The 144,179-nt window shown below is 28.4% G+C and overlaps 2 protein-coding genes across 7 annotated transcripts; one reads left to right on the forward strand and one right to left on the reverse strand.

Annotated features, from left to right (window-relative positions):
- Window positions 1–27,642: 27,642 nt before the first annotated feature.
- LOC129965889 (general transcription factor IIE subunit 2-like) lies at window positions 27,643–37,133 on the reverse strand. Of its 3 annotated transcripts, none has more exons than XM_056080153.1 (8): window positions 37,064–37,133; window positions 35,668–35,829; window positions 31,388–31,464; window positions 30,732–30,839; window positions 30,207–30,392; window positions 29,056–29,152; window positions 28,774–28,889; window positions 27,643–27,867 (listed from the first exon to the last, which is right to left on the reverse strand). In XM_056080153.1, exons 2-8 carry the CDS (start codon window positions 35,819–35,821, stop codon window positions 27,763–27,765), a joined length of 843 nt encoding a protein of 280 aa, XP_055936128.1. In that variant the 5' UTR covers window positions 35,822–35,829; window positions 37,064–37,133; the 3' UTR covers window positions 27,643–27,762. The 3 variants fall into 3 exon arrangements, with proteins under 3 accessions (XP_055936128.1, XP_055936126.1, XP_055936127.1); XM_056080151.1 differs by having other exon boundaries at window positions 36,968–37,130; XM_056080152.1 differs by having other exon boundaries at window positions 37,000–37,129.
- Window positions 37,134–37,425: 292 nt separating this feature from the next.
- On the forward strand, window positions 37,426–114,227 carry LOC129965935 (protein unc-79 homolog). 4 transcript variants are annotated; one of them, XM_056080229.1, is made up of 52 exons: window positions 37,426–37,716; window positions 38,848–38,968; window positions 39,087–39,247; window positions 40,293–40,463; window positions 40,543–40,632; window positions 41,603–41,658; window positions 43,608–43,737; window positions 48,001–48,108; window positions 51,582–51,646; window positions 52,660–52,821; window positions 54,471–54,685; window positions 56,076–56,250; window positions 58,459–58,525; window positions 58,654–58,691; window positions 59,940–60,043; window positions 60,489–60,576; window positions 61,397–61,485; window positions 62,326–62,449; window positions 63,623–63,910; window positions 70,710–70,940; window positions 72,841–73,159; window positions 74,224–74,390; window positions 74,948–75,096; window positions 76,278–76,435; window positions 79,225–79,406; window positions 81,451–81,652; window positions 83,762–83,938; window positions 85,465–85,590; window positions 86,329–86,450; window positions 87,454–87,510; window positions 89,197–89,285; window positions 89,458–89,500; window positions 89,595–89,777; window positions 93,161–93,299; window positions 94,529–96,433; window positions 98,618–98,732; window positions 100,227–100,481; window positions 100,585–100,623; window positions 100,988–101,103; window positions 101,203–101,288; window positions 101,789–102,031; window positions 102,924–103,031; window positions 105,064–105,168; window positions 105,281–105,364; window positions 105,469–105,558; window positions 106,594–106,769; window positions 107,197–107,380; window positions 108,589–108,639; window positions 108,879–109,016; window positions 111,453–111,530; window positions 113,128–113,172; window positions 113,783–114,227. In XM_056080229.1, the coding sequence occupies exons 1-52, from the start codon at window positions 37,695–37,697 to the stop codon at window positions 113,960–113,962; spliced, it is 8,616 nt and encodes a 2,871-aa protein (XP_055936204.1). In that variant the 5' UTR covers window positions 37,426–37,694; the 3' UTR covers window positions 113,963–114,227. The 4 variants fall into 4 exon arrangements, with proteins under 4 accessions (XP_055936204.1, XP_055936205.1, XP_055936206.1 ...); XM_056080230.1 differs by having other exon boundaries at window positions 100,230–100,481; XM_056080231.1 differs by having other exon boundaries at window positions 43,608–43,722.
- Window positions 114,228–144,179: the final 29,952 nt, after the last annotated feature.

Genomic DNA, 144,179 nt, shown 5'->3' on the forward strand with positions numbered 1-144,179 from the left:
ACTCTAAAGCAAGCTTACATACAGCATCCCTGCCACAAGTATAGACAGAGACTTTCTCAGGAGTACAGACACAGACTTATTTCGCGAGGACCTAAATATATTGAAAAAATATTTTTGTAATGAGAATAATTAATGAAATTTTCAGTTCCATATATTAAAGTAGGCTCACTTCTTAATACGTAAATGCTTAGTTTAAAAAGAGATCATTTAAGAGGAGGATGGAGGCAATGTAATTAATGTAATTTTCAGTTTCACATTTTAAAGTTGGCACAATCTTTAGTTTTAGAAGAGATAATTGCAGAGGAGGATGAAGGCAAATCACATATAACTCTTCACACACATTGTTCTTGTTCTCGCTGACAAACAGATGTTTATGTAGCTTTGCTTTATTTTATTTATTTGTTTTGGTTGAGGAAACGCAGTCAAACTCGTCCCCATGCATATAAATATTCTACCTCTCTCTGTCCCGATAACTCACATACGCACACACTCTAAAGCAAGCTTACATACAGCATCCCTGCCACAAGTATAGACAGAGAAATTCTCAGGAGGACAGACACAGACTTATTTTGCGAGGACCTAAATATTTTGAAAAAATATTTTTGTAATGAGGATAATTAATGTAATTTTCAGTTCCATATATTAAAGTAGGCTCACTTCTTAATACGAAAATGCTTAGTTTAAAAAGAGATCATTTAAGAGGAGGATGGAGGCAATGTAATTAATGTAATTTTCAGTTTCACATTTTAAAGTAGGCACAATCTTTAGTTTTAGAAGAAATAATTGCAGAGGAGGATGGAGGCAAATCACATCTAACTCTTCACACATATTGTTCGAATTCTCGCTGACAAACAGATGTTTATGTAGCTTTGCTTTATTATTATTTTTTTTGTTTAGTTTCGGTTGAGGAAATGCAGTCAAACTTGTCCCCATGCATATAACTATTCTACCTCTCGCCTTCCCGATAACTTACGCACACACGCTAAAGCAAGCTTACATACAGCATCCCTGCCACAAGTATAGACAGAGACCTTCTCAGGAGGACAGACACAGACTTATTTCGCGAGGACCTAAATATTTTGAAAAAATAATTTTGTAATGAGGATAATTAATGTAATTTTCAGTTCCATATATTAAAGAATTCTCACTTCTTAATACGTAAATGCTTAGTTTAAAAAGAGATGAATTAAGAGGATGATAGAGGCAATGTAATTAATGTAATTTTCAGTTTCACATTTTAAAGTAGGCACAATCTTTAGTTTTAGAAGAGATAATTGCAGAGGAGGATGAAGGCAAATCACATCTAACTCTTCACACATATTGTTCGGGTTCTCGCTGACAAACAGATGTTTATGTAGCTTTGCTTTATTATTTTTTTTTTGTTTTGTTTTGTTTCGGTTGAGGAAATGCAGTCAAACTTGTCCCCATGCATATAACTATTCTACCTCTCGCCCTCCCGATAACTCACATACGCACACACTCTAAAGCAAGCTTACATACAGCATCCCTGCCACAAGTATAGACAGAGAAATTCTCAGGAGGACAGACACAGACTTATTTTGCGAGGACCTAAATATTTTGAAAAAATAATTTTGTTATGAGGATAATTAATGTAATTTTCAGTTAAATATATTAAAGTAGGCTCACTTCTTAATACATAAATGCTTAGTTTAAAAAGAGATCATTTAAGAGGAGGATGGAGGCAATGTAATTAATGTAATTTCCAGTGCCACATTTTAAAGTAAGCATATTCTTTAGTTTAAGAAGAGATCATTACAGAGGAGGATGTAGGCAAATCACATATAACTCTTCACACACGTTGTTCTTGTTCTCGCTGACAAACAGATGTTTATGTAGCTTTGCTTTATTTTATTTATTTGTTTTGGTTGAGGAAACGCAGTCAAACTCGTCCCCATGCATATAAATATTCTACCTCTCTCTGTCCCGATAACTCACATACGCACACACTCTAAAGCAAGCTTACATACAGCATCCCTGCCACAAGTATAGACAGAGAAATTCTCAGGAGGACAGACACAGACTTATTTTGCGAGGACCTAAATATTTTGAAAAAATATTTTTGTAATGAGGATAATTAATGTAATTTTCAGTTCCATATATTAAAGTAGGCTCACTTCTTAATACGTAAATGCTTAGTTTAAAAATAGATCATTTAAGGGGAGGGTGGAGGCAATGTAATTAATGTAATTTTCAGTTTCACATTTTAAAGTAGGCACAATCTTTAGTTTTAGAAGAAATAATTGCAGAGGAGGATGGAGGCAAATCACATCTAACTCTTCACACATATTGTTCGGGTTCTCGCTGACAAACAGATGTTTATGTAGCTTTGCTTTATTATTATTTTTTTTGTTTGTTTCGGTTGAGGAAATGCTGTCAAACTTGTCCCCATGCATATAACTATTCTACCTCTCGCCCTCCCGATAACTCACATACGCACACACTCTAAAGCAAGCTTACATACAGCATCCCTGCCACAAGTATAGACAGAGAAATTCTCAGGAGGACAGACACAGACTTATTTTGCGAGGACCTAAATATTTTGAAAAAATAATTTTGTAATGAGGATAATTAATGTAATTTTCAGTTCCATATATTAAAGTATTCTCACTTCTTAATACGTAAATGCTTAGTTTAAAAAGAGATGAATTAAGAGGATGATAGAGGCAATGTAATTAATGTAATTTTCAGTTTCACATTTTAAAGTAGGCACAATCTTTAGTTTTAGAAGAGATAATTGCAGAGGAGGATGAAGGCAAATCACATCTAACTCTTCACACATATTGTTCGGGTTCTCGCTGACAAACAGATGTTTATGTAGCTTTGCTTTATTATTTTTTTTTTTGTTTTGTTTTGTTTCGGTTGAGGAAATGCAGTCAAACGTGTCCCCATGCATATAACTATTCTACCTCTCGCCCTCCCGATAACTTACATACGCACACACGCTAAAGCAAGCTTACATACAGCATCCCTGCCACAAGTATAGACAGAGACCTTCTCAGGCGGACAGACACAGACTTATTTCGCGAGGACCTAAATATTTTGAAAAAATAATTTTGTAATGAGGATAATTAATGTAATTTTCAGTTCCATATATTAAAGTAGGCTCACTTCTTAATACGTAAATTCTTAGTTTAAAAAGAGATCAATTAAGAGGATGATGGAGGCAATGTAATTAATGTAATTTTCAGTTTCACATTTTAAAGTAGGCACAATCTTTAGTTTTAGAAGAAATAATTGCAGAGGAGGATGAAGGCAAATCACATCTAACTCTTCACACATATTGTTCGGGTTCCCGCTGACAAACAGATGTCTATGTAGCTTTTCTTTATTATTATTTTTTTGTTTTTATTCGGCTGAATAAATGCAGTCAAACTAGTCCCCATGCATATAACTATTCTACCTCTCGCCCTCCCGATAACTCACATACGCACACACTCTAAAGCAAACTTATATACAGCATCCCTGCCACAACTATAGACAGAGAAATTCTCAGGAGGACAGACACAGACTTATTTTGCGAGGACTTAAATATTTTGAAAAAATAATTTTGTAATGAGGATAATTAATGTAATTTTCAGTTCCATATATTAAAGTAGGCTCACTTCTTAATACGTAAATGCTTAGTTTAAAAAGAGATCATTTAAAAGGAGGATGGAAGCAATGTAATTAATGTAATTTTCAGTTTCACATTTTAATGTAGGCACAATCTTTAGTTTTAGAAGAGATAATTGCAGAGGAGGATGAAGGCAAATCACATCTAACTCTTCACACATATTGTTCGGGTTCTCGCTGACAAACAGATGTTTATGTAGCTTTGCTTTATTATTTTTTTTTTTTTTTTTTGTTTTGTTTAGTTTCGGTTGAGGAAATGCAGTCAAACTTGTCCCCATACATATAACTATTCTACCTCTCGCCCTCCCGATAACTCACATACGCACACACTCTAAAGCAAGCTTATATACAGCATCCCTGGCACAACTATAGACAGAGAAATTCTCAGGAGGACAGACACAGACTTATTTTGCGAGGACCTAAATATTTTGAAAAAATAATTTTGTAATGAGGATAATTAATGTAATTTTCAGTTCCATATATTAAAGTAGGCTCACTTCTTAATACGTAAATGCTTAGTTTAAAAAGAGATCATTTAAAAGGAGGATGGAAGCAATGTAATTAATGTAATTTTCAGTTTCACATTTTAATGTAGGCACAATCTTTAGTTTTAGAAGAGATAATTGCAGAGGAGGATGAAGGCAAATCACATCTAACTCTTCACACATATTGTTCGGGTTCTCGCTGACAAACAGATGTTTATGTAGCTTTGCTTTATTATTTTTTTTTTGTTTTGTTTTGTTTCGGTTGAGGAAATGCAGTCAAACGTGTCCCCATGCATATAACTATTCTACCTCTCGGCCTCCCGATAACTCACATACGCACACACTCTAAAGCAAGCTTACATACAGCATCCCTGCCACAAGTATAGACAGAGAAATTCTCAGGAGGACAGACACAGACTTATTTTGCGAGGACCTAAATATTTTGAAAAAATAATTTTGTAATGAGGATAATTAATGTAATTTTCAGTTCCATATATTAAAGTAGGCTCACTTCTTAATACGTAAATGCTTAGTTTAAAAAGAGATCAATTAAGAGGATGATGGAGGCAATGTAATTAATGTAATTTTCAGTTTCACATTTTAAAGTAGGCACAATCTTTAGTTTTAGAAGAGATAATTGCAGAGGAGGATGAAGGCAAATCACATCTAACTCTTCACACATATTGTTCGGGTTCTCGCTGACAAACAGATGTTTATGTAGCTTTGCTTTATTATTTTTTTTTGTTTTGTTTAATTTCGGTTGAGGAAATGCAGTCAAACTTGTCCCCATGCATATAACTATTCTACCTCTCGCCCTCCCGATAACTCACATACGCACACACTCTAAAGCAAGCTTACATACAGCATCCCTGCCGCAAGTATAGACAGAGAAATTCTCAGGAGGACAGACACAGACTTATTTTGCGAGGACCTAAATATTTTGAAAAAATAATTTTGTAATGAGGATAATTAATGTAATTTTCAGTTCCATATATTAAAGTAGGCTCACTTCTTAATACGTAAATGCTTAGTTTAAAAAGAGATCATTTAAAAGGAGGATGGAAGCAATGTAATTAATGTAATTTTCAGTTTCACATTTTAATGTAGGCACAATCTTTAGTTTTAGAAGAGATAATTGCAGAGGAGGATGAAGGCAAATCACATCTAACTCTTCACACATATTGTTCGGGTTCTCGCTGACAAACAGATGTTTATGTAGCTTTGCTTTATTATTTTTTTTTGTTTTGTTTAATTTCGGTTGAGGAAATGCAGTCAAACTTGTCCCCATGCATATAACTATTCTACCTCTCGCCCTCCCGATAACTCACATACGCACACACTCTAAAGCAAGCTTACATACAGCATCCCTGCCGCAAGTATAGACAGAGAAATTCTCAGGAGGACAGACACAGACTTATTTTGCGAGGACCTAAATATTTTGAAAAAATAATTTTGTAATGAGGATAATTAATGTAATTTTCAGTTCCATATATTAAAGTAGGCTCACTTCTTAATACGTAAATGCTTAGTTTAAAAAGAGATCATTTAAAAGGAGGATGGAAGCAATGTAATTAATGTAATTTTCAGTTTCACATTTTAATGTAGGCACAATCTTTAGTTTTAGAAGAGATAATTGCAGAGGAGGATGAAGGCAAATCACATCTAACTCTTCACACATATTGTTCGGGTTCTCGCTGACAAACAGATGTTTATGTAGCTTTGCTTTATTATTTTTTTTTTTGTTTTGTTTAGTTTCGGTTGAGGAAATGCAGTCAAACTTGTCCCCATGCATATAACTATTCTACCTCTCGGCCTCCCGATAACTCACATACGCACACACTCTAAAGCAAGCTTACATACAGCATCCCTGCCGCAAGTATAGACAGAGAAATTCTCAGGAGGACAGACACAGACTTATTTTGCGAGGACCTAAATATTTTGAAAAAATAATTTTGTAATGAGGATAATTAATGTAATTTTCAGTTCCATATATTAAAGTAGGCTCACTTCTTAATACGTAAATGCTTAGTTTAAAAAGAGATCAATTAAGAGGATGATGGAGGCAATGTAATTAATGTAATTTTCAGTTTCACATTTTAAAGTAGGCACAATCTTTAGTTTTAGAAGAGATAATTGCAGAGGAGGATGAAGGCAAATTACATCTAACTCTTCACACATATTGTTCGGGTTCTCGCTGACAAACAGATGTTTATGTAGCTTTGCTTTATTATTTTTTTTTTGTTTTGTTTAGTTTCGGTTGAGGAAATGCAGTCAAACTTGTCCCCATGCATATAACTATTCTACCTCTCGCCCTCCCGATAACTCACATACGCACACACTCTAAAGCAAGCTTACATACAGCATCCCTGCCGCAAGTATAGACAGAGAAATTCTCAGGAGGACAGACACAGACTTATTTTGCGAGGACCTAAATATTTTGAAAAAATAATTTTGTAATGAGGATAATTAATGTAATTTTCAGTTCCATATATTAAAGTAGGCTCACTTCTTAATACGTAAATGCTTAGTTTAAAAAGAGATCATTTAAAAGGAGGATGGAAGCAATGTAATTAATGTAATTTTCAGTTTCACATTTTAATGTAGGCACAATCTTTAGTTTTAGAAGAGATAATTGCAGAGGAGGATGAAGGAAAATCACATCTAACTCTTCACACATATTGTTCGGGTTCTCGCTGACAAACAGATGTTTATGTAGCTTTGCTTTATTATTTTTTTTTTTTGTTTTGTTTTGTTTCGGTTGAGGAAATGCAGTCAAACGTGTCCCCATGCATATAACTATTCTACCTCTCGGCCTCCCGATAACTCACATACGCACACACTCTAAAGCAAGCTTACATACAGCATCCCTGCCGCAAGTATAGACAGAGAAATTCTCAGGAGGACAGACACAGACTTATTTTGCGAGGACCTAAATATTTTGAAAAAATAATTTTGTAATGAGGATAATTAATGTAATTTTGAGTTCCATATATTAAAGTAGGCTCACTTCTTAATACGTAAATGCTTAGTTTAAAAAGAGATCAATTAAGAGGATGATGGAGGCAATGTAATTAATGTAATTTTCAGTTTCACATTTTAAAGTAGGCACAATCTTTAGTTTTAGAAGAAATAATTGCAGAGGAGGATGGAGGCAAATCACATCTAACTCTTCACACATATTGTTCGGGTTCTCGCTGACAAACAGATGTTTATGTAGCTTTGCTTTATTATTTTTTTTTTGTTTAGTTTCGGTTGAGGAAATGCAGTCAAACTTGTCCCCATGCATATAACTATTCTACCTCTCGCCCTCCCGATAACTCACATACGCACACACTCTAAAGCAAGCTTACATACAGCATCCCTGCCGCAAGTATAGACAGAGAAATTCTCAGGAGGACAGACACAGACTTATTTTGCGAGGACCTAAATATTTTGAAAAAATAATTTTGTAATGAGGATAATTAATGTAATTTTCAGTTCCATATATTAAAGTAGGCTCACTTCTTAATACGTAAATGCTTAGTTTAAAAAGAGATCAATTAAGAGGATGATGGAGGCAATGTAATTAATGTAATTTTCAGTTTCACATTTTAAAGTAGGCACAATCTTTAGTTTTAGAAGAGATAATTGCAGAGGAGGATGAAGGCAAATCACATCTAACTCTTCACACATATTGTTCGGGTTCTCGCTGACAAACAGATGTTTATGTAGCTTTGCTTTATTATTTTTTTTTTGTTTTGTTTAGTTTCGGTTGAGGAAATGCAGTCAAACTTGTCCCCATGCATATAACTATTCTACCTCTCGCCCTCCCGATAACTCACATACGCACACACTCTAAAGCAAGCTTACATACAGCATCCCTGCCGCAAGTATAGACAGAGAAATTCTCAGGAGGACAGACACAGACTTATTTTGCGAGGACCTAAATATTTTGAAAAAATAATTTTGTAATGAGGATAATTAATGTAATTTTCAGTTCCATATATTAAAGTAGGCTCACTTCTTAATACGTAAATGCTTAGTTTAAAAAGAGATCAATTAAGAGGATGATGGAGGCAATGTAATTAATGTAATTTTCAGTTTCACATTTTAAAGTAGGCACAATCTTTAGTTTTAGAAGAGATAATTGCAGAGGAGGATGAAGGCAAATCACATCTAACTCTTCACACATATTGTTCGGGTTCTCGCTGACAAACAGATGTTTATGTAGCTTTGCTTTATTATTTTTTTTTGTTTTGTTTAGTTTCGGTTGAGGAAATGCAGTCAAACTTGTCCCCATGCATATAACTATTCTACCTCTCGCCCTCCCGATAACTCACATACGCACACACTCTAAAGCAAGCTTACATACAGCATCCCTGCCGCAAGTATAGACAGAGAAATTCTCAGGAGGACAGACACAGACTTATTTTGCGAGGACCTAAATATTTTGAAAAAATAATTTTGTAATGAGGATAATTAATGTAATTTTCAGTTCCATATATTAAAGTAGGCTCACTTCTTAATACGTAAATGCTTAGTTTAAAAAGAGATCATTTAAAAGGAGGATGGAAGCAATGTAATTAATGTAATTTTCAGTTTCACATTTTAATGTAGGCACAATCTTTAGTTTTAGAAGAGATAATTGCAGAGGAGGATGAAGGCAAATCACATCTAACTCTTCACACATATTGTTCGGGTTCTCGCTGACAAACAGATGTTTATGTAGCTTTGCTTTATTATTTTTTTTTTGTTTTGTTTAGTTTCGGTTGAGGAAATGCAGTCAAACTTGTCCCCATGCATATAACTATTCTACCTCTCGGCCTCCCGATAACTCACATACGCACACACTCTAAAGCAAGCTTACATACAGCATCCCTGCCGCAAATATAGACAGAGAAATTCTCAGGAGGACAGACACAGACTTATTTTGCGAGGATCTAAATATATTGAAAAAATAATTTTGTAGTGAGGATAATTAATGTAATTTTGAGTTCCATATATTAAAGTAGGCTCAATTCTTAATACGTAAATGCTTAGTTTAAAAAGAGATCAATTAAGAGGATGATGGAGGCAATGTAATTAATGTAATTTTCAGTTTCACATTTTAAAGTAGGCACAATCTTTAGTTTTAGAAGAAATAATTGCAGAGGAGGATGGAGGCAAATCACATCTAACTCTTCACACATATTGTTCGGGTTCTCGCTGACAAACAGATGTTTATGTAGCTTTGCTTTATTATTTTTTTTGTTTTGTTTTGTTTCGGTTGAGGAAATGAAGTCAAACTTGTCCCCATGCATATAACTATTCTACCTCTCGCCCTCCCGATAACTCACATACGCACACACTCTGAAGCAAGCTTACATACAGCATCCCTGCCACAAGTATAGACAGAGACCTTCTCAGGAGTACAGACACAGACTTATTTTGCGAGGACCTAAATATATTGAAAAAATAATTTTTTAGTAAGGATAATTAATGTAATTTTCAGTTCCTTATATTAAAGTAGGCTCACTTCTTAATACGTAAATGCTTAGTTTAAAAAGAGATCATTTAAGAGGAGGATGGAGGCAATGTAATTAATGTAATTTTCAGTTCCACATATTAAAGTAGGCACATTCTTAATACGTAAATACTTAGTTTAAGAAGAGATCATTGCAGAGGAGGATGGAGGCAATGTAATTAATGTAATTTTTAGTTTCACATTTTAAAGTAGGCACAATCTTTAGTTTAAGAAGAGATCATTGCAGAGGAGGATAGAGGAAAATCACATATAACTCTTTACACATATTGTTCGGGTTCTCGCTGACAAACAGATGTTTATGTAGCTTTGCTTTATTATTATTTTTTTGTTTCGGTTGAGGAAATGCAGTCAAATTTGTCCCCATGCATATAAATATTCTACCTCTCTCAGTTCCGATAACTCACATACGCACACACGCTAAAGCAAGCTCACATACAGCATCCCTGCCACACGTATAGAAAGAGACCTTCTCAGGAGGACAGGCACAGACTTATTTTGCGAGGACCTAAATATTTTGAAAAAATAATTTTGTAGTGAGGATAATTAATGTAATTTTCAGTTCTACATATTAAAGTAGAATCACTTCTTAATACGTAAATGCTTAGTTTAAAAAGAGATCATTTCAGAGGAGGATGGAGGCAATGTAATTAATGTAATTTTCAGTTTCACATATTAAAGTAGGCACATTCTTAAATCCTAATTACTTAGTTTAAGAAGAGATCATTGCAGAGGAGGATGGAGGAAAATCAAATATAACTCTTCACACATATTGTTCAGGTTCTCGCTGACCAACAGATGTTTATGTAGCTTTGCTTTATTTATTTTTTTATTTATTTATTTATTTATTTATTTTTGTTTAGAAAATGCAGTAGAACTCGTCCCCATGCATTTAAATATTCTACATTTTGCCCTCCCGATAAATCATGTGCACCCACACGCTAAAGCAAGCTTACATACAGCATCCCTGCCACACGTTTAGACAGAGTCCTTCTCGGGAGGACAGGCAAAGACTTATTTTGCGAGGATGTAAATATTTTTAAAAAATAGTTTTGTAGTGAGTATTATTAATGTAATTTTCGGTTCCACATATTAAAGTAGGCTCACTTCTTCATACATAAATGCTTAGTTGAAAAAGAGATCATTTCAGAGGAGGATGGAGGCAGTGTAATTAATATAATTTTCAGTTCCACATTTTAAAGTAGGCACATTCTAAATATGTAAATACTTAGTTTAAGAAGAGTTCATTGCAGATGAGGATGGAGGCAAATCACATATAACTCGTCACACGCAGTGTTCGTGTTCTCGCTGACAAAAAGATGTTTATATAGCTTTGTTTTATTTATTTTTATTATTTATTTTTTGTTTCCTTTGAGGAAATACAGTCAAACTCGTCCCCATGCATATAAATATTCTACCTCTCTCCGTCCCGATAACTCACATACGCAACCAAGCTAAAGCAAGCTTACATACACCATTCCTACCACACGTATAGAGAGACCTTCTCACTAGCACAAGCACAGACTTATTTTTAGAGGACCTAAATATTTTGAAAAAATATTTTTGTAGTGAGGATAATTAATGTAATTTTCTGTTCCACATATTAAAGTAGGCTCACTTCTTAATACGTAAATGCTTAGTTTAAGAAGAGATCTTTTGAGAGGATGATGGAGGCAATGTAATTAATGTAATTTTCAGTTCCACATATTAAAGTAGGCACATTCTTTCCTCCTCTGCAATGATCTCTTCATAAGAAGAGATCATTGCAGAGGAGGATGGAAGCAATGTAATTAATGTAATTTTACGTTCTACATATTAAAGTAGGCACGTTTTTTAGTTTAAGAAGAGATTATTGCAGAGGAGGATGGAGGCAAATCACATATAACTCTTCACACATATTGTTCGGGTTCTCGCTGACAAACAGATGTTTATGTAGCTTTGGGTTTTTTTTTTTTTTTTTTTTTTTTTTTTTGTTTCGGTTGAGGAAATGCAGTCAAACTCGTCCCCATGCATATAAATATTCCACCTCTCTCCGTCCCGATAACTCACATACGTACACACGCTAAAGCAAGCTTACATACAGCATCCCTGCCACACGTATAGACAGAGACCTTCTCATCAGGACAGGCACAGACTTAATTTGCGAGGACCTAAATATTTTGAAAAAATTATTTTGTAGTGAGAATAATTAATGTAATTTTCAGTTCCACATATTAAAGTAGGCTCACTTCTTAATACGTAAATATTGTTTAATAGGGGAACATTGCTTTGGATAATGGAGGCAAATCTCATATATACACTCTTCGCGCACATTGCTGGTGTGCAAGTGTTCATTTAGGTGTTTATAAGATTACAGTTAGTTTTTTTTTTATTTATTTATTTAGTCAAAATAGACACACCCGTTCGGCCACACTCGTACGAACAACCCACGCACACACAAACGCGCGCAATATCGTACAAATACCTCTGAGCTCGCCCTTCTCGCCCACCCCGTAAGCAAGTGCACTTCCACACTCTCAGACACAGACACTTATGCATACAAAGAGTCTTTATTTGCAGGTTCGTATATATTTGGTCAACATGGTTTCGTGGTGAAAGTAGTTAACGAGAATGGAGTTAATGCTCATAAATAATCTCTTCGCGCACAATGTTGGTGTTCTATCAACCGTGTAGATGTTTATGAAGATTAACGCTATTTCTTGATACGGTCGGGAAAATACAAACGCAAAAGCTCCCACACACGTACAAACAAGTTCCACACTCACCACACACACGGTCGGAAGCTTGCACATAGAAGCTCATCTCATACCGCTAAACACAAACACGTGGTTACACGTACAAATAAGCCCCCCCCTTCCCCACAAACACACATCCACCGGCAGAGACATTCTCACGCACATAAAAACAGACACACATTTTTTTTTTGAGGGGGCGTAAAAATTTTGTCAAAATAATTTAATGTTGAAGGTTAATTTCTGTTTTACATATTAAGGTTTCCATCTTCCTATGTAAACTTTTATTTCAAGCCGGGATCATTGCCGTTGACGAGGGAGATAATGCATATACATACACTCATCACATACATTGTTGGTGATACATCGCTGCAATACAGATGTTTTTGAAGCTTAGCGTAATATCTTATTTCGGTTGAGAAAATACAGCCACAGACGCGCGCACACGTACTAACAATCTCACCCATTCTTCCATACCCTCACACATGGACACAAATACACATCCATAGATCTTCTCACAGACACAAACATACTTTTTGCGATGGTCGTAAATATTTTGTCAAAATAATTTTGTGTTGAAAGTATTTATTGCACATTTCCATTCTACATATTAAGGTTCCTTTTTCTCCCATGCAAATATTTAATTAAAGCATATTTAATTGATTCCAATTGCGATATTTCTTTTTTTCTGCTGTACGTAGATTTTTCCAAACAATGCTCAATATCCTGTTGTAGGTAATATAGACAGTGATAGTATTTACATAGATATACTCATCTTTTATCCATGTAATATTTTATCTAAGACTGGAAAATGCTGTGGTAGATAGAGGCAACATTCAGGATGCCTCAAAAACCCTGACCATGGCTTTTATTCCTTAAATATTTATTATAGACATATACTGTAAACTAAAAAGTTTCATAAAAAAAAAAGGTGTAAAATTTTATGAAATGGATTAAAATTTTCAGGAGATTGAACTTCAAAAAGTACAAAATGTAAATAACGTACAAAAAAATTCCCAGTGAGTAAAATGTGCCCCATTCTCTAATAAGATCAAGTACAAAATTTCAGCAATTTATCCCAAAAAGTCTCAGAGATCTGAAACTACGTAAATTCTGACTTACGCCATTTTTTCGATGCCTGGATATGAATTCACAAAGAGGAAAAATCATGTCGGATGTTCGTGTTTAAGGGGTCGTACACAAATTAACAAAGAAAGTAATAATTGAATAAATAAATAATAATTTTGCTATTTATTGGTTCAAAACTATTAAAAATTTGTAGAAATAATAACTTAAAGCAAAAAATTACATAAGGAAAGATTGCATAAGTGTTTTTACAAGTTCATTGACTGTGCTATTTTTAAGTTATATTCTGTAACTCATGCTATAAAATTTTAAAGTATTTTCAGGAAGCTTAGATTTAAAAATGTGTATTTAAAAATATGAAGCATATTTTATTTGCTTATGATGCATTCCCGTGTCGCGTCATCTGCACTAAAGATGTAAATGTTTGCATTTTAATTTGTGATTGACCCATCAGCAACTTTGTTTTAACATATCTTTGAGAGTTTTCGTGATAAAAATTTGAACTTTTGTACATGACCTTATTAAAGTATGGGGCACATTTTACTCTTTGGGATTTTTTTGTACGGGGCCCGTATAAAAATTAAAATTTTTTATTTTTTAAAGTTTAATCCCCTGGAAATTTGAATTGATTTCATAACATTTTGCACCTTTTTTTACACAACTTTGTAATTTACAGTATATGTCTATGATCAATATTTAAGGAATAAAAGCCACGGTCAAGGTTTTGAGACACCCTGTATATCTATATCTTTTTCATATAAAATGTTTCTCTCCTGGAAAAAGATATACAACACGAAAGATACGAACATTTTTTTTTTCGTTGCTGATGTGGAAGTACACATACACACAGACATGCACAGATAGACATAGAATCGTATGCAAATACTAACACACAGACAAAAACGCTTATTTTTTAAATGCAATATTTTTATTCTTTTGATGGTATAAATATTTTATCAAAACAATTTCGTACTGTAAGAGATAAAGACATACCGTATATATGCAAGACTTCTCATCTTCTAGCTAGTTAAATAATTTGTTTTAATAGTTTTCATTGATGTTATGGACGACGAAGATAATTCACATACATATCTATTTTCAAATGAACTGCTTTTCTTTTGGAGGTCAAATAAATGATTTACTTGGATCATTGTTCTTGTTGTTTAATTTAGTTTAGTTTAGTTATATTGACGTCCCGTTTGAAGCAACACTAGGGCAATTTTGGAACGAACCTCGTAATTTTGAACCGCGGTCAGATGACGAGGACGACCTGAGCTGGCACCCCCTCTCCACACCAGCGGGAGGACGTTTGGTCAGGACTGATTTAAAGTGCAACAGACCCCCTTGCACGACGGTTCTTCGGTGGAATCGGGTCTCGAACCTGAAACCCTCCGATTCCGAAGCCGAGACCTTACCACCAGGCCACCGCGGCCTTGTTGTACATGAGGTAACACACACACACACACACACACACACACACACACACACACACACACACACACACACACACACACACACACACACACACACACACACACACACACACACACACACACACACACACACACACACACACACACACACACACACACACACACACACACACACACACACACACACACACACACACACACACACACACACACACAATCTAAGTAATTCAGCATAACTTTAATTTTTATTTACATTTTTTTCACATATGTAATATCATATTTAAATGCTCACTGCATTTTATAAAAGTTATGTTTAAATACACACATTTATTCAGTTTAGCAAAATACCTTTGAATTTTATAGTGATCTCTTTTTTAAAAAATCATTTTAGAATTATAACAATCTTTGAATGCTAATTTTAAATATGAAAATTTAACAGATCTGTATAAATATAGAAACTGTTTTATAGTATAAATATAGAAATTTTTTTTTTTTCAGTCTAAAAGAAAGGGAGAAATTTAAAAGTTCTTTGCTCAAGTTTAAAAGGAGGCTCAAAAGTTTTGATATTCTTAAAAAATTAGTTCGCTAATAATATGTTTTTAAGATAATGAGATGTTTTTCCCATTGCTAAAGAGTTACAGAGTAATTAATAAATGAAAGAATCATGTTTCAGATCAGAAATATGTCTTTCTGGTCAACAATTTTTATTCTTGGTATCTAAATATGTTTACACGAATAATACTACTACAACAATGCATTTGCCTTTGCATTTTTAAAAATATTATTTTATAATTATAGATTATTAATTGAAATAATGTGTTAGAAGTTTACAATAAAAATGAGTCTCGAAACATTTGATTCAGAAAAAAGAGGCTGCAAAGAATTTTATTAAATGTTTTAATGTACAAATGAAGTAAACTGGCATGTCGATTTCAATTAATTAAAAATAAAAGTGAGTTTCTCTTTACTCATTCCCAGAATTTTCTAATAGCAAAGTACACCAATGTCCATTAGCTTAATAACACTTCATTTATTACCTAAGAATTTGTATAAAGGCAGCAAACCCTTTAACAAGAATAATATACAATCACATTTTTTTTTACATTATTTTTTTCAAATGTCATGCTCCTATTCTGAATTCATTTTGAATTCCGTATAAACGCTTTACCAGAACAATGATAATTTTTGTAGGAAAGGTAATAAAAACACATATCATTTTGATATACAAGGGCTTCACTTCTTCTGGCTATGGGACTATTTTGTTGGAACGGTAGGCATTGTTCTGCTGGACGGAGGTTATAGATATAAATATCGTTTTAATAATGCTACTGCTGGAGGCTGTGCATACATATTTAATTTGGATCAGCATTTCATCTTTTTATGAATGAAGTAATGCAGAAGCCGCTGACATTGTCAGTGGCTTGTCTATGAGAAGCGCCATAAGCAACAACCACAGTAATACAGAAACACCCACCCCCACCTACATTTTCCCGTATACGGCGAGATACTGCGTTGTTTTAAGTATTTTAAAATCTCATCAAACAAGTACCGCAGTTTTTTACATGCAGAGATCTGAAATCGTCCTCGCCTCACATTGACTTAGCATAAAAGATACTCAAGTTTGAATTGAAGAACGCAGCTAACACTCGCCAAAAATTTAAAAGGGAACTTACTGCCTGGATTATCTACGTATTTTTTCGAAACGTTGCTCCTTTAGGTAGATGACTTTTTACATAATACCTAATATAAATACCTAACTGCTTTTTACATGCAGTTTTTCTGTCTGCAATATATTCAGAACAGTAATGCTTCTTGGGATTAATTGAAATAATACCTGTACATAAGTTGACATTTAATCACTACATGTAGGCGATATAAATATACACATGGGTTTTTAACTACACATCTTTTTATCCCTTTTCTTTCCTTTATAGAATAGAGTATTATGCATTTTTCTTTCCGGTTAAGGATGGAAGCAAAATACATATATTTTATAAATAATTTTCTTTCATGCAGAGAATGGCTACCATAGACATATATATATATATATATATATATATATATATATATATATATATATATATATATATATATATATATATATATATATATATATATATATATATATATATATATATATATATATATTATACAATATATAACAATATATATATATATATATATATACATATATATATATATTGTTAAATCAATTTTCTTTCGTTTGGGGAGTATCCAAAATGCATATATTTTTTTTAACATTTTTATTTTTTTCGTTTGGATTATGGAGGAAAAATACGTATCTTCCTATGAATTTTCTTTTGTTTTAAAGATGAAGCCTGATTTCATATCTACTAATCAATTTTTTTTTTCTTTTGGAGAACAGTGTTCATATATATAATTTTATTAAAACTTTTTTCATTTGTAGTATGGCGGCAATACACATAATTTGTTAAGCAATTTCCTTTCGTTTCGAAGATTGCGGCGTTACATCTCATTTTTAAATCAATTTTCTTTAGTTTGAAAATTGGACGATATACATATATTCTTTAGTGGATTTTCTTTCGTTTGGAAGTGAGGAAAAACACATATCTTTTCATCAGTTTTATTTCGCTTGGAGAATGAAGCTAAATATGTATATTCTAATCAAGTTTCTTTTGCCTAGAGAATAGAGGCTAATTACATACATTTTTATTAATTCACTTGGAGGATAGCGGCAATATGCACAAGCTTTTTTAATAGATTTTCTTTAGTTTGGAGTATGGTGGCGATATGCATGGTTTTTTTAATACTATTTCCTTTCGTTTAGTGAATTATAGAAATTTTAATCAATTTTCTTTTGTTTGGAAGTTAGCGGCAAATACATATAGTTTTTTTAAAGAACTTCCTTTCATTTGGCAGAACAGCGGCCAAAATAACTAAAAAAATTATTTTTTAGTTATTTTTTTTTTCATTTGAAAGATGGATTCAAAATAATAATTTATATATAAAAATATTTTTTTTAAAAACTGGTTTTAGTTTGATGTATGACATAAATCTATGATTTTTGTGTTTATTTTTCTTTTTTGCCATTATTTTCTCTAGAAGGATTAGAATCCTTCCGATGAAATCTGTATGCATCTAGAAAACACTTAATATCTATTTTTTTCTTTCTTTTTTCATAAAAATTTCTCTTCTTCTGCTTGAGGCAAGATTTGGTTGACAAGAATCCAGTATTTATCATCTACCGTTGTTTGTACAGACGGTGTCAATTTATTTATCTGGTAAGTAAACATTTATTAATGTTTATTTTTTCTTACACAATCATATAGTACTGTTTTTTGCAGCGCATTCTTTACGTTAATATATTTTTTTTTGCTTTTTTTTATTTATTTAATCTCTTAAATTTCTAAATGATAAATTAAACTTCTATTATATCTTTCTCATATTAATTATAAATTAAAGTTTTGCTAAGTTTTTTTAATTGGATATCGCGTTTCAACTATTCAATTTCTAAACATACGTACATATGGAGATCACTTAGTATAATTGCATAATTGTTAATAATTACATAATGGATAAATCTAGCATTTTGAAATCATCATTCCGCGTGAAATAGCAGTGTAAGATCATTTTATTGTTTCAAGAACTGACGAAGGAAGAGAGAAATCAAAATTTTTTATAAGTTCATAATATGTCAACAATAATTTGAGTTTTTCTTTTCTTTTTTTTTTAAACTTCTAATGCATAGAATTTTTTTATTTTGCAATTTTGTTTGCTTCATCCGTTAAAATTCAATGATATTGAAACGCATTTTGAATTTTCAGATAAATTTTATATAAGCACATGCCTACTGCCATCGTCTTACATTTATTTGGAAGATTGTCTCAGCAGAACATTTAGAATAGTTTTACACACTTCTTGAATTCTTCTAACTTTTTTTCATCATGTGGCAATAACTATGAAGGAAAAAGAACTGCACTTCTTACCTAATAAGGTCTAAATACTAATACGTTGATTTTTATTTTGCGATTTTCCGAATTAAAATGAAGTAAATATACCTTGCATCAATGTATAATATTCTTTATAATTTCTCGAAACATGAATATTTTGACTATGTTTCTTTTGCTTAAGAATTATCGGAATTTCGTGAATTAAGAAACAATTATTTTTTTTTAATCCAGAGTATCGTTTGACAATTTTGAATTTCATGCTGAAATTTCTTAAGTCCTTTAAAACATTCTGTAACAATAATCTTGAGGTATTTTCTTATATTTAGGAAATTTTAATAGCGGGTATTCGTTGCATTTTCAGTGCATTAATTTTATCTTAATCAAAGATATTTGCATTTTTTTAGTATATTGTTTTGGGTGAAATAAAAAAAATATGTATAAAATAATATTGAATGTCTTGCAATTCTTTTTCAATGATAATTAAAAGAATTTTTCTATTATCTTTTTAATTAATGGGTAAAATGTGTTACGTCAAGTTGATTGTCTTCTACATAAAATACTTTTGCGGGGCTTAATACTTTGAAAGATAATGTTTGTGAGTTTGTCTTTCTTTTGCGCTTTATGGAAGATAGCGCTACCAAACACTGTCCAAAATTTACTCTGGATGGTGAAAATATTCACCTACTAGAGATTTTTCGAATTTTTACTTAGTGTAGTAATTAGTTAGAAATTAAACAAAGTCTCAGAATGTTTTCTGTTTGCTTTTGAATGCAAAATAGCTAACAATTAATTTTTTTTATTAATTCAAAATTTTAAAACTTCGTTTTTCTATGTATATCCATTAGATGCTTTATAAATTTTGTGATATTTTTAACAAGTTCGGGAATTTTATTAACTCCTCATAGTTGTTTCCACATACAGATCCTTAATGCTTGCAAATACTCGAAAGGATGCAACTCTTTCGTAACGCTACTGTGACGTAAACCCTGCTCCTTTCACTCCGTGCGCCGAGAACTTGGCATCTCAGCAATATTCCGATCTATAATATTTATGAGCTTAACTGATTTTTTTGTGTTGTTGTTGTTGATTCATCTTAAATAAAATAGAATAATAAAATTTATTAGTCTAAGAAAAGGTCTTTTTATGATCCTGTAATTATTTTTAATGCAAATTATATTATTCAAGATAAAACTGACAAAATAGATAACATTTTAAAAGTTTAAAAAGGTTAGATATATGTTTCGCGATAAATTAAGAGACTTCTGACCATAAATTATTTCAGTTTATTAATAATGACTTTGTTGCTCTTAATTTTTGACCAAATTATTGCAAAAAATGGGACTAATTTAAGAATTAACAGGAATCTTAAATTGGTTTGCTTTTTGCTTTAACCGCAAAAAGAATAAGAAGTTTTGGTTCTGAATAGTTCCTTTTATTTCAAAATAAATACATTATGAGTAAAATTTAATCAGTCGAAAAAAAATTATTAAGAAAATTGCAAATGTTCAATAGAATTTTAAGATAAACTACTCGCTTCCAGTGTTTGTCGCTTATTGATAGATCATTATTCTAAAACATTTTTCAAAATGTCATTAAATTAAATTTGTTCATTTGAAAGGTTCTTTGCTATATCAAAAGGGCTGTAATCATGTTCGCAGATTTTGTTCACAAAAGACTTCTTCTTCTTGCGTACAGCCGACCACCCCGCCACCACTGAACGTAGCAGTATCGACAGGATTTGTTGTGGCCGACTGCTATCTTGAGTATTGTCCATCCTTGCATTGACCGATTTGTCAAACTGACATTCTCCTCGAGGTAATTGGCCACAAAGTGGTCAATTATTGTCCTACTCCCTTATCTACAAACTCTCAAATAGTTGGTAAAAAACTGACAATTTTTGACATCATGTCCTTCAGAGTTTTAAGATTACCTGGTACCATCAGTACTGTACTTAAGTCATTATTTATAATTTTCAGATTTTTTCTTAACTCCGAGATTTCAATACATTCCTTTAAATAGTGGTAAACAGTACCGATTCCTCCACAAATGCATTTATTGTCCTGCATTCTTCCAAATCTTTGGAAATATGCAGGAAATCTCCCATGTCCTGATATAATTTGAATTATCAGTGGATGGTATCTTCTTTTTTTTATTTCTGGATTAGGAATAAAATCGAAAGTTACTCTTCCGTTTTTGGACATATACCATCTGTCAAACCATTGCAGCTTTATTTCTTCTCTTAATTCCCATTTTAAGACACCATTTGATTTGGGGACAACCATATCAACACCCTCTTTCTGTGCCGCCAACTTTGCATATTGATCCGCCTTTTCATTACCATATATCCCAATATGGGCCTTAACCCAATTCAACTCTATGTTCACAAAAGACTGGCTTGGGACCTACTAAACAAATTTTATATATATTTTAAAATGAGATGATTTATGGTCATTTTAAAAATTAACCTTCGAGGGAATTGTTTAAAAACATGCTATTATCTAATTAGATGAGTATATTCAGAGAATCAGAAAGGCAGCTTTTGAATGTGATCTTGTCATCGACTTGAATTCATCCTCTTTCATTTTCTTCGATTATAATTAACCGCGTGATAACCACATTACATGCGCCTTAAAGTCTATTAATATATCTTCTGTTTTCTGCATTTTCTTTTTCAAATACTAATCAGAACTCTCAACATTTGTTTTGTAGAAATGGAAATAAAAACCTATTAGCATCGACAAAGCCTTTTGAAGAGACAAGAACCTTTGAAAGATATAACAGAGGAATCGAAAAGGTGTACACTCAAGAATACATAATAAATCATTTATATTAACAATTCAATGTACTTGAATATCAGAAGAAAACTTGTATAAATATATATGCTGTTTTATTATTAAAGATTATTCGATAATTGGTTATAGTTTTTTGCCTAGTGTGGACCTTATCTTGTCTAAATGTGTTTCGAAATTGGACAAAATGACATCTATATTGCTACAAAGTCAATGCAGTTTAAAAAGCATTTGCTTATTTACTTTTCCTACACACAAAAAGCTCCACATACAAAGTTTTCCTTTTTCAATGAGGTAATTGTATAAAAACTTTTTGGCTTGTTCGGATACTGAAAAAAAAGAAAGAAATCAATAAAATGTTATATGATCCACATATTATAGCAAAACTAATTATTAAAATGTTTTTACTCACATCTATAATGAATCATACTTTCATTTACATACTTCTGAGGTATTAAAAAAAAGGCAAATATATAGAAAAAGAACCACTTATTCTTACCTTAAACTAACGTTTGTTCAACATTTTCAAAATAGAAATCCAGAGATATGCTTATATTATAAAAAGGCTATTGGATGATATGAATCAGAAAACGCTAAATTCACGACAAAAGTTAATATTTCGTAACTATTGTACGCCAGTGCCTTGCGTGACTTTTTCTAGCAGGACAAGTTTATTAGAAAGTATGCGAGAAAGTTTTGGGGAGAATACTCACGCTAGTTTACTTTCATGATTATAGAGGTAGAAATTTGTAAGAGATATTTTTTTCTACATTTCAGATACGGTAGAAATGAAAATTTGTATACTCTTAACTGTTTGCACCATTTTAATAATCTTGGAACTTAATTATCAGTTAACTGATTAAATTAATTAAATCATAGGTCCATGCAGGTGGCTCCACTTGATAATGAATCAAAGAAAGAAAATAATTCTATAATATTTCAAATAATGAATTGTACTTGGTATCGCCGAATTCGACCGACAAATTCAGAGTAGGGATTGCACTACCGGACCAAAATTTCAATGCCGGTATTCGGTATTTTTTAGATCTTAATACCGGGATACCGGTTTTAATACCGGTATTAGAAATTTTAGAAGAAAGAAAGACAACACAGGTGTTTCTTTGTTTTATTTGCCAGTTTTATAGGAGTGTAAATATCACGAAAAATAATATGTAACTTATAAATTATAACAGTATATAATCACAAAAAAGTAAAGGAACCTCTTATTTATTTAAATCACAAAAAAAGTGTAAATATCACTATTCAGTCAGCGGTACTAATACAAATTTTTGAAATGCGATCTTAAAAAAACATAAAGCATCGATTGTACTGTCATTAAACCTGAAAAGTAATTTTGTGTAAAAATTACTAGCTGTCGAAAACGCTCTTTCGGCATCTACGCTAGTTGGTGGTACTGTCAGCAATGCGCGATTCACTTTTTCCAAGTTTTTACTTCTAAATCCCTCGTCTTCAAATAAATCTTCCTCGTCGGATGGGTTTGGATATAGCTGATTTCTGTATTGTATTCGTTGAATTTTTTTTATTTATCGCTAATTCTAATTTTTGTTCTAAAGACAATTCCTTTTCACTATCGACATTAGTGTCATCATAATCTTCGATAACTGAACCGAATTCTTCTGAATGTGGACAGGTTCGTTGGTAAAATATTTATGAAAATTTACTCTGAACTTGATCAGATTTGAATTGGTTAGTCTCTGTTCTTTTTCATTTTCATTTTTAAAATCATTATAATTAGGTAAATTCTGTAAGACATTCTGTATTATTAATTATCTGTAATGTTTACTCCTAATTGAATTCCATGAGCATAGCACCATTGCTGATTTGCACCAATCAACTTTCCAACTTTTTTCATAATTGTTGCTCCATTAGTCATTATGGATACAATATCTTCTTTCAGAGATAATCCATGTTTCACTAATTTATATTTAAGCCATTAATTAGCTAATTAATTTAGTCTGTTAGGGAGACATAAAAACAAAAATTTTGCTATGTTGGAGATCCCTGAACATATAGTGGAGACAATTTTAAAAAATTCTAGTAAATACCGAAAAACCGGTATTTAAACTTGTGAATACCGGTATTACAAAACTGTACAAATGGCTCAAAATACCGGTATTCGGTATACCGGTATTGCAATCCCTAATTCAGAGGGATGATAGTAGACACCAAGAGGATGAAAAATTATTATAGAACATAGGATCGCAACTCATGTTAGCCGGTGAAAATCATAGAAATAGAGTGGCCAAACGAATGTGCGGATTACCGGCAATCTATCAATGTGTACTATCAATGGCCTCCTCAGCTGCAATATCGAACAATTCTTACAAAAATTTGTCGTCATTTCTTTTCTGGCATTAAGTATTATCTGAAATGCAATCCTGATTTTACTTCAAATAAGTACTTCTCTGCTTATTATTGGCTTTTTACTTATTTATTTATTTTTGTACTACTCGACGTCATATTCTTCATAACTAGTTTTGCACCCATTAACTCAGGTTTGTAACTCGATGTTCCATGGCAGTTTTTCAACCTTTTTATGCCTGCTTTCACCCCTCTGAATTTCTTTCTGAATTTGGCAATACCCTGTAAATTGGGAACAGTCGAAGATAATTTCAATGAAAGAAAGTCGTTATTTTAGTTACTAATCAAAGTACTCATTGTAACACTTATTGGTATTGAATTTATTTATCGTACCTTTTAAATTCTTATGTTAATAAAATAACTTATATTTTTTTAAATGCCCTCAAAAATAAAATACTTGACGCATAATTTCAAAAATAACAATTCACTTTGTTATAAGTTTTGATTATATTCTTATACTCGCCGTCTTTGACAACCAGATAGTTCGCCGTGATTAATAGTTGTTAAAAATTTCAATTAACGATTTTGCATAAATGTGCTGTAATAGCTCTCTTAGCAAAATATTCGTAGAGTAAATTTTGATGGATTTATAACTCGTATCATTTTAGAAGTCACTCTGTTCTGTGTGTTATGGATTTTCCTTTTTTTTTTTTTCTTTTTTTTCTTCTTTTTTTTTTTGTCAATATTTTTTCACATTAAATTATATCACAGTAAAGAATAGTAATATTTAAAAATAAGCGAAATAAAAAGAAAATACTGATTAGTTATTTTCTAACATAATCCTTAATTAATTTTAAATACAGCAAAATTTTAAAAAATCATGAAATACATCCTATACTAAAACCTGTTCAAAAAGGGGGGAAAGGCCGAATTTCATAACTTGAGCATTTGCATCGAAAAGAAACTAAGAACAAATAATAGTAACAAAACTGAAAATAATATGAATTTATTTCAAGAATAATTTATATTGTAAAATATACCTGAAATATTTTTTTAAAAAATTGATTAAAAAGGAAGATCAGAAAAAAATTATATGGCAATTTTTTTTAATAATTTAAAAAGATACATTTTTAATGTTTAGATGATATTCAAATCATTTTTATTTTACAATATTTTTAGGAGTTTTTATGAAAAATAATGACATAATTTCACTTCGTTTTTAATTAATTAAAATTCTAATGAAAATTTCAAAACAAAAAGTCGTCCCTTAGTGCACATTTTCACCTTTCAAAGAATATACGTGTCAAATTTGATAATTCAGATCAAATGACGTGGCCTGTTGAGTGGCAACACACACACACAGACGCATATACATTTTTCTTTATTTTTAGTAGAGCTAAAGATACATACAGAAATACTATAAAATTGAAGATAGCATCTCTCTTAATAATAAAGAAAAATGTGAGTGGGTCTTTGCATGTACTTATCTACGTGTGTATTAGCGCTCTACTGGCAGACCGTCTGATCTACAGCTACAAATTTACTACATATACACTTTGGAAGGTGGGAATGCGCGCCTCCAATCGATTTTCGTGAATTTTGAATTGGAATTTTAATTAAAAATTAAGCTGAACTTTCGAGGTTTTCCCATAAACATCCGAAACTATTACTGCACAAAAATAAATTTTACACCATTTCAAAATTATAAAAAATGTCATTTTAAATGCAGAAAGGCAATCTGTAGTTAAAAATCAAGAAAAAAAAAGTTTAAAAAGTGAGAATTGAGGAAAAATTTTGAACTTTTAAATTCATGTCATTAAATCACAATATTTTAAATATTGGAACAATGTAATATTCATTTTTCGGCAGTATTATTTTAGGAAGTAATTGCAAAAAATAGCAGCATCTCACTTAGTTTCCAGTTGATTAAAATTGCTAAAAAGTAAAAAAAAATATCTTTCCGAAATGCACATTCCAACTCTTCAAAGTATATTTGCACCTAATTTGGTAGCTGTAGGAAGAACTGTATAACCTGTAGGACATTATACATTGTCCTTTATAATTAGTAGTAATAATTCTTATTATTAATACTATTTTTCAGTGAAATTTTTCAATAATGTTTTTTTTTTCCTACAAATACTGCACTAAAATAAAGTCAGGAATGCTCAACTAATACCAATATTGATATGTATATACATTTTTACAATAAAACTTATAATAACTTTACAATTAACTGATATTTTGTTATATGCATAAGATAATGCAAAAAAGAAATTATGTTGCTGCAAATTTTTTTAAATTTTGCTTCTGAATATTTACTATCTCAACATATTCAGTATTAAATTTTTGATTGTAAAAAACTTTTAATGCACTTATAATAATTTTTTAATAAATAAAAGTTATGTAATGATGCCATTATTTTATAAGTTACTATACAATAAGAAGTAGTTGCTCAATATCTGTAATTCATACATGAAAAACATCAAAAACTTTTAAAATCATGTTAAAATAATTTGGACAATATATTATATTCTAGAATGTATTTATTAAACAATTAAAATAATTTACATGTTCAAATAAAAATATATCTTTAGTAAAGAATTCTCTTGCTGACAAAAATCATAAAAATTCAATATATATGTAAAAAATGGAAATACATGGCACATAATTTCTTATTGTTGAATGGGAATAGTCAAATATTCACATACTGAAGTACAAACAATTCAGATTGCTTTATTCAGCATTTTTATAACTGTATTTAATTTAAAGCTTCTCTTAGTTGATTAATGAAGTTGCACAGTATTATTTGAAAAGCTCAGGTGAGGGTTCAGAAATCTATTCAGTTCAGCCAAAAGTCTATTCAGTTGGATGAAAGATGTGAAAAAAAAAACCATATGATAGAAATAGGCATGAAACTACAAGTTTAATCGAGCACAAAATTAGGTTTAACTGTGGCTAGATGGGTAAGTGTTACGAGTTGCTTATGGAAATTGATGTTTATGTCTTCCAAATTGATTATCTCACAAAAATGATTATGCACTCTTAAAATCGAAAAAAAAAGCATCTATCTAATAGTAATAATTTATCTTTAATTTAAAAAAAAATCTAAATTTAATTGTATACACATTCTGAAACAATAATTTTAATGTTAAGATGAAATTCACACTTCATAAGAAACTGTCAAATAATTCAATTGCATGCTTTTGTCAATGTCAAAATTAAGATTTTAAAAAACTGCTTTCTTTGGATATTAATTTAAGATATCAATTTCCGTTTTTAATTTATAATATATGCACTTTTTAATTTGCAAGCAAAGTAATTTGTAATAGATTATTTCAATTATGAATTGTTTAAAAACCTACAAAACATAAACCTGGCTATGAAGATGGTTAAAATTTTTTTTTAATTAGAATTTGTATGCTTTGGAACTTTAATTTGGAGCAAGATAAATAAATAAAAATAAAAAATATTGTATACACGTTGCTACTGAGCAATATTTTATGAAATAATTTGTAAAAAAAAATTAATAAGTGTTTATAGATAAATCATAAAAAATAAAAATACTTTAATTTTCATTAAAATGGAATATTTTTATTTATTAATATAAGGTGAGACAGCATAAAAAATAATTAACTATTTAAAACAAAATATGACATTAGCCTTCAGGAATATCTATGTTATATTATTTCAAACATCATATTTACAGACAAAATACACAAGCATTTAGAAATATATACAAATATCCTTTATTGATGACATGCTTACAGATGAAAGATAAATACAAAGTAAAAATAACATATGATGTAGATTCATGTCACAAATGTTGTGTATTTAAACAAGAGTTGACATTTCAGTTTTTATCTGTATAATCTTCTAATATGTCGCTCATATGTTGATTTAGTTTCTTGAAATTGCTCTTCCTGTTGGATGGTTTTTTCCTCTTTTGCACAGGAGTCTAATTAACAATAAAAAAAGGAGTATTTTTAGAAGGAAAATATAAATATTTATTAACATTATTATTTTACAACTATAGTTAATTTAATCAAAAATAGGAGCAATGAAAAAAAATAAAGATCTACATAAGTGCACAGAGAATATCAGTTTCAAAAAAAATGCTGTTAATTTATGCTGCCTGATTAAAAAATTTTCATGTGAAATTAGTCAAGGAGAAAAATTTAACAGTTTACAACTAGTTAAAGATTTACTTTCTTTCTTTCTTTTTTCCTTTCATTTTCTTCTAAAAATGATTTAATATACAAAAATGTTAATGCTAATAAACATAATGCTATAAACATTAACTTAATGTTTAAATGTTAATAAACATAGTAATGCTAATAAATAATGCTAATGCTAATAAACCTTAAAATCTTGAGTTTAAATGATAATTTAACTCAAAAATATTAAAAGTTGGCAGCAAGTGTACAATTAAAGCTCACATTAGTAAATTAAAAAAAATCTCAAAATTCAAAAATTGTTCAAATAAATAAAAGGAGTAATATATGATGGTTTAAATGCCAGCATTGTCTGCCTTAGGAATCCCAATCTAGAATTCCTTTTTAACTTTAGGTAAATATGTACTTTACACTCTTATTTCTACATAAATTAAATATGGAAAATACATCTGAATTCACACAAAAAAAGAACAATTAATTGGATTCTTAAAAAAAAAAAAAATCTTGTCATTTAATATGTTACCTTGGTTTTGATCTACTAAATATAAAATCTAAATCAGCAGTAAGACTTTTGATTTTTCAAAACTTAAATGCTAATTAAAAACTTTCTCCTCATGAATGCATGTGCAGTACAGTACTTTGTACTGTAATTTATAAAATTATAATTTTAATTTAAATGTAATACTTACAACTTTCTTTACTCCTATGTCTTGCATTGATGTTATACCTTGTTTCTGTAAATATTCTTCAATCTTTTCGTCATCTAAACCATCAACAGCAACACTTCTCCATAGTTTCTGAAATTCTAAAATATAATGCAGAACAATTAAGAGACATTTAAATAACAACATTTAGCTAGTAATGATATCTAGAAAAATTATTTATAAAAATAGCTTCAATAAAAAAAACAAGAAGTAAATTCTCAAGATATAATAAGATAAATTTTAGAATCTATAAAATGTGCAACATACCATCATCAACACTGAACTGCATGCTTTTGTCATTATAAAATAAAACTTTTTTCTTGCTAATTGGTTGAGTGATAACAATAATACTATCTCCAAGAACCTGTAAAATTACTCACATTTTAATACCTGACAAAATATTCATAAATTCTAAAATATAAAGGCCTACAATGAACCTTCTTTCTGCAGAGCAAGAAAAACAAAAAGGACCATATAACCATAATTTAAAGTAAATGCTAATTTTGTTTAAAAATATGACATAAAAAAACTCTTGGATTTTGAACAAGGAATTTAATTAACTAATTTCTGCAACAAACTAGTACAGAATAAATATATTTTAACAATTTTTAATAAATGTTTTATAGTGTAAAAAGATTAGATATACATACAAAATATAAAAAATATGTTGAAACTTTATTATAAGAATTTAAACCTTTTTCGTTAAAGTTAACTATTTTTTACTATTTAGTGAGTTTATACAAAAAGTTGAATAATTCAAATAAAATTAAATAATTCACATTCTACATACATTTTTAATCAACATTAGTAAAAATGTTAAAAAAAAAACATAAATCTCAACTATCAATCCTTAATGGAAGGAATAAAATTTTAGTTTTTAAGAGCACTGAAATATTGCTGAGTTTGACTTAACTTCTTGAAGGACAAACATTTTTATAGATGGTAAAAATCAAAATTTATGGATTAACTTATAAAAAGTTCTAAAAGTTAGATTTGCCAGATAATATTCATATGAAAATAAAACATTTTTCCACTTCTATATCTTTCAAATGAATTTAATAAAATTCTAGACAAAACTGGGAGGGGCAGGGGAAATTTGTGTTTTTTCCATTCAGCACTTTTAATGATAATAATTTTTTTCCTGATAATTTTTTTAAAACTTTTTTAGCTCAAAATTCTGCAAAAATTCTTAGCAAATGGAGAAAAAAATCATTACCAATGAAGCATAATTGAAAATTTGCAATTTTACAACTTTTATCAAAGATTAACATATTAATATAGATTAAGATAAATTTAAAAAGTTCTAAAACTAAGAGCATAAGCAAATTCCTCAATTTTTTGCTTCATATTTTTAGACAAAAAGATATGAGAGTAAAATCTAACTAAGAAAAATAATACTTTAATTAGAAACCATTTACTTTCAAAGCTTTTTCAACATTGGGAATACATTCAGCTACATCATCCAAGAGTATACCACCAAGTCCTCGTTGATCATGTTTATCAAGAAGCTTCAGTAAACTTCGCCTGTCTTTAATATTATAAGGTGGCTTAAAAAGATATTTGCCATCAGCATCAATTTGTAGTTTAGGATTACTTGCAAGAGCCTGAATGATTATGAATGAAAAAAAACCCATTAAATTAACATCTGTTAAGCATATTAGAATTTTTTCAAGTTAAAAACAAACAACATTTCACCAAATAAATGCAAAAATCTTAAAAGAATTAAAAAGCAGAAAAAAAGAATTATAAAATATTTGGAAATTTAATTAGGATACTAATTATATTTTAAATGTAAATTTTTCTAAAAAGTGAATCCTAGAATAGATAAGTAAATTTAAAAATATTTACTAGGGCTTTTATATCACACTTAATTAAATAGTCTTAACGTAGAGTTCTATAGTAAAATAGTAAAACAGCATAAAAAAAGACTTGTACTTGCTTACCTCATTAAGCAACCAATTCTTTTGTCTAATGCCAACATCTAATTGATTGGTTTCATCTAGAATTTCTTCTAGGCTCAGAGGATATGTGTCGCCATTCAAGTGCCTTTGCTAAAAATATTTCAATGATATTTATTTATTTTTTCTCTTATACAATAAATAGGGAGGAGAAAGTGACTTTAAAGTATTTATTCTCCCTTAAAATAAAAATAAAAGCACTGTTGAAAAAATTAATACTTGCATCGTATTACACGAATCATCTTTTTTTAATACATAATTATTATTGAAAATAATTTTTTTTAACTCTATTATTAGTTTTGATTTGATAAAATCATTTCTACAAGACACAAATACTGAATTTCATGTGAATTTTTCTTTATAATAATATAAAAATAGTCATACATTTTTTTTAATTTGATTTTTTTAATTGAAAGTGAGCATTATTTTTCAACAATCTTCACAAAAATTTTGGAATTCAATAAAATTTATTATTTTTTAAATAAAAATTTTAGTTTAAGCTATGCGTTTAACATTATATTTATAAGCTATATCAGAATATATAAACAACAGCAAAACAAATTCATTGAAATTTAAAAATAAGCACAAATATAAGAATAGAAAATATATAAATGACAAATAGGAAAATAAATGGTACATACTTTCATATGTTTCACAATTTTGGCTAAAATACCAAAATTATACTGGGAACTTCCAGCATGTGTTTTATAGTTGAAATCTAAAGAAACAGAAAAAGAGTTAAATAAAATTACATAAATTAAAGAAATCATTACTTTTTATAATTATTCATAAACATATAATTTAATTTTTCCATTTTTTTAAACTTTTTTTAACAAAATTTAAAATTTCATTAAATTTTATCTAAGTATAAAAATATATATAGATGATATGTTAATAAAGAAACAATACAAAACATCTTGTTCATAAGCAACTTGTTATTCATAAAGTTTTTCTTTTCTAATGATGCACTTTTTTATATTACATTACAAATATTACTACAAAATTCAAAACTATTTTATACAAATATTTATCATTCTATATGGATATTTCATGGGAAATGAAAATACATGGACTCATATAATGAATTTTGATGGTATTCTATGCATTTGCCAGTCACAACTTTAAATCAATAATTTAAAATTTTATATTTAAAATACTAAATTGCTGTTGAGTTTTTTAACAATAATTTTTATTCTTCATGGTTTTAGGAAAGAAGTTCAGTTTTTAATGATTATTAAGATTTCTTTATAAAAGACATCTCTGTCTGAGATGTAATCCAAACAAGAAGCCAGAAATTAGGAAAAAAGAGACTGTGGGAAAAAATTTTGAATTCTTATAGCTTTATAGAATTGAATTTTCCAAAGAAAGCATTTTAGAATTTGGAAGAAAGGGATCTTTATGGGAAAATAAGAGCCCGAGCAATTCAGAAATCAAAGTTGATGTGAAGCTGGAGTTCAAGTGACTGGAGAATAATTATTTTTAGATTGTGGATACATTGAAATTATTATTAAAAGCCTTGTAAATGGGCTGTTGCTATCATAAGATTCTGTGAAGAAGGAATAACTTTGTAATATTCAAACTTAAAAAAAAAAAAAAACTAATAGAATACTAGTCAATATTTAAAACAAATATTCAACAAGCAGAAATACAATTACATAATTTCAATGTATAGAAATTCAAGTGCAAAAATACAAAATAATATGGAAAAACACTATACAAGTTAAAACAAATTCTGATAAAAAAAATAATTATTCTTAGAAAATAATAATTCTGCAAAATTATTTAAGGGTGGAAAAGACAATGTTTAATGCCAGACAAATTGTAAAAAGTAAATGAATAAATTTATTAATTAATTTTTAAATGATTCTTAGAAAAGTTTATTTAATGATAAGATGAGTCAACAAGTCCGAATAAAAGGGATCTGAGTATTGTGTTTTGTGCCATGAATTTTCTAAAAGAAAAAATGCACAAGACAAGTTAAATAATGTTTTGCCCTGGGACAGTAGAACATTTCAAAAAAAGTTTTATCATATCAGAGTTTGAGTGATTAGAAAATAATTATTTTTAGAATGTAGACAAGTTTAAATTGTTGAATATAAGTATATACTTACATTTTACACAATTAAAACAAAAATTAAATTTGTTTAGTTTAAAATATAAAATGTTTAAACTAACTGTGAAAATTAAAAGGACCGATTGAAAAAATAACTTCAATAAATTGATGTATTTAACTACATGTTATAATCCTTTTTAGAATTTAAATAACTAATTTACCACTGACAATCTTTTTTAGAAAATAGAACGCTTTAAAAAAAATGAGAAACAAAATTTTGGGGGTAAAAATACCATCAAAAAAATAATAGTAAAATATATTACTTACTGGTAAAAAGGTAATAAACAGTAACATATTTATATAAGCACAAATTATAAATTCAAATATGCATGCATAAATGAAGTGGGTGATGTTAGGAATTTTTGAGAATGTAATTAAATTTTTTTCCCACAGCAAAAAATTTTGTGAAATATACTGTCAAACATTCATATATATATCATAACATTCATAATTTATACATATCATATGCTTTTCAGTTACAAATAAGCAGCATTATTCCAAATCTCTTTATTTATTTATTTTTATTTCCTTTTCTGCTTTTATAAATTTGAAATGACACAGATCTCAAAGAATATTTCAGTAAGAAATGAATGTACAATTACATATTTTAAGAATATCTTGCTTTTTTTTAAGTGACTCAGTCAGTAAATAGTTGGAAAATAAGAAGTGCAAGACTAACTTTTAGATTATGACTAAGGTGAATGATAAAATGTCATCTTACAATTTGGACTTTAGCAACTGAGTAGAAAAATGCTGTCCCCCTCTTTCAAGTCACTGACAAATAAGATCTGGAATCCATTTTTTCTCATTAACATTGAACTTATCCATCACCAACTTATTCCCCATCAGAAAATAAAAGCAAGATTATTGACAAGGTGATTAGGGAAAAAAGATGAAGCGTTCTATTATATTAAATATCTGTAATGCTCTACTTCTTTTTTTTTTTCCCCACAAATATAATCCATTAACTTAAAAACAATACTTATAAATAGTGTTATTTGTTATAAAACTGTTAAATTAAACCTCATGAATATATCTGCAAGAAAATGTCAACAATTCTTATAAATTATATCTTCATGACACATTTTTAAAACAGTCTTTCCTAGTTAATTCCCAAGCCTTACAAGACTAAAGAGTGGATCACAATGAATTATGAGATTCAAAGATGACAAAAAAAATTCATATTGCAATCAAATGGCTCTTAATAGGTGGCATTAAATAATAATTCAAAAATAATATATCTTCTTGTTGTAAGTCAAAAGAATTGTGCTACAAAGATTGTTAACTACACGATAGTTAACAAATACATAACTGAATGCCAATTTCAGTTTACTCTGAATTTTGCTACAATATATCGATGTATAAAATCAGTAAAACAATATCTTTAAAACCCATAAATTAAAACACAGACATATAATTTTACAAATTAAACAACAGATAGCATAAAATACATAATTAAGGAAGAAATCAGCCATGGCTCTAATAAAGTAAAACACTTTAGTGTTCTAGAGTTTAATTAGTATTTTAATCAATAACAACCTATACCCTGTTAAGAAATAGAATAGCAAGAAAACAGTATAGTGTGTTTAAGATGTAAGTAGGCAGTTGATACATTATGTTAAGAAAATTTTGTTTGGAAATATAAAATAAAATCGAATATTTGCAGACTGAATTTTATTTAAGGAACTGAGTGCTTCAAGGAAGAAAAAAGTCTAAAGGATATTTGAGAAAATTCAACAAGAAAGAAGAAATTGAGGTCACAAAAATTCTGAAACATCTGCTAAATTAACAGGGGTATAGATTTAATTAAATATTCACTATAGTTTAAGTATTTGAAATTAACAGGGGAAGATTTGTATCAGATTTCTCTCTAGTGTCGTGAGGGAAAAGGAGTATTGGGAAGGATGACAACAAAAACAGTTTTGTTTTTTTTTAATCTCAATTTAGCACTTTTAAAAATACTACAGATTTGAAAAGGGAATTGATCCACTACAGTTCAAAATTGAAGCCCCAGTGAAAGATTTCAATAATGTTAATGTGAAAAAAAAGTGCTTATTTTAAAAATAATAACCTAAACATTTTTATTTTTCTTGCAATAACTGCATAAAACTATTTATTTTAGGCATTGAATATGCATTTTAATAGCACATAAAATATAATAGCAATGGTATTTCATATATATAACTCATTGGCAGAAGAAAAGCAATTAATAAAAATAGCACTATAAAGGTGATTTCATTAACTAACTTTTACACAGTTAAATAATAACCTAAAATATATAGTAATGCACTTGTTTAATAATTTTCTCTCATAGAAAGAAAACATATACATATAAGGCATGCAAACAAAATAAAATTAAAACCATAATAACAGCAAATATTTTGATGCTTTTTGAAAAATCTAAATAGTAGGTTCAATCAATGAAGAGGGGGGGGGACGATAATTATGACTTTTTAGTGCTATTCTTAAGCTCCTTTATTATCTATAAATGAGAACGCCTTTTAAAATTTGAAGATATTATTATATTATTTTAAAATTCACAATGCTTTGAAATTTTATGAATATCTCCATGCTACTGAATAAACAGTGAAAAGAATTATATCTTGTACTAACATTTACAAGATATATAGTGAGTCAATTTGATGCATTTCATAAATATTTAACAGATTTCAGTTTATCTATTTGTTTTAATTTGTTATATGTATATAAAAAAGTTTGAAGCCTGTACAATAAAAAGAAATAAACAATGCACCATAAGTGCCTAATATGAAATCATTCTTAATAATTAATACCTTCATTGTGACAAACCTTTTTGTGCTTTTGGTTGTGATGAAGACTTTGGTTTCTTTTTAGGTGGTTCCCTCTCCGACACATTCTTTTCTTTCTTCTTACTTTCAACAACAGGAGTTGATAGAGCACGCTTTTTAAATGCTTCTCTTTCTCTCAACAGTGCAGGATCCATTACAATATCTAATTTTATAATAAAAACCAATTTGAAATATTCAATAAATAACAAATATTCCATCCTTTTTACAATGAAGATGTAAATAATAAGTTTGTAATAATAAATTTCTTATCTATTACAGTCTGAGTTGCTACATAATATTTACCTAATTATGAATGTTAAAAAATTTAATTAATTTATTATAAAACATAATTCTACATACATTAACTTCATTCACCATGCAGACATTAAGTTATCATTCCTCATTATATTTCTATATTGCAGTTGCTGATCTAAATTCTATTAAATTTCTGTCTAAACATAAGTAAGCAATTGATAATAAAATGTTTCAATAAATTTGGACAGATATATAATTAATGTATCACATATTGTAGCTAATAAAAGTTATAATAAACTTATTAGTAATTCCTTGTATTTTATATATAAAAGACAGCCAAATAAACTGAAGATTCATTAAATGTAATAACATCCATTAACTACCAGACTGTGAAATTCCTAATAAAAAAGTGAAAGAAATAAAATATGTACTGGAAAATTTTTATATTTCAAATCATAATTTTTACACTGCTTAGGTGAAAAGGATTAAAAATTGAAATAGAACTAAATGAATTTGCTCAATTTGGCAGTTGACAAAAATCGGTATCAAATGCAAAAAACGTTTAAAATTTAATGTATACTCAACATGATTACTAACATTTGCTTTTCATTCTACTATTATCGATGTAATACAAACTATCAAACGCTCTTAATAAGATATTAAAATTTGATATTTAATTGCATCGACGATACATTAAACGTGTATTTTTGAATCAACGCAGTATATTTGAATATTTTATAATGTAACAACTAGTATTTTAAAATCTAAATGAAGAAATATTTTCTAGAAGTTTTTCACTGATATAAATTCAATAACATAAAACTGAATTCTCATAACAGGCAATATATCATTATTATTCACTGATTTCATACTCTGAATTGACTTCATTCGGCTACTGAACTTTAAACTAGAATATCATATTTACTTTCTTGTAAATGTGACATTGTAATTTTTAATTAAAAAAAACTTTAGATGTAAAAAGAAAAGAAAAAAAAAATCTATAACTATTATATTCAGAGATCATCGAGTAGTAAAAATTGGCTTACTTAATTTTACAAAGTAAATAAATTTTATTTACTTTATATGAAAATATAATGTTGTAATAAATATAAAAAAATACTAAATTTGGTAACAGAATTTACTCTTTCTTTAGTATTTGGTCGAATGTATTAAAATTCAACACCTTGTTTTGTTTACATCAACACAAAAGTGACAATTTGCCAGATTTGAAGTTTTATTTCTTTACAACTTTTTTACTGAACTCAAATATTTTTGCAACTGATTTAATTTTTGCTGTAAACCTTTTATACTCTTCAAAAATTTAAATATTTATAAAAGCAGAAAAGCGGTAAAATTTTGTTTTCTAATTAATAAAGTTCATTCAAAAGGTAGTAATTATTTAAAATATTCCCCAAATATGTAATGAAAATATGAAATGAAGTGAATAGAGTTCGAAACAGAAATGACAATAATAAAACCGAAATCCAGGAGGATGAGACGAGCGGATGAAAATCTAGCTCCTCCTCTTCTGCATTGCGGATGCGGACGGAGATGCCCGAGATAAATCATGAAATAATAAACAACGCACAACCATGATAGACATCTTTAAAATACCATAATGTTGATTTTTAACAATGTCTTTACCTCTTTTTAATAATATTTTACCCCTTCCTCTTATAGTGATAGTAAACTGAAAAAATGTAACATATTTAATGAAATTCTTTTTATCTCCTGTTATATCTTGTAGATGACATTTACAAATTATTTTTAAAAATGGGAACCAGAGCAGCTGCCTGTAAGTTCTAATAATTATTTTATGAAAATGTTTAAATTTTTGTTTTAATATTTGTGGTAAATTATTTATATCTGGAATTTGATTGTTAATGAATATCTTTGCTCATTTCACATTTTTTTTTTTCTTATGTTATAAATATGAAAATTCTCTTGAAATTTATATATATTTATATTTTCAATAAGCATTAGTATATTATTATAATATTGTCAAGTTTAAATTATTAAATATTTTGATCAAAACGATTAAAAATTGGAAATTGTATTGATTACATTCATTTTGCACATCAAGACAGATTTTTATAGACAAAAATTTAAAAAAACATAATGTTATTTATTAATTAATGTATGAGCATCTATATATTATGAGCATTGTAGTAAAATTTAAAGATCTGTTTAATTTATAAATTTGGTTATAATACTCTGCAAAAAGTAAATTTTTTTTATTAATATGAAACATTTAAAATATATTAAGGTTTGAATTATTGACAACTAATAAAATTCTGAATATAAGTTATTCTCATGTAGAATATTAAATATCTTAAGATCTGAATTACTGAGAGCTAATAAAATTCTGAGTAGTTATTATTCTCATGTAGAATATTATTACTTTATTTTTTTAAAAGGTATGTCAACAATATTTGTTGATAATTTTAAAACATATGCATTTAAAGAATGCAAAGTTTGTCCAATTCTTTTATCTTCATTTCAAACCTTATTTGGAACTTTATTTTCTAAATTTCTTTCTTACTGTTAAATATAAATAAATAATGATTTTTTTGTAATAGCTATTCTAATTCTAATATCTAAATTCTTTTTTTTTAAATTTTTTATTTAAAGGAACTAAAACTATTTTTATTTTTAGAAAGAAAATTCAGAAGACTATACACAGGTTTTTAAATTCTGCATGAGTTATTCATTCTTATGTTGATAAAAATTAATTAATATTAAAATTGTTACTTAAAAAGATTCTATATTTTTGCAAATTTTATCTCATATTAAAAGTAATTTTGATTACATATCCATAACTAAGAAAAATCCCATGCATAGTTGTTATAATTATCAAAATTCTTATTATTTGTTATTTAAAATTTTTAGTAACATACAGAATTCTAATCAATTTTAATAATTTCAGTTACAGCAAAAATCCACAATTTACAGCATTACAATGGAAGGATCAAGCATAACTTGTTACCTCTACCATCCGGGGATGACGTAGCTAACACTTTGAAGTATTTTTCACAAACGCTTCTGAGGTAATTTTCATTTGAATTTAGATCAGTTGTGATAATTTATTTTGTAGAAAATGTAAATTCTTAATTAAAAAAAAATATGAATAACTTTGCTCAGTGTGTTTTCTTATTTTCTTTCCAGTGTTTTAAAAGATGTGCCAAGCATTTCTTTTGATATGCTCCGTTCTCCGGAGAAGGATGCAATCCGCACATCCCTTTTCCCTAGTTTAGACTATAAAACACTTCATAATGCCCTTGTTGAGCTAGTCGACGCTGTGCCTCTGGTCCAACATGGGGCACATGGTAATGATTTTTAAAAATATTTTTAATGCAAGTGCTAATATAATATTGTGGACTACCTATGTTTTAACTGTTCATTTTGATTGTATGGACAACCATAACCAAACAAGTTTAGTAAAAGGAACTATCATATAAAAAGAATGGGTTTGAACCTATTCATAACTTTTCATGAGTGAAATATATTTAAAATAATTAAATAAATGGCTGTTGTTTAGATGGATTGAAATCTAATTTCTTTTATGGTCACATTGCTAATTAGGATGTTTATTGTTGAAATTAGGATGTTTATTGTCAATATCGCAACTGAAACATTCAAGCTAAATTAATTGTTTATGTTAGTAGCTATCTTGCTTCTTGATATTTCTTTTTAATTCTATTTTATCTAAAATTTGATTTTAAGAATGAAGGTCTAGGGAAAAAGTTCTCCACCTTTGCATTTATGTAGATAGTATGTGTAAAAACGTGCAACTAAAATTCATATTAAATACATCCAAAATGGCAATTTAGGGTGTGTAATATATAAGGTTTCATCAACTTTTGAATGTAAGGTTACTTGTTGTTTTAGGGTATAATTTGGTTACTATTATGCTAGTGAAAAGATGATGATATTTGCATATTTATCTTCATGCCAATTATTATAGAGCTTATAAAATATTACTGAAAAACTATTCTCAGCATTTCATAAATTGGCAATATAACTTGGTTTATTGATGAAAATTCAGGTTTTCCCCATCATTATTGTTTGTTAAGAAAATTTAATTATCTTTTTTTGTATAGTTTATTCAAAATTTTTATTACATTAATATTAGGTTTTAAGAAAAATTATAATATCTAACAATGTTTAAAATGAAATAGACAGTCATAATTTCTTTCTCTTTTAATGAAAATTATTATTAATAATTAAAATCTATTTTTCCCCAGAATTTTAAAAATTGACCTTGAAATATTCATAGCCCAAAAGTTTATAATTCACTTTCATACTTATGGTTTTGCTTGATTGATAGCTGAATTCAATATTATCTTGAATATATTAATATTTTTTTCACAGCCCTTGGATATACCATACTGCATACTCTTGCATGTCTAGTGCCATTTCTTGAACATGAGTTAATGGATACTCTCCCTTACTTAGTAGCCTCAACAATGACTGTCTTTCCTAGCTCCTTACACAAAGATATCATTGATATGCTGTGCAACCATCTTCTCCCGTTTACTTTTCGTAAGTCTCTTAACTTCCTATAAGTATGATAGATACTTAGTTATTTATAGTGCTGGATTAATGTGCTTTTATCTTATAGGAGCTGACCCCAAAGAAAATAATGAAAGTTATGCTAGTATGTCCACTGTTGCTGTATTAATGTTGGTTTTCCAATACACTGATTGTACAGGTACATGTTTTAATCATTATTTCTCTTAGAAGTAGTAATAAAAATATTCCTTACTAGAAGTAATATTAATAATTCAGTTGTTATGAATTTTAATTTGAAAATACATATCATGTTAGTTGCTGGTTATGAAAAAAAAAATGTTAATCAAAAAGATCTTGCTTTTATCTTATCATGTTATGTTGATTAGGTTGTATATATATGTGTGTGCATGGATGTGCATGTACATTTATATAAAAGAAAGATTAATTATTATATGACAACTAATTTTTGATGTGTTTTACAGAAAGTATATTGATTTCTTTTCTTCTAGTTTTTGTAAATTTTCAAAAAAAAAAAAGCATAAAATTTTGTTTAAAAGATTTCAGATATAAGTTTCTTTGCTACTTTTTATGCTAGCATTCTGTTAAAAATTAAGTAAGCTGTTTATTTTTTATCAGTCTGAAAAAATGTAGTTAATTTATATAAATTCATCTGCAAAAAAAACAAAAAAACATTTGATTTCCTAAGATTATCTTAACATATTAATATTTGGATTTTTTTTAATAATTATCAGAAAAGTCAACATCATATTCATTAAATAATAATATTTATTTTATTAGGAATAATAAATAAGGCCCTGCTACCAGTCTAAATTTGCTTCTAAAATAATATATGATGTTTATGCTCTGTTATTTCTTTTATCTTCTGAAAATATTTTGATAACTTCTTATATTGAACGATATAATAATATCGAAGTAAATTTTTAACATATGAATTATTTAAATACCTCAAAAGTAACTTTATGTGTTTTTTATTTATTTATTTTGGTAGAAATAAAGTAAAATCATGAAAATGTATAATTATTTAGATTAATATTTACTACTAAATATTAAATTTTATTTTTTATTTATCTTTAAGATTATTGTCTCATAATTGTTTCTTCTTTCTTTATAATAACATTTTTAGCTGATTGTACTGTATATTTGTCTAGCTTTCCACTGTCAGGTATTGGAGTGTCTCATGAGCCTGAAAAATGATATTGTGAAAGTAAGTGCATTTGTAATTTCACCAGCACTTTGATAATTGTTTAAAGTAATCAGTGATTTTATAAATTAATAGAAAGTAAAAATTGCAAAGTTTGTTACATTGTTTCATTATTTTTAAAACAATTTATATGATCATAATTTTTATTATAATCAAGTTGGTAACTATTTCATGTTTGCAACAAATATAGAAATTGTTTGAAAATTTTTCAAAAGCTCGAGAAACTGAGATTTGAATGAACAATAATAGTCAAATTATTTTTATGTTTGTTACTCATTTACAGAAATAATAAATCCTGCATTACCATTTTCTTTCCAGAATACAATTCTTAAAAATAGTAAAAAGATATTAACCGTTGAAAGTATGTAAATAAATAAACTAATGCATAAGCTGATATGTTGATCATATAATTAGCAAAAAAACTGAAACATATTTTGGCCTAGTATGTGTCAAGAATTTTGATGGTTATGCATTAGAGTTATAAAGTTAAAGTGCATACATATATTTCAATTATACCATAATTTGAAATCTTGAATTAAATGATTTTTTCCAAATCATTGATGTTTAAATCATAATCACTATGAACTATATTATTTTTGACTGCATCAAACTATCATTAAAAATCCTTTTTCAGCTCTCCCATCTAATATTAAGGTGCTTTCAAATAAAAATTCTTTAATCAAAAATTCTTTTTTTTTATGTAATTCTATATTTTAGAATATATAATTAAGTATGATTAGCAAAAGCAATTTTCAGGATTACAAACAATGTTACTGGAACTGGTTTCTTTTTGCTTTTTAATTTATTTTCATTGTCACACTTAATATAATAGAAATAGTTGTTCATCTCCATTCCCTCCAGTTTATTTGTATGGATGTGATTTTGATGTACCTCTAGAAAACAAAAGTAGCACAGATATTTATTGTTTTTTATACATTTCTTTAAATGCAACTGAATCTATTCATAAAACTACATCTTGGTGGCACATAAATGAATGGATAATCAATATATTTATTTTTGGTATATTGACTTACAGTTTCAAAGACTTAGTATAGCACTGAATGAAAAATATTTTGAGTTCAATTTTGAAAACTCAAAATTTGATCATTTCATTATTTATCTAAAATTGTGCATTATTTTCACCCATGATTGTTTCATAAAAATTGCATTGCAGTTTTCTGTCTTACAAAAAACAAGGGTATTATATAATTACTTTGAATTGCTGGTAGTTCTTTATTGTAGATTATTTCATTGCTTTAAATGTAAATGTGGAAGCTCTATTTTCTGGTTCTGGATGGAAAAGGAAGAATTTGCATTTCCAATCAATGAATATTATCTTGAAATGTGTAATACTTCTTCAGGAAACAATATTTTTTGAAGATATACTGTTCTTCTATATTCAATATAACTTTAAATTTAATAGTTCTTTATTTCCTGCAATAATGTATACATTATGCTGAGATTCTACCTAGGATAAAAAACTAAACATTTTATACTCATGGTACTATTTATGGCTTTTTATACATTAATTTCAGTCTGAGTCAATCATTGTACATAAATTATTTAAGCTAAATTTTCTGTGAAATACAAATAAATATCAAAAATCTTTTTGATGCAATTATCAGAACTGTTTCATTAATGATTTTAATTTTAGAATTGGTAATTTAGATTTGATTAATTAATTATTTCTATGCCTTTTCTATCTTTAGGATTTTTTTGGGGGTGGGGGGATTTATGTTTTATAAAATACACTAAATTTCTTAAAAAATGTTCACATTTATTAAGTTTTTTATAAAATATTTATATGATAACATTAAAAGTTTCAGATCCGTTTATATTAACATAAGAATTCTTTTTGAAATTAGATGTTAAGCTCTGTTCTGAAATACATAGATAAATTTTTATCTTTTAATGCATTTTATGTGGATATATAACTTAATTAATTTTGTAAGGATCTTCTTTGTGTCATTGCTCATGGGACAGCTAAGGCCCGCTGTCATGCTGTGGAACTTCTATTTCAGTATCTTCCCACTCTTAATCCTGCTCTGCTGGATAGGAAAGGAATTGGTAATAAGCTTAATGGTGTGTTCTTTTGAATTTTGTATATGTGTTTGTGTGTGTGTGTAACATTTGTCGTTAAGGCTTTTAATGTTAATTGCATACACTGTGGATAATGAATTGGGCTTATCAATAAATATTAGATTTTTTATCATGTTGACAAGCATGAGCAATGGGAGGTAAACTATTTAATGTTTAAGCAAAGAATTTGGATTTTTTGTGAAACGAAGCATATATTTATGTCAACAAGGAAAGAGTGCCTTATAAAATATTATACGAGAAGTTGTATTTGATTTGAATTGAAAAATACAGGTGTTACATACACTGTAGTCAAGGAATCAAGTAGCTTAGGAAAATTGTAGTTTGGTTCATCACATATGCAAAATTCTCAAAAAGTTATGGTAATCCTTTCCAAATTCTGTATTAGCCTAGACTGTAGAAATTTAATTTATAGATAGTTTTGAAGTAATTCTATCATTTTTTTTCACTCTCTCAAAAAGTGTATTTTTTATTATTCCTATTTTATAATATATTTGTGAAGCATTATGAAAATTTATTTTTAAAAATTATTCCTTAAAAAATTAAAGATAATAATGAATTTCATTATTTTTAATAGATAAATTTACGAGTCATAAAATAAGAGTATTATTTTTTAAACTTAGTGAATAAATAATTGATTTAAATTTTTATGGCATAAAGTAAAAGATTTTACTATTTTATAATAATAAGCTAATCTACTGGGTAAAAATAAAATCACAAATCTGTTAAAATTAAAATTCACAATTCCAGTTGTTAATTAAAATATAATTTTTAATACAAACCTCTATCTTTTTTTGTATGCATGCAATTTCAATTGATATTTCTTTTCATTTTCTCTTTATTTTTACTTCGGGGGAAGGGGGACATGAAATTTTATCACAAAAATACTTTTCTCATTTCAAGTCATTGAAGAAAGGGATCTTTTGTCCCTCACAGTAGCTTTTGAGGCACCTTATCTCTTATTTGAAAAAAATTTAGACATCATATATGCAGTACAATAATGAGATAGTTGAGTGAATCTATTTACAGTGTTTCTACTTCCCTTTCATTATAAACCACCTTTAGGTTTATTGTGCAAGAGAATGAAATTATGTTGTTTTCTCAATATGATTGCTCTAATATGCACAGAAGAGGGGGGGGGAGCGTATATTGCAGCGTCTGTATCAGTTGTAAAGAAAGGATTAATGTTGTTTACATAAAAAAAATTACAAAATTTTCTATAAAGGTCATGTAATTTTCAGTTCCTCTTTATACATTCCATTATTTTTCTCTTTTATAATTTAAAATTCCTAAAAAACTACCCTTTTACCTACCTTTAGCTAAGAGGGAAGTCTATAATTTCTTTGTATTTTTATGAATTTGTTGAGCAAAAATTTGAATTATTCTTTATAAAAAACAAAAGCTCCTATAATAATTATTTCTGTATAATCATTTTTCCCCCTTTAAATTCAAATTGAAATGCAGAATATGAAACAGCTTTAAATATATTTTTTTCTGAGAAACAATGAAAAAATCTAATGTATATGTATTTATGCATAAATAGTAAATTAAAAATCAAAGTATTTTGAAAATACTATGATAAATTTATTAGATATTAATTTTGTTTTTATAATATTTAGATTTTGCAGCATTAAAAGCATATACATTTATCTTTTGTAATTTTACATAATCTAATTTTATTTTCATTTATTCTCTTTTAACAATAAAAATATAATTGCATTTAAAAATAAATAAATAATATTTTTTCTATTAGGCAAGTTTTCAGTAAATATGAAGTCATTAATTAAATTTTATTGATGTCTAATAATTAATAAACTGTCTAATAATCAGGATAATAATTATACCAATATTTGTTTTAAAAAACAAAAATAATTTTATGTAACTTTTTATTATGTAAAGAATTGCTGAAACTTTTCTAATGATATTCTTAGGGAATATGATTTAAGGAAATTGTTTTAGATACTGTCTTGATGAAGAAGTATTTGAAAATAAATTTTCAGCCTTCCTTTTAAAAAAAATGATACATTTTAAAAATAAAATTTATTTTTTTAATACCAAACAAAATAATCTTAATAATTAAATTGGCCAATCAAGATTTCATTAATATTTTATAAATTTTTATTAACTTAATAAAAAATAAAAGAAAAATCTAGGCACTAAATAAATGTAATAAATTAATACAGCTTGAAGAGAGGCAATATATGAAGTTTCATGAAGATCATCACTTTATGTTGAGGTAAGAAAAAATTTTGCAACGATTGTGTCAATTTAAATAATATCATTTATTCTAGCATAAAAAACATTTAATAGATTGCAAAGGAAATTTTAAAGCTATGAGTCAAAATCAATCATTTTCACTGTTATATAGGTAAATACTTTCATAAAAAAAAAAAGTCCAAAGATTTTTGTTTTTGGATATTTTCTTTGAAAATGGTTTTGTAAATTTATATTTTATGTTTTGCAATATTTTTTTACTAAGAGATACAGAAAAAAAAGTAATAAAATGGAGATCTGAATTTTTAGTGTTTTTATACAAAAAAAATATTAAAAATATTTTGTATTTTTGAACTTTTGATAAAAAATATTTTTGAGTCAAAGGTAGACATTTTCTTGATATGTTTTGTAGTTTTCAAGCTTTATATTTTGTTGTATTTCAAATAGCATCGTTTTTTTACCCTTTTTAGTTTTGTGTGAATTGCATTTTTTTTTTCAACCATTGATACCTGAACACTAATAGAAGAGATAGTAAAACAAATATACAAAAGCGCATCATATGCATAATAAAAGCTTTTGTAATTGCTAGATTGAGACAAAGGCATTCATGCTCTTGTTATGAGTGGTGCTGAATTATTTTTGCTATTGTCTTGCATCTCCCTTATTGCAGTTTGTAGTATTATAGTATTGTGAAGTGTTTCAGTGTTTCTTTTGCATCATATTGTGATGTGTTGTGTATTATGCACTGTTTCTATTTTTTTATAACCTCTTTCAGCAATAAATATTTTTTATTCCATAATACAGATATACAAGGTTCAGCAAACTTCAGTTTTTCTCTTTTACAGCTCTGTAGAAACCAGTTAATATTGCATTTCCTATCCAATTTTGATTTTAAATGTATTGCTTTCAAAGGTCTTGAATTCTGCTTCATCTTTATATTGAAACATCTTCATGTGGTTTTATTCAATTTATTGTGACTTTTTGCATCTTAACATTTGCTTCTAGATTGTTTTATATTGATATGCTCCCTGATTGTGGCTGGTTTTGCATTTTGTTGTTTGCATACTTTTCCTTAGCCTTGTGAAGAATATTTTGGCCATAGACATTACTTATCTGAAATATTGTTCATCCAAATTCCTTTTTAATTATATAAGGATTTGCGTTTACGGTTTTTTAAAAGTTGAAAAATTAAGTTTGTTTTATTCTAGTTAGCATTTTTTTATCTTCAAATCGATGAACAGAAAAAAAAACGTTGCACATTAGAAAAAATTATAAGCTTAGTGTTTGAAGAAAATTATGCATTTACTTAAGGGGAAAAAAGAAGAAAAGAAACTGAAACATTATACACTTCTCTTTAACAAAAACTGCCTCAGATGGATAATCAGGAAAGGATTACCATCTTTTATTCAAAACTTTTTCTGCAGGAAATAAATTTCACATGAACCCTACAATCAATCATTTCAGCACCATAAATATTGTCAATGTGTGCTTCTTAGGGAAATATTTTATAACTGCTAATTGACACAGCATCTATTATTTACAGAAATTATTCACTTTGAACTTGTCTATCCATTAATTTGAATTTAATTGGCAAAAAATTTGTTTATATGCAATTAATAACATCAAAATTCCTTAATTAAATTTCAATAAAAAAAGCAAGTTTATTATTTAATCATATTTTAAATATTAATATATATCAATCATTTGATTATTGTTCAATTCATTCGATCAAGAACTAATTTTTATATCATTTTCCAATTACAATTATTTCTTCTGTTTTGGCTTATACCTGCTTTTTTCTTCAGACATTGCATATAATCAGCTATTACTTTTTTGCTTGCTGATCGTTAATGACTAATCCTATAAGCTGCAATGACAATTATAGATTCATTCCTCATAAAGTAAGTGTATTAATGGTAAGCAGATGTAAATGTAAGGAGCTGAAGCTTGTTGAATCTGTGCTTAATTACTTGAGGCAATGTCTCTGAAGTGTGTGTTTGTCTCCTTTCATGCATTCACTGTTGTCCCTGGTAGGGTGGCTTCTAGACTCTCTGTGCACCCTCACCTGTCTTGTTCTCTTTCCTACTTTCTCTCCATCTTCTGTGTCACCTTCCCTAATGCCTCAAGGATCAGGCCATACTGGTAAGGATTCTTCACTCTCTCTCTTCTCCACTCTCTTCTTTCTTTCTTACTTTCTTTCTTTCTTTCTGGCTTTCTGTTTATCTTTACCTGCTTTTGCTTGCACTTCTCTTCTATGTATGCACTCTTACAAGTGTACAAGGTTTGCTCGAGAGGTATTCGTAGAAATTAATGTACAACTAATTCACTGGCTAAAGATCCTGAATTTTATGATACATATTTTTTTAGGACTTTTAAAATCAGTATTGGTTTTTCTAATAGAATGTTTAATACTGGTCATATGTTTATTTTTATTGATCTTTTAAAAAATATTAGATTGTAGATAGGATTTCATTCTTATAAAAAATTTTATCATTGGATTACCTGTAAATCTACTTTAAACAAAATAGAAAAAATCATTTAAATTTATTAAATTGATTCTGATAAGCTGTTATTTCTCATTTAAAATTTCTGTATTATTCTTAAAGAATTATTGTTAGAAGAGTGGGAATAATATATAAGTTCAATTCTATACCACTGTAAATGATAAATAAATATATTCTTCAGATATAGAATTTATTTTTAAATGAATTACTAGTTCCACATCTTATGAAATGTATTTTTTTTTAAATCTAAAATAAAATACCATTTAAAAATATGTAAAATAATATTAGTTTTATAAGAATGAAAGAAATGCCCTACTCTAAAAAAGATAAATTAATCTTTTTTATTATTTTAAAAAATTTAAATTGTACTATCTAAATAAAGATACACAATTCAACATTCATTTAAGTTTTGGATTAGGATTTTTATAAAACAATTCTATAATATTTTTAAATTTTACTTTTGAATTTTATTCTTTTGAATTATCTCATATTGAAAAAAAAAGCATTATTTTTAGAGTTTTGATTTTTTCACATCAAAACAATGCTCAGAAATCATTTTTTAAATTCATAAAATGGCCAGCATTAAAAATTCTATGAAAGCAGATAAGTTTTTCTCAAAACAACTACATATACCCAAATCATTGATTTTAATTTTCAAAATTAATTTGTTTTACATTAGGTTGTAATGAATGGACTAATTTGTTGATGTATTAAAATCAAAAGAATAGGGCTAATGTTTATGTTAAGAAAGAAAAAAAAAAAAAAGAATTTCTGAAAGTTCTGCCAGTAATATAGCTTTATTAGCAAGCTTATTTACATTTAATTTAAAAAATGATGGCATATATTCATACAATTTTATATATCGCTTACTGAGAGACTTTATTTTCCTTAATAATTCAAACTTTTCTGATGTCAGATATTTCTCCAAAAATCGTCTCATGGTTATATAAAACTTTTTTAACTTTAGATTTTTTTAAAAATATGTTTTTGCTATTAATTGCAGAAAAAAACATTTTTTTATATTTATTTACTGTAAGCTTTTCATTTATTTGAAAGCATTATTAATCAATTGTATTCTGCTTCTTTATTTGACATAATGATTTATTGAACATTTTTTCTATAAATAAAAAATAAATATTGTTGAGATTCGAATTTGTTTTACAAAACAAATATTCTATCTAAAACTTAAAATTTAAAAAAATTAAAAAAAACATCGAAATATATTCCCAGAAATACATTCATGCTCTTAAATAGAGTATTAAATTACTTTAATATAATTCTGCAATTTTTATCAAATTAAATTTCTTTTAAATGAAGGCACTTGTTTTCCCTAAGAGTAATTCACAAGAAAACATAAAAGAAAAATATCTTAGCTAGAAAATTAGTGGATTTTACATTGCAAATGAGTCATTATTTTTAATACTTTGATAACTACTTATGAGCATACATATCTTTTTTTTTTTTTAATTTTATTGCTCTAGGTAATTTATCATAAATATTTAAGTTGCAAATAATCCAGAAACTTTTTTAAAAATGTTTTTATTTTATCTTGTCTTTATAGTGTGGGTACAATTGTGCTTTTACCTTTTTTGAATTTGTACCCTGATTTTCATATTTTTAGCAAAGTGCTGATTAAAAAAGAATACTTCCCTTTACGTTCATGGTTTGAAAATCAGTATTAAATGCTGAGGTGATATTCAATCAATAAATTAATATTTTTGAATTATATATTGGTTAAAGTAACTTTAATTGTTAGTATTTTAGTTAGAATATCTTATAACTATAGGATTCCAGTAATATAGTTCCCCAATTTTTTAAAATTTTATTTGTAAAATTCATTTAAAAATGAGTATATGCCATCACAATTATTAATATAATATTAACACTATAAACACATTTTTAAACTTTTATTAATGGTGCAGGATACATTTACAATCACAATTCATTTTCAAAGCATCTACAGATTTTGGATGTTTTTAGCATTTGTACAGGCTGTATGGTTCATGCTTTTCTACTAAGTTTAATGTGCTGCATATTGTCTTGGCTTTCGATTTCGCTTTTAATTTTGGCTTGATGCATGTTAGATGTAGCTGTATGGATAAATGGGCAAAATGCTTGTTTGCTTTAGATCTATACTTTCCCCTTGATTAAATATTGCATTTTAGGTATGTTCAGAAGTGCTGCTGCAAAATCAGTGTTTTACTTTATTGTGGAACATGACATTGTATGTGTATGCAGAAATGTTTATTTTAGATTATATCACATTTTTTCATGCCACTTTTATTATTCATAATGCATGCATTTGCTTAATGAATAGCATAGCAGAAATCTCAATTTCTTCAAAAATAAGAGTTAAATTTCTGATAATGTAAAATGTTTCTAAGATATCATTGGTAGAAATTAATATTTGATCAATGGTTTTAAAGTATGAGGAATACCAACCTACAAGAACTGAAAAATATTTTTGAATGTAAAATGTTTATTCAAACCATTCATTGAATTTCTGCCTTTGAATCTTAGTGACTTTATATGTCCTATGCACAGATTTTTATGCTTAGCTACATATTTTATTTTTAATGATAATTGCTTAATGTAATCACAATGTATATTATAATTGATTAGAATATTTGCTTTTGTCTATCCAAATAAAATCCAGTAAAATAATTTCATGCTTCCTAATAAAAGAGTGAAATTATTTATTTTATTAATGAATGAATAGCAATGAAATTGCAGATACATTATACAATCAAAATTCAGAAAAGGAGTGAGCATACTTGAAACATTAAATTTCTAGAATATTTTCATATATGCAATTTCAGAATTTTTTAAAAATCAAAAACATATATATATTATTTTTTAATAATAAATTAACTAATAATAAACATTTTTCTGGAATCGTTCAGATTTGTTGATTGATATTTTTATCATATTCTGTTTGTGATTACATTAAGTATTTTTGTTATATTTAGCAATTCTATTAGTTCATTAAATTTCTGTATACATTTCGTAGAAATATTGGGTTGCCTTGGTGTTTTCATTTCTAAATGATATCAAAACTTCTTGTTAGTTTTGATGCTAAAGACATTATAATATTTTAACCTTTTTTGTAAGGATGGAAACCACGGTCTTGTCAGCGGGAAGGCTGCTCTAGCACGTCTTCAAATGAAGCTGTGAAGGTACTAAATATTAATTTTATGGGTACATTACTTAGGGAATGGAAAATAATCCATCATGTTACTAATAAATATGTTTTGAAAGAATTTTTTTATCTCCAAATGTAGGAATTGTTTTTAGATATTTAGATGCATAAATTTGTAGTTTTTTTATATTAACATTTCCATTCTGATTTTCTGCTCAATCATTAATATAAGATGCCCAATCTATAGATATCCAAAGATACAAGCCTGTACTACGAGAATTTGAATGATTGTTTATGAGTTTCAATTTCATCAAATAGTGCATCTCCTCTAATTTTCTTTTGATGCAGTATAGCTAAATATGGCTGTTGTTTCATTAAGTTCTGCAAATCCAATCCAATCCTCAAACTTTTTTGCTGGCTGATATAGTTAAATTTGATCACTACTTATGACTCTGCAGATGTTCAAATGGTAATCAATCTCTTGTAAAATATATTATTAGAAATTATGTTAGTGTTACATCTTTTCAATTCATTGCAATGACGAACATTTTACTTACACTTAATCATTTAATATCCGGCAGTTTATATTAGCTGTTTATGATGCTCATGTGATGACTGCCAATAAGCATGTGGCAGATGTAGAAAGTAGCCTGAAGCAATTGTTGATAATGTAGATCATGATTTTGAATTGTAGATAATGTTGCATGATTTTGATCAAATATTTGATAATAGACTTGGATCATTCCTTTATTTATGAGATAAAACCCACTTAAATATATAAATGTAATTGAGTTTAAAGAATTTCTTTTTAATAACTTTACCTTCCACACTTTGTATTTCTAATAAAATTTTACATAATATTTGTGCCAACTGTCTATATAGTTAAAAGCAGATAATTACTTTAAATTTTAATAGTATTTTATAATATTGATATTCAATACAAGGAAATCTACTAAAATGTTTCATGAAAGCAAACCTTTTTTTTTAATGAAATATTAATATTGACTTTTATATTTATAAAACCTACATATTTTTTCTCTCTGACATTAGATGTGCTTTGAACATTCAGTAGCAATTGCATCTGGCGAGCACCCACCTCCTTTATATATGTGTGAAGAATGTGCTGCAGAAGTAGAAAGAGAACATGGTTCAGAAAATTTAGTTGATGTTTTGTTACCAATGGACAAAGTTTCAGCGACATGTGAAGTTCCCGTAAGTTTTTGTCAATTTTTTTTAATGACTTTTGTAAAAAGCTTGGTTTAGTAAGCTACATAACACTATGATTTCATAAATATTTTCAGTAGAGTTTTTTTATAGTTTAATATCAGAAGTAAATTGATTAATCTCTTCAGTTGAACTTTAGAGACCTGAACATGGACTGAATCGCATCAACAAAACTGCTCTGTAACTGCTAACTGACTGAAACTTCAATTTGTTTTTTGTGTGTGTTTGTAGATGAAATTTCTTGCTCTCTACATCCAGGATACTAGGAAATAATAGCCATTGTTGCTATAACCACTTACATCTTTCGAGTTCGAGTAAATTGATAATTGTTGAGCAGCATAATGTGTACAAATATAAAAATCAGCAATAACTAGGAAATTTTAAATTATGTTTCCTATAAAAAATGCTATTTAATTTAAAGTTTAATATTTAAATTTATTCATATGTATATATAATCTGAATTAAGAATTAAATATTTTATAATACTTTATGAAGATAAAAAAAAAAGTCGTTAAATAAATTTTTGTAAGCATGAAACTGAAGTATTTAAAAGTCGATTGTAAGAAAATAAATCTGCCACTAATTAATACAATTTTTTTCAAACAGATTGGGCATTCTATATTAAGTTTTAGAAAAATGTGTTTGTGACAGGTTATGTGTTTAAAAATCTTGTGAATATTAATTATATTACTTAGTGAAAAAAAATTTACTTAAAATGTTTATTATAATTTTAATATTTAAACGTAGAAATTTCATTTAATTATAGGGAATGCCATCCTGATTTGGGGGGAGGAGATTAATTAAAAAAAATAAGCTTTTCCATCTTTTTTGTTTTATATTCTAATTATTACATTATGAGAATTATAAAGTCATTTAAATTCCATTTGGTATTTTTATCAATTAAACTGATAATTAATTTACTACTGCATAAGTTTATTTCTTATTTTTGCCATCTTTGGTGATTGGAAAAATAAATTTTCTTTGCTAATTAAACATTAAAATCTGGTTGTATGTCATCTATTTGGATTTGTTTTTTGAGCAATATTGATACAATAAATGTGATGGAGGCAGAAATTTATGCAAATATAGTTTATCTATCTCTAAGTATAATGTCACGACAACAGAGTGAATTGTAACAATACGGATTGGAATGTTTGTTTACAACTGCCAATTTGAATACTAAAAAAATAATATGCTAGTAAAACAGCTGCGTATTCTATCTAGAAATGTTAGATAAAAACATAGAATGTTTTAAAAATTGAAAAAAATGGACAGAAAATGAAATGAAATTTTGCAAAAAATATTACCAAAAAATAAATAGTAAATATCTGAATTTCCAAAATATTAATTTTTAGCAAGAGCTTTAAATCATTGCATCTTGTTTACTTTGCCTTATAGAAATAGTTTTTATTTATAATTTTATTCATATGCTTATGATTAAATATTGTAATTTTTTAGGTACTTTTAATGGTATTATTGAATATAGACATCTGTATATTTTTAAAACAAAATTATAGCTCTGAAATTTGAAATAAAACATAATTTGACAAAAAAAAAAAGTTTATGGGGAACTTAATATTATGCAGCTTTGTGTAATTTGTATGAAATTTGTTTTCAATTATATTTAATATGTCTAGGACTGCAAAGCTACAGATAAATCTGCTGTTGCAACTTGTTTCTCTATTGAATGTGCCAAAAGAAACAGTCACCGTCCAATCAGATATTGTGCAGAATGTGTGTTGACATATCATAATGAAGAACAAGGAGCAGATCACATGCTTCATACAACAATACCTTCACCATGGAGCATGGATCTAGAAACACAATCATATATGGTCGAAGCTGTTGTAAGGTATTTATTGCAACAAATTTGTTATGCTCCAATCATATTTAAATTTTATTTGTTTCAAATGAAGAATGTTTTCGTCCTCTCAATTTGATTTGACTTTATATTTTTTCACTATTGTCTAAAAACTTGTGAAGAAAAATTGTATTTGTCAGCAATCTAATGGAAAAACAGGTGTTACAGAGTTTATTAATTCGTCTTTGAATGAAATGCAACTTGCTAAACTGTTGCTTTTCTTCAAAGTTTGTGTGTGTGCGTGTGTGTCAACATTTTTTTTAGCTTTTCAACTACAGAAGAAAATCCTGTGATGAAGCATTTGATAAAGCAATTAGAAACTATTTGAATTTTATTGTAATTTTGAAAGTGTTGTCAAAAATTTTGTTAAAAGAATATTTTTTAAAAAATGTCAAAATGCAGTAAGATTACATGATAATAAACAACATTAAAAAGCCATTACATTAATTATGTATTTCTTTAATTTTAAAGCAGTAAATTTTGATTTAAATGTTAATGTTTTAATTTTTTAATGGTAAAATTATTTTTTTACAATCATATTTTTGATAGTTACTGCAAAAAATAAATAGATAGTAGAAAAAAATCACTTCAAGGTGTATATTTCCACCTTCCAAAGTTTCTTTGTTCCAAATTTCATAACTCTAGGTTAGATGTTTGTATTATTGTGTCCCAACAAATAAAAAACTCACTGGAATACTCGCATTCCTTTTTATTTTTAATTGAATTGTGTAAGGAATGGAATTCTATTTGTTGTCTCCTGACAGTTTTGTTTTAGTCAATGTGTCATTAATTTTAGGCTTTAAAATGTCTAAAATTATATAATGTTTAAAGTTGTAAAAAACAATTAAAAAGTTGAATACCAACTATAAAAATGATTCACTAAAACGTATTAAAATTGCTTTGAATTTACTAAAAATGACAATTATAAAAATAACTTATCAGTATTTCCTGTATATAAAAGTAATTTTCTGAGCATTTAAAAAAAAATTGAAAACTAAAACCTATCTAAAAAAATATTTTTCTTATATCTTTTTGTTTTGTTTCAGTGCTTAACAAAAGTTTAGAACCTGTGGCTTTAGTTTAATTTTTTCTGTTCTGTATCTTATACCATTAAAAAAGTTAGCAAAATAAAAAATTTGATTATTTTAACCTAATTAAAACTTTAGATACTTAGCAGATCTGTATTTCTATTTGAAAGTACATTCATAATATAAAAATATAGAACAAAATTTTAAAATGCATGTTTTTGAGGAAATGGTTTTCTAAAAAAACATCTAAGCATATTTTATTAGTAAATATTTCAAACTAAATTCTCAGTTTTAATATTTATAAGTGTTGAACATTTTTTTAATTTATACATTTATGATTCATTCTTTTTCAGTTTGCTTCATGAAGCTGAGCCTGTTAATCAAAAGCATGCACAAGAGACTGGAAATGGGCAAGAAGATGGAGAAGAAAGTCGAGAAACTACTATCGTGGAGGAGCGCCAGTTATTGAGCAAATATGGTATCTGGCTTTTAGTTGGTCTTTGCACACCCAATGAGCACACGCCTGATGTAAGTGTTTATCTCTTCCACTAATTGAACTCTTAAAGTAAGAATTTCATTCTGTAGTGATAAAAAAAAAAACCTTTTTTCTACTTTGTGGAAAATTTGTTATATAATGATATTTTAAACACTTAATTTCAATTTAATTAATTACCAAAGTTTTATTTTAATCTAGCCCATAATAAGTTCATTCTCTTATTTCGTGATCCAATTCCACTTTCTCTACTTAATTAATTCAAGAGAAGCTTTATAAAATTGCTGAATCGGCCAAAAACCGATACTTTCACACTCTCGGAGTGAAGAGGTAAAAAATGTCCAGTAAGCACATTCTTTTTTAAAAGATCCCTGTGTTTTCCTTACATGTGACTGATATGCTTCAGAAATCCCTATCAGAATCTTATTAATATATTAGCACTATGAAGAAATATTTTCCCTAGCAAAATCTAAGGTTATATAAGGCGAGAGCTAATTTATTTCGTCCCTTCTTCCCCACTTTGGCTTTTGTACTGCGCTGTGGCGGACGTCTTGTCCGTATTTGCTTGTAAATAATTATGCTTTCCCGATGGATTAAAAAGAATTTAAAAAGATAAAAAGCCTTCACTGTCTTCAAACTGCATCATGCTTATATATATATATATATATATATATATATATATATATATATATATATATATATATTAAATTGAATTAAAAATGTTAAGGCTTACCAGAAATGGGGTTTGGTTTGTATTTTTCTGGCACAAGAGCCATCCTTGGCTAAACTGCGCCATTCATGTGGTAAAGAAGAGGTTAAAAATTTTTTTTAAATTTAAATATATGAATGGTTATACAAAAACAATAAAATAGTTAAAATATACTGGAAACAGTAGCAAATTCACCAGAAATGGGGTACTTACATTTATAGTCAGTTTTAACAAATCATTTTTAAGAATTTGTTCTTACTGTCGGGAGGTTTTTTTTTTTTTTTTTTTTTTTTTCCTCTCTTTAATTTAATTATTGTCTATACTTTTCTGTGTTCATGAAATTCATTTTTAAATGAAAGAAGCTAATTAAAGCTATTAAAATTTAAACACTTGCCCATTAAAACTTGTTCTTACTATTGATTATTGAACGAGGATTTATTATTTGATGAGTACCAAATGCTATTCGAAGAACTACTTTTTTGTACAAGATCTAGATTTTGGCAAAGAAAATATATTTCTAAATTATGTGTTAGGGAATAAATACTTTGCTGGGTACAAATATGACGGAAGATATGCCAAATAATATTCAGTTCAAAATATCCATTTAATCTAAGGCTCCTTGTGGATATCTTTAAATACTTGTTGAAAATTTAGATCCAGTTATAACAACATATACTTCTTTTTACTTAGCTATACATGATCTATCAATCAATGCATTAACTCTTAAGTATTTGGAAAGTAATATGTTTGCTACATTCGATTCCTTAAGCTGAATGCAGTATCTATGGCTAGTAGATTATTTGTAATTCTTTTTGCTAGAACTTAATTGCATTGTGATTTTTTTTAATTATAAGATTAATCATAACAAAATTTCATAATTGTGTGTCCCATTTATCTGGGAGTTTTTTTCTCCCAAGCTGCTTTCTTATAAGTGAAAGGCATATTTATCAACAAATCTTGACAATTTTCAATCCAAAAGAGGAATTTGTTTATGAAAATTATGACATATGTACACTAAAAGTTAACAAACTTCCTGAGATTGGGTGGTAAGTTCCAAGAATACATCTGCAAGAAAATAACGGATGGCTTAAAATGCTGTAATTCAGATAATTGTGATTATCAATAAAGTTAAATTACATCAACTGTTTCAAATAGCAGTGTTACATATCTTTAGGCATGCAGAGTAATATTATCTAGTACTTTGCACTATGAAGTCGCAAAGTTAAAAATAATATGTTTAACATTTATTTACATAAATTATGATGAAACCTCAAGCTGGGTCCTTAATATGACTTCACTTAAAACAGAAGTCCAGTTATGTAAAATCATATTTAAAGTACAATGTTTTTCCTATATTAGCAGGGTTTGAATGGCAGGAATTCTACAAGTACTTCTACAAGTACACTACTATACAAAAAAATTACAAAAATTATGCCTACTACTACAATTAATACTAAAAAAAATACGACTGCTACTGCATTTATTATTAAAAAAATTATGAATTGAAAGTTAAATCCAATTTTCTTTATTTCAGGAATCATTAGGTAGACTGCTGAGCATGCTTTTTCAGTGGTTTCATTATACAGCTTGTCTGCCTGATGGTAAGTAATATATTATCTAATATATATTATCTATATTATAAGTATATTATAAGTAAGTAATATATTATCTGCATTTTGTAATTTGTTCTTTATTTTCAATATTTACAATTTTTTTCTTTTTTGTTTAGTTCATGAGTTGAGTGCTCTGGAACGCTTAAAGAAAGAGGTAATTTGTTTCAGTTTAATGAATTTTAGTATGAAATTGATGTAAATTTAATCTATTTTTAATTATTATATACAGAATGTTACTTTTATATACAGAATTATATACTTTATTGTATACAGAATTATTATACTTTATTGTATACAAAATTATTACTTTTAATGGATTGTGCAAATCTTTAATTCTGTATATAATTCTTTTATTTCTTTAAATTTGAGAAAAATCGATATTCATCGACTTGTATTTGTATTTGCAAATTATACCTCAATGGTGATAATAATTACGATATTTAACTAAAGACAGGACTATTCATTAAAAGAAGTAAAGAAATTGAATTTATGAGAGTAATTGCATGAATAATGTTTGTTTCAGAGGAAATTTTAAATACTTATGTAAAGACAGTTGATATAATTTATATATTTAACATTTTATTTAAACTACTTCATAAAATTAGATTTTAAAAAAATCAACACTTTTATTTTTTGACATGCAAAAGTTACCTGAAAAAATTTTGTTAAATACTTTCTTTTATGATTCCTCTTCACTTTATTTATTAATTTTTTTAACTTTACAATTGATTGTTCGCCATCTCAAAATATGGATTCTTTCTTAGAAATTAAATCTGACAACTGTCATTAGAATATATTTTATATGAAAATGTTTTGTTCATTTTAACTTCATGTTTTGTTTATTTTGCAGAATAATTTCAACTGTTGATAAATATTTCTGTTATTGATAGCGATTTAAGTATTTTATAGATGCTTCAACAAATAGCTTTCCTCATGTAAAAAAAAAAAAAAAAAAAAAATTGCAGCAGGAGTGGCTTAATCATTAAATTGTGGAACTGCTAATTTTATTTAGCTGCCAATTTGAATATTTAATTTTCGATTAATGTTTTGTGAACTAAAAAAAAAAATTTTTTACAAGTTTTTTAGTCTAACTTTGTTTTCCAATTTGCATCATAGGCATTGCAATTTGCATTTGAAAAATGATTTGATATAATACAATAAAAATTATATTCAGGAACTTTTTATTTGGATATTATACATAATAAGGGCTTGAAAAAGAAGAAAGGATATGATAATTTGTAATCGAGTTTTTGCATTTCAAAAATATTTATTTTTAAATTTATAATTCTTTGAGGAAAAGAGAGTTGTTATATTATTAAAATTGAATGATTAAAAAATTAAAAATATAAAAAAACTTTCAATTTATATAATTTTTTTAAATCTATACAACATTGTTTTGCAGTATATTCATGGATGGTTGATGGAAGTTGTTAAAACACATTTTGAAGTTTTTGTTTCTTGTTTACTTCCACACCCAGCTGATTATGCAAAAGTTGGAGGTCACTGGTAAGATATTTTGACTTGGCTTTCTGTATCATTTATATAAAGTGTTTAAATGATAAAACATTTAAATTAAATAAAGTGTACAAACATACAATTGATATGCCCTTTCTTGAGGTAGACATTGTACTTCAATAAGCATTGTATTTATAAGTTTGTCAAAACTTCATGCACTTTGCTAATTAAGCATCTAGTTATTGTTTTTACTTTTATATATTTTTAATATGACAAAACATTTTATTACTTTTGAAATGTGAAGGTAGTTAAATTTTTGAAAAATTCATAATATATATCTTGTAATAATATAAATTTTAAAAACAACAAATATTTAAGAGTCATACCATTTCATCCTATCCTTATATTATTTTGATTTTTGAATGATTTTTTTCTTTATTATTACTCACTCACTTATCAAAAAATAATCTGATTATAAATACATTTGCTTTATTAGGGAATCCTGGCCATCATATCCTGTTCAAATCAAAGAAGGATTAAAAAGATTAATTTGTCTAGCCCCATATGATATTCTCACTGTTGAGGTAAATACTTTGATTTTTTTAATATGCAGCTGTGTTGTATAATCCACATTTTTATATAAAAATAATTTGCTGAAAAACTATTTAAAACAGGATTTTAAAACTTTTCATCAATTACTGCTTTACTTTCGTACTTATTTCTATTTTGGAGTCACAAACGAAAAAAAAAAAATATTAAAACTCTGATATAATTAATAAAATAAATGCATTTGAATAACTCAATCTTGCTAATAATATTTTATGAAATTTGACATCATCTTATTGTATTTATGCAATGTTTATTTTTGTTTAGTTGCTATTATAAAATTCTGTAAGCTCAAAAAAATTTTAATTTTCCTGTTAATTAAGTCTTATTTTGTATATTTCATACTTTCGTATAACATCTCATTAATCGAGACTTTGCATTTTTGTACCATATTTTCATTCACATTTATTGTTCTATTTATCAAATTAAAAGCTTTCTTTCCAGTTCATTATCCTAATGCCTAATTCCATCATGTATAAAATATTTACTGTATACACTTAAAAAAAAACAACTAAATCTATCAGAATATTAAGCAGTTTAAAACTATATTTATATTAATAATTAGATTTTGCTTGAATAAAACTGATGGAGTTATGAACTGTTTGATTTTATAAAGTCCTTCCTTTTTTTAAAAAGATTAAATTTACTTTTACGAAATAAAATAGCTTGTGAAATTAAATCGTGTAAAAAATGTTTGTAGATAATTTGATACCAAGCCAGAAAGTTATAAATTTCTAAAAAGGAATTATAATTTAATAAATTAGTGTATTAAATTAAGTTGTGCATAATCATTTTCAGGTGTGGGAGTATATCATGCCTTATTGGATGGATGCTCTCAGGCATGAGTCAGTTGAAGCTGAATTCAATGATCTTAAAATCCTGCTAAGGTTAGTAATTGCTTTATGAAATGTTTCATTTTTTCAAGATAATATTTTACTATAAATCTTAATTTTTAAGTTTAATATTAAATTAAGTTAACATTAAAAGTTAGAAATGTAACTGCTAAAAGATGTGTGATTAATAATTGACTTTAAATTTATTTATACAATATTTTCTGTTTTATGGATGAATTTGTTTGGAACTATATATGTATATAAATGATAAATTAGAAATTACTTTATATTATTGTTAACAAGAAAATAGTGTTGAATATTGTTGTTAGTTTTTCATGAATGATCTTGAGATCAAAAGGAAGATATAAAAACATTTAGAACTATTTTTCTTCCTTATTAAATAGAAGGTTACCTCATTTCTTTTTCTTTTTGTATTGTAAGATTAGAATTGGTGCATTTGTGAAATTATAAATCATTTGAAAGTCTCTTATTTCTGAACATTAGTTTTATTTTCCCTTCGATCTTCTCTGTAATAATATGGAAATGTAGTTTTATTCTCATTGCATGTGCATTTATGGGGTTTTGTTTTTTTCTGCTTGTGTCATATTACTTTAGTACTATTAAAGATAAAAATGCATTTAAATAGTTATTAAATATATTATGGATCGAGTTTTTAGTTAAATATTTCGATCATAGATTAACTATATATTATTATTTGATGGATAACTTTATTCATTTATATATTTATAATATATTTATACTTGTGTATTTATTTATAAATGTCTTGAAAAAGGCACAGTTGCTGTTAAAGTATAATTTGTGAAGAGCTTATAAATATAAGTAATCATAATTCCAATTATTAGCTGTTAATATTAATCTTTGTAAACTCTTCAGTAAAGTTCTAGATCCTGATTTGAGTCCACTTGCCTTCACTGCTGAGCAGATGTATATGTTTTTGATAAAGAGGTTTAAAAGTTCTTCCGCTCCTGTACAAGAGCAAGCTTTATATTGGTTGCAGGTATGGAAAATTTTTATTTGCTTTTTTTACTTTTTCTTTATTAAAGGATTTTTTTAACTGTGTAATAAAGCAAGCAATACCTCGACCTGGTTAGAAGCCATGCAGGAAACTTGATGAGGTTGTCGAAGAGCAACCCCATCTATCACGAAGGAATAAACAATACTTGATCATTTTGGACACTTGCAAACAGTGAAGGACCCTCTAAAGAAAACATATATGGTCCAGAAAAAAAAGAACAGAAAAAGACTATGGCCCAAAAAAAAACATCATATTTTACATTACATATTAATTTGTGAAACATCAAAAATGCATTAAATGTATATTAACATTTTACATTAGGAGAGAATTAAGGACAAGAACTTTTGACAAAATGTCTTTAATGGAATGACATAATGAATTAAATGACTGGAATTTTTAAGAGTTCTTCAACGTCAAGGGACATCCAATTTCTTGGCCATCTGAGTCTGTGCCATAGTGCACAGGCTTTGGTTACATGATTTATAGAGCCTTCTTAGGTGCGATACTGCAAAGTCGAATTTTTGCCAAAGAAACGGCTTTGATATACAGAAAATACAAGTCCAGTGCATACTTAGTTAAGATAAATATCATTTTCAAATCGTTTACCTATCAACATTTTAAAAACAGAAACGTTTTTAAGATGTTGATAGGTAGTTCTCCCCTTAATGTCATTATTCCATCTGTCCTGAAAATCCTTAATTATTAGTGTTTTTAGTCTCCTTTCTAAGTTGGGTTTTGGACTCATGGAAAGATTTTTCTTGGGTTTCTAAGTTTAAAGCTTCCTTGGTTAGTGCATCTGATTTTTCGTTTCCAATATACACCTGATGAGCTCTTATTCATATCATCTCAACACCAAGTCTAATAACTTTGTAATATGAGGCATTTTTTTTTTTTTCAGAAAACAAGTTTAAACTTAAAATTAAATCTTTAAGCATACTTTATAATAAATGATAAAAAACAAAAGCTACTCATCGTCTTTTTTGAATAATAGTTTTATTTAAAAACAAAGAAGTTGAAACTGATCATTAATAAAATATTATTATCAAAATATTTTTGTAATAATATTATGAATTGACATCATTTATTACTTGATTAATTATATTAAAACGATTTTAAAATAATTGAAAGATTTTTGTCTTTCGTTCATTTCTTCAGATTTTGAGTATGCTGGAAGTACCAGTTCCTCTAGAATTACTTTATTCTATGTTCAATGATGGAGTGAAAAACATGACATCCCGAGACAAAACAAAACCAGCTCCCCAAGCACCAGGTTGTACTCTCATACCACCGCCATCTTTGGAACCCAAAGGCTCTTTGAGATCACAGCGGAATTTGATGAATGTGCCAGAGGAAGAAAATCCACTTTTGGATGTTGAATATAAATCAGATGCTGAAATTGACTTGCCATGCTATATATTGATGTTAGATATCCTTATCAAACAGGTATCTTCATAGGAAATTTTAATGTACAAAAAAAGCTTATTTATTTATTTATATGTTCAAATATGATAAAATCTAAATTATGAGTATTTTTAGAGTGGTTAATATGTAACATTAATAATTTTTTCTGAATCAAAAAGTAGCAACAGATAATTTAATTCTATATATCATTTTTTTTCCAAATTTATAATTTTTAAAATGCAACATTAAAGTCTGTTTAAAAAATAATTTTGGAACTTCATTGTCATATATATATAAGCATATAATTTTTTTAAATAGGAGGCAGTTTCGTAGGCAGAAAAACTCACTGAAGTTTTAAAGTTCGCTTTATTTTCTCTCCCGAGAGGCAGAAAGGTATGCTTATGTACAAGTGGCGTGGACAAGCACGTCTGCTCACAGCAACAGATTAGTCAAGAAGTGGCATAAAAAGAGGCAGAAACAAATTATCCCTGTCTTATGTACTGTGATGTTTTAATAGGGATTTCCGTGGCATGTCATTCAAAAAGCAAGGGAAGCGCAGAGATCTTTTAGAAGAATTTGTAAAGTCAGCTATAAATTGTTCCTTCACGCAGAGCGTGTGAAAGTGTCGGTGTATAGCCGATTCAACAATTTTATAAAGCATCCCTTGAATTAATTAGAGAAAGTGGAATTGGATCAGGAAATAAGAGAATAAAATTACTATGGGCTAAATTAAGATAAATCTTTGGAAATTAATTTGGATTAAATTAAGAGTTTAAAATATCATTATATATATATTTTCACGTAGGTACTTTAGTGTGTAACTCAATGACGCACACAAGAAGTAGAGCTAAACGAATTTATTAACTCAACTCTGAACTGAGAACACAGTGACTGACAGATCTTCTGCTTTTATACTAGCAGGGAAAATTCCAGAATACTTTTCTGGAGAAGGTATGAAAAGTCCAGAACACTTGTCTGGTAAACTAAAGAAATGTCCAGAACCTTCTGGAACATGAAGTAAAGGAATTAAATATTTACACAGACTGTGAATCGCATTGTCTCTAGCGGGATTCGAACTTACGATCTCTTGATTAAGATACCAGTGCTATGACCATTCGGCCATGGAAGAGTCGACTGCCTCTTTTCAATGTGGCATTGCTCCCTCCTTAGAAGAACAGCGTCTCGATGTTATGACATTTAATTTTGTAGCTCTAGTTCTTGATCGAGTCACAGGACCAGTATAAGTCGTCGCGTCTTCACGGGGAGTAGTCTCGTGAAAAATATCTCTTTCCAGAACCTCCATACTTTCGTAAGAATGTTGTAGTATTCTTCTTCTGGGTCATGTTATGGCTTCATGCGTAAGACGTGGACAATTTCCACCGGTTTCCGTCTTCTAGAATTAGGATCGAAATCGGCTACTTCATAGATGACGTCGGACAACCGCCTCAAAATTTGATAAGGGTCGAAGTACATCTTCAGGAGCATCTTGGAAAGCCCTATTTTACGAACTGGAATAAAAATCCACACCAAATCTCCTGGTTTGTATGCCACCATCCGATGTTTGGAGTCATAACGCCGGCGATCTTTCTGCTGAGCCTCAAGAATTCATGCACGAGCTAATTGTCTCGATTCTTCTGCCTTATTGATCAGATGACTAACGAAATCGTCTTCTTAGCTCAATTCGTTGGGGGCAGAGGGGAAACATCGTATCCAATGGCGTTTCAGTTTCTCGCCCATGTAGTAGGTAAAACCTGTCGTGTCGTGCTTGGCAGTGTTGTAGGCGAGTGTGACGAACTGCAATATCTGGTCCCAGTTCTTCTGTTCGACATCAACATACATAGAAAGCATATCTGCAGGCGTTTTGTTGAATCGCTCTGTAAGGCCATTTGTATGCGGATGATAGACTGTAGTCATTCGATGAGTGATATTGCACAGTCGATTAATATCGGACACCAGCTTGGACTGGAAAACTTATCCACGGTCTGTAATGATAACTCGTGGAGCTCCATGCTTCAGGATTATGTCCTCTAGTAGGAATTTGGCGATTTGTGTAGCTTCCGCCGTCGGTAAAGCTCTGGTGACTGCGTAAAGTGTAAAATAATCAGTGCATACTACAGTCCATTTGTTGCCGTCGTCAGATTTTGGAAATCGTCGTAGCAGGTAAATTCCGATGCAATGGAAAGGAGCGGCAGCTGATGGAATAGGCACGAGATGACCTGGTGGCTTATGAGGAATAGATTTTCTCCTTTGACATTCTCGGCAGTGCATCACACATTTTCGAACATTTCTGTACAAGCCTGGTCAATGAAATCGCTTTCTTATACGTCCTAGTGAATCCTAGATGTCCGGCGGTAGGGTCATTATGGAGATATTCTAGAATACTGAGCCGTAAATACTTTGAGATCACTGGTAGAAATTTTCTTCCGGGCGGATCAAAATTCTTCTTGTAGATGACTAATTCAAAGTTTCCCAGCCTGCTTGCTTCGGTACTTTGTTAGTCTCTTATTATTTTTGCCAATTCCGGATCTTTCATCTGTTCTTCTGAGAGATTAGTGAATAAAGTGGCACGTATGGAGTTCCCAGACCATGAAGCATCGACTTTTAATGGGTTTCTGGACAGACTATCAGCAACTTTGTGTTTTCTTCCACTTTTGTACACCACTGATACGTCGTATTCTTGGAGTCACAGCCCCCATCTAGCGAGTCTTCCAGAGGAATCCTTCAGTCCTGACAGCCAACACAGGAAATGATGGTCAGTGACGATCTTGAAAGCCTTTCCAAAGAGATATGGCCGAAACTTAGTTGTAGCTCATATGACCGCTAGGCATTCTCCTTCAGTTGTGGAATAGTTTCTCTTGGCCTTCGTCAGAATACGCGAGGCATAAGCTATTACGTTTTCCTTCTCATCTTGGATTTGGACTAATACTGCGCCGATTCCATATCCACTCGCGTCGGTGTGAAGTCCTGGACTGGAGTTCTATCACTGGATACTAGGTGTCCCAAGATCTTTATCTCTTGTGCTCCAAAGAGACACTTTTTTAGGATTAAGGGTAAGACCTGCGTTCTGTATACACTGAAGGACGGTATTCAACCTCTGAAGATGTTCATCGAATGTTTCTGACAACACTGCAATGTCATCTAAATAGCAAAGGCGCATTGTCCATTTTAAATGTCGCAGAAAATTATTTATCATCCTTTCAAAAGTTGCAGGAGCATTGCATAAGCCAAATGGCATCACTTTAAACTCGTATAATCTCTCAGGTGTTACAAAAGCTGTTTCCTCACGATCGGCTTCAACTTCTATTTGCCAGTTACCGGAGTAGAGATCCATAGGCGAAAAATATTTTGCCCCTTCAGGCAATCCAAAGTGCTGTCAATACGCAGCAGTGGATACAAGTCTTTTTTAGTAATTTTGTTGAGTCGTTGATAATCAACACGAAAACGCCAGCTTCCATCTTTTTTTCCTTACCAAGACGATTGGAGATGACCACGGACTTTCTGATGGTTGAATGATGTCTCTTTCTAACATTTTGGTTACCTCCTCACTAATAATGCGGCGTTCAGATGGGGACACTCTGTAAGCTCTCTGACTGATAGGTAAGTGGTCGCCTGTGTTTATTCGGTGTTTAAAATTGAGTTGACTTAGTTTCTTAAACGTCCTTTCTTGATCGAAAATTTCTGAAAACTTCTGGAGTAGATGAAACATTCTTTCTTTTTGGTCGATCCTCAAATCCGGAGCTATCATCGTGGTATAAGTCGATGACACCCAACTTTGCCTTTGAAGTGGTCGTGGAATAAGTCGATCCTTCGTCTGTGGAATTTACGCAGTCTTTGCGTAAAAGTTCGGCATATCCGATGCACATGCCTTTAGGGATGATCTGAGGTGCCCCTTGTCCGTTGACAACCCATAGTTCGGCTTTACCATTAAGGAGCGTAACTATAGTAGACGGAATAGCAACATCCTTTTTCAAAAGGAGCGTCCTATTTCCTTATGCTATTACGTCGATAGCTCGAAGGTTCTTACAGCCTAAGACGGTGATCTTTCTGATTGAACGAGAAGGTACTGTATAGTCTTCCAACGTGAATAAACGGCTGGAGTTTGGGATTCTCGAATGACGTCTTGAAACAAGAACTCCGAACGGCCACAATCTATAACAGCTTGAGAAGCGCCCAAAAAAGTCCCAACCAAGGATGATATCGTCACTGCATTGCGGCAAAACAATAAATTCAAAAGCTTGAGGTCGGCCATTGATTTCGAGACGAAGCGTAGATTTTCCTACTGGTCTCACGTAATTTCCATCGGCGACTTTTAAAAGAACATTGTTAGTTGTTCGAAACATAACTTTCTTCAGTAGGCGACGATACTTCTCCGAGATAACAGAAAATGAGGCTCCAGAGTCCACAAGGGCAGGTACTGGCACATTGTCGACGATTACTTCAATGTTGTTTCCGGACATCTTTGCGGCAATCGGAGGATTTTTGTCACTAGCGGCCTCATCCCCAAGGAAGGTCGCACCGCTTAGTTTTCCTCATTTCACCGGCTAACGAGATTGACTGGATCTCCTATATGGCGGCGGAGATCTATAGCGGTGTGTCGGTGATCGTCCTCGTGATGGGCTGGGCGACAAACCTAGGGCTGCTGGTCGGCTGCATTCATAGGCATAGCGTCCCTCATTCGACGGCGGGCGGGCGGGCGAAACTCTCTTATTGGCCCTATTTGCGTCAAAAATAGCTTTGCTATGTCGGCAATATCGAACGATATGCCCAGGGCGGCCACAATGGAAATAGACAGGTCTTCTATCAGGGGTGCGCCAAATATCTGTCTTACTCTGTAGTTGCTGTGCTATAGGCGTAGGTCGTCTGGCAACGACGGTATAGGAAGGTTGGCGTCTTGGTTTGACCTTTGTTCACTCTGGCGACAAAGGAGCCAAAGCATTTTCCACTTCCTCTCGAACAATGGCTTCAATGCCTTGGTCGTGGAGTTCGGGATCGACTACTGGAGATATGAGGCGCTGGACCTCCTCTCGCACTATTTGACGTATTAGTGATACCAGATCCAGTTGGTCGTCAATTGCAGCCATTGGTACGACATTTGAGAGCCTTTCAAATTTCCTACCCCGGACCCTCTTTTGCTGCATCCCTTCGATCTTTCTTCACCATTTAATAAAGTCCTCTGTAAAGGTTATTTCTTTCGTCAGAAGTGCCTGGTAAACATCTTCGACGACTCCTTTCATCAGATGAGACACTTTCTTTTCTTCTGACATATCTGGTTTGACTTGATGGCATAACCCCAACTCGCTTTGGATGTACGACTGCGTGCTTTCGCAAGATTTTTGAGCTCTATACTTTAGCTCATCTTCTGCCTTCTTTACATAGTGCTGTGTTTCTCCAAATGCCTCTTTTAATATTAATTTGAATACAACCCGGGAAGTCAATTTATCTTAATTATTTTCGAACCATTGTTTCGCTCTGCCGTCCAGGAAGAAGAACACATTTGCGAGACAAGTCATGTCATCCCATCTGTTTAATTTTGATACTCTGTCATATTCTTTAAGCCATTTGTTTGGGTCCTGTCCCACGTCTCCTTTAAATACAGATGGATTCCTGTATTGTGACTGTGCTGGTGTCAGGATGACCGGTTTAGTTTCCTGTTCCACAGGCATTTCCTTGTCTTTCTGGGTGGTGGGTTATAAAGTCCAAATTTTGGTTCAAGGCCTTTAAGGCGATCGCTTCGTCGTAAATCCGTTTCCACGCTGACTGGAATCGTACCCGGCACTTCCACCAAAGCATGTCACGTAGGTACTTTAGTGTGTAACTCAATGACACACAAAAGAAAAAGAGCTAAACGAATTTATTAACTCAACTCTGAACTGAGAACACAATGACTGACAGATCTTCTGCTTTTATACTAACTGGGAAAGTTCCAGAATACTTTTCTGGAGACTGTAAGAAAAGTCCACAACACTTATCTGTTAAATTTAAGAAAAATTCAGAATCTGCTGGAACATGAAATAAAGGAAAACATAAAATCAAGGAATTAAATATTTACACAGACTATGAATTACATTGTCTCTAGCGAGATTCGAACTTACGATCTCTTGATTATGAGATCAGTGCTATGACCATTCGGCCATGGAGAGTCGACTGCCTCTTTTCAATGCGGCAATATATATACATATATGTTTGTCTAAATTTTAATTTCTTTCCCCATATTAAAAACACAGTTTTTAATATTCATAATAATACAATTGGACAACATTTCATTACCATTGTTTTTAATTTGGTAATTATATTTAAGCAAGATAACAGTTTAGCCAAATTTATTTGAAATTATTTTTATTGATACTTATTTTTGAGTATTAAGAAGATCTATAGAATGATGATGACACTGGATTATTTGCAATGATAAAAACTACAAATTTCTTTGTAATTATTAAGACCTTTTATATTATCATAAAATTAATCATATTGAATAATTTACTCATGAATAAGTTTTGTGCTATTAATATTAACCATGTTCAATTTTTATAAAATGTTCAAATTTTGTGAAGTATTTCATTTAGTGTTTCAGAAATTTGACTAAAGGCCTTACAGTGGATATTTTTGTGTGATTAATGTACTTGCAAATGTTCAAGTATCTTCAATCTTAAATATCTAAAGTGCATCCTTGTATTTGAAATTTGTATTTGTGCAAACTGTTTGAAGTGCATATCATTTGTAAACTAATTTATTTTCTCTCTGTTTTTAATAACATCATTCTAAAAATATTTTCTTTTATAAAAAAAAAAATAGTGCAATATTGATATTTGGATGAAATTTTTTGTGTCTTTTCATTTTATAGCTAGAATTGCATGATATTAATCAGCACAAAGGATTTGAACATTCAGATGCACAAAGTGTTCTAAGTTTGATACGCAGCCTTGTGGAGGCTCCTTGGGAAGGTACCCATACTTGCAATGAGCCAAATCAAAGTCTTCAGTGCATCTTCTGCGAAATATGTGCAATTTTCTTCCAACTGAGCCTCACTCTCATCGAATTCTTCTCACCAGTGATGGAAGTATCAATGGCTGATGTAAGTATTAGTAATTGTTTGAACATTCTTTTTTTATTTCCCCTAAAATTTTTTATTACATTTTTTCAATTTATAATAAATTTTGTTTTTTAGAAGGCTGTACGGAAAAAGAAAATATAATTATATATGCAATATAGATATGCATCATCATGTTATGATGAATTGTGCAATCTGAGAATATTCAATCATCTAAGAGGTGTTTAAACCATTCTGCTCTACTCATTGAAATGCCAAATACTGTGGGGCAGCTAACTATAAATAAATATAAAAATGGAGCTCACATTGCATTAAAATGCATAAAGATGATTAGATCTTAATAATTCAGAAGTTATTGCAACTTTTAGAATTCTTTATTTCATAGCAGTATGGGTATAAGCAAAGTGTCTCATCAAAGGCATTGCTTTTCATAAAAGATAATTGCAGTGGTTGTCTATATTCATTGAACAACTGAAATCATTGTTGCTTAATTAGAAGTGTCCATGCAAATTGATTTAGGTTACTTCTGTTACTGTTACATTAGAATTTAATGCTGATGAGATTTGGAAATAAAGGAATTATTAAAGTTTCTTTGATTATAGCTTGCAATTGATATTATTGCTTCACTTGAGCTGTCTAACATCATTCATAATTTCATTGAGCTGATGGTTGATTCATGTATGATACGGACCTCATATTTATATTGTTAATATGGCATTGCAATAAATATTGGTGTTCAAAGAATGCCAGGATATATATATATATATATATATATATATATATGTATGTATGTATGTATTCTTGTAATCATTATTCTTCTGGTCAAATTTAATTAGTCATTGATAGAAAATTATTATATAGAGCTGTGCTTGGTAGCCATTTGCGGCCATGTAGTAAATAATTTTACACAAATGATGATGAGATATTCCTTGATAATTTTATATATCTTTTAGTTGATAGTGTTTGAATTATTTTGAGTAAACAATGCAAGCATATGAAATAGCTACTTGTATCTCTGGAGGGCGGATGCAGTTGAGATATTATGGTTGAGCATTCCTTCTAATTGATTTAGCAGACAAATTACGCCCATGCAACATCAAATCATTACTCTTCACTTACATTGTGTTAAAGATGTAATCGATTACATTTGGTACATCATCTGTATGTATATGTCAAATATAAAATTTTAAAAAGCAGGAGAATCAAATATCAAAATTGTGCATTTGAAAAATTATTTTCAAAAATTTATTAATTTATGAAGTATGTTAGAAGAATTATTTTATAAAGTATCATATTAGTTTTTTGACATATATCGAGAAAGATACTGCCTCAAAATCAGGAGCTTTTAATAAAATAGTGCAGAAGGACGGTATTCAACCTCTGAAGATGTTCATCGAATGTTTCTGACAAAACTGCAATGTCATCTATTTTATAAAGTATCATATTAGTTTTTTGACATATATCGAGAAAGATACTGCCTCAAAATCAGGAGCTTTTAATAAAATAGTGCAGAAGGAAATAAATTAATCTCATTTTAGATGGAATGCAAGAAATTTAGCAAATTTATAGAGAGATTGTTTGATTAACTGTGACCCATTATATCACATTTAATTGAAACATATGCGAATGTATTTAAGTATTCTTGGTTTGATTAATTGAAAGTGTTCTATTTGATTAATTGAAAGTGTTCTATATAATATTGTTGCCATTTTGCATATATTTATTAATATCTATTTGAAGGTTTCTTAAATTTTCTTGTATTTCATAGTATATTTTGCAATCAATCAGTTAAATACTGTTTATGTTTCACTTCATAGTTCAAATAGATAATGTTTAAAATTCTAACTAAAAAGCTAAATCAATATGATGTACAGTTTTATGAAGCATGTGATGTTTTATTCATTTATATTTTATGTCCATTAAGGTTCCTGATGAATCCAAAGAAGTATCTGAAGTAAAATACCCCCGTGAGAGTACACCGGAGCCAGCTGTATCAGAAAGTAGAATTGATGGAGAAATTTCTTCTTCCTCTCCTCGCAAAGATGATAATGTTTCCCATCATAGTGTTGTTAATTTCTTTTCTGATGAAACAGAAGATAGTGTTTTTGTAGGGCATTCTTCACCTATCAAAACTGCAACTGTTTTGGAATGCACTGCTGAGTTAGATACTGTTTCCATGCTACCAACTGAAACGGTAGTTGCTGCTGTTGCTAAAGAAGTTACACTTACTGATGATGATGTTGGTAAGATTTTGTCAATTTTGTATATTATTACTTTTATTTATTTATCTATTCTGCTTCATTTCTCAATTTTTATTAATCATTATCTGACTATTTATGCATGTTTGATCAATACCAAAATTCATGTTTATTTAGAGGAAATATTTTATAGTTATCTTTTTTTTTATTTAATGATTTTGTATCTGTTTCTCATATTAATTCAATTTGATTTATGTATATGACTTTCAGTGGTGTGAACTAAAACTTAATATTAAAATTGTTCTTATTTTCACCACGCTTTGAAATTGTTTCAATTTTTTAACACTTCGGCTTAGTTTGAAATCACTTGTTATCAGATTTCATCGCTTTATGCTACTGAGAAGATTGATTTAATGAAAGTTGCAAAAAATGCAATTATATTTTCTTAAGGTGGAGAATTCTTAAAAATATATATTTAAAACTATAATGTATTTGCATCTACTTCGAATCATAGAAAAAAAAAATCACTAGTTCACTGGATAGCTGAGATAAATTCTTTTTTCCTGCAATTAATGAAAATATTTTTAATTAGACAAAATTATTTCTCATTTCTTAAGACATATTAGGTATAAAAAAAATGTTTGGAAAGAAGTTGTCATTATGACGGGACAATAATTTACTTACTTAGAATAATTTTTCTACCTTCAACAAGTAAGAAGTTATCAAAAAATGAAAATTTTTACTCCTCCATCAAATCTGGATAACCCATTTACAAATTCACCCAAGTCTTTTATCTCTCTGCAAAATTTCTCTAGTTAGCTCTAATCTAATCAAAGTTGCTTTAATTATCATATTCACCTTATTTAATCTTTTGAAAAAGAAGTAATCTTAGGAATTATCTAGGGAGCTAGGACTAGTAATTACAGATATGCAGTATTTTTTTGAAATTTCCATAATAAGGATTATTGCAATATGTAGATATATCCTAAAACAAATGTATCAATTACACATTCAGGCATTTATTTTTTATTTGCTTTATAACAATATTATTTGGTATTTATAAATATTTTGGAATGAATTATTAATACATTAATTTTTTCTATCTTTAGCCAGTGCAAAATGTACTGTTGCATCACCTATACTCATGGATGAAAATAACATAGGAGCTACACAGAGTACAGATGAATCAGCATTTTGGCATACAACAGAAGGAAAATTTAAATTCACAATAGAAGAACTGCCACCTCAGCTACAGTTGTTTTATTTGTTATTGAAGGTAGTTAGAAAATCAGACTTAATATAATTAGTTTCAAATTATTTTCTGTGAAATTGAATTTCCTAATTGAATACTTACAGCACCAGATAGAATTTTTATCAGCATACATTCTGAATATAAAATATTTCTGCAAACCATAATCATTAATCATTTTAATTCAATATCAATTCTATTAGTTTGTAAATAGCAGAATGATAATAATCAAATCTAGATTATATTACAGTTTTGATTAGTGAAATGCATTTCATGTTTATGCTACTATTGGTTATAATCATACGCCTACATATAAAAATTTATTTTAATAAAAACTCAAATATTTCAAGATACTGATTTTTTGAATATTTTTAGACAACAAGTGTAACATTACAAGAAATACTGATATTGTAATAGCGTGCGATATCAGTATCTTCTTAGATATTTTCTTTAAGGATAGAATATTGCTTTAGAATGTAGTTTCTTTTACAAACATTTTCTTGGAAATATAAATAAATATCGGTAACAAAATAAATATAATATGTTGAAATTATTTCAACATACTATGTTCTGAATTTTTATAGGATCTTGCTGTTTTTGAAGATGCTGATGTTTTGTATCACATACTTGCTTGTCTCAAGGTTATGTGTTTGCATTCAGAAGTATTGAATAAAGCTGCACACAATCATCGTGGATTTCTTATTTGGTGCCAAGAAAATATTTTAGTTATAAAGTAAGAATTTCTGTATTTTGAATCGTTCATGAATCAACCCTCAGCCTCAGTTTGAATGGGATGTGTGTATGCTAAATATGATTTTAATGTTATCCAAATCACTTTGCTGTTTTAATTTCGATTCTTCTAATAAAATTCAGTAGTGCTATGATTCAGTAGTGCAAAAGATTCTCCTCACATATAGATATTATTTAAATAAAAATTGAATACGAGAGTAAGATATAAGTATTAAACATTCTTGACTACAGGATTTGTTGTGAATCTATTCTTGACTGCAGGAGTTTTTAAAGTGACTGTTTAGATATGATATTTGCAAATAAATTCAAATATTTTTCAGACAAAGTAGACTGTTATAATATGCTACTTGAATAGTATGATGTAACACAAATCTGCAACATTAAAAAATAAATATCTTAACTGCAAAATATGCACGATAGAATAAAAAATAGTCCAACCCACAGAAACCATGAAATAAGCAGTTGGAGGATTTAAAAAAAATCTTTCGAAAATAGAACTGTGCACTAAAAAGATCTTTTGATTTCATATTTAAATTGTAGATAAAATAATATCCAAACTTTTTCAGCATTTCTTTTAAATTTATTTTTCTGAATTATACCACTTTTTTACTAAAGCAAAAGTTTACAGTTTATATCATTTATCCCAAAAGTAACTTTTTTTATAACTGCTCCTTTATTTCATAGTTCACATTAGTGTCAAAGAATAAATATTATTTTAGGGTGAAATAAAATACTGTGTTGAAAGTTATAAATGATAGATATAATAAAAATTCTTGAATGAAAATGTTAAGCTTAATTTAATGTACCTAATTTTTTAATATTATTACTAAGCAATATTTGAATGTTGACTTTTTCTTTAGTGTACCTTTTATCTAACTTTGCCATTGCATTGTTAATTTTTGTGTACCTATGAATCCAGTATTATGGAGTATTCAAAACAACTGTAGAAAACTATCAGACTAAAGCATTTGAAATTGTCATGGAGATATGATTCATTGCTTACCACTACTCAGTCATTTGATAAATCTTTATTGGTTTGCTTGTTAATATGAGTGGTTTTTGTATTTAGAGTATATTTTTAGTGTTTTTAAAATTTAATGAATGTTTAATTATTACCATCCGGTTATATTTGATATCTTTCATCTATATTATTTTAAATTTTAGCCTCTGGAAGCTTCTTCAGATGGAATTTTCCCATATAGCTCAACTTGCCACTTCATTACTTCTACATTCAATAACCCTCCTTTCTGGTTTTGAGACGTTTTGGAAAATTTTAGAGGAAGAATTTCATAGTAAAGAATGGAGAACTAGATTTGCTGCTGGTATATGCAATTTTCATATTTTACTTCAGCAATTATATTAATTTATTTAATTCATTTGGTCATTAAAACATGAAAATATTATGGTTTGTTTTAATAAATTATTTCTTTAATTAATTATTATTAACGAATTATACATTGTATTAATATTGTTGATTTTTGAAGTATTAAAAAATAGTAGCTATAGCTGAAAATCAATATAAAAAAAGGAAAATATTGATTTTGCATTTCTTAAAAGTTTTTTTTTTATCTTGTGCATAAACCATTTATTAAAGACTCTCTAGCTATCTTTGGAAACCAGCTGGTTGGCTGGGAATATTGATTGTGTTTAATTTTCATTAAATTTCTTAATTTTGATATTCATGATTCCCTCAAAAAATATTTTAAGCAACAAATTCTGATATACATAAGAGCTGTGTTATTTTAATAGCCTTACACTTGCTCTATTTATTTTGTAAATGAACGCTCCTAATTAAAAAAAGACCCACACTTTTTTTGGTTCCTGTATGAGTGCATTTTGATTGATTTAATGTAATTTTCCTTTGTGTAAATAGGTGAATATAAATGTCATCAGGAGTAAAATATTTAATCCATGTCTTATTTAACTTTACAATCATGAAATAAATATCAAAATATGCTTCTTTACAGTGCCCCAACCAAGGACAACCCAAGATAAGCAGCTGAGACTTAATATTACTATACATTTCCCCAATATATTATTTTTCTGCATAGTTTTTTTAATAATGTGATTGTATATTATTCTTGTTAAAGGGTTTGCTGCATTTATACAAATTCTTATGTAATAAATGAAGTGTTATTAAGCTAATGGACATTGGTGTACTTTGCTATTAGAAAATTCTGGGAATGAGTAAAGAGAAACTCACTTTTATTTTTAATTAATTGAAATTGACATGCCAGTTTACTTCATTTGTACATTAAAACATTTAATAAAATTCTTTGCAGCTCCTTTTTTCTGAGTCAAATGTTCCATGACTCATTTTTATTGTAAACTTCTAACACATTATTTGAATTAATAATCTATAATTATAAAATAATATTTTTAAAAATGCAAAGGCAAATGCATTGTTGTAGTAGTATTATTCGTGTAAACATATTTAGATACCAAGAATAAAAATTGTTGACCAGAAAGACATATTTCTGATCTGAAACATGATTCTTTCATTTATTAATTATTCTGTAACTCTTTAGCAATGGGAAAAACATCTCATTATCTTAAAAACATATTATTACCGAACTAATTTTTTAAGAATATCAAAACTTTTGAACCTCCTTTTAAACTTGAGCAAAGAACTTTTAAATTCCTCTCTTTCTTTTAGACTGAAAAAAAAAACTTTAAAACAGTTTGTATATATATATAGATCTGTTAAATTTTCATATTTAAAATTAGCATTCAAAGAGTGTTATAATTCTAAAATGATTTTTTTAAAAAGAGATCACTATAAAATTCAATGGCATTTTGCTAAACTGAATAAATGTGTGTATTTAAACATAACTTTTATAAAATGCAGTGAGCATTTAAATATGATATTACATATGTGAAAAAAATGTAAATAAAAATTAAAGTTGTGCTGAATTACTTAGAAAAAATGTGACAAAAAATTTTAAATTGCAACATTTATTAGCATAAGTTAATCTTTATTCAGACTCACATTTCCTTAGTTCTAAAAGGTCTTTACATTCAGTTTTTTTTTTTTTTAACTAATAATTTTCCAATAATTGTGAGCTTTAATTATCTGGGAAGAAAATTCAATACACAATAAGTATTGTATATAAAAAATGAAAATAGAGAAAATGGCTGGATAATTATGACAATTTTTTGTTAGATAAATTGTAAGTATTTTTTCCCCCTTTCAAAATTCTATAATTTGTCTGCAGCTTAAAAAAAGTAAATGCCTGTTATAAATTGTTTTTAATTTAAATGTGTTTCCATTCTGCTGCATATCAATGTGCTCTTTTTTTTTAATAATTTCTGTTCAGTTATGGATTTAGTATGCAATCTCATTTAATTATTTTTTATTCCATTATAAAAATCCTTTATCGATTGATTCCACTTTTAGTTATAAGACTTATCATAAACAAGATACTTTTTATTTTTATCTTGCTTATTTTGATGCAGTTGATAAGATTTGTTAAGTGTATATATATATATATATATATATATATATATATATATATATATATATATATATATATATATATTCACAGTTTTTGACTATCTTCGAAAGAAAATTTATCGTAAAAGAATAATTTATTAATGAAAAAAAAAGAAAGAAAGGCAAAACAAAACAAAAATTGCTGATGGCTTCATTCTATTTTATGTCACATATATGTACAATGTAGAAAATGGAAAGAAAATCATGCATGATTACTTTTCATCTTATAAACAAAAATTGCTTAGCAGTATTGTTACAAAATCCTCGTGATATTGGGTGGCAATTAGAAGATAGGACAATATATTATACAATATCTTGTATTAATAGATTAATATTAAGGACATTTTAATGAAGGAAGAAAGTGACAAGAATAGTATTTATTTAGAAGCAGTTGAACATATTAATTTCAGATTCCTCTTTAAAACCCTGGATGAATTTATCTCTAAAAATAAGGAATTAAAGTTCTAACATATGAATGGATCAGGATTAAAATCTCAATTATTCTGTGAGTTTAATATAATTTATCATACAATTCATATAATTGCATATAAGAATCCTTTACTTGCTATCTTAGAGTTTAATGTACTTGTTCCTTAATAAAATGATTTTTTTCGACAGTTGAAAAGGTTACTGTGATAGCCCATTTTGTTGATTCAATATCTGTGAAGAACAGTCCTTTGATGCAGTCTGCACTGGCTGGTGCTTTCTCCTACTTAGTACATAGCTTGGATGATGAACAACCTGTCATTTCACAGAGAACATTATTAAATCTTGATAGCATAAAAACGCCATCTCTAAAGGTAAATGTTTGATTCAGTTTTTTAAATGTTTTATGGCACAAAATCCATTGTTAACTATGCTGCACTGTTGAAATTGCACTTCCTTCATAATTTTTTAATTAAGTATTCCAAATGTCTGTTTTTTTATTATGATTGAACTTAAGGTAAATCAAAGGCAACCATAATTACAAATTAGGTGTTTGAACTACTTAATAAAAATATCATCAGAGTTTATCAGATTTTTATGTATTAGTCTTTTTAATTTTCTCAATGGCTTTTTGGATAAATATGTACTTTTTAATGGTTGGATTTAATGTTTACATATTTACTGTCATTATTTTATCATGATCCTTAAATAGTTGCTTAAGTTTGTGAAATCTGATACTAATAGCCATAATATTACTTTAAATTATGATAGTAATCCACCAAATTGAAAGAATCAGTGCTTGTATTTGGTCATAAAGAAAATTTGGAATGATAGAAAATTATTTATTTTTCAAATCATAAATAAGAAAATCAGTTAATTACATGTCTTAGAAAAAATAATAAAATTGTTAACTATTTTTCTGTACAAAGAATACACATTCTAAATTTTCTAATTGAATAATTTCTGATTTATTTTTCTTTTTTTTTTTAATTCTTCAAGGAACTGGAAAAAAAATCTTTTATGGAAGAAAGTTTTAGTTTTAACTGGAGTTTCTAGATTTTTTATAAAAATCATTAAAATAAATAAATAAAAATCAGTTTACCTCTATATGTGTATATGATCAATTTTTCTGTTATCTTTTTTTCCTGTAAATATATTTAACAATAATTATTGAATCTGGTTCATTTATTTTATTTCAGTTACTATTTACAATATGATGGATCATGATAATTTAACTAAAATATTGTATAAAATTAAGATTTTTTTAAATGCATTAAAAAAGTGGGATGCTCATAAAAATTAGTTTACTCATTTAATTGATTTTAACTTCAATATCTATTTGACATTTTAAAAAAATTTAAATAAATCATTAAGCACTTAAATTGAAAACTTCAAAGCTTCCTATAATGTATTGTTAGACTTTCTTATTAATTTTTAAAACCTAGACTTTCTTTAGATTTGAGCACTTACGTTTGGTACAAAGACTTAAATTAACAATGGCACTTTTTGCATTTTTGCAATTAAGGCAAAATATCATAAGAATGTTTTTCTTTGAAGTTTGTAAATTTGTTTAAATTTTTATGCTTATGTCGTTTAAATCAAAAATATACCATTTTATTTGAGATTCATGTATTCTAGATTATTTAATTTCTTATACTCTCTCAGAAAAAGATGTTGTAGAATCATTTATAAATGTGTATTGGATTTGGATTTTTAGAAATTTTTATAATGAAATGCTAGATATCTCCAGAGCAAATAGCTTAAAGTGTAAGATATAGCAATTATCTCTAAACTACAGGAAACATTCTGAAACAATTAACTTTTTATAGTAAAAAGTGACTGTTATCAGTGCATTAAATATTATACACAAAAAAAAATATTCGAGTAGATAAATGCCCTTGGAATTCTAAAAAGGGCAAAAATTATCAAAATGAACTTCTTCTGATAAGAGATTTCACATGAACTAACAAAATTTTTAAATAATAAATTTACAATTTTTATAGTTTAGATTTCTGATAGTATTATTTAAACTATATTATTAAACATTTAATATGTTTTTAAATAACCAATAAAGATAATTTTATTTTTCTGCATAATTTTCAATTATTTATATTACAGTTTTTTTTTAAAAAATGAGTCATATTTTTTCATAATTCTTTACAGAATTAATAAAAAATGACAATAATAATAGCAATGACAATTTGTTTATTATTATTAGTAGTAGTAGTAATAGTAGTAGTATTTACTAAGAAACTTTTTTTCTGAAAATAAATTTTTCACATCATCATAACATTACTCACAAGCTTCTTGATTTAAAAGCATAATTTACTTATAAAAATTGCTGCACAATAAAAATGTGTTTTTTTTAAATATTCATTATAATATATTCAATGTATAAATTTGCTATTATTTTTATAGTTGTTTGTGTGGTGCTTGGAGATACAATTTGATAGTAACATCACAGATCGTCCCATGATTCTACAAACGATATTTCAAATACATAATCATCTTGCAAATAAACGCTTCCTTACGTGGGATTTCTTTTTGAATCGTTTTGATACTTTGTTTCTTGAGGACCAGATTACATTAGAAAAACTCGGAGACATATCTTACGTTAGAGGTAAAAAAAAAAAATTATTCTATTCATTTTATTTTATGCATTACTTACTAAAATAGTTTTCCTTGTTTGTTTTAAAAGCATTTTAAAGGGTATTTTTCATTTAATTTATCACCATTTCTATTTAAATTGTTTTAATTGTTAAAACATCAAGTATGTGTTTATATAATAAGCTTTATAGTAATAAATACTTATAAACCAGAATTCTATGTAGTTATAATGAGCAATAATACGTAGTAAGATGTTTACTATTAAAAAAACAGAGATTATAAAAAAATAGTTATTTTATCAAAGTTATACTTATTATTTTTAATTTGCTTCAAAGAATTTTTATACATTTTAGATTTGAAATCTTTAGGTGTTTTTTATATATATATATATAAAATTTCTTATTTAACTTAAAACATCAGTTGTTTTTTTTTAATTCATATTATTCCTTTTAAAGGTAATAAACTTATTTTTAGAATTTGAGTTTCTCTTGCATTTTTTAAAAAAATATATATCTTAATTTTAATTTTATTACTTTTGTTATAAGTGCTTGTTATAAAAAAAATCCATACTTGTTTCGCCTTCTGTGCTTTGAACCTTGATTTAAACTTTCTATCATAATATACTTTATCCATCTAGGCTTCATGATAAAAATTAATATATGCATCATTAAACTATCTAATTTCTTTAAATTATGATATCAAGTTATTATCAATGAAAAGCATTATTGCAAAAATTATTTTATTGGTGCTTATGGAATTGCATTGGATGTGCAATTTCTGAAAGATATTAAAATTAAATAAGAAAACTGTTAAATGTTGTTATGATGAATTAAAAAATATTAACATTTCATTAAATTTTCAATTATAAACTTATTTATCATTAGATATATTTCTAATGATGATATCTATATTTTTAATTGCACATTTTTTTTGTAATCTTTATCTTTGCTTTACTCGATTTCCTTAATTATACAGCTTTGTATATGAGATACAATTTGTTGATAAACATTTTCATGGAATTTTTCCACAGACTATATTTTTAATTATATTCACACTGGAGGTTTTGTAATGATGATATCTATATTTCTCTATTTCTAATGATGATATCTATATTTTTAATTGCACATTTTTTTTGTAATCTTTATCTTTGCTTTACTCGATTTCCTTAATTATACAGCTTTGTATATGAGATACAATTTGTTGATAAACATTTTCATGGAATTTTTCCACAGACTATATTTTTAATTATATTCACACTGGAGGTTTTGAAAACTATTTTAAAGTTTTGCCTTATATCTGTATAGAATAACTCCAGTCTGTAGCCATTATAGCTATCAAATGGTTGAATGAATTTTGGAAGATATTAATTTTATTCAGATTATACAGGAAAAGAATATAAACCTAAGATATAAGAAATAATGAAATGAGAATAAACAACACAGAACTATAAAAAATTCATTAACACTAAAATTAGAAAAAGGACATATTTTAAAATAATTGATAATGAATGTAATGGTAATAGTAGTGCTGAAACATTATTGAAAAAAAAAACATTTAGATTAAACGAAAACAAATTAATAATAAAAGCTATTTACACTCAATGATATTGTATACATACACACACACACATGCATATTTACACACAAAATTAATCACAAAAAAAATGTAATTATAACTATTTTAAAATTTGTCATTTAATTATAATAATAAAACTATTGAATTCTTCATTGCCTCTCCAAGTAGATTTGAAAGTGCAAGATTGATATTATAAGATACAGTTTAACTTATGTTAAATAACACTTTTAGACCAGCAAAAGTGTTTATATTTCTCATTTTTCAAGTCTTATTCATATTTCACTTTTTATTATTCTTAAAATGAAATCGGTATTTTTTCTTCAAAGCATGGTTTCATTTCGTATATTAAATTGTGCAATTTAGTTGTGATTGCACTGAATGCTTTCTTATTTCTTAACTTCTATTGTTTTTAATTTTTAAAATTTATAATTTGTTTGTATTTTAATTGATTTAATTCTAAATATTATTTATTTGTTTAGTGTATTTCTTAAAATACTTCTTAGTCTTTTATATTTATGTTAACATATTTTTCTTTATTTTTTTAAAGATTTGAAAAACACAAATGTAAATAGTGAAATGTTCCAAAAGAAACTTAAAAGAGCTCAAGAAGCTTTAGCTCAAACTAGCCATTCAAAATCTCTGACTTCAAGTTTTGGTGGGAAGATGCCATATAAAAGAACAATGTCAGCCCCCAGTCCTTTAATTTTCTATCAAGACAAAATTGGTAAGTTTTAATTTTTTGGACTGGAAGTAATAAGAAATATATAAGAAATTATATATAATTTTGTTCTCTTAATTTAATCTTCGCTCTGATTTTTTTAATAATACTAATCTATTATGCACCGCAGCATTTAGCTAAAGAATTTACGTTACCTTATAGCGACAATGAACAAAATTTAATTTATTTGTTGGTCCTGCCAATAATTTATTTTATTCTGTATTAAACTTCCTTCATTGATTCCTGTTATTGTAATAAAAATACAATTCAAATTCTAATGGTTATAAACTTATTCATATTTCAGTAAATGTATAGGTGCAAAACTTATTCTCCAAATTTAATAGTTTGTATGGAAAAATCAAACTATTAAATCAATCTGAGGAATATAAAAAAATGAAATATTACCAAATAAACGTACATAATAGAACAGAACTTTTACTATTGGTAATAAATTTAGAATATACTTTTTTTAAGGTTAACAGAGCTTTTAGCTTTATTATCTATCTGGATCCATTGAAAGTAATTTGATTGCATATCAATATAAAGGTTAAGTACATTTTTTTAATAATTTGTCTATCATAGAAAATAATCATTCCATTTATGATTCAGATGTAAAATAGCTTCTAAATTATATATGCCTTAACTAATATATGTGTCAGTTGATCTATTTAAACTATATACTTCATGCATTTAATTTATGCCCAGAAACCTTCTTTTTCAAAATTGCTATATTTTATGTTTATTAAATATGAATGTATAGTTAAATGTATGCAGTATTATATATATTTTGTTTAATACATGATGCAACTATAAGAAAATGAGAACGAATTCAACATCATTTTTATGATTTGGAAAAAATGAATTTTCTGCACATATTTTACAGAATTTGATTTTTGTATGTAAAAAAAGATAGTAAATATTTTTAAATATCCTTAATTCGTCTTACTACTGTATTTTAAGATAATATATCCTATTTTTATTGAAATACAGTAAAATTTCATGGAGAAGTTTCCTAATTTAATAAAGAATATGTTTTCTTGTATTCATAAATTACAATTATAAAAAATAAAAACTAACCATTCATTGAAATTATTTTCATAGGCATTCAGCAGTATTTTTTAATATTAGCTCAAACTGAATGTCATTATATTGCTTTAATTACTTGTAAAACTGTTAAACTGAAAAAAAATTAAAAACTGAAGATTTTTTTTTTTTTTTTTTTTTTTTTCTGTTTGTAATTAAAAATATCAGCATTTGGTTATTATCACTTTGCAACCCTAAAACAAAATTTTTCAAATGAAGTTAAAAAATATCAAAATATTTTCTCAGTAAGATTATTTTAGAATTCATTCAAGTTTTAAATTCTAAATTTACAGTTACAAAAATATTTTCACATTTTGAAACTTTTATTATTTTGATGACTTTTTATGGAATATTCACTTGTATTTGTCTGAAACTCTTTTTAATTTTTTTTATATTCTTATTTATTATATCCAGTTTACTCATGTTATTTTGTGTATACATTTGTTTAGATAAAGATAAATTTTATGAAAGGCAATCATCTGCACCAGTATTAAAGCGCAAAAGCTCTCGCTTAATAGGAAGTACTGTTGGAGCACTAGGGCCTTTGCAGCATTTTCCTAATAGTTTTTTCACAGGTAAAATAAATTTTAAATTTTAATATCTATTGTAATATAATTGATTACTTCTACAATGCTATTTTTTGGGCATTAACATTAATCAATTTGAATTTTCCATTGTTATTCTATTTCATCGAGTGCTCTTCATTAAATATTTACTCATATTTAAAAGATCAATTTAATTAGCCATTGAGAAAAAATTTGCATTAGCTATCCTATCAGTTAAAATTCATGCATTTTAATCAGAAATATCTATCTTTTTTTACGCATATAAAAATAAAATTCTAAAACTGGCTAGTAAAATACATATGTATATCTTTTATTTATTTAATAATACTCATAAGTTGTTTCAAAGAAAATTAGTGACAAAACATTTCATAAATGGTGTCCTACAGCAGTGCTTATTAATAACAATTATTTAAAAGTTTCCATTTTTATAAATTAATTATATATATTTTATTTTTTATCAAAACTGGATCTTTTATTATTAGATGCATACTCAATTAAACAATTTAGCTTGAACTTTTTCATCACTTTTTTTCTCTCTGTATTTCAAAAATCAAAAAATGAGATCTAATTGGCACTTTTGAACATAATTATAAAAATTATATAAAAAAACTTACAAGAACATAAACATAGTTATAAAATGAATGATAAAAAATACACATAGGTTTTTCATAACTTAATTTAACAGTTCTTTAAATTGTTCTTTAATTTTACTTAAATTCAAATTATTTGTTTATTTATTATTTTCAGAGGGTCATTTAAAAGATACAGTGCAAGAAGAGACTCATTTCTTGAATGTACTTTATCGAGCAATGGATATTGATGATCATGATAAGGAAACACTCCCACTACTAATATTCCTCCTCATGCAGGCAAGCAAATTTTTTATTTTGTTTTAGACTTGCTAAAAAAATTATTAATTGAATTATCATTATTATTATCAATTTCATTAATTGTAATTATCATTAACTGTATCTGGAACATGGTAGGATGGGATAAACAAACCTTTGTGTATAAATAGTAAGAAGTTTAGAATCTTTGATAATTTTGTAATTTGATATGCATCTCAAAGTTGGGAAGAGGTTGAATGGAGTAGTAATTTCTTTACTATTATTAGTGGAAAGTATTAAAATCAGTCAAATAATTGTCTTATTATAATATATAGTTTTAGTGTTCAATTTTTTTAAATATCTGCCACCTTTAAAGAGTTAAGAATTAATGCATTAATATTTAACAATTATTTAACACATATGTCATGAAAGACATTCTCTGTCTTACTTAAATTTCACTTTTTTTTTTTTTTTTTTTTGCACAGATGGTACTATATTTTTATTAGAGAGTATGCGAGAAAAGTTTTGGGTTAACCACTCCTGTTGGTTTTAATTATAATATATTTTTCTTTTTTTTAACTGTAGTAAAATTAGTTAATGAAAACAGTATTTTACTTTTAGTAATATTGGGTGTGTTATAATTTTTTTTCCTTTTTGGGGAGATTTCTATTTCAATGATTAGTTTTAGATTCAATGTCATCCATAATTTTAACTTTATTTTATTTTTGCTATTTAGAATATTAGAAAAAAATAAATATCAAAATGAGAATAATTGAAAAACTAATTTGAATTATTACTAATTTGTATAAGAAAAAAAATTGTCAATTCTTAAATATGTTTTGTAATATTTTAATTTGATTTTTATATTTATCAATTTAGTAAATAATTAATAATTTGAAGATTTTATCAGTTTTTTAAACAATAGTTATAGGTGTATTTATTATTCAATTCCTCTTTAACTAGATATTTAATCAATGAAATATATGAATATAACAATCTAATACTTTCTTAACTATTATCTAAAATAATTTTTTTTCCCAACTAGTTTTTATCACGTCCTGATCCAATACATCGTTCAGATGACAAGATTACTAGAAGTCAGGTAAATTATTGTTAAATACTAATATTTATTTTTGTAATGTTATATATCTTATAAATGGTTTTATTGTCAAATAAAGAAATTCTATTGAGAAGTTAGACCAAGCTTTGAAATCAAATCTTATATAATTATGTACCTATTACTAATTTTTTTTTTCTTCTAAAATATGTTTAAACATGCATTATATTGTATTATTTTGGCATCCTCACTCCTGCTATTGTATTGTTACCAAAGCAATTAGACAGATTTTGTCTTACTGAAATAATAAAAAGCATCTTGTATTAACACTTTTTTTGCTTCTGTTATTTGTAGCTTCAGTTTAATTGCAGTTTTAAATTGTTATTTATCTAAATTTCAATGGATTCGATAGTTTTTGTATGTTTTGTATAAAATAAAGAAGTGAATTTGATTTGGTACATTTTATAGTTCTTTTTATATAAATTGAAGTAAATTTACCTATATTTGATGACCATAAATATTTCAAGCATTTATTATTATTATTATTATTATTGTTGTTGTTGTTGTATCTCAGTTTTCAATGTTGCAAGGTAATTTAAGAACCTGAATGTTGTTCAGCAAAGTTATCTTAAATATAGTGGATTTTGTTGCTGTTGTTTTTTAACCTAATATATAACATTTCCAACATGATGCTATATTTCCAAGGGTCTTTCATGTCAAAGTCAAATAAATTTTAAAATTTATAATTTGAAATTTTTATAATTTTCTCTGTGTGTAATACATTTGTTTACAGAACAAGTTTTAAAAAAAATTGCAGTTATTGAATTCTTTTATGTTGACAAGTAAAATTTCAGGAATAATTTTGGAAGATTCTGATTGTCAATACATTTTTTATTTTTAATGCCTGTTGCATCTATCTTTCTCTATTTTTTATACTGAAAAAAAAAGCACGCTCAAGTTGCTGGGTGCTAGCACCAAAGCATCAACTTATATTACTATAATGCATAAAATTGTATTTTAAAAACAATAAAAAAGATTAACTCTTTGACTACACATTTATTTAAAACGACTTTTGTATTTGAGATGCATTTAATTTTTTGAACATGTGCAGGCAGTAGCTTTTATGTAAGAATTCATTTGTTTCTTATTATTCAGAATATATACTGCTACATAATATTGAGATAACTTAAGCTAATTAGAATTACAAAAAAAAATGGAAACATAAATTCAAACAAATATGGAATGTTCTGATATTTCAAATGTATCCAAAGGGTTAGTAACATAAATGAAGAAATTCCATGAAACAGTGATATTTAAGCTTTTAAGAATTAGCTTCGGATAACGTTGCCAATATTAAAAAAACACTCTTACAAATATATAGAAAAGTATATGGGATGATTTTTAAAAGTATAATTCATTTCAGTTAAAATTTATTTCTCTTGTTTAGTTTATTATAGATATTAAACTGTATAAGTAAACATACAAAAAAATTTTCATTAATAAAATCATGTATTACCACATTTAAAATCACACAACATAATATTGATTTATTTCTGATTAGAAATACTGCCCTGTTAGGGTTCTACCCTACAACAGCAATTTTCTTCTTTCATTAATAAATAGTTTACGAATTATTTGTTATTTTAAAATGTAGGTGTCATTCAAATGAATTTATTATTCAAAGATATTGACAAAATTTTTTTTAAAAGTAAAATGTATATATTTTTACAGCATATCGTTTTACGTCATCTTAATATTCTCCTTGGCTACAGCTACAACCAAGGGGAAGGAAGATTTTTATTGCCACCATATAAAGTTCGGTATGTATATCTAAATAAATTCTTTTAAATAATAATAATTATTTCATTAATTTTAATGAAATATATTTCATCATCATTTTTTACTTTATTTCTATGAAAATATTAATTTTGTAATAAATTTTTCTTTCTCACACTTTGATGTATTAGTAATATATGTTTGTCTTATTTTCAGGAGTTCCAAAGTGTTCAGTACATTTTTAATGTGTACACCAAAGGTAATGTGCCTTCCCATCTTTAAAAAAGTTTTTTAATATTACAAGAATTTATTGTGCTAGATAAAGGCTATTTATATCTTATATTCTTTTCCAGGTTCTCGATTACAATTTTAATATGGGAAATTATTTGCTTACTACATTTTTATCAGTACTTGTTTGTTGCCCATCTCCTCAAAGGTATCCCAGTGAGCATTATCCTCCATCTTATTCTTTGTGGATGTTAGATTCTTTTTGCCGTCATTCATGGCTTCAAGCTACTTTAGTTATTATGTATAAGGTATTTGTCAGTTTTTGAGTTTCTTTATGAATTGCCTATCTAAATATTATTAATTCTCATAAAATACTTTTTATCCTTTTAATTCCTCTTACAGAATGCACTTTATTAAAGAATAACTGTACTGTGAAAAAATTTATTGAAATTATACTGTACTTTGTCTTTTACTGATAAATTTGTTAGTTTAAATTATTTTGCTTCTGAAGTCATTTTAAATCTTTTAGAACAATTCTGTATATAATTATTTCAATTTTCTTTTCTGTTTTAGTACATTTTATTTAAAAGATGACTTTCTTTAATATTAAAATATACAATAATATTCTTGGAACCTCAAGAGAAAAGAATAATCACACATTGACTACTCCGGCCCGCCCTGAGGAACACGGATAAATTTGAATGACCTCACCTTTGCGACAGCATTAGTAGGAACTGAGGTTGAGTCCTAAGAGCATCACGGGGCATGGTACAACACTTAATTGTGGGAAGTACGTCCCTTCATCGGTACTGGATAGACTATCCTACACCATTTCTGTTCCCACTCGAAACTAGAACAACCACCAGACTGGAAGCTTCTTATCCTCATATATGAGGTACCCCCTGGTGGAAGTAGAAAAGAGAATAAGAATGAAAACAAAGATGTATCTTGATGTTTTCTTTCTTTTATGCAATGATAAATTTTGTGTCAAAAATATTTTTTTCATTTGCATATAATAACAATAACTGAAATAAAATTTAAATTTTAAATCTTATTCATCGTTGAAAAGTTTGTTTTTATATCTCATCCAGCGTGAGTGGTATTCTCAAAATTTTCTCACATACTCTCTAATAAATGTATTCCTCCCGTCTCGCCTCTACCGTATAAAATTGTGGATTTTGAGTGAAGGTGCGAATGTCTTGCATGGCACTGGAGAACACTAGTTACCAAATATTGATCATTGGCGGGAATTTAAAATTTCTACTAAAGTTAATGTATGGTCCTTGGCGATATTTTTGGTGGTACGTGTCCCTGAAAATCGACTTTGTGTTCAGTCGCATTGCTTCCAATTGATTGAAACCAAAATTTGAATTGCGACTATAATTGTCGTCGCAAAATCAGCAATTAAATTTCATGCATTTAAGTTCTTGCGTTTACATACTTGTGAAAGTAAAGACGGACGGACGGTTTCAAATTTCATAACACTTTAGGTGTTAAATCTCTGTACCAAATTTTATCCATCTTCCTTTTTTTCTTTTTTTTTTTTTCTGTAGTTATATGTTAAACCATATGCGGACAACCAAATAGACAGAGTGCATCCGAATAGATCTGGCTTAAAATCTGGTAGAAATTTACAAATTTAGTGTAAAATCCATATACCAAATTTCATCAATCTAACTCAACGCATTTTTACATTACCATTATTACATTTTTTATACAATACTCCCAAATCAGTTGTTTTATAATTTTAAAAAATTAGAAAATTTATATTAGAATTTAAAAATGATTTCTATTGCATGAATTATCTATTTAATGCTTTAATATACAAGGTGGTTCTAATTAAAGTGCAAGTGCTTGAACGACTGTGAAAGAAAAACTACTTGGAGTATGTTGAAGAAATTTGGTATATGTTATATTTACAACAAGGGGAAATGAATTACCCAATAAAAAAAACTAGTTTAATTTTTTGTCATAGGTGGCGCTTTTTAAATGACAATATTTATACGTTATAATTATAACATTTTTTTTTCTTTGTTAAAATAGGAAATGTGTAATGTATTGCAATATTTGTTCAATATGGGATCCTTCAAATCCTATCAAATGCTGTAGACGCAAGACAACATGATCCACAGTAGCACCTAATGTTTCCTGCTGAATTTCTAGGACATGTCTAGTAATGCCGCTTTTTAAAGCAACAACAGAGTTAGGTTTGTCCTTGTAGACGCGATTTTTTAAACATCCCCACAGCCAGAAATCGCAAGTATTCCAATCAGGTGAACGAGGTGGCCACGCATTTTGGAAACATCTGCTAACTATACAATCCTCACTAAAAGTTCGGTGAAGCAGTTGTGTAACACAATGAGCAATGTGAGGTGGTGCTCCACCTTGCATGAATCTTGTTGAATCGAGGCAGTTTCTGTCTTGCAAAGCAGGAATCACATTACTTTCTAAAATTTGAGTATAATTAGTACCTGTTACGGTGCATCGAACTAGCCCTGTTGGTGTAAGATTTTCGAAGGAAAAAAAAATGGACCAATAGTAAAGTCAGCAGTCATACCACATCAAACTGTAACAAACGTTGAAAAACAGTATGCGGGTTGAATGAACCCCGTATTCTACAGTTATGGGTGTTTATTTGTCCGGATAAAGTAAAATGCGCTTCATCACACTTCAAAATCTTTCGAATCCATGATTCGTCTTCATCAATTTTGGCGAGAATGAAGTTGGCAAAATCAATTGTTTGCTGTGAATCGTCTGGTTGAAAGTGCAGCAAAATTTTGATTTTATACGGATGGCGTCTTAAAATGTAGCTCAAGACTTTGCGTACGGTCGCCCATGGTTTTCGCCCTTTCACAAGTCCTCGCTACACTTCTAGCGCTTACAGGTCGCTGATCCACTAACCCTGAATCAATTGCTTCCCTAATCTCTTCCACAATTTCCTGATTCACAGATATTCTTCCTCTAGTTCCAGAGAACACTCCGAGTTCTCCTGTAGCTTCAAGTTTATTAATCATTTTCTTTAAGCCATTCACAGATATCGGTCCTTTTCTCAAATCTTTAAGACGGCGACATTCTTTCAAAGCAGCACTATAATTGCTATTATTTTGGTAATAACATTTTACTAACAGAACACGTTCTACCTTTGACAAAAGGCATGGCTATAGCTTAAAGATGCATGACTTTTATCATCATAATCATTTTAAAATTGAAGTGGTATTCATTTTGACATAGTATAGAGCAAAAACAATGTTTTAATAATCTACAGCGCCGTCTGTTGAAAAAAAATAACTAAAATTGTTTTTGTTTTTTTTGTGTAATTCATTTCCCCATGTTGTAAATATAATATATACCAAATTTCTTCAACATACTCCAAGTAGTTTTTCTTTTACAGTCCTTCAAACACTTGCACTTTCATTATAACCACCCTGTATATTACTTTGAGTTAATCAATTGACTGTAGCTTTTAATAATTACACTTATTATATTTACATTTTTTTAATGTATGGATTTATGTAGTACAATAATTGAACTTATTCATTCATGAATTGAAAAATGGTATTTTTGATAACACAAGTTTCAGAGTAATATTTAGCAATTTTAAAATATGAATATATTAATAAATTTAATAGAATTTGCATTTATATACTTTGTATAAAGTTCTATTTGAAGAATTGATTGTTTTTATTCTCAGTATCACTATGACACATTCCCAGTCAACAGATACGTTCAGTGGCTAATTCTCATAGTTTTAAATACATTGAAAACGCAGCATCATCGATGTAAGCAAATGCATGAACCCCTTCTCAGTCCTTTGCCATCTAGATCTCGAGGTAAGAAACAAGTATCACAACTATACCTATGTAGATATTATGATAAATAATTCATTTCAAAACTGAAAAATACCAGCGAGTATTTCTAGTCTTTCTCGTTATAGATACTCTGTCCCCTATAATGGTGTTATTCCAAGAACACTTTGAATAGTATTGCCGTATAATAGTTATGAAATATTAACCTTTGACATAAATTTAGCATTTCTACTGAATCTATCGTGTCATCCTTGGCGAGTTATTGGCGATTAAATGAAAACTATCTGAAAATCGAATTTATGTTTTAGATGTGTTTTTCTCACTTGATTGAAGCCAAAATTTGATCCAAAACTACACTTGTAGCCACAAAATCCCATACAAATTTGATGTATTTAAATAATTCTCTTTTTGAGCTATCTCGTTTACATGTTTCTAAAAGTACAGACCGACATACAACTAACCCCTTGTTGGATTTGGCGCAAAATTTGATAGATGTATAGACTATAGATGTTAATTCTTCTTATCGAATTTTATCCATCTAGCTTTCTTCGTTTTTTAATTATCGTGTTGACTTGTATTCAAAAACTGGACGGACAGACCTCCTCTGAACAGACTGCTCAAAATTTGATAGAAATCTACAAGTTTGGTGTAAAGACTGTATACCAAATTTCATCCATCTAGCTCAAAGCATTTTTGAGTTATCTCTATCACAGACGGACATTGTCCAAAAATTGATTTTTTCGCTATCAGAAAAGTCTAAAAATGTGGAAATTCGTCAAAAAATTTTTAACAATGTTTTATTTTTTTAAATTTAAATTTTTAAAAAAAAATTTAAGTTTTAAATTTTTAATTATTATTTAAATTTTTTTGACAATGCCATATTTTCTCCGTACTACGTATACGAGGAAGTAAAAATTTGAAACATTCAATTAACTTTCCATATTTTGTGAAAGCGAAGATATGATATAAAACTAGGATAATTTGTTGTCATCTTGGTTCATTTGTTTATAAGATGACTCATTTATTATGAATATTTCTATTAAATGAGTGCTTCTGCCTCTGTATGTATTCTATAATTTAATGTTTGTATACATAGCTTATAATTTTAGTAATATTGAATTATGTAAAAAACAAATTATGTGCTTAAAATATTAACTAAATTTGTATTAACTTGTGTTCATTTACTATTTAATAAGTTTATAATGAAGTTGAGTACAAGTTAAACCAATTGTTATTTTATTTCTTCGATTTAGACTTCAGTACTCCATCAGCTGACATAGAGCATATGATTGACAAAGATGCAGCTTTTGAAACTTATTCTTTACATGAAGATTCAAAATCTCTTAAAGGGAAAAATAAATTTACGATATCTGAAAGAAGTGAAGATAGTATTGACCAACAAAACCAGAAACAAATTTCTAAAGAAAAGAGCCATCAGTGGAAATCTTGGAAATCTAGTGAACGTAGCTGTTCCAGTGAAGGTGAAGATGCTGAACCAGAGCTAGAGGCCATTCCTGAAAGTCCCAAATCGGAAAGTTTTGAGCTAGAGCAGTTTACTTCTGATTTATACACACAAAGCGTGGAACAAGCATGTGCGAAACTTGTCAATGAGCCTTTTTCAATTGGAGAGAGTGTTATTGTTACTAGTCAGTGGTCAAAAATTGCTGAAAAGGCTACAGTTTCTAATTCGGAGGACACTGTTATTAATCTTTCAGATGAAAAGTATCAAGATATGCCTCAAAGTTCTGTCTCTTCTGAAGCTGAAAATGTAAGCATTGTCGAAAAATCCTCAGTTGAAGTTATGGAAAAAAATATTGAAAAATCTTTCATTTCTAATGAAGATGGAAAAAAGAGCAATTTCAAACCAGAAACCAAAAATATTCCTCAGCCCTCTGGTGTTACCGAAATTTTACGAAGCACAAATGAAAGAAAAGATTCCATAACAGAAAGCTTGAAAAGCGATAAATCTGTCGTTTCTAAAGATGCAGCGCCTGTTGAAAAACCTGAAGTTGTTCACCGCTATTTGAAAAAACATCAGACGATATCAGATAATTCAAACTTATCACCTAAATATCACAGAAAACAGTCTGATGCTAGGCCTGATCTTACCAGAATGAAAAGTTTGCCATTTGAATCGTATCAACATCAGAGTGTTTGCAGAAGTAAAACGGATAGCAATATTCTCGATTTGCCTCAAAGTGATGAAAGCAAAATGTCTCATTCTAGATATCCGCATTCCAAAGCAATGCAGAGTAAAGGGGGTGCTCATTCTAAAGCTTCTAGGAAAATAGAAATGCTTAGCAGTGAAAATTTGACTGTACCAATTTTTAGGCCTCCCTTAGAAAGATTATTACCTATAGGAATTCCAGAAAGAGAGAAACCAAAAAGGAATGAGACTTTGTCTAGTATATCACCAAATACGTCATTGGACCAAAGTTTGCAAAGGGACTTTTCCATGTCAAAGGAAGTGAATGTATCTCGAGATCTGTGCGAAGATAAAGGTGTTCAAACTGGTAATGTAGATTTGTTCATTAATATACCTGCTCCAGAAAGATTGCTCCCTGTTGGACCAATACCAGCTAAGAAAGATTGGTATCCAGGTTCTAAATCAGACTCTGAAACAATTATTGAAATAGCTCAAAAAAGCTTCATTGGTACTAAGGAAGCGTCTAAAGACCAACGAACAAATAGTCCCGATTTCGATAGGATTATGGACCAAAATTTGAAAAAGGAACAGGACTTAAGTATCACTCATCCAGGAAAAGAGCTTCCTATTTTAGAACTTGACACTTCTAAACATGAAATTAGTGAACCATTTGAGACAAAACTGTTACCAAAAGACAGCGCACCCAGTAAAAAGGATGCTGAAGAATCAGAAGGAAGTGCATTAGGTGCCATGGCTAGTGGAAATTTCATAAACAGGATTTTCGATCTGACCCCTGAAATCAGTTGTCCAGCCTCTGCCTTTGGTGTCTTCGATGTCTGCAAAAATGCTATGGATATGAGAAACGAAGAAAATTTGCGACATGAGAAGAAACAGAAAGAGATTGAATCTGATTGTCATCAGAACAGTGGAGGCAGTATGGAAATTTTGTCTAATGAGAAAGCTAGGCAGTCATTGTCACATGATAACATAATAACAAGGAATCTCGAGAAGGGTAAGATAATTTTAGAAATTTTATTAATTGATGTATTTATTTTAATATAAATAAAAGTCATTGTACTTATTCCTATTCACACGGCATTGTACATAATCTACGATGTTGTCCGCTATTCTGAATGCTGGCCAATATCATTAAGATATCGCTAAATATTGTTAGACATTTTGCGCTATTAAGGATGTGTATGTACGTGCGCGCATGTATGCATGCAAAATAACTACTTTAAGCCAGTAGAAATTTCCAGCAGTTATGGAAAACAGAAATACTTACGTACGTATGCATGTATGTTTCACATCTCAACCTAAATGACTGAACCGATTTCAACCACACTTTGCATACTTATTATTTAGGACAAGAAAAAGAGCATAGACAGTGTTTCAAAGTAAAAGTTAATTCAATATCCAGTTAGAAAGGATCAAAAATTTATCGGGGGTTTTTTATAATAATTCTGGAAAAAATTTTATTGGAAGGAACTTTTTAATACCAAATAAAAATACAAAATTTGACTTTTTCAGTGATACTGAAATCCTTCCTGTGTAATTTTTTATTCGGTTGTTAATTTTTTAAAAAATTTGAAATACGGTAATGACTACATCCAGATCTATGTTACCATTATTTTTTGGAATTTCTGTTTTATACCTTTAGGAAATGTTTTATTTGTTTAAAGTAATTATGTAATGAAACTTAAAAGAATTGGAAGAAAGAATGCTATATATAACCCTTTAGCTTCACGAAATTTAAAGCGACTAAAGCTCAAGGGCAATCAGTCAAATGGTATGGCATAGTATAAAAATTGCGTGTATTATAAAAATTTATATAAAATTAGTTTTTACTTTGAAAATGTTATACATAAATGTATTATAATTCCGAGCAATGCCTGGTTTATTAGTTAGTATACAATACTGGTTATAATGAAAGTTGGTCTAATCTTGATTTCTAAATACTCTGTCTTGTTATTTCTTACATTTTGATTCTTCATATAAAATTTGTAAATCTAAATGTAATTCTTAATTGCTAGTTATTTGGGAGGGTGGGACAATAGCCTAGCGAAGTTAAGTATACAGTCAACCCTCCTATAACGCGGTACTCTCAGAACGCGGTTTCCATATAACGCGGAGCTGAAATTGCGACAGCCCTCTTATAACGCGGTACTCTTACAGCGCGGTTTCCGTTCAACAACGTCCCATCAGTTCTTTCCGTGCACCCAATGAATGGTTTTAACTGGATATGTTTATATAAACATTCAAGCTTATCTCTTAGCCGTTTACGGCATCGGTTTTAGTCGTCTCAGAGCTCTTTCACAGTACGTCTCGTTGGTGACCAATTCTTTCTAAAATTTTGTCTTCACCGTCCATTCGTTTAGCTTTTTGCTGCTTAATTTGTGGTGTATAATTGGACAACATTACACAATACTGTAAGTAATATTCTTCAGTTGTTCTAATATAATAATAATAAAGTAATTATTAACCCTAGATTTGCATCATGTCAAACACAAAAGAAACAAGGACAGGATTATACAGAAAGTTTATATCGCTTGTCTTTTGTATTTATTGGTCTCCATATAACGCGGTACGAATGATGTGATTTGTACTAATTCTGAGTTTCTTATAGCGCGGTTTCCATATAACGCGGTACGCACTCCCGCGTTATAGGAGGGTTGACTGTAGTACGATTTTTAATACTATTAACAGCTTTGCAAGTGTAATTATGCTCAAAATTTTATTACTTTTTCTTTAAAAAGTATCATATGCGCATTAACGTTTAGTCTTCATTGTGTCCACTATTTCTAAACCCTGTTTGCCCTCTCCTTGCTTGATTGCTACCTTCTGGGTTGGAGATGCTATCACGGAGTTTTTGAAGGTGAATAGAGTAATTGCATAGTCATGAGATTGCTTTGTTTGTGATTGTGTTTGGAAAATAAAGGATTTACTTAGTAGGTAACTTTTTACTAATAAATCGGGGGATTGAGGGGACAGAAAAAGGAAGATAAATTTTACATGACTGTTATTCGCCAAATTTGGTCCAAAATCAAGTTGGTGTGGTTAAGGCATGATGATGTCTTAGACATGTAGGAGATATATTGTAACTTAATTCCAAATCTAACAGTTGCATGTTAGTATATTTTTGTCATCTGTGTATACCATTATAATTAATGAGTCTATGGCATAACTTTAATTTCAGCATTTGAGGATGAAGTAAAATGCAGACTTCCTTACAGACAACGGAAACAAAGAAAGTCAGGAATTAATACTTTAGAAGCACAGAGAAGTTTTGATTACCAAAATGCTGGTCAAAGGTATATTCTTAAGAATTTCTAAAAAAATTTCCAATTTAAAGATAGAATAAAAATTATTTTATTTTATTTATTTATTTTGCTGGTTTATCGTATTTTATTTTACTTTTTATTTCATTCTTCGTTTGTTCCATTTCTTTAATAGCTTCCAAATATTTGATGATAGAATATTAAATTCTGAATATAATCATTCTTTCGTATAAAGTTTTGGTGACCTTAATTTATTGATTACTAGCCGCCTTTGGCGACCAGCCAGTTCGCCAATCTTAATGCTCGTTAAAATTTTAATAATTAAATATTTTATGTAATTCCTACTTTAATAGCTTCTTCATTAAAATATTTTAAAACTTCAAATTTCAATTCACTCAGAATATTATAAAGGACTTCAGTCATAACGTAATCTGTATCTCTCCAATTTTCTGTTATCGCCCGTAGAATTTATGCTTTAAATTAAAGTGGAAAGGATTAATCTGCAATTAATATAATAATATTTTTTACTGAAACAAAGCATTTTTTTTTTTTTTTTGTAATATGATTACTGAAAACAGAGTCACTGAGCATTTAAACCTTATGGGCACTAAAGAATATCTTTCTTAATTTATGTAATATCTCAAGAATTTGTCAACAAAATTTTTTCAGATTCATCTTGAATAGGTATATTAATTAACAATGTTTAATTTTAAATGCATCACACACTAAGAAAATAAACAGAATCGTTTAAAATAATCGGTCGGAAACAGGTTAAAAAATTACTTAAAAAACGATGAACTTAAACTAACATAAATACAATTTAATTACAAAAGCATACAGCTAACCTAAAAATAATTTAAATCGAGTCCGCTTCCGTTGAAATGTAAACAATCAGAATACAATGCGCATGCGTGAATTTTCAACGCCAGTTAAGTAAAGGAAATGCGTGAATTTTTCTACGCCAGTTGGGGTAACGCTATGTAGATTAGAAATTTTTAATTTCCTTTAATCTGTTTTATTTTAATTCAAAAGTACTTCAGAATGAATCTGAAAGATCGATTCATTAGCAATGTTTAATTTTAAATACATAAAACATTAAGAAAATAAACAGAATCGTTTGAAATAATCGGCCGAAAAATGTTAGCCCTAACCTCATTGCTGTTGGGAAAAAAAAAAACCGAAAAAAAAACTGAAGCCTTTCTCATTTGGCGGTGGGGAAAATAAAAGGATTTTTTGGCGGGAAAGTTAGTTTTTAATTAATAATTAAAATTTCAAAAAAAGAGACCCCAGGTGCACATTCCCGATCTCCAAGGTATACACGTACCAAATTTGGTAGCTGTAGGTCAAATGGTCTTTTCTGTAGAACGCCAACACACACACACACACACATTGAGCTTTATATATAAGTATAGATATAGATAAAGCCCATATAATCATTCATAATATTCACTTGGTTTATTTATGTAATGAGTTATTGTACAAAAATATAATATGGAATGATTGATTTAAAATTCAACTTTGTTTTAGAAGGATGAGAAAAGTCGACATGAGCAATATGTCAAGTGCCAGTCTTACTTCTAAGCGTTCAAGTACAAGCCAGTCGTCTTACCCACGCATAGGAGATGATATGGTTATTGAAAGGTGCACTGAATGTGGAGCTGTAATTGAAGAATATAGTGACGAGGAAATAGGACTATGCATTGTTATTCTTTCCACTTTTGTTCACCGAGAACCAGCAATGGCAGCTCCTTTATTGCCAAAAATGTTGCGTATTGTGGCCAGGTAAGTCAGCTATAGATTTTATTTGCTTTATATTTTTGTACTGAAAATCAATAAATGCATTTTTTTTTCATTTTGTAATTGTGTTTAAATTAATTTCATTTAGGATTGCATCTTCGCCGAAATATCCATGGCAGGGAGAATGGTAAGTATGTGATTTGTTCATAATATTTTTTTCTTATATTTTTAGAAATTATAATACTATGTTTTTTAATTTTAAAAAAATTAGGATATATTTTTTACAAAACCTTTACTTTCAATTACTTTTTAAGCAAGGATATCAATAAGAAAATATTGATTGTATATATCTTGAAATTTTTAAAAATTATAAATATCATTTATTTATAAATATTTATATTTAAAATTTGTTATAACTATTTTAAAATCTGCTTTTGCTTTTTTTTTAATTTTTATTTTTACTTGAATTCCTATTATTTAAAATCCTAATGGCTTAGTAATTCGAGATGAAATTAAATATTGCATAGCTTTTTTTATTATTATTATTTCAGTAACATACATTTACCTGGTGGATCTGTTAGTGTAGCTAGACAATTTCTTAGATGTACTCTGCACCAGTTAGCACCAAATGGTATCTTTGTTCAGATATTCCAATCGCATATCATAGGTATTCAATCATTTTCCAAATAAAATTTTCATTTTTATTACAATATTTTAAATGTAATTTTGAATGTAATTTTTGCTTAAAGAATGTTATATATTTTAGAGCCAGAATTCTATAAAACTATGGCCTGTGCCTTAGCTGATTTTCAAGAGGTTAACCAGGTCACACCTTTGCTTTTATTGTTTGAGGTAAAAGAAAATTTCTTCATTTGCTTGGTTTATTTAAAAAAAAAAAAAAAAAAAACGTAAAACACAAATACAAGTATAGACTAAAGGTATTCAAAAGTATTAGCCTATATTTGAGAAAACTTATAACTAATAAGGTTCAGTGTAAACGTCTTTAATGGATCTGCAAATATCAAAAGGATAATTGATCTTTTATTATCTATTGTGATTATTATAATGCACCCATTTCAATAAAATCACAAGCAAAAAAAAAAAGTTCAGCAGCAATATATTCCTGCTGATCTGACTATCCGATCGTTGGTGCAACAATTTCATTGCTAATCTTAATATAAACAATTGCTTTTAGATAACTTTAGCCTGTACAACCTTTATTACATATACAGCTATTCTTCTTCAGAATTTTATGTTACAAATTCAATATTAACTTTAAGAAATAATCTTTTTTCTTGATCAAGATTGATATCTAAATATTATGATGTAACTTTCAATCCTTCTTCACATAGAATCTGAATGATCGAAAACATCTACACCATGAAGTAGTGTTTCACATTTTGGAAAATGTTGCTACTTACTTGGACTGTTTGCCTCTTGAAAGCTGTATGCCACCTTGGGTTTCCTTCCTTCAGCAACTGGATCTTTTCTTGAGAAAAATCCTCCTTACACTCTCACCTGGTCCCATACAACTCAACAGCGTTTTGCAAATAATTTTATGTGCTTTGAAGTTACCCATCATAAAAGAAGCAAAAGTTAGTATAAAAAATTCCATTGATTTATTCCATTCCAAAAAAGTAGTTTTCAGGATAATCTAACTTCTCTGGCATTATAATTTCACTTTTTTTTTTTTTTTTAATTTCTCCCCAGCTGGTTGGCTGGGAATATTGGTTATATTTTATTTTAGTTAAATCATTGAGATATGACTTCATATCTGCCATTAAAGTCATGTTAACGTAATTTTTTTTAAACTTAATTTATGATAATTGTATACATGATCATTTCTAGTGGAAACTGTCTCATAACATCGCACATTATAGCGTTATTAAAAATGTAAATATCGAGTTCATTCATCTTCTAAATCTCGTTATCTTGTAGCTTCACTTTTTTATTTTTGTAAATCACATTAAACAAAACCTTTATTTTAACTTTCAACAATGGAAGAAAAATCAGATACTTGATTTTCAATCGCGATCAGATACTTGATGAAACGTTGAAAACGGTTTGAACTTCTGAGGAAAAATAAATCTGTTATTAGAAATTAGGCACAAATTTAAAAAAAAAAAAAAAAAAAAATGGCAGAAGTCAATAATTCGCGAAACTATTAAATTGCTAACACGAAAAAGATAATTTTTAAATTTTCAAACGATGTAAAGATGATTGTATCGTAAAAGATTGAAAGATAATATTTTCGAAAGATATCTTGGAAAAACGCCACAATTCAGCTTGCTTAAAATAATAACATTATCATATTGAATATAAAATAAAACATGCTTTGAAATAATAACATTATGATATTGAAAGTTTTCAAGCTTTTATTAACAAATGATTTACTTCTGTAAATTTTTATACTCAAGGTTGTTTTTGTAATTTTTATGGAAAATTTTTTAAAATGTATATGGATTTTAATTGTTGGTTTTTCTTCAGTCTATTTTAGATCCGTTTTCCAAAATCTTAAGTCATGCAATACAACACTCCTCTCTGGATTATCACCAGCTATCAGAATTGTGCACTATCTGTAACAGAAATGTTCGGGTAATTATAATTTGCTTTAATTCACCGATAATGTATTGAATATAATATTATTCCTGTATTTTTTTTTATTTATTAGGAAATTTTTTTACGCCTTTTCATTTAAATTTTTCTAAAATATGTTCTATGTTCCATATATATACAAGGTGTTGCCGAATTCGACTGACAAATTCAGAGGGGTGATAGTGCGTATCAGGAGAATAAAGAATCACCATACAGCCTGGGGTCCCAAACAATGTTTAGTAGGTGAAAATAGCAAAAATATAGAGAGTCGGGAAACTGTAAAAAAATTAATAAAAAGAATGGTGTTTCAACTGTGAATTTTTTTTAATTGAAAGCACATTGTTAATTTTTTTATTTTTTTATTTGGCAACTTGTGGATTTGATGAGATGTGGATTTGATGTGTGGGGAGTCGTAAATTACTGAAAACGAAAAAGTAGTTTAGAACCCATATTTTCAAAAATAAAACTTGAAGAAACATAAAATCTTGAAAAGGTAAGGAATTTTATATTCTATAATTTAATATAAGCGAGTATTGTCTGAACTGGGGAGTTTTAAAGATATTCAAGAAAAACTAAAATGGGGACCAGAAAACATCGCTGCAGCATCAGTACCGATGTTCACAGAGAGCGTTGTCAAATTCGAAAGATAAACTCAGAGCAAGGATAATATTCATCAAGTAGAAGAAAAATTACCAGAAAACATAGGGTCGTAGGTACTTTTTATTTAGTGAAAATCGTAAAAACAGACGCCGAAAAGACAGTTTGTCTGGCGAAGAGATTGGCCCTATGAATGCGAGGATTAGGAACAAGGTAATCGAGAAGAAGCCTTCTCGTATATAAATTTTTCATGCGTTCGAGAAAAATAAAAGCAGCGAGTAAGTATTCATTAATGAGCATTGTAGAATTGATGGTCGTTAAATTTCATTCGCAAACAAGTTCGATTTCTCGAATGTAACTAAAACGTGCTGGTGCTCCATCATGCTTTAACAAAATGCCCTAGCGTGCAGTTGTCAGTGTTCCCTGCAGTAAATCCGGAGGAACGTGCTGCAAGAAACTAGGTACTTTGTGCTGTTGAGGCGTTCGGGCAGAAGACAAAGTCCAAATAGAGGACTCTGTCCAGATGTTAATATCAAACGTGTTGTACGTTCGACGAGATAGTGATGTGGGGAATTTCGACTGACCTAATATTCGCATTGTGCGTGTTAAAGGCACCTTCTGTCTTAAAGCAGGCTGCATCGGAGAATAAGACTCTAGCAGAAAAGTGTGCATCTTCCTGTGTGGCATCAAGCATCCAGCGTGCGAACTCCACCCAATTTGCGATTTTCATTGAAAAACGTTTCCTGCGATCCTATGTTTTCTGGCAATTTTTCATCTACTTAATGCCTATTATCCTTGCTCTGAGTTTATCCTTCGAATTTGACAACGCTCTCTGCGAACATCGGTACTGATGCTGCAGCGATGTTTTCTGGTTCCCATTTTAGTTTTTCTTGAATATCTTTAAAACTCCCCAGTTTTCACAGTACTCGCTTATATCAAATTGAATATAAAATTCCTTACATTTTCAAGCTTTTGTGTTTCTTCAAGTTTTATTATTTTTGAAAATATGGGTTCTAAACTACTTTTTTGTTTTCAGTAATTTACGACCCCCTAGATTAGATCATCAAATCCGCATTTTACCAGCAGGAAAAAAAAGAAAACTTTTAAAAATGTGCTTTCATTTTTTTTAAAATTTATAGTTGAAACACCATTTGTTATTTTTTTTATTAATATTTTACAGTTTCCAATGGTTCTCCGACTCTATATGTTTGCGATTTTCGCGTACTAAACGTCATTTAGGACCCCATGTTGTATGGTGATTATTTATCATCTTAATACCTACTATCACCCTTCTGTCGGTCGAATTCGACAACACCCTGTATATAAAGATTTAATTCAAACGTGCAAAAACTTTAATATTGAATAAAATATGTTTAGGTATTTGTTATCATAAAAATATTGAAAAAAAATTAATTTTTTTTCTTTTGACTTTTAGGAGCGTGATAAATTACTTCTAACTCGGACAGCTGTTTTTGAGTTGGTTCAGGCTTTGAAATTTAAAACATCTGTTCCAGATGCTAATTTATTGACATTAGTTCAGGTATGTGTTGTTAAAATAAAACTTTTTTAAATTATTTTACTGTATATTTTACTCTTAAACTTCTAGTTAAGTTGTTTTTGTTTAAAAAAATATTATAATCATTGTTTTGTAGTTTATCTTGGCTGATTGTGGTGGCCGTTTAGCTCCAAATGTTATTCTCGATTCAGCTAATGTATCATTAGAATCACAAGCTTTGGTAAAAAAAAAAAAAATCTCTTTTCCCTTTTTTTTTTCTATTATAATATTTGGTTATTATAGATTAATGTGAATTAATTCTTTTCTTTTTTTTTTTTTTTGCAGTATAAAACTTTAGCTGGTGAATGCATGCAACAGTATTTGAATGATGCCTTGGAATTCGTTGCTGATGTCCATACACTTACTAAAGTAAAGGTAAAATGCCTATAAAATTTTTTTTGAGTTGAAAAAAAATTAACAATCACTATCTTAAAAAAATATGTGTATTATTTGGATCTTTGTATATGACTAGAATAATAATTTTTGTTTAACTTGAGAAGGAAAAAAAAATCAGCTCAAGGAAATTAATTTTGTAAAGCTGTTTGTAAGTTCTTTTTTCTAAGCATACAAATTATGCATAAACGTGAAAAGAATGTAACCATCTTTTTTATAGAAACTACATTGATTAAATTAATTTAGTCAGTATAGTTTTATATTTCATTGTTGGGGGTGTTGTTTTTTACTGTTAAATTTTTATAGTTATGATATTTAAGTTAAAATAACAGTAAAATAATATATTTTAATTTGTTTTAAATTCTGCATAGAGAAAGTAGATGAATTTTTTTTAAGGCATAATCTATTTTTTCTCTTCAATAGAATTTGATTCATTTTGGTTTGATTCTTTTCAATATATATTAATAATAACTAATAATAATATATAGTAAAAATTTGATTTTAAAATTAATAAATTTTAATAATCTTAAAAATTTATTTCATTATTATAAGCAAGTACTTTACTTTTGCTGGAAATTAAGATACATACATCTTAAGTAAAAGTGTGTAGATATTAAAATCTATGCTTTTTAAATCTTTGTGAGAGATTTGAAATATCAGTTCTGCAGTATGGTAAGTCCAATGTTAACAACTTATATCTAATGCAAATATGAATGCTTAATGTATTGATTGCAATAATAATTATATGTAAATATTTTGTAACATTCGTCTTTATAGGATAGATTTGATCTATTAAATTTGTATTTATGTGGGCAAGTATTCAACCTCTTCATATTTTATATAATTTCAACGTAAGAGGAGGTATTAAAAATTATGTAAAGTACTTAACAAGAATTCCTTTTTTTAGGGGGGCTAAGTATCAATAATTTCATTATTCTGAATGCACAGATTTGTTTTAAAACAATTGTTATACTTATATATATATATATATATATATATATATTCTTTTCTTTACAGAATATGTTATATGGAAATAGTACTCATTTAAATGAAGAAACTCTGGGTGGACATTTAAAAGCTGGTTTGTCTCAGTTCTTAGCTATAGAATTCTCCAAAAACAATGGCCGTGATAATAGGGCTATAAACAGATATCTCCCTTGGCTGTATCATCCACCAACTACTTTGCAACAAGGGTAAATTATAAATTATTCCAATATGTTTAAAAGTTAAATTTTAATTCTAATTTATTTTAATGTGTAAAATTGCCTATTTTGGTTATTTTAAAATCAAAAATAAATTTATAATTTGGCTTTAGGATAACATTAAAATTTTCATATTTATGAAAATATGATGAAGATTGAACTCTTAATATTTTTAAGTTAGTAAAATGGCATCACTTTTAAAATTTATGATATAATAATTTATCGTTTGAATAAAAAAATATTAAAATTAATAATAATTAATAATTAAATTTAAAAAATATTAAAATGGAACTGAAAACTTCAATTTTTCTGACTTATTTTTTTAAATTAGTGGTTATTGATAAATAGAATATATTTTTTTTTTTTTTTTCATATTTTCATGCTTCATAAATTTATTTTGAATCGCTAATATTTATAGGCCTAAAGAATTTATTGATTGTGTAAGCCACATTCGTTTGCTGTCTTGGCTACTCTTAGGAGCTCTTATTCATAGCGCTTTAATGCAGACACCATCGGTATGCCAACCTATACCGCTGGAAGCAAATAGCCATATAGCTGAGCATATCCAAGTTATTTTAGCAGGATTTTCTGAACAGTCAAAGGTACTGAATTCAAATTCTATTGCGGAATCATATCAATAAATTAAATAAAAATTTTGTATTTTATATTGTGCTGCATTTTTTGAATTCTGAAAGTGTTTTTTTTTACACAACTTTGGTTCTTTTTTGGATACGTTGAGTGAATACTACAATATTTAGGCAAATAAATCGGCCTATAGCACTTAAATTTAGCATGCAGCTTCTCTTAGGTAGTAGCAGCATCCTAAGAAAGAACATTTTAAAATGTTAATTATATTTTCATTAGAAATTAATCACAATTTTAACATTTTTCTCTGTTACTTTGGAGGATAGTACTACACGATTTAAATATATAAAAATGTAGCTTTACAATTATAACAATTTTATTTCTTTGCGTTTTTTTCTAAATTGAATAGCTTTTTAAGATTTATAAAAATATTATCAGTTATTAGTTTCGAATTTATATCTAAACATATTGTGACATTATTAAACACTTTTTGAGAGCATATCAGCACTATTATATTATAAAGAACAAATTTTAAATATAGAATAAAGATAGATGAATCTAATTTAAAATATTAAGAAGGTACGATGTTCCAAATTAACTTTTTGGATTTCCTTTAAATTTTTTCCTACCTTATCCTTAAACGGTATCAAAACCTTATTTTATTTTACTTTATTTATTTAATTAAAAAAATCCTTTATTATTAAAAAAAATCTCTTATTTTGAATTTTAGTTTTTGAAAAAAATCCACAAAATCATTTTCAAATGGAAGATTGGTTGGTTTATTTTGTTAAGGTTTGATTTTATATGTGTCAAAAGTGCTAAGTATAACTTCAAAATAGATAGGCTGGCCGAGATCGTTTTTTTTTTTAAGAACAAAAGTGGTGCTTTCTTTTACGATTTTGAATGCTACTAAATGTAATAAAAAATTGTATCAGAAATTTGATTATTGTATTTCATTTTCTTCTTGAATTTACACTTATAACTCTTTATTAAGGATATAACAGATCTGCTTCTTTTTTTTATTATTATTCTTTTATAAAAAGAAAAAGTGAGTGATCCTTTTAGCTTAAATTAATTCAATTCTTTCTTCCTTGTAGATTAATTCTATAATCTATAGAAGATTATTGAATTTTAAATTTTGAATCTTCTAATTAATATAATCTTAAGAGTGTTGTTGAAATAATATTGTATTGTGACTTCTTGACTTTGTGTTTTTATTTTGTAGGTTTCTGTTCTTCATATGTCCTCATTATTCCATGCTTTTATTTTGTGCCAGGTAAAATTTTGAAATATTTTTTTTTAATTTTAATTAAAAAAGTATACTTATTGGTAAAGCAAAACAAAAAATTAAATTCATTTGAATATCTTGTGGATATTCTTTGAATTATTCTGGATGCATAAGAAACTTTTGTAAATAAAAAAAAATTATGAATAAGCATCTTGTAAGTTATTTGTTTAAAGCAGATTTATACTTATGAATAGTATTTTAATTCAGACTTTCTTTTTCCATTGTAGTTGTGGACTATGTATTGTGAGCATATGGTTGCATTAAATCCACCTGGAAGCGAGCAGAACCAAGTGTGTGGTTTAACACTCACTGACTTTTGGGCCAAAGTGACTCCAGGAATTCTGCAACTTGTCTGCCATTCTAAGGTGAGAATGCTTACTTTAAGGCAATATATTTATAAGTGATCAATTAACAGGGATGCATTTATGCAGATAATTATCAAAAATGTGTCATTTTGTAATCTTGGAACTCTCCCTGTCTCTTTTCATTTACTTTGAAATCATATCACATGTATTTATTTTCAAGTATAGATTGATATATATCCAAATTTTAATTTTTTGTTAGTTTCTTTGCTTTAATGATCACCCCCCCCCTTGATATTATTGTCACATACTGTACTAGCCAGTGTTAAAAACATATATCATTCCTCAGTGTTTTTGATGTTCCTTAAACTTCATTTGATGGAAATAATGTATGTGTGTGTGTGTGTGCATGCGTGCGTGTGTCAATCAAAAGTGCAAAACTCTGCCCTATATTTTTAAAAAAGGGCAATGCAATTTTCTTTTTTCAAAAATATAGAACAAAGTATTGCACTTTTGATTTATTTTCGAGTTTAATTTTTTATTGACTTCATGTACTTGTTCACAATTTGGTTGCAAAGAGTGACTATAAATATATCAGACCAGAATTTACTGATGATTATTTTTCTAAAATATAATTCATATAATTACAATTAGAAAAGTAAGCATTTTTTTTAGATAAAGCTGGGATTTTTTAAAATATTTTTGTAATGTATTTCCCGAGAAATACTTTTCACAGTATTGCTGATGTTCGAATTCACCAATCGTCATTGCATAAGCATCATTCATCACTATTACTGTTGCCTTTGCTAGAGAATCTGTGTAAGAAGTTTTTATAGATGCATAATTTGTTTTAAAAGTTATGTGCTCATTTGAAACATAATTCTTATTCTACCTTTGCCTGAAAAAAATCATTAATAAATATTTAAAAAGTATTTTTTCTTTGTTTAATGCATATGAAATATGATTTTAAAAATTGCAAAGTAGGAAGCTAGATTTATATGTAAATATGAATAATCTAGCGATTATGTATAATTACCAGTGATTATTCATAATCTTTAGTATAATATAATACTGGTAATTATACATAATATGAATTTGAATTTTGTATATTGGTATTAGTATATCCTAACTATACATTATGAATAATCACTGGTAATTATACATAATCACCAATTTATTTTATATATTGTAACATGCATTTATATTATTAATTTATAATTTATATTTTTAATATTAATAATGTACATTAAAAAAATAATTACTTGTTTGTATTTTAATTATAATACAAATTAACATTATGTTATAATAATACTTATTATAATTACTATATTGTAGTTATAATAATTTATTTTTAATTATAGAATAAATGATTGTTTTTCTCTAAGTATGATATTTGTTCTAAACGATTAATATATTTAGTACAAACATCTAAATATATTTATATAACTTTCATAAAATTATTATTTGTTTGTTTAATTGAATGTAGTGTTTTGTGTATGTAATTTTCCTTGTTCATTTTAAAAATGTCTTCTGTGTAGTACTGCAAGCTTTATCTTTTTTTGCTTTTGAGACTTTATATGCTAAATGATAACCTTTATAGTTCACTCAATCTCTTTTTCTAAATCCTCAATTACTATTATTTTTATTCCTTTGCATTCACTCTCTGCAGGAAGAATATCCTCAGGTTGGCTTTCTCTCTTCTTTTTATCTTCTATTTCTTTCTTAATATCTTTAATGCTTTATGCTTAAAAATGCTGTGTGTTTCCAAATACTGTATTATTGCCCTGTCTGAAATGAATGCTAGATTGTTTTATGCTTATGTAATTTGAAGATAGGCCGATTATTATTTACATAATTAAATATGGAATAGTTTTTATTATTGTATAGAATATTTCTTTAAGAAAATAGTAACTTAATTATTTTTCTGCTTAATTCTAAACTGTTATAGAATTTAATTAATACTTGGTAAATCAGCAGGCTACATTCTCTAACACCATAAAAATAATTTAGACAAATATTATGTGCAGAAGGAAATATAGATTACTATCAATAAAATCCTTACCATTTACTATTTTTATAAATTTCTTGTTAGTAAATAATTTCAATATCCATTTTTTTTGTAAAAAAAAAAAAAGAAAGAAAGTAATACTGTTTTGTATACTTTTTCCATCCTCCCTTCTTCTTTCCTGTAACCTTTGTCCATTTATCATAACTTTATATTGTAACTATATATTAACTCATTTCTAATTTAAACAGATTGCAGCAATGCATTATTTTTTTTGTAATGAAATGAGTATTTTTACAAAATTCTTTAAATGCTCACAGAAAAAAACATTGAATAAAATTTTGCATCAATGTATGTGAAAAGTAATCCTCATGAATTCGAAATTATTATTCGAATTGAAAAAAGTAAATTAATCTTAATATTTGGAAAATATACTGTTTTGAATTCATTTAAAATTTTGGCAATTTTTGAAAAATTATAACTTCCTGTTATAGTTGGCAGAGATGGTCAGTCTTCACTTTTTGAGTCTCATGGAAGCATTGCAAGAGTGTAATTCCACTATACTTGCTCGGGTATGTAATTTTCATATAGTATCTATATTAGACATGTTAAATTAGAATTTCTTCTTATTGATTTGCATTAGAAAAGGGTTTATTTTTGTATGTAAAGAAAAGAAATCATATTTTATGGTTCCAGAATTATTTCTTTTATTCACTTTTCATTAATATGATTCTTATATTTCCATCTAATTTACTGAATCTATGCATTTTGAAAAAAAAAAGTAACTTGAAATGAATTATTGCTCTTATGTAGTTTGATTGCTATATTTGAAAAAAAAAAATTTACATCTCATATATAATTTACATAATTAAGTTTTTAATTTTTATCTTAATTTAGTCTATATTAACTTCATTCTAAAATGTTCTCTTATTACCTGATCCAGTCCCCACTTTTTTATTTAATTAATTCAACACATGCTCTTTTAATTCAGCTGGTTCTTGTGCTCCAAGTGAAGAGATAAAAATCTTGAATGTTTGAAACAATTTTTTTAAAGATACCTAAATTTCCCTTTCCTAAATCGACATGTGTCAAAAAAAAATTCCTATCAAAATCTCAAAGTAAAAACCATTGAAGGGAAAATTTTGGCCTCTTTTACTCCTAAGTTGCCATGTAGACTGACATATTTCTTACCTCTTATTCTTTGTACATAAATTATACTATATATATATATATGAGGTGTGGCTAGAAAACTAATGCTTTAATAACTTTTACATTTTATAGTTTTAGTATTATTACCTTCAATGCACCTGTCTTCAACCCTTCTACAACTTCTTACAGATTTTCCACTGTTTGAAGCAATATTTAAAGCCATTTTCTGAAAATACTTTTAACTCTGACTTGATTACAGGAAAATACAAAGAAGTTGCATGGAGCAATATCAACTGAATAGAGTTGATGTTCTTCAAGGGTAGGGTGTCGTATACATGATCAAAAACATCTTAGCAAACACTAAATTGCAATTTAGGTCATTACTTTGATGAAGGAACCGTTATTTACTTCTAAATATATTTTATTGTTTTCCTTATGCCTGTTCATGTAGATTATTATAAGAACAAATGGGTAATATAGTTTTCCTGTTTAGCTTTCTCTAAACATTTTAAACTAGTCACAAACTTATAACTAGTTTAAGCACTCATTTTCATATCCCTGTTGTAAGTAATTTAAGTAACGAGTAAATTTTTTCTTAGATTTCATGTGCTCAAAGAGAAAAGTTCATGTTAATATATTAATCTCTCAAAATACTTAGCAATATTTTATAAAGCAGGGTACACGAATGAGTCTCTTCTAATTAATGTTGCATCTAAATCTAGTAATATACAGAGTTGAACAAACAGGAATGAGTGACACAGTCATGTTCTGTTTGTCCTTGATTGTTGTTTTGTAAAATCACTTATCTAGCCACACCTCTGATAACTTTTATCGTCATATATTTATTTATTTATTCATATTTCATTTTACCTTATTTCAGTAAAGAATTATGAGCAACATGATAAGTTATGGAATTGGTTTATTTATTATTTACTTACCAGTTACTAATTATATGAATAATTTCTGGGTTTTTTCCATTGTTATTTTATAATTTTTATCGCTTTTTCATTTGCTATGCAGTTACTTCCTATGTGGACTCCAGTGCTGTACAGTTTCCAAGGGCATGTGAGTTACTCTTTCCGTAAAATATTTACAACAATTAGTAATGTTATCTATGCATCTTTAAAATGATGTGATAAATTTAATAATAGAACAATGCATGATAAAGATAATGCTAGTTGCAAAGGTATAGAAATGTTGTTGCTGTCGTGTGACAAGTGCAATAAAAAAGGGCGAAAGGTGGATAGTTAGATTGGGCCTAACTCTTATTTAAAATAATATACTAATGTTTTATTTAATAATCATGCAATGCAGATCTTTTTCACCATTTTTATTAAAGACATATTACAGATACTTGTAAATATCTCATTTACAAAATTATATTTTATTTTGATTTTTATAATTTAAAATGTAATATTAATTATATAATCAATTACATCTGTATTTTTTATTTACATGAATGTGTCATGAAAGGAAAGTACATTTTTCTAAGTTCTGGAAAATTAATAGTATAGTAAAGTAAATGAAAAATCAACTTATTTTACTTTAAACAAATATTTGGCCATTACATATTTCTCTTCAACAAATAAAAAAGTTATGCATGTAAAAAATTTTTTAGAAATTTGTTCTAAAAATACTACACAATTTCTTTATTTATTTCATATTCATTTCATAGCTCTCTGGCAACTTACATTTAAGATTGCAAGCATGTGTTAGTTGTTGCCCACCTACAAGATCAAGAGAAGAAACTGCTGCTATCAGCACAACATTTTTACGTTGGTTACAACGTTTACAGTTTAAGATGGGCCAAATTGAACTGCAGTCTTCAACAGCCACTCAATTTTACTCTTTGTAGTTTATTTCAATTTTAAAGACATGGTATAATTCTAGCATTTGTTACAAGAAGCATTATTTAAATTAGCAGTTTCTTTATTTATAATTTATTTTATCAGATTATTGCAACATTGCATTTTATTTCATATTTTTCCGAACTGCGATAATTTATATTTTTCATGTTTATTAGTAAATAGTCTTATGTGCAATATGTTTTGTTGTGTCAAATTTTGTTTATTTTTATAAATATTTTATTTATTTTTATTTAATACTTTGTTCTTGGTTTTACAAAAAGTATTACTGGGGAATTCTTTGGTAGAAAAAGCAACATAATTTTCCTATTTTTTTTAAATTAATGATTTATTTTAAATATCATTTATACATTATTATTATTTACAAAATGATTTAAATTGTTAGATTTTTTTATTATTATTTGGTTATTTAGTAGAAATTTTTTATACTAATCTTTTCTTAATTTTGATTCATTAATTCAATCATATATTATGTAATTTCATAAAAATAATGCTGAAAAAGGAATGATATTTATTTATTAGATAAATTTGAATTGTTATTTATAATCTAGGTGCTAAATTCTCAAATTCGTTTTTATTCCTATGATAATGCTGTCTTTATTTAAAACATATTGCATGTTTCAAATAAAAAATAAAGATTCTGGTAAAGCATTTAATAACATTTTGTTTTAAAATTAGCTTTATGTATTAATATTTTTATTGGAATTGCATATTTCTTCTAAATACTTATGTGTATGATAATTAAAGTTAACCATTATCAGTGTATTTTCAAAAACTTTCAAATTATTCTTATTTTATTTGCCAATTAGAAATTTTGATTTTACCTTAACATTAATATTCTTTCAAATGTATCCAATGACAAGAAGTTTAGTTTGTGTAATGAAAAATTTATTATATTTAAAGAATTCAAAAATTATTCTATGATAATCTACAGAATAATAAACAGAGTAAAATCCTGCTAATATTTATTTAGTAATAGTTCCAAAACGCTTTAATTCACTTATTTAGAAGTTTTATTAATGCTGAAAATAGCCTATGTTCAGATTTTTCATATATAGTAAGAAGCAAGTATGTGCATAGAATAAATTTTTAATCTGCTGCTATGAGCCGAATATCAAAGTAGACAAGGCATTATTTCTATGATTTTGTTAAATCAGTTCCGTTATAATGAATTCAATTTGGAATAGATATAATTCTTGCTAAATCAGTTGAACATGCAAATTATTTATATATTTTTTTATTAAAAATTTTTGTCTTATCTAATTTACAGTTTATTTCTTAGTTATTTTATGTATTTCAAAATCATTATATTTTTTTTTATCCTAGAATTATTCTATTAGAAAATTATAAATACCATCTTAATTTATTCTATAAATATATTAATATATTGTTAGAATTTTCTTAGCTTTAAAAAACTTCTGCAACAATTTACTGTTTTTTAATGTTTCAATCAACTTTATTTAAACATGGAATAAAATTATATTATTGTCAGCTAAGTTTTATTTAATTTTAACCTAAATTGCTAATATATGCAAATGTAAAATAGTGTTGTAATAGAATTATTTTTGTAGTTTTTAGTATGTGATTATATAGAAAGTAAATTGTCAAATCTTGTTGTATTTGGTCGATAATAGTTTGCAGAATTAGACTTGTAGCTCTGTGTATTTTGTTTTTGCTACACTGGGAACACTTATTTTTAGTTTAAAAACTGAACAAAATATGGTGATGAAATAGAGCTTTTCTATATCGATTATGAACAAACCTAGATAATTTTTATAGTATTTTAGACATATTACTTTTCTAAAGTGACCAAAATTTTTTTATCTGGTTTAAATAATTGAAAATAAAATAAAAGTATGTTTCTGTTAGAAAATAATTTTTTAAAAAAAATATTTTGTTTTTTTAGACCACAAAATTTGTTTGGCAAATTTAAATAGTGAAATCTAATATTTTTTAGAAATTTACCGAGGAGACATAAAGGAATTTGGGTGTTCATAAATTTGCAAAATCGATAAGGATTGCTTTATTATTGCATAATTATTAATTTGTTGATTTTATTTTATTTATTTATTTTTAATACTTTTTTCAGATAATTTATTCTTAGATTTTCAAGTAAGACACTTTTGTCTAAAAAAATCCATAACTTTAATATTAAAAATGATTGCTAAAACTTAATCTAGGCTAAAAATATCTTACACAGATTTCCCAATCTTATTATTTGATTATCATTGTACTTATTTGTGATAAGATTAAATATAATTTTTTACAAATGTATATTGATTTTCACAAGATCTTTAATATTATTTTCTCCACCTTTCTTTCTTTCTTTTCTGCATGATATTTTATATGAACTTTTTTTTAAAGAAATGTCAGGTTTTACTTATTTATATGCATTTCAAACAGATTTTTTATGAATTCAAACAAAAAATTTTCTTTTAATTTTTAGAATCCTAACTGATTGTTTATTATCAATTTTGCAAAATGCTCTATTTGTCTCTATACGTGAAAATTTAAATCTAATGTTATATACAATTTATAAATCTTTGAATTCATGTATAACCTTTTATTTGATTTAATATTAATAGATTTCTAGAATTTTGATTTGGTCAGAGAATATTTGTTTGTGAAAATTTTAAATTTAGTTTTAACTCTTGCATCGTCTTGGTCTATTATGAATTTAAAACTTTTATTTGAATAAAATGTTCTTACTTTATTGTTGTTAATAATAAATTAGAGAAATTAGGGATAAATTAATTCGTAGACTAGTTGCTAATACTAAATTAATGGAATTTGGTATATTCAAGGCATATAGATGGAATTAATGAAATTTCAATCACAAAATTGAAAAAATTTCATAAAAGTATTCATGCTAATTATAATAATCTGTCTTTTTTAAACTTTTTACTTTTTAAAAGTAAAAAGTTTGATTTGGCACTTTTCACTGCTTATGAATTATAGTTAAACAAAACAGGAATTTGAATTTCTATTTAATATATATGTTGCTAACAAAATTGTTCAATATGTATTTTACGAGTTTTACAAAAGAATAGATTTTTATTTAATGCATAATATAGTGTGTTTGTTGAATGGAAATTTGCTTTGGATTTTTTTCCTTATTGAGATTATGTGGATTATTTAAAAAATATACAAATTCAAAATTATTAAATATTATAAATAATTTGAAATCAGCAATTAGTTAATTTTAAATTTTCTATGATGAATCTAAACTTTTTTAACTATATAAATCTTGTTCTGTTTAAACTATTACTCATAAGTTCTGAAGATATTTAAAAAGATTCATGAAATGAAAGTTTAAATTTTAAAAATGCAAGATTCATTAAAATTTTATTTTAAAATTATTCATTTTTAGATACTAAATTCTTAGTATTAATAGTACTACTATGATTTAACTTTTTTTTTAGTATAGGTTAATAATACAAAGAAAACAATTATAATTAGGTGCTTTAAAATTGAGGAAGAAAAAAGTTCAATAATAATTAATTCTTATATCATCACTATTCTGATAACTAATTGCAAAAAAAAAAAAAAATCTATTTAAACAAGAAGCTAAAAATTAGTTTTTTTTTTTTTGTTTTTTGCCTAATATTTTATTGACATAATTATAAAAAAATTCGAATATTGTGTAAATATAATCAAGCCAAGCAAATACTTTTAAATCAGTTAGTATTACCTTAATTCTTTTAATTATTTATTTTCTAAGTTAAAAGCAAGAAATGCGTTTCTTATAACTAAAAGAAAAAAATACATTTAAAATGCTAAGATTATGATTTTAACCTAATTATTTACAATATTCTATGAATCACAAAGCTGAAATGTTTATTGTTGAAAATTCAATCATTTTATAGTTTAAATTATTAGAAACATATTGATTCTTGTTAGTTATTTGTATTTTGTTGAATCAAGAGACCAATTAATTTAATATATGGATCATTTCAGATGTCTTTATCATTGACAGTTAAAATTGGTGTCAATATATGAAAAGACCATCTCATATTGATTTAAAGATCGATAATTTTACTACTATCATTCAAGTTTACAAAAATTCTTTAATTTAATTTCTATTTCAAAAATTGAAATTTAATCATTGCCAATATACCATTTTTTTTTAAATTCATAAGGTTTTAAACAAATTTTAATATCATAAAAATAACAGATTGCATAGCATATTCATTATCATTGACCAGTACATTTCTATCCCATATTTAACTTAATTTGTATTGTGTTTTAGAAATGCAATGAAAAGCCATGTGCTGAAGTAATAAATTTAGTAATTGTATCCATTTTGATTGTATAGTTTAGATTCAATAATATTAGAAGATTGAAGCAATTCTTCCTTTCAAACTAAAAATTATTTTTTCGAAAAGAATTTTAATTCTATGTACTACTTTAAATTGGATATTCTAATGACAATATATCAGATGTCTGGAATATATTCATCATTGAAAAATTAATTTCAACTATGTTTCATAAATCTTTTATTGAGTATAAAATATAATGCTTGCATTGAAATGGTCTTGATAAAAGAAAATACAAAGATAATCAGAAGTGAGATTAATTAAGGCAGAATGCATTTAATCCATTCTTACAACATTAAAAATTGGCAAATGTTTTAATTTTTCCCTTTTTTTAAGCACTGCTTTAAACGATTTTAATGGAAAGATATTTAGTTTTAAGCATTCATCATGCATCAGTGAAAAGTATACAGTAAGTATTTGTAAATTATAATAACCAATAAATTTTTAAATTTTAAACAAAATCTTGCACAAAATTGTTTGATGCACTATGTTATTATGTGTACAAAATATGCCACTATCAGGCACTAAAAATGACCAGTTGGTTAGCAAATATGTAATATGAAAATGTTGAAAATATAGATGAAATTGTATTTTTGTTATTAAAATGTGATCAAATAAAAAAATTAATTAGAATGTGTTGATTGATTTTGAAATTCTGCTAAAAACAATTAATAATGTAATATTCGTATCATAGTTTTACTCATGCTTTAGCATTCAGAGAAATTCAATATATTTATTTATTTCCATTATTTCTCTCAGCTGCATAAAGATTTATTAACACATGTCTTACAAAGGTTAATAATTAAAACTGCTCCACTGCATGAGTGCTTGACAAATGTGGAAACATGTTACCTCACACAAGACTGCGATGGTATAAATAATCTTAAAGACATACTACTAAATATTAAATAAACGTCACTACGTCACTTATTGTATTGAATCTAATAGACTTGTAGCTTCGAATACAGTGTATTATCATTATTTGTGTCAATAAGTTCTTCTAGGATATTAAAAAAAAAATTGTGTATGCACTGCTTTAACTGTAACTGTTTTTTTTTTTGTTTTTTTCCTTCTTCCCGAAGAGAATCGCATAATGGTTCAAGAGTAATATTTAAATGCTTTTGTAAAATTTCCCATCTTTTTGTACATGCAAAAAAATAAGCAATATAAAAGTTGCAATATCCATTTTTACAATATATATTGCTGGAAATAGTATCACAAAATATTAGGCCTTGCCTATCATACTCTTTGATAAATTAAAAGAGTATGAAAGGCAAGGCATATAAATTGCAAGTGGATCTAAAGCAATTATTCTAGATTGTACAACTTGATATTTCCCTAATCGTATTGCTACTGTTGTCTTTCGTATGCCCTCACAATTCATAAAATCTAAATCCAGCTCACTTCATCTTTTTAATAAAGTTTTTACTACTCCTTCTCCAGTCACATTAGTTACTTTATTAAAACCTATAAATGGCTTATTTATATTTAATATTTTCTCTTCAAAATTTGCATACGTATTAAAGCCATCTCATGAGGGGGGGGATAACTCATAATTGAGAATGAGAAGCTTCCGGTATGGTAGTTGGTTCTCGTCATACCTGTGGGTTCATGAAAAGGTGAGGGTCTGGTTCCTCTCACCGGCTATGGGACGTACTTCCTTAAGGAAAGGTTGTACCGGAAACGGTGATAGCCCTTAGGACTCAACTACATATCCCGCCATTGTTGCTGTTGCTGCGGTCTGGTCATTCAAGTTTTTCCGTGTGCCTTCCGGCGGGCAGGAGTAGTCAATTTATATACCTAATAAAGGTTTAAGTTTGTTCCTGATAAAAAATATCAGGAGTATAATCTATCTGGATACTGCTGTACGTGGCTACTTTTATATCGTCTTTAATTTTGTTAAGGACTTCATTTCATAACTCAGGAATAATTTGTTCGGTTGATCTCTGTGCTAAATGATGCACATTTTTAATTTTCGAATTTTTTTCATTCCGTTTATATGATCTATGAGCACAAAGTCATATTTAATAAATAATTCGATTAAACTTCAGAAATTTCCATTATTTGGAGTTATTATTATTTTTACGGTTTCTACGAAGTGAAAGATTATTACATGATAAAAATGGAATCCCATCTCCAATTCTTTAAAATAGTAATTTAGGCCATTCCAATTTTTTATTTATATTAACTTGATTTGTTTTTATCACTAGTCAAACCTAACTTTAGTCATTTTAGAAATTCTTTCTAACCAATAAAGGAATTAAAGTGACAATAAAGGACTCATGATTTTGAATTACAGTCGGTAGCTTTCTCCAGCTATTATAGCCATATATAAATCGAGTCGATTGTTCAGTTGTTGTTGTTGTTTTTTGAAAAACAGTATACAAAAAAAAAATCGAGCATTTTTAAATAAATTAATCGGCTACGAAGCTGGGTTTCACCATTGGGCACTTTTTTAAGTAGTAGGTGAAGGAAAATGATTTACCTTCAACATTCTTAGCAAAAACTCCTTTGTGTTGTATGTGTCAGATTTTATCACAAAACATTCTAAACTTATCAGTTATAATACTTGGCCATAAACCTGGATCACTTATATTCATTTGATCATATTTGCTATTGTCATTTTCGTCGTTATTTTCTGATTCGATCATATTTTTATAAACATACATTTCTTCGAAGAGTTTCAATTTCTACGTTTTCATTGCAAGATTGTGCAGTTTGAGTGAAACTTCCTTCTCCAATTGGAGTTTGAATTGTAACTTCTGAAGTCGAAGCAATATCACTGACAGAATTACTTCATAGACAAGAAAACAGATCTACTCGTGCCTTCTTGAAATTTAGCTTTTAATCTTTTTTCCTTTTCTGTTAATTTTCTTTTCAGAGGGAAATTATCTTGGTATGGACATGATTAAATCTAACAATATTAACCCATCGAGCGCCGGCTGTCTAGCTTAAGAATATTCTTAAAACGGCCGCAGTCAAAATAGAGGTTGAACACACTTTACTAGAAAAGAAATTGGCAGAACGTTCGTAAACCGGCCTGGTATTTTTTTGCTTTCCCCCGACCATTAACAATAGGGGTAAACTTTCCCGCGTCTCGACTATCACGTCCCCCTAAACCCCCCTTTCCGCTCAAGCGTCAAGAAAGGCCACCACATTATAAACTTAATCTTTGCATGTAAGATTTGGCGATTTTACAATGTACGCCAAATGGTAATCAACTCACTATTAGTGAGAATGATACTCCTTGTCTCTGATAACAAAACGAAACTTCCTTGAGAAAAATGCTGATGACCTTACCATGTTTCAGACGAGTGTTGAAAATAATAAATATAAAGTGTGAGAAATTTGCTTTAAAAATGTATTTATTAAAAGGAATACGTTTACAATTTTCCCACACGGAAGACATTTATAAAAATTATAATTCTGATGTGCATAACACAAATTTAATCTAATAAAATGAATTATAATTTATGAGAGTTTAATCTTTATATCTCTTACGGTTTAACTTTATTTAACAAAATGAAAAAAAAAATACATAGAAAGGGCTTTAAATTCACATTTAAATGGATATCAATACTGTTTAGTTCTTTCTAAATGCATGTATGCTTTTATGTATATATATGTAACATATTTTGATTGAAGTAGAATGCAGGTTCGAAACAGTGAAGAGATAATGATTGATATTTAATTTCGTTTCCGAGTGGCAGGCATGATTATATACAAGAAAACACAGCGTGACACAAAGCAGAAGTAAGAAGAGAGAAAAAAAAAGGACGAACAGATGATGATTTGTCATATAACATAGGATTTCCGGTCACGCGCCGAGGGAATGACCTTTGACACCTTTTCAAGGGTACCGAAGTATCATTCTCATTTGAAACGTAGTTCTTGATGGCGCATTATTTTTACAAAGGGATTAATTAAACCGAAAGTGGAATTGGATCACGAAACAAGAGAACACTTTAGAATGAAGCCAGAAAGGGCTAAATTAAGGTAAAGTCCCGGAAATCAATTTGGATCAAATCAAGAGTTTAAAATATCATTACATATATATATTCCACAAGCTGATACTTGAAATGAGCTAATGTATTTTTTACGTTAAAGCTGTTCAAATAAGTTTTTTTTTTTTTTTTTTTTTTTTTTTGCAAAATAATAAGCTTTTTGGCTGGCTAAAATAAATTATAGGAATCATATTTATAATTTTAAATACAACTGCTGGTTAATTCTCAGGAGGAAAAAAAAAAAAAAAACATACTTTCAATAAGAAATGTTGATAACTACTGAAATTCCTTCAAATCTGAAATATATTACTTCATTTTCTAGCTTATTTACTGTTAGATTTAACTATACATAATCCAATGTACCGGAAACGACATTTAAATGCAACATCTAAAAGGCTACATAAAAAAAATAATATGAAAACAATAAAAAGGCGTAAGAAATTTTTAAAAATATATATATAATTTCTAAATAATTCTTTTTCAATATTTCACAATATGCATTATATGGTCACTTACATTTAACAAAAAAAAAAAAAAAAAAAAAAACTGCAAATATTCTGTCTCTGACATTGAGATTATTCAAAACTGTTCCGCAATTTTTGTTCATTTGTATGTAACTAAAAGTTTGAGAGATTCAATTTATTAACTTGATAGGAACGTTATTATTTTCAAAATAGAAATTATGATTACTCCTATATAACCATGAATTGAAGAAAAATAGTTGTAAAATACATTGTTACACAAATGCTAATACACATTAAAAAGCATTTTTTTTTAAGTTTTTATGAAAGTAGTAACCAACTTAATTTTATAATTCAGATTTATGGCTGCTAAATTTACTTAGCTTGTTCTTGACCGCTTACTCACTCAGAGCATATGTAACTTCAAATTCTATTGGACATGTAACATTTACTACTGTTCTAAAAACCTTATACTATTCCACTTTTTATGCAATTCATCTCTTTTAATTTTCAGTAATAACAAAAATGGGAACTTGAAAAACGAAAGTGTTTAAATTTCAACTAATACAAAAACTTTCTCATTCACCATTGTCTATGCCCATTACAAATAACATTCTTATCTAATATTAATTAATTTCACTAACATTGATCCTTATACATACAATAATTTATTACATTAAGGAGTAACAGGATTTAGAAATGGATACACTTTCTAAAAATTACAACGCTATAACTTCCGAAAAATTAATGCAAAAATCAATTTTGTGCTGTAAGATAAAACTCAAAAAATGTTCTTTTTAATGATATCAATGCTTTAATCTACAAATTAAGTTTCGATGTTTAACAAGCTTTTAAAGAAATATTTTAACTATATTTTTCAACAATGTATTTCGCACAAAATAAAAATAAAATTTAATCCGCAAGAGCACGTCAATGGGAAAAAATTAGCTTTTATCAACCTGTTGCCATCACATTGACAGAAGTTCAAATTAAAAAAATAAATCAACTATTATTGTAAATTAAATATATAAAAGTGTAAATTTCAGCAAATGTCTGTGTGAAGCGAAAAAATTTGAAATATATTTTCTAAAAAATAAATGGAGGAAAAGATTTCTATGACCTTTTACAATATCTATAGTATTAATTAAATCAAACAATTACATTTAAGGCAAACATGGTTTAATATATCTATTGGATAATCACTGTAATCAGCGCCCATCAGTTAATTTTAATCAGGGGCACGCATCTATTAACAAAATGGTCTAAATGAACTAAACAATTACATTTTATGTTACTTGAGTCAATAAATGCTCCGATGAATTAAGAATTTTAAATTTCTACATAGGTTCTTTACATTATCCCTTGTAATCCTTTTACATGTTTACCCTTTTACATTAACCTTTGAATCTTTGAATATCGCTCTTCTATAAAAACTGGCGGCGATTTTAGAACACTTCATAGTCCGTTTCAAAGAAGATACGCCAAGCTTTTACCAGGATTTCTCAACAGTGATTGGTTTATGATAATGAAAATATTGATTGTTCTAATATTGATATGTAAAAACTGACAGATTTGATCGCAGAAGATAGAAAGTTTATTTATTGAACTTGAGTTAAGAGTTGAAGTGTCAAGAGTATTTCGCAGAATATGACTCCTTAGGACAAAAGGACTGTGTAGAATGTAAACTTCATAATTTTTTCATAAGAACATTTATTGACTGAAGTCAAATAAAATATTTTCATTTGCATCATTTAAATGTTTTGAAAGTAAAAATAAAAACGATGAATTAGAGAAATTTTTGTTGAGTAATTCTTTAAGTTATAGTATAAATTACAAAAATTATTCTGCATTGCATATACAACTTCAATGCTGAGCGACTGTACATTCAATTTTCATATTCAAAAAAAGATTTGCTTGGTTTCAGTAAAAAATATTTTTATATTAATTGCAGTTTAACATTTCCACTCTAATTTAATGTGAAAATTTTATGAACTCTGACAGAAATTAGTAAGTAATACAGTGAACAGAATTGTTTAAGGCCTACATAACAGTATGACTGAATTATATAACTATCAAAATCTGAAACTTTGATAGCTAAATATTTTGCAGAAAAAGCTATTAAAAGATCAAGTTACATAAAATAAATTTGAAAATTTTAGAGATCTTTTATACTGGTGAACTTCTGGTCACCAAAGGTGGCTAGTTTCTTAATAAAGATATTGCTACGTGAACTATTGTAATATATATACATACACATACATTTTTTTCCCTTTTATGAGTATAGATAATAGCGATTTTCAAGAAAATTCATTCAGAAATATGAGATTGTTTAAATATTAGTAAATAAAACAGCTATAAATTCTCTTAATCTTACTTCTTTTTAAATGCATTTAATTCCGCTATTTATTTTTCTGATAAAAACAGTCTTACTTTTCTATTAATAATAGAATTAATTATCATTTATTGCAAGATATATGAATAAGATAAATGTATGTGCAAGATCTCATAAATTCAAGATCAAATAAAATTTTTACAAAAATTATCACCATTCCATTATCACCAATTAGCCCAACCGGAAATGCAGCTATTCAAAACTAAAACCGTCACCCCTCTAGATGCGCGCCAAGTTTTCTTGCCAAAGGCCCGAATCCCAGTAAACCTACAATGCAACAGGGGTAGGGAATAATTTATGGAGAGCAAATGCCCCATTCCCCTCAATCGTGGGGCTCCGGTTCCCTGCATCCGCCACACACCCCAGATAACCGGTCATGTGTGTATATTATCTCTGAAAATTGCAATGAAAGTCAAACACCGGTCAGAGATATGGAAAAATGGACTAAATCAATAAATTTGACTTTTAGTATCTCAGAAAATTTTATAGAAAGATGCATGAAACTCTGTATTCTTATAGATGAGAGTAAGAAAAATATTCTATTGAATGTCACTTTTTCAACATATAAATATTTAATTTTTATAACTTTTTATTTTTATCTTATATAGAAATCAAAGTATTTATATATTTTTGGGTACCTTATTTGATGAAACTTTGCAGCCGGAAGTATATGTAGGATTACAATAGTTATGGAAATAAACATTTCTTCCATTTTTTTTTTTTGTAACACCCTGTATACTGTGTCTATTAAAACTCAAAGTTCTACTGAAGCTAAACGCCTGCATAGCGAGGAAGAAGACTTAAGCCTTGCCCACTAGAAAAGCTAACAGCCAATCTTTTGAAGAACTTTCACGTAAAGATTTTTGTTTTATTTTTAATTGAGTTATAATATATCAGTGTTTATAATAGTAGAAAGGTTATAATATATTTTTGAAGTACTGCTTATATACTGTTGAAGCTTCCTCTGTTGTTTATCTATAAAAAGCTGAAAAGTTTCTTTCATATACGTTCTCACGCGTTAGGTACAAATGATAATTTATATAATTATATGCAATATCCCCAAGATATATCTTTAAAAACTAATTATATGTGTGCGTAATGATATCTCTAAATCTAAATTAAATCCTAATTAATTTCCTAATTTTTATCTTAATTTAAACCATATTAACCTAATCCTAAAATGTTCTCTCATTTCCTGATCCCATTCCACCTTTTTTATTTAATTAATACTACATGAGCTCTGTAAATCTTCTGAAATCGACAAGTTCCTATACTCCGTACGAAGGTATAAAAATCTATCAAGCTAAGCGAATTCTTTTAAAGGATATTTAAATATTTCCCTTACCTAAAATGACAAAAATCCCTGTCAGAATCTCGTAGTATAAAATCATCGAAGATAAATATTTCGGTCTTTTGACACGCTGTAGATTGACGCATCTCGTCGCTTCTTGCTTGTACATAAATTATGCCTCATGGGCAGTGTTACGTCATGGCATGCAAGAGCGCCACCTACAACAAATGTGATCTTGTTCATTCGAATGCTGTAACCCGTTGAAAGCGGTTGCACAAAATAAAGCCTGAATAACTACATAACGTCATCCGTATTTTCTTCTAATACATCCATTTTTAATCGACGATAACATTGGTCCGGCGAGCCGGAGCAAATACCATGGATAAAAAAGTTGAAAAAAGCGATGACCGAGAAGCGGTTTCAGAAAAGAAACTAAATAAACTGAAAGGCTCGATAAAAACTACTTTGAAAAGAATCGAAAGTTTTAGTGCCGAAAAGTCAGCTTCGAAAGACATTAACGCAATGGAATTAGAAGTGAAATTAAGGAAACTTGGACAATTGCAAGCACAGTTGGACAAGATATCCGAACAATATTGCGGTATTGAAACGTCGGAAGATATAGAAACCATCCTAGAAGATATTGATCAAATAAATATACGGATTGAAGAAACAGAGGTAGGTCTGAAATTGCTATTAAATTCAATTAAAGATGAATTTAAAATTAACCCTGTTTCAAAGGATAATGCAGTAACTAAAATCCGACTACCGGAAATTCCATTACCAGAATTTTCTGGAAAAATAGCTGATTTTGCAAATTTTAAAAATTTATTTGTTAATTTAATTAGCAACAATGAGCAATTAAATGATTCTCAAAAGCTGTATTATCTCCGTGCATGCTTAAGAGGAGAAGCTAAATTATTAGAATCGTCTAGTGATAACTTTCAATCACTCTTTAAAGCATTATCAGATCGTTATGAAAATCAACGTCAATTGATAGACTCTCATATATTAGAAATAATAAATTTTGAGAAAATTCGTAGCGAATCTGCTAAAGAACTGTGTGCCTTAATAGACTGCGTTAATAAAAACATCAGAGCGTTAAAGGTTCTTACATTCGAACAAAATAAGCTATCTGATTTAATGCTTGTAAACATCATTCTACAGAAAGTAGATAAAGAGACAAGGAAGCAATTCGAGCTTTCTCTAAATACGGCAGAAATTCCTACATTTGAAAATTTGATGAAATTTCTAGAAAAGCGAAGTTCTTTGTTAGAAAGTATTAACCGTATTCCAAGTAAATACGAACGTCCACAAAATACGAGCATATTTAAAAGAGCGAAAACACTTATAGTTAATAATAAAAATTCCAATGCTAAAGCTTGTATTTTATGCAAAAACTATCACGCACTATTTAGATGCGTTACTTTTCAAAATATGTCTATCGATGCTAGAAAGAACTTTGTTAGGAATAACAAATTATGCATTAACTGTCTTAAACCTCACCCGGGGATCTGCAAATCAAAATATTCTTGCAACATTCCAAGTTGCGGTAAAAGGCATAACTCGCTCATACATGATGAGTCAGCTGAAAATCGCGCTACCACTTCAGATTCAAGGGCACGGGCGAGCGAAAGCCAAACAGATGCAGAAACGAAACCGAAACTAAACGTACTAACGGAAGTATCTGCTTTGACGTTGAATCCGAGAGAGACTAAACAGGCGATAGAAGGGAATAAATCAGTTATATTAAACACTCTTCTTATTTATGTGAAAACTGCAGATGGTCGGAGAGTTCAATTAAGAGGGCTCTTAGACAATGCTTCGACTTTATGTATTCTTCGAGAAGATGTAGCTAGAAAATTGGGAATCAAACTAAAATCAATAAAACAAGGTATAACTGGTATAAATGGAATTACGCAGTTTATTAAACACGCTGCTAACATTGAAGTATCAAATCGAGATTATTCATTTTCACACATGGTGAAATGTTCTATTCTTCCTAAAATAACCGATGAGATTCCTGTATCGAAATTAAATATATCTGCATTAAATATTCCCTGTTCAATTGAACTAGCTGATTTCAATTTCCACACACCAGGTCAAATTGATATACTATTAGGAAGTGAGCTATTTTTTGAGATTTTAAAACCTGAGCAACTTCGTCTGCAAAATGGAGATGTAATATTACAAAATACTAAGTTTGGTTATTTAGTTACAGGCATTCTTCCCCAGTTACCTCAAAAAGCCAATTGTTATCTCGTAAGTGAACCAAATTTAGACGCAGCAGTTAAACAATTTCTTGAATTGGAATCATTGCCGGATAATGTTAAAGAAATAACAAAGAGTGAAGAAGAAATTTATTGTGAGGAGCATTTTGTTAAAACCTATAAAAGAGATAAAACGGGAAGATTTATAGTTCAGTTACCCATAAAGGAAAATGCCGAATCATTACTAGGAAATTCCAAAGAGAATGCAATCAAGCGCCTAAATGGTATCTGGAATAAATTAAACAAAAATAATACTATGGAAATCTTATATAAGGAATTTATGCGAGAATATGAGAGTTTAGAACACATGGAGGAGATAAAAATTGAAGATGATAGCAATGTGAACTATTACATTCCCCACCATGCGATATATAAACCTGAGAAAACGTCAACTCCCTTAAGAGTGGTTTTTGATGCAAGTGCAAAAACAACAAGTGGATATTCTCTGAATTCCATTTTACTAAATGGAGGTATTATTCAGCAAGATCTTTTTTCCATAGTAAGTAGATTCAGAAAGCACAGATATGCATTTAGTGCAGATATTAAAAAAATGTACAGACAAATACTGATCGATCCCACTCAAAGAGACTTACAGCGTATTGTCTGGAAATCAAGTGTAGATGGTCCAGTGAAGATTTACGAACTGTCTACAGTAACCTATGGAACAGTTTCTGCGCCATTTTTGGCTACCAGGACCTTAAGAGCTTTAGCAGATGAGGAAAAAAAGGACTTTCCTAAGGCTGCAGATGTGATTTGTTCTGATTTCTACATGGATGACATTCTGTCAGGTGATGCAACGCTAGAAGATACTAAAAATCTTCAAACCCAGATTTCTGAACTCCTCGGAAGAGCTGGATTTGAGCTTCACAAATGGGTCGCTAATAACTCTAATTTACTACAAAACCTGTCTACTACATCCTATTCATTTTCGAAAGAACAGGGTGTTAGTTCTGTAAAAACATTAGGTATGTTTTGGGATCCAAAAGAAGATTGCTTTACATATAAGGTAAAGATCAAGCCTAAGGACTCTTTTTCAAAAAGGGAGGTGCTGTCAGAAATAGCGAGTCTTTATGATCCACTTGGACTTTTAGGCCCTCTCATTACAAAGGCAAAAATATTTATCCAAGGACTTTGGAAGATAAAATTGGACTGGAATGAAAAATTACCATCTGATGCAATGACAGAATGGAAAAGGTTCTACATAAAACTCTCGGAAGTAAACAACTTCAGAATTCAAAGGTTTATTCTACTTCCTGATGCAATTCGCATTGAGATTCATGGATTTTCTGATGCATCAGAACGTGCCTATGCTGCTGTTGTCTATTTAAAGTGCTTCACCCAATCTGGACAGTTTAAAACTAGTCTAGTATGCAGCAAATCCAGAGTGGCTCCATTAAAGTCACTTACCATTCCCCGACTTGAACTGTGTGCTGCGTTGCTGTTATCTAGATTAGTGAAAAAGATAGTTCCAATTCTGCAATTGCCCATTGATGTTATCTCATTGTGGACAGACTCTACTATTGTTTTGGCGTGGATCGAGACTGAGCCCTATAAGCTAAAAACATTCGTCAGCAATAGGGTTGCGGAGATCCAAACCCTCGCATCAGATTGTCATTGGAAGCATGTAAGTAGCAAAAACAATCCTGCTGACATTATTTCTAAAGGATGCAGTGCAGATGAACTCATAAGAAATAAAATGTGGTTTGCTGGTCCAGATGAACTTGCTGATGAACCAGTAGACAATCAATCCATGCAGGATTTTGCTTTTGTTGATGAACTAAAATGTGTTGTGACTCTGAATATTAATGACTCTAATTCAAATTTTTATGATGAACTCTTTAATCTTACAAATAATTTCATAAAATTAATTAGAATAGTTAGCTTTATTTTCAGGTTTATTAACAACACTAAAGCTAAGGAGTCTCGTAATAAGATAAGTAAATATTTAACTACTGAGGAGCTGCAAAAAAGTACTGAATATTTAGCTAGTGTAGCTCAGTTGAGTGAATTTAAATCAGAAATAGATGCACTAAATAAAGGTAAAAATATTTCTAAAACAAGTAAGTTAAGATCTTTAGATCCATTCCTAGATGAAAAAGGATTACTTAGAGTTGGGGGTAGACTTAAAAATTCTGACTTGCCATTTGAATCTAAACATCAAATAATTTTACCCAGTAAGCATACATTCACTAAGTTACTTTTTGAGCATGTACATAAAAAATGTCTACATATTGGTGCACAAGGTTTGTTACATCAAATTAGACTACAATACTGGCCCTTAAATGGTAAAGGTATTACAAGAAAAATTGTCCATGATTGTATTAGATGTTTTAGGCAAAGGCCTAGGGTGTTAGACCAGTTAATGGGAAATTTACCTTCAGAAAGAGTAACTCCTAGTTCTCCATTTTTAAATTCTGGTGTAGATTTTTGTGGTCCTTTTCAAATAAAGTTTAAAAACCAAAGAAAGGGAATATATTCAAAGGTTTATGTAGCGATTTTTGTATGTTTGTCAACTAAAGCTATTCACCTAGAAACGGTAACAGATTTGACGACTGAAGCTTTCATTGCATCTTTAAAGAGACTCTGCGCCCGTAGAGGCCGCATTGCAACATTGATGTCGGATAATGCATCTAATTTCAAGGGTGCAGCTTCAGAATTAAATCGCTTAAAAAAACTAGTTTGTCAGACTAATGAGACTTTAGCCAATTACCTATCCGCAGAATCAATCCAATGGAAATTTATACCCCCTTCTTCTCCCAATTTCGGAGGCTTATGGGAAGCAGGAGTAAAATCATTTAAACACCATCTTTATAGAACTTTAGCTAACAGTAAAACAACTATTGAAGAATTTGAAACAATAGTAATTCAGATTGAAGGTATACTTAACTCACGTCCCTTAATTCCATTATCAGATAATATTAATGAATATGAAGTTTTAACTCCTGGACACTTTATCATTGGACGCCCAATAACTTCAATACCTGAACCGGAAATTGTAGACATTTCTGACAATAGGTTGTCGCGCTGGCAATATACTACCAAATGTGTACAAACAATTTGGAAACGCTGGAAAATTGACTATTTGAACCACTTACAGCAAAGAAATAAGTGGCAATTCAAAAAAAAATAATGTTAAGGTCGGATGTTTAGTATTGTTAAAGGAAAATGATTTGCCTCCTTGCAAATGGGCAATGGCTAGAATTTTAGAGATAATTTATGGAAATGAAGGCAGAGTAAGAGTTGTTAAATTAAAAACTAACACAGGTATTTTTACACGCCCTATTTCAAAAATTTGTCTCTTACCAATAAGGGATAACTTTGAAAATTAAAATAGTTAAGATAGTTGTATATATTGTATGTACATAATAATTGTATTTATATCATGTTTAATATATAAATTTAATATATATAAATTAATTAATATAAATTTAATATATATTTTGCAATTTTGTTGTTCACTTGTAAATATTTCATCTGAATAGTTTATTTGGTTTTAGAAAATGTAAGCTAATTGTATAATTAAAAGTGTTTTGAAATCTTGCATATTTCAACGCCGGGCGGAATGTTACGTCATGGCATGCAAGAGCGCCACCTACAACAAATGTGATCTTGTTCATTCGAATGCTGTAACCCGTTGAAAGCGGTTGCACAAAATAAAGCCTGAATAACTACATAACGTCATCCGTATTTTCTTCTAATACATCCATTTTTAATCGACAGCCGGCCTTCTCTATGAAGGGGTCCGGGTGCAAGAAGCCATTTGGGGCCCTAATTTTTTGTGAAGTAAAAAAAAAAAAAAATACAAACACGAATACATATTATTAATGCATGTTTATTTAACCCTTAACTGGGGAGGTGCGGTCTACGAGACCGCATTTCATTTACACTTAAATTAAACTTTCTAATGCATGTATTAGTATTAAAAATTGCCAATATATTTTGCAGACATTTTTCTTGATATATAGATAAAAAATATTTGATAATATATTTTTCAAAATATATTATCATTGAAAAAGGTAAATGCGTGGAACATACATTTTCTTCTCAAATTCCATGTTACAATAAATAATATTCTTGAAAAAGCACATAACTTTTTACTTTTTAAATCTTATTTATTTTTACAGTATATGAAGGTATGTAGAAGAAAATATAATGTAAAATTCAACAATTATATGAAAAATAAAAATGATAATGGGTAAAATTGGCCCTTTTTTTATCGGCCTGTGTGACTTTCATAGCACGGTTTTCTAGGGCATTTTAAACATACAGATTAAGAACTAGTATAAAAATCAACCTATAAATTCTGTATATATATCACTTGAAATATTAATACATTTTATAAATTTTTCAAAATACATTATCACTATCACGCAGTGAACTAGTATTATATCTGGAAGATGGGCCATGGCCGTTTTAGCCAGGATTGAAGTAGCTGTTTTTGATTTGGCTAAGTTGATTTGAAGGATGGTTAGAGTAAGCTAGGATGAAGACTTAGAAGGCCAGTTGAAACTGGTGAAGGAGTGAAGAAAAGTCTGCTGTGATGTAAATGGCGTAGAGTTGGAGCAATTGTCGTTATTCATACTGTAGGGTCATTCGGTACCTAGCTATTTCTTTAAAATATGTGGGACATCTATTGTGTGAGGCCGAATGGTCGATGTTGAACCGTGCACCTTTCTGCGTATTTTCTTCATGGCAGTTAATGCATGATTCCAAGTTGTTTCTGCAGTAATTAGTTTTATGCTCATGGCTACAATGAGCGCAGTAATGCTTTGATGACAAACATTTTGTCTGGATGTGTCCATAGCGTTGGCCCTTGAAGCACCTCCGAACGCTGAAGTGTTCTTTAATGGAGTGCGTTTTCCAATTTATGAGAACCTTCTTCTGGTTATGTAAAGTTTTGATATACTCCGGCCTTCCTGAGATTACCAGGGGACTGCAGTCCCCTCTTCCCTTGATTCTAAAGCTCGGCTTCAGAGAATCTTTGGGAGCTTCGATTGGTGAGTTCCAGTACTTCCAATACCTCTAAATCTGCGATCCCATTTGGGATATCATATACGATGCATCTAGGGTGTCTGGTCGACGGTTTTTTGCATTCGATTGTTTCAGCTAGCCTCTGGTTTCCCTGAATCATCTGGATTAATTTCTGCGCTCCTTCTTCATCCGAGCAATCGACTGCGATCCCCTTGTTCCTAAGAGGCCTAAGTGCATTGATGGCCATTTTTTCTTTCGTTGGTTGTACGTTTTCTTCAACCAGCTTTTTAACATTTTCTTTGCTGTTCTCTTTGGGGAGCAGCAGTACTGTGTGAGCTTGTTTGGTGGCCGTGACTTCAGCGTATGTTTTTGCTGGTTTCGCTTTTTCTTTTGTTATGGATTCTTCAGCATCTTTTTCCTCCTTTTCTCTTAGAAGATTACGTAGATCACTTAGAAGGGCAAAGGCCTTTACCCTTTCATTATCATTTAGCCTAAACTTATGATTTGCTTTTTTCCCCATCAAAAGTTCGGAGAGTTCAGCGAAAAGAAAGTCTCTTTTGTATACTGCAGTATTTCACACTGCTTCGATTGGCCCATTCGTGCAGTTTTCAGTAATGGGTTTATCAGCCGATTGTGAGTTAGTTGGGTTATTCACAATAGGGCTGGGATCCCCGACATTGGTACAGACAGAAATTTTGTCTATCATAATTGTAACTTTTTCCCGAATTAAATGAAAAGTTCTTGTAAAATATATAAATATAAATATTGTAGAAAAGTCGAAGATTTACAGAGAGTAGAAACAGCCGGGGCAGAGGCCCTCAACTCTGGTAGAAGTGTGCTAAAGAAGTCTCAATTGTGTATTCTGGATAATCTAGGATTTCTTTTCTTTTTTATAAAAACGAGTGGGAGAGAAAGAGAAAAAGGGATACTCACCTCCCTTTTTTTTGGAGAGATTTAAGACACGGGAGCTCAGATGTGGTGTTACAATTTTTGCAGGGTCCTACAAATGTCTTGAAGCATTCAAAAATTAGATAAAAAGGAATGGGTTTATGCTAAATTGTTCATGTCGCCGGACATTTGTGAACGGTTTGCTCATATGTTGGCTCTGCACCCAGAATTTTTATTTTAAATTATATCCTGGCCTCCGTTTCGCAATTAAAACTTTTTTGGGGAAAAGAAAAAAAATTTTTTTTTGAACTTTAAAATGCTAATAATTTAAACTTTTAGCATGGATGACATGCATGGGCAGGTACGATTTTTGGAGAGAGATGGGTACCAGTCAGAAGGAGAGAAGTAGGGTTATTTAAGGAAACAGACGTAACCTGTCCGTAAATTAAGTTGGGTAATCCGGACTTAAGACGTACAGGAAAATTTTGAGAATGTAACAAGGTCGAACTACTGAAATATTACTTGTAATGGCGTATAAGAGAATATTAAAGAATATGATAGGAGAATGTTATTCGCTAAAAAAAATAACTCTTTGATTAAGTAACATGGATTTAAAATATTTTTGATATATTGAGAATGCGTCGAGGTGAATGCCATTGGATTATTACCTGTAATGGTGAAAAAAATGAATATAAAATGCGGAGTATTAAAAATAACGTAAAGAATAGAATGTTAAAATGATGTTGGAATTATGTATGAGAAACTAAGATTTAAGATTTTAAAAATGAAGGGGGGAAATATAAAGAGAGGAAGAAAATTAAAAGGGAAAACAATAAAATAAAAGTCACGTGCTTGTTATTTAAAAAGAGGATTGCAAAACAGAAGGCAAGAGTATTGATGTGTTTATAGCCTCGAAATAATTTCTATGAGTAAAGTTTACAATATATAAAATGAAGACTGCAACCTGCTATAAAAGGCGTGTTTCAGGTAAACCGAAATAAGTGCCCAAAGGATTAAACCGACGCTCGCATAAGGAGTAGGGGAAAGGAAAGTTACTGCCTGCTCCGCCATCTCACGGAACCGAAAGTTAAGCAAAGAATAACAATGAAAACAAAGGGGAGAGAAGAAAACCAAACTTGACCCTCTGGCTCCCAATGCGGCCGAGACGGTTGTACATTCAGACATCCACAGAACGGCCGAGCGGCTGAAATGCCACCTGTTTATTTTCTTCTCCTTTTCTCAGTAGGGTTGTGAAACGGTGCGGGGCGATTTTGTCTTTGTAACAGTGGTTGCTTCCATTTCCGCTGTCAGTGATGATTGGTGTCTCCAGAAAGTGCTTGAGGGCAGATGTTTAATTTACAATACGCTTTCTGCACGCCAGCCACTAAAATCTCTTGCTAAAATGCCGGGTTATCGGAAAGTCTGAACTCAAAAAGAAATTAATAAAATAATCTTTGAAGATTCAGATGAATCTGATTTGATATAAGTGATGAGGAAGATGCTGGATTTGACACTTCAAACTCTTTTCAAGAAGAAAATATTTCTACTTCGTTAGAAAATGATTCTATTAACGAAGATGATACTGAAGTTTCCGAAGATAGATAAATCGGAACAAATTATTGAACGGATATCAAATTTGATAATAAATAAGATTATTTCCATTACGAAATTTGACCAACTATCAGGCCCAATCCATAATTTACAAATATCGGAAAGTATGCAAAAATAATAAATTAAAAAAATAAATGAATTAAAATGTTTCAGAAAACTGTATTTGAAATAGTATTAATTATTTTTCAACGCTCAATCTCCCCCATACCAGCTCTTGAAATAGTTTTAATTATAAATTAACAAATTAAATATTCCTTCCTTGAAGAGTTCTGCAAATCGTTTGAAAATTGGCTGGTATTATATATTTTGTGCATTGCTTAAATCAAAGAACATAATTAAAAAAAATGCTAGCAAACGTTCTCTTTGGTTAGAAATTCGGAGTTTGATTGCTGTATTCATAAAATCGGACATTTTTTCGTAGTATGCATATTTTAGTATTTAACAGCTGTTGTGGGTATGCAGACTCGTTTTGAAGGGAAAGGAGAGGTTTTGATTTGGATAATTTTGGCAGTATACTTGCAAAATATTAATGGTATATATCAACCAGAAAAGTGATATTTTTTTCCATAAAATAATATTTGCCCTGTGTTTCTATTCTGTCATTTTAAATTAATAAATTTTAGTAAATATTGAAAATTTACATTGTTAATGAAGTTATTTCTTAGATATTATATCGTTATAAGTTATCAACATTAGAACAATATTCTCTTTATATTCAAATAAATAAATGCAAGCAATTGCTTTGGGATTTAATTAATACATAATTAAAATTTATAAGAATTTTTAAGTACTCACAGTAAGTTATTTATATCAATAACTCTTAAAATGAAGAGAAAAAAAAAAAGAGAGAGAACTCCTGAATGATTAAATCTTCTAATGCAGCAATGATTTTAATGAACATGCAAATATACTATTTCTTTGCTATATTTCAACATCAAATGCGTCTTTCTGTAATTAATAAATTATAATCAAACACAGCGGTAAAAAAAACGGAACGTCTGAAAAACCTTTAGGTGAAACTATAAAGCGTTATTACATTTTATATACAACCCCTTATTCTTCAGCAGTAATTTGACGACAGGAGTAGGGCGATATGAGTACTCTCCCCACGCTGCAAATGAACTTGACCGCAAGAAGAGGGAGGGAAATGCTCGTCTTCTATCGTTTGTACTTCCGGCCGTTTGGATTTTAAAAGAACTGCATTTCAAAGAGCAAAGAAATTCAGAGGGTTAAGTACTAAGAACAACTAAGTTAAAAGAGGAAAACACTTAATTTCCGAAAGCTCATATATATAAAATGCATGTATACGCAAGACTAAGACAGAAGCATATTTACGCCTGATTTAAAGCGAAAAGCTTGGATTCCTTCGTTTACACGATAGCGTCCCCTGCGCCTCCATTTTTAGGATGTGGCGATCGGGGGCAAAAACGGTACATTACATCGGAGATATGCGAAACATTTACATGTAAGTTATATCAAAAAGCTCAGAGAACATAATTGAGTTAAAAGATTAAAAAGAATGAAGTTAAAGACATGGTGATAGTATAATAGTTGGAATAAATTAACAATGTATATATGATAGTGTGCGAATGCTTTGTTTACATACGAAGGAGACGGAAACGGGGAAAAAGTTAGCCGATGGTTGCCCGAGTAGCAACTTTTCAAAAAATGATATAAAATTAACAAAATTCATAAGGGTAATGATATGGATATGATTTTATTGGTGATCGTACAGAGTTTTGTTCATCTTTTAGATTTTTTCAAAAGTCTTAATAGTTTTTTAGTTATAAATGTACAAAGTGAAACTTAGAGGAAATTCATAAAATACGGTGTATTTTTTCTCGGGAGGCTTTCAGAAAAAAATTGTTGTGGTAGAACTACGAAGCATAAGTGAACATAACACATACCAAAATACTCTTGAATGCACCGTCTATGTGTGTATTAAAGATAATTAAAAAAATAATAATTAATAAGGACGATGGGGGGGGGAATATTGAAGGGTAGAAAGGGGACTGAGCATTTGCATATTAGCATTGTTAAAAAAAATATTAAAAATTGCCGAATAATCGTAAAGAGAAAAACTTTGTACATTAATATACATAATTTAGCACACTATTATCCAGCAATATTAGGAGCCACTTACCCCGGCCGTTCCATATTTTTCTTAGCCTGACATTATCAAGGTAGGCATTTCATAGTCATCAAGGTAGGCATTTCATGGGATTGATGAATAGATTGATACAAGTAATCCAAAAGGAAATGTTCAGGAAACAACAAACTTGCACTACACGCTGTAGAGAGCACTTTTGCAAGTAATATTTTACGGAACACTTGCACTTGTGAAGAAGCTTTCGTTAAAAATGAAGCAAAGAAGTCGCAGACGTATCATTACATTGAACTAAAATACGTACCAAAATTTGGCAGAAAACTGAAGTAAAGTCTATGTGTCTATATGAGGTTATTTTTGACCAAGCCTGACGAACTTACCAAGGTAAAACTTATTCAAAGTAATCAAATTTTGAAAAAAGTTAAAAATAAAATAAAAAGAATATGAAATGTTAGTTGGGCACATTAGAATCTTAAAAGTGCAACAATATGAGGCAGAGTTATGGCAAAAAGTTAAAAGAAATTCCTTCAATTTTAAAAGACAGTATTTAATGGGGAATTACAGCAAGAGCATATTAATTTTTTGTTTTTACGCAACATACTAAACGCAAAAATAAAAATATCTGTAGAAAGCAACTTTGCATTAATATTGGCAAAAATGAGCGAATGATACACATGATTAAATAGGGAAATAAGTTTAATATTTAAATAAAAAAATACATAAAAATTATTACTAAAATAACTTTGAAAAATTGATTAAGAATCTGAGAAAAATAAAAAAAAAATGGCTATAAAACTAATTTTTTTTTTAAAATTTTACGATAGTATAAAAATATATTTTTGTGCAGTATGTTATTCAAAAGTTATGCCAGAAAAAATTAAAATCTTTTATACTTCATTTCAGGCTTTTTAGAGCATTACAGAAACTTGTTAACATTGCAGCTAAGGAACACGTGTGCCAAATTTTATTCGAATCCGCAAGGATTGTGGAATTGTATAAGGTTCAAACAACACACTAATTTTCAATATTATATTTAAAGACTTTTAATAATAAAAACTAAATAAAATGTGCAGAATACTTCGCTTTATACATACTTTATTACGACAACTTTCTATTAATAAAGCAGTATCTGTATAATTAATTTAAAAAAAAAACCCATGGAATGCAATATATAGGCTCAAAATAGCGTGGTTCGTGTGAGGGGGGGGGGATTATTTATAAATCTATTCGAAAGCGAATCCTTTGCATTCACTGGCCGACAAAATTTGGTTCGCCACAAAAGAACCGTTGGGTCGTCCTAGCCTAATCGGGCGATCCTAGAGTGCCTCAATACCATGGTATGGTATAGAGGCACTCTACGCAACCCATTTGCTCACTGAGGGTTCCGGTTGCAAATATATTACACCTCAAGGCTACGCATTTAAATCTGATGCGCTTCACATTTAGTTACCTTATGAAAGGTAACTAAATGTGATGGTACGGTTGATGGTACGGTTACCATCAAAAGAATTGGGAAAGCTGGTCAAATTGGTTTAATTAACTCTATTTCCAAGTCCACACACACAAAAAAAAACTTAGAAATAAAAGAGAAGAGAAAATAATTATTAATTAATTATAGTTACCTATTAATAATAAAGAAGAAAATGCATATTATATATAGATACATCTGTGAGTGCGTCGCATTTTGCAAAACAGACTATTAGACCTACAACTGCCAAATTGGGGGGGGGACATAATTTAATATATCAACTACGATAGTCCAATGATGATAAGTATATCCATTACAAAATTGTGACATAGTGTTTACAGCAAACTCAATGTCCGGCCTGGACCTATTCGCGATAAAGTATAAACATCCAATTAGAGTTCGGTATGGAAATTGTCTCATCAGTTCTGTTTCCTCTATCTCATTTTCTTTTACTCTCTCTGGCAAGATACAACCTACTTTCAAAGGTAATGAAACTTGCCTTTTAGATAAATTCTTGAATCTAATCATAAGTTTATTTATATATGTATTTTGATGCAAATACACGCAGTTCCCTATTTGCTCAAAATTTATACCCAGAAGGTATTTAACTGGTCCTAATTCGGTTATTTCTAATTTACTTTTTAAATCTGAAATTAAATTTTTAAGAACACTTCGCGATTTGCTGTAAACAACTATTCAGCTGGTAGTCTTCTGATAAGCTGCAATGCGACCAACTGATCAGGAATTTCGAAGCCCGCTTCCTTAACTTGGTTTTTCTTTTCACTGACACGCTTGCAAAAAATATCGATCTGTTCTTGTTCTGGATTAAATCTTAGTTCGAAAAATTCATCGATTAAAACAGCTAAGAGAGCTTTAGATACAGGTTCAAAGTTATCTTTTAAAATATTCCATGCTTTTTTCCCATTAGTCGTGTGCCGTATCAAAGGAAGAGTAAATGCGAGTAAATGTTAAACGACACCCAAATTATTTTCATCATGTGAACTGACTTCAGTTATATCTAATATATAAAAATCTCGTGTCACGGCGTTTGTGTTTTTACTCCTCCGAAACGGCTCGACCGATTTTTATGAAATTTTTTATGTGTATTTGGTAGGTATGAGAAGAGATCATAAAGTATATTTCATAACGATAGGAAATTAGGGTGTCCCTATTCAAAATTTTTTTTTCCTATTTTTTGAATTTTTTTTAATATTTGGCATCAAAAAATACCTTTTTTAACTAAAATTTTAATTAATTAAAAATCAATCGAAATTTTGGCGTTTTTCCGCTTTAATTTCCGAAAATATTACAGTACAAAATTGATTTTTGCATCAAGCTGAAGTTCAAAAAATTATCTTTTTAATGATACCAATGCTTTAACCTATAAATTAAGTTCTTATTTTTAATGAATTTTTAAAGATATATTTTAACCATACTTTTTAACACTATATTTCGCACAAAATAAAAATGAAATTTAACTTGCACTAGCACGTTACGCGTGTATAGGAAAAAATTATACAATTATTAGCTTTTATCAACATGCTGCCATCATAATGACAAAAGCTTCAATTTAAAAAAATAATAATATATCAACTGTTATTGCAAATTAAACATACAAAAATGTAATTTCCAGCATGTGTCTGTATGAAATGGGATATTTAAAAAAATAAATGCAAAGAAAAGATTTCTATGATCTTTTACAATACCTACATTATTAATTCCTTAAATCAGTTATACTTAAGGTAAACATGGTTTAAAATATATCCTTTCAATTCAATGCCCAATGGCTAATTTGTAAACATTTGATAATAGAAATGCATGTAGTAAAATTGTCTAAATGAAGTAAACAATTATATTTTATATAACTTGAATCTATAAATCTATACTTATAATAAAGCTCAATGTGTGTGTGTGTGTGTGTGTGTTGGCGCTCTACAGGCCAGACCATTCAACCTACAGCTACCAAATTTGGCACGTGTATACCTTGGAGGCCGGGAATGTGCACCTGGGGGTTATTTTTTTCGAATTTTTAATTAGAATTTTATTTATTTAAAAATTAAGCGAAATTTTGGCGTGTTTCTGCTATAACTTCCGAAATTATTACCGCACAAAAGAGATTTTAACATCACGTTAAAGATCAAAAATTTATCTTTTAAATGATACCAATGTTTTAACCTTAAAATTAAGTTTCTATTTTTAATGAATTTTTAAATAAATATCTTAACTATATTTTTCAACAATTTTTTTCGTACAAAATAAAAATAAAATTTAAGCTGCACGAGCACGTTTCGCATTCATGGGAAAAAATTAGCTTTTTTCAAATCACATTGATTAAAACTCCAATTAAAAATAAATTAAATCTTTTTGGAAATGAAATCTGCAAAAATATAATTTTCAGCACGTGTCTGTAGGAAATGAAACAAATATGAAATATTATTTTTTCTAAAAAATAAATTCAAGAAAAATTATTTTATGATCTTTTACACTCTCTCTATTATATTAATCCAATAAATCAGTTTTATTTTAAGGCAAGTTTTGTTTAATATGAACAGGATATCCATTCAAATCAGAGCCACACAGCTAATTTGTAAACCTTTAGTAATAGACACAGGTCTGCTAAAATGGTCTAAATGGAAAATGATTATATTTTATGTAACTTGATTCACTAAATGCTCTAATAAATAACGCATTTTTTATTTTACATAAAGCTTCTGCTGTGGAAATCACGTTTAACAAAATGTTCTTGAAACACTAATATTTTAAGTAAAAAGAGTTAATTTCCAATCAACTAAATCAATCAGTTAAACTGACTGATTTATGAAAATATGAATATCACTATTCAATAAAAAAAGGATAATTTTAGATTTTCCATCGATCGTTTCAAAGAAAATAAGCCAATCAGCGCAGGTTTCTCAAGATTAATTGGCCTAAGATTATGAAAATGTTGAGCTTTTCTGAATTTTTAACATTCAAAACTTCATAAATTAGTCTTAGTTGATCGTGGAAAATAGAAACATTCACTCATTTATTCAAAATTTGGTGTGTCCAGAATATTTATCAGAATATGATACCTTACTGCATTAAATTTAGACTTCATAATTTTTGAAATATATTTATAGGCCGGAACAAAATAATATTATTGATTTCGTTTCAATCCTTTTGAAAGCAAAACTAAAAACTGAATTTTATGCTGAATCTGAAAATTTTTTGTTAAATTATTCTTTGAGATATTACATAAATTACGAAAAATATTTTGTAGTTCACATAAGACTTAAATACCGAGCGATTCTGTTTGCAATATTCATATTTAATAATAATAATCTATACTTATATAAAGCTCAATGTGTGTGTGTGTGTGTGTTGGCGCTCTACAGTCCAGGCTATTTCACCTATAGCTAAAAAATTTGGTACATGTATACATTAGAGGTCGGGAAAGTGCACCTGGGGTCCCTTTTTTTGAATTTTTAATTAGAGTTTTAATTATTAATTAAAATTAACTTTCAAGCTTAAAAATCTTCCATTTTCGCCACCACCAAATGAGTAAGGCTTCAATTTTTTTCCAACAGTAAGGAGGCTAGGTTTAACATTTTTCAGCCGATTATTTCAAACGATTTTGTTTATTTTCTTAATGTTTGATGCATTTAAAATTAAACATTGTTAATTAATCGATCTTTCAGATTCATTCTGAAGTACTTTTGAATTAAAATAACAGAATAAAGGAAATTAAAAATGTCTAATCTGCATAGCGTTACCCCAACTGGCATAGAAAAATTCACGCATGCGCATTGCGTTCTGATTATTGTCAATATTATCAAAGGATGATTCTTGATTTAAATTATTTTTAGGTTAGTGCATGCTTTTGTAATTAAATTGTATTTATGTTAGTTATATATTTTTTTGTATATGCTTATAGTTTTAAGTACATCGTTTTTTAAATAGTATTTTTTAAAACCTGTTTTCGACCGATTATTTTAAAAGATTCATTTTATTTTCTTACTGTTTGATACATTTAAAATTAAACATTGTTAATGAATCGATCTGTTCATGATGAATTTGAGAAAATTTTGTTGACAAATTCTTGAGATATTACATAAATTAAGAAAGATATTCTTTAGTGCCCATAAAGTTTAAACGCTCAGTGACTCTGTTATCAGTAATCATATTATAAAAAAATGCTTTGTTTCAGTAAAAAATATTATTATATTAATTCTTTCCACTTTAATTGAAAGCATAAATTCTACGGGAGCCAACAGAAAATTAGAGTGATACATATTACGTTATGACTGAAGGCCTTTATAATATTATGAGTGAATTATATGACTATCAAAATTTGAAGTTTTAAAATATTTTGATGAAGAATCTATTAAAGTAGGAATTGTGTAAAATATTTAATTATTAAAATTTAAACAAACATTAAGATTGGCGAACCAG

The sequence above is a fragment of the Argiope bruennichi genome, chromosome 4 (assembly GCF_947563725.1).
Source record: "Argiope bruennichi chromosome 4, qqArgBrue1.1, whole genome shotgun sequence".
Lineage (NCBI taxonomy): Eukaryota > Metazoa > Arthropoda > Arachnida > Araneae > Araneidae > Argiope > Argiope bruennichi.

Coding starts and splice junctions, on each gene's coding strand:
- LOC129965889 (XM_056080153.1), bottom strand. CDS start 35,821: ATGGATCCTGCACTGTTGAGAGAAAGAGAAGCATTTAAAAAGCGTGCT. Junction 31,465..35,667: donor ACAACCAAAAGCACAAAAAG/GTTTGTCACAAT, acceptor CTGTTTCTTTAG/ATTTCAACTATAAAACACAT. Junction 30,840..31,387: donor AAATTGTGAAACATATGAAA/GTATGTACCATT, acceptor AAATATTTTTAG/CAAAGGCACTTGAATGGCGA.
- LOC129965935 (XM_056080229.1), top strand. CDS start 37,695: ATGGGAACCAGAGCAGCTGCCT. Junction 40,464..40,542: donor TCTTCTCCCGTTTACTTTTC/GTAAGTCTCTTA, acceptor TTTATCTTATAG/GAGCTGACCCCAAAGAAAAT. Junction 43,738..48,000: donor AATTGGTAATAAGCTTAATG/GTGTGTTCTTTT, acceptor TGTCCCTGGTAG/GGTGGCTTCTAGACTCTCTG.